Source organism: Tiliqua scincoides, chromosome 3, assembly GCF_035046505.1.
Source record: "Tiliqua scincoides isolate rTilSci1 chromosome 3, rTilSci1.hap2, whole genome shotgun sequence".
In the NCBI taxonomy this organism is placed as follows: domain Eukaryota; kingdom Metazoa; phylum Chordata; class Lepidosauria; order Squamata; family Scincidae; genus Tiliqua; species Tiliqua scincoides.
Window position 1 is genome coordinate 192095473 of NC_089823.1, and position 110889 is coordinate 192206361.

A 110889-nucleotide genomic window follows, 5' to 3' on the forward strand; every position below is an offset into this window, starting at 1 on the left:
CTGAGCACACCCATTTTTTCCAAGCACATAAGCAAAAACCAGCCAGGGTAGCAGTGAGGAACAAGAGGCTTAAAGGAGGAGCACTTTAGGCCCCAACAAAAATGGGACAATGTGACTTGCCCATCAATTGCCAGTCCTTATGTTTCCTCAAGTTTGCTCTCTTGAAGCACTCTTGGGGAAAAAGTTTCCCTGAAGAATATAGGAAGTTGCAAAACATTATTTGTTCAGCAACTTTCTGGATTTCTCTTGATGACACTTTTCAAAAGCTATCAGCATGATTATGGCAGTCTCTGGCAACTCAAAACACCACTTTTCCACTTCCCTCTCTGCAACATGTGTGTTTGTTACGTCTTGTCTGTTTTGTGGATTCTAACTTGAGAATAATGATGACCTATTGCCTAGAATTGTTGCAAAGGCAATCATGATTGTAACATACTCTTTGCTTATTTCAAGGGCAAATAAATAATACTGAGGTGCACCAAGCTGCACAGCTGTTTGACAACTAGTAATTTCACCAATGATTGGGATGAACTTGCATACAAACTGTGAGTACAAAACCCATTTATTTCCATGGTACCTGCACAAGGCTTGTTATTACTGGTGGACTGTGCCCAAAACAAGTTCTCAGTAAGTATAACCATATTCACATTTTTCAGGGACAAATATGTATTAGCCAACATTTTAAAGCCAACATTTTACACAGTCTTGATCAATATAGATCCCAAAAGAGACAACGAATGTGTTTACTTTGGATGGGACGGGAGGAAAGTTACCACTGCAATATGACTTTCCAGTGGAAAGTTATGGCAAAAAGCAGATCTTAAAATAAAGCAATACTACTATTTTTCATAAAGTTGTGAAGATCTCTGGTGGGATTAATGTCCGAGTGGTATTTGTGTCTAAGTGGTATTAATAAATCAGAAATCATGAGCAGTGGCGTCACTAGGAGGGTGCGGGGGGTGCAGGCCACACCAGGTGACGTGCAGGGGGTGACGCGCCCTGGGGGTGATGCGCTAAAATCGCGGCATTAGAAGCTACCCCATCATGCCATACACCGTTGGATGCAGAATTCCCTGTGGAATACAATGCAAAAAACAGAATTGAAATAGCTCCTTTCCTTGAAAGGTTATGGCCAAAAAACCGGAAAGGAAAATGCATGGAGCCCCATGGAAAGTGAAAGTGAGCCGTATCGCACATTTACTCACGAGTAGGCATACTTGCAATAGTCCGTTGGACCTGATCCAATGAATGTAACCCCCAAGAACACCTGAGAATGAGGTCCCCCCTCCCAGCTGCGAGTCTATTGAGCCCTATGAAAAGCAAAGCAGACTCACATCGCGTTTACTCGCGAGTAGGCAGACGTGCCTTGGCTGGTGGTCAGGCCAGGCAAAGGGGAATGTGAGGACACCAGAATGGTCCAGATCCGATGGAACTGGAGTGCAACAAATGCTCCAGCAGGCAGCCTCCCTCCCACTAAAAAGGACAAAAAAGGGGCTTGAGCTGGTAAGGAGAAAGTTTTCTATTTTGCACTTGCAAAGCCAGGAGGGTCTTTATCTTGATGTGCCTGAAATAGAAGAACTTTAAACTGGGCACTGGGGAGGGCTGGAAATCTCACTGATTCTTTTTGGGGGGTTGTTATTGCAGGCAGACTACAGAGTAAGCTCCATTGACCACTATGGGACTTACTTCAGAGTAGATTCACTTGGTGGAACAGGACTGGCTCCCCCTTATTTAATTCTTTCTTTTATTTTAATTTAATTATTTATAATTATTTATTTTAATTTGCTTGATGATGTCACTTCTGGCCATGACATCACTTCCAATGGGTCCTGGACAGATTGTCATTCTAAAAAGTGGGCCCCAGTGCTAAACGTTTGAGAACTGCTACAATAAGGTGTTAGTAAGTTGACACGGGGTATGTGTGGGACTCTACAAGTTTTCAAAATCACTAAAATCAGAATTTGGAGGAATAATCCCATCATGTTATATATCAATCAATGAGTAATTTCATGCAGAATGCAATGAAAAAAACCACATTGAAATATCTGTGTTCTAACAAAAGGTACAGCCAAAAAACCAGTGGTACATCACCACACCCACCACCTGGGGCGTTGCCCCGCCCACTGCATGGGGTGACGCGCAGGCCTCCCGCACTGGGTGACGCGAATCCTAGTGACGCCACTGATCATGAGAAAATATTGGAACAAGTTTAAAGAAGGGCAAACAGAAAACTTATTAGTCTGATTACAAAACAATTAAATTGAAAAGATCACCAGGCGGCCAGTTTCACAACATCAGATCCTAATTATATAAGAGCTACCACATCATTGCTGCAGGGTATCAACCAGACTGCTGTCATGGCACAACAAAAAAACCACCCAACACACACTCCATGGTTATGAAATGCCAAATGTAGATTTGTTTTGTCTGCCTTTCATAATTTAATTTCCCATTATGCATTATGATTCAGGGTGTGTTTATCCTGCTCTGTGTCCATCCAGGGCCAGCGCATCTAGGAGGCCAACTGAAGCAGTTGCCTCAGGAAATAGATTGGTGGGGCGTGACAGCAGGTAACTCCTTGCAGTACTGACTCAGGGCACAATCCTAACCCACTTTCCAGCACTGAAATAAGGGCAATGCAGCTCCGAGGTAAGGAAAGAAGCATTGCCTTAGCTGGAGGAGGCCTCCGTGACTGCCCCCCAACTGCAGGATGCAGCACATGCCCCACTGAAACTGCTATGCCAGTGCTGGAAAGTTGGTTAGGACTGTGCCCTCAGACTGAGATTACTGAAGTGCTGAATGGGTGGTAGCAAAATGAGGCTTGATTCACACAAGAAAGAAGTATTGATCATAGGAGGGATGACTTACCTGAAAGAGCTGTCACCTTAAAAGAGCACATAAGTAGCTTGGGAGGGCTTCTGGATCCAGCTTTGCTCCTGGATAGGCAGGGAGGCGCTGTGGCCAGGAGTGCTTTTGCTCAGCTGTGCTGCCTATGAACTTCCTTGGAGAAGGCTGGTCTTGCCAGTTACACATGCCCTGCTTACTTCCAGGTCAGAACTTTTGCAACATAATCCACACAGGACCGCCCTTGAAAAGTGCTCAGAAGTTTCATTCAGTGCAAAATGTGGCAGCAACGCTGCTGATGAGAGCAGTCAATTGTTTACATATTGTATCAGCTACAAAGGATCACAGTATCTCTCTGGGCCAATCAGAGTGCTAGCTCCTATCTTTAAAACTTAAGCAGTTTAGGACCTGGATATCTGAAGGACTGTCTCCTCACACACACTGTGATCATCAGGCTATCATGCACCTCTTCATCCAATGGGGTGTAGGCAACAGGGATGCATAACTGGGCTTTCTTGGTTTCAGCAACCAGACTAGGGCATTTACTCCCCCAGGAGCCCCAGCTACCTCTCTCTTTGACCCCATTTAGGGCCCAAACCTATCCAATTTTCCAGTGCCAGTGCAGCTGTACCAATGGGGCATGCACTGCATCTTGTGATGGGACAGCAGTCACAGAGGCCTCCTTAAGGTATGGGAACATTGTTCCCTTACCTTGTGGCTGCATTGCTGCTGCACTGGTGCTGGAAAGTTGGATAGGATTGGGCCCTTAGGTGACATAAAAATAACCCTGTCTTAGCATGTGTTTTGTGGAACTGCTTGCTGATTATTTTGCAGCTGTTCCCATTTGTGTGCTGCTACTGCAGATTGTTCTTGCTTTATAATGTTTATGGCATTGATCATAAGCTGATCTGAGAGATCTAGTTAGGATGGTTCCCTTCCCCTTTCAGTAAATAAACAATATAACATCCTGAAGAGTTAACTTTTGCTTGAATGTCATTTTTGCTTCAGAACAAGGTTCTAGTTACCGTATGTCTCCGCGGTGAAATCTGGCAGCACTGATGCCTCACCAAGGCCTTCCCTAAGGCCACCAAGGCTGCAAACCTATACTCACTTTCCTGGGAGTAAGCCCCACTGAACACAATGGAACTTACTTCTGAGGAGACATGCCTTGGATTGCACTGCTAGTGTGTTGGCCTCTGAACCTGGGACTTCACAGCTCCTGGGCATTATATTACACCATCAGCCACTCTCATATGAATAGCACACCTTTCCAAGATCAAAACAAAGCATAGGACATTAAGAGATGTGTGTGGTGGGGGGGGGGGAGGTAGATTACACATCAAAATTGTGAGAGGTCAAATTTGACTGTATAGGAAAACTTGTAATGTATTTACACAGAAGAACTTTAGTCTCCACAAAAACAGAAGACCGTATTCAAATTAATGGGTGTATCCTTGCCCCTCAGTTGATTGCACACTTTTTTAAAAAGGATACAAAAAGTTTAGAAATGAAGCTTTGGTGACCCCTAGTGGCCCCATGCAGATTGACCTACACACATGCTTTGTCAAATGATAATGACCCACAAAACATCAAGACATGTTATTGTTTTATAGGCGTATTAAACAATGCATATTCGCAAATCATCATTAGAGTGGGCACAGCCCATCTGAAATGCATACACTCCAACATTTCACAAATGAAAACAGGGACAGCCATCAGAACACTATGGCTCTGAACTTGTACATACTTAAGTATAAATCCCACAAACACAGTGGGACTTAGGGCGCAATTCTAACCAACTTTCCAGCACTGGCATAGCTGTGCCAGTGGGCACGTACTGCATCCTGCAGTCGGGGTGCAGTCACGGAGGCCTCCTCAAGATAAGGCAATGTTTGTTGCCCTGACCTCGGTGCTGGAAAGTTGGTTAAGATTGCTCCCTTACTTACATAAGAATGTACTACAATTCTCATACCCAGGGTCATTGCCTGACGCATATACACACTGAAACACTACTTCCTGCTGCTTAATCTTATTTGCTGTAATCATTTACTCTCCATAAACCTATCCTCTATCTTCCACCAGTTTTAGGGTCACATCAGACATGCCTGTAAATGAACTGACAAGGGTTTGTTTTATTAATCAACAGCATACTGGGGAGCATGAAAAACGTGGCAAAACCTGAGGGAAGGTAGAGGGATGTGGTATTTTAGTGCTTATGCAGAAGCACACTGTGGCTTTGGTGACATGGCAAGCAGGAAAACCTGCCCCCGCCCCCGGCACACAGAGGGGGTGCTGGTTTCACACAGAGGCCGAAGTGTGAAAATAGCTGATACGGCACTCTGAAACAGGCACCCATTGTTCAAGCCCCTGTGTGCGATTCTAATGTGGCACTATCTGGGAACTGGATGTAACTTGTATTAATGTTGCAAAGTAGAATAAAAGACAGACCAAGAGGCTGGTACAACAAGCCTCTCTCTCTGCACTCTCAACCTTCAACCTGCCTGCTGTCTCTTTTTTGCCTCTCTGACTTTTCGCTGTCTCTTGCACCTACATCAAGCAATCTGGCCTAAAATTCAGTTTGCTTCCCAAAGTTGTTGCAACAGAGGGACCAGTATTTTGCCCCAAAGTGGTTTTGCTTCTAATCATGTATTGCTGTTGCTGTTGTCATCATTACTATTTTTAATCACGCTAATTTTTCAATAACTCATTTTCAAAAAGCAAAAATAGAGGCAGTGATTTACCAAGGAATCATACAAAAAAGGCATTGTCTCTGGCCAACAGGCGAAACTAGGAGCAAATGAAATTGGGTCACATGCCATAATCAGACTCCCATCTCCAGTAACTGACTTTTACTGTTGTATTTCCTGATTAATAATAACTGCTCCACAACATGTTATTGTCTCCTTCTCCATAGTATCTCTTAACCTTTCTTAAATGTCTATGGCTGTACTCCTGGGAAATAAACCCCACTGAATATAGTGGGACTTACTTCTACCAGTCACAACCCTCAACTGCCTTCCTCCACCCCGGAATGCCTCCTCCTGCCTCAGATGCCGTCACTGCTACCTGGAGCTCTTACCTAGCTCTGGGTGGTGTCTGGCTGATAGTGAGCTTAGTGCTGACAGGTGCTGGGCCAGCACCAGCACTTACTTGGTGCAGGGTGTCACTGGGTGCTTTATGGCATGTTTGCGACACCCAGTGCAGGCAGTACACTTGTACCACCAGCACGAAAATGCTCAGGATTGGATAGACTCAACCCTATCCAATTTTCCAGTAGTTGAACCCATGGGGTGTGCGCTGTATCATGTGGTGGAGGAGCAGTCACTGGGGCCTTCTTAAGGTATGCGAACATGTGTTCCCTTACCATGGGGCTGCATTGTGGCTACACTGGAGCTGGAAAGTTAGATAGGATTGGGACCGAAGACTGCAAACTAAGACAACATTTGCTGATTGATTCCTTATTATAAGAGAAGCCTGTGGTCAACATTATAAGCTTTTATTGTACATGGCAGCATACAGACACTTCCACAATGGAGCTGCTCACTCTCTTCCCAAAACAATCACCACATAACTCTATTCTATCATTAATAAGCTATTGCATATACACAACAGGGGTCAAATTTGTACACCGGTGGCGTGGGCAGAAATGGGTTACGAAAGCAGACTTTTTACTTCAGCAGAAGAAATTACCATACAATGCATTAATTCAGAGCAACAAATAACAGCAACAACAAAATTGGAATAAAATCCAAAGGGTGCTTTGACTTGACAATTCAGGGTATTTTCAGCCTGGAAAACAAGATTTTTGACTCAACAGAAGGTGCGGGTGCTGGAACTTCAGATATCCTTTTTGAGAGGCACAGAAGAAAGCCTGGTTAAGTGTCGTCGTCCCCCCTTCGAGTTTCCTGAAGCTTTCCAACGATGCCTCCAATCAGCGCCTCAAATGCTGTGGATCCCTGCAGTGTGAGCCTCTGACAGCACAATCATATACATATCTACTCAGAAGTCCCATACAGTTCAATGGAGCTTACTCCCAGGAAAGTGTGGATAGGATTGCTGCCTTCAAGCCCAGTCCTGTGCCTGTCTACTCAGAAGTAAGGCCCATAGTGTTCAGAGGAGCTTATCCACACTTACCGGGGAGTAAGCCTCCTTGACTATAATGGGACTTACTTCCGAGTAGACAAGGATAGGCTTGAGCTCTCAACCCCCTCTCTTGCTCCCCACCAGCAGAGGGTAAGGGTGTCCAACGGCCCCCCCCCCCACCAGACCTCAGCCACAGCCTTCTCGGAGTCACTTGAACACGCCCCCTTCCTGCACTCTGCTGCCCTCCACACCTCTTCCCACCAATTGCGCCCCAACAGCCTCAAGCTCCCCCGCGCAAAAGCTCAAGCCCTAAGCGCCTGCGCAGTAGACACCTTCGCTCATGGCTCTGCTGTTGATATAAACTTAGGAAAAGGCTAGAGTGACAGCACAGTCTCCACTTCCGGTAAGCATTGGACGTCTCCAGAGGTCAGAATTTCCTCCGCACTATCGACACTCCATAGTGAACCCTCCATAGATTTTGCATTAGAAATCAGGGAGGTGTAAAAACTTACAGACCGGAAGTGAGACTAGTAAGGATCACATGCTTTGTGACTCTAGGCTCTATTTACCTCTATGGTTCTAGGAATGCCTCGGCGTCCTTGCGTCATAAGCGTGCGACTCTTGTCGCTTAGCAACAGGGATGCCTCAGCTATGGGGTTGGCGTGGCGGTTGGCGTTGGTGCTCGTGCTGTGGGTGGGACCGGGGAGAGCGGAGCCCGAGGGTGTGAATGGCACCCTAGGCGTGGGGGGCGGACCCACGGACGAGCCGCTCCCCACGACGGTCACTCTCCCCTCCAATGAGACCCTCCCGTCCAATGAGACGCTCCCCACGGGTGGGACGGTCCCCACGAGCGAGGCACCTACGACGGCGATGGAAGAGAGGCTCGAGCACAGAGCAGGTGGGGCGCGGAGAGGAGGGCGCTTGGGGCTTCTGGAGGCCCCCCCCTTGAGCTGCGTTGGAGGGAGGCCCCCCATCAGCTGCAGCCCTGGAGCAGTGGGGTCCTCACTGCTTCTCTGTGCCCTCCCCACAGGTTCTCCGCCGACCCCCTGTCCCTGTGACCTGCAGCCAGACCTCTGCGACCTCAACTGCTGCTGCGACGCCAGCTGCAGCTCGGACTGCGCCGTGGGGGGCCCCGGGTGCCCCTTCGCCTTCTGCCTCCCAGGCAGCACCAAGTAAGGCGGCCAGAAGAACTCCAGGCAGCCATTGGAACCTCTCTTCCTCTCATGGCATGCTGAGAAGAGCTACAGCTGCCAAGGCACACCGCCCATTTTTTGGCAGCGAACGAGGCACACCACACTGCCCATTGGGGGCTCACAACCCCCAGTGGCCCTCCTGATCAATGACCTTCCTCACAACTCCCACAGCCAGGACTGGCTCTTAGGCAATGGAGGCAGTTTTGCCCTGCACGCAGTGGGGGCCCCATGCCGCCTTTCCACTCAGCCAACCCGAAATTGGTGCCATGCAGGCGGCAGAATGCACACCTTGCTCTTTCCCCACCCTTACAGCTCCCAGAGTCATTATCTCCCTGTCTCGCTCCAGAGTGGGCTGCTGCAGACGGGCAGTGATAGGCGACAGTTGGAGTGCACTGCGAGTTAGGTGCATACTGTACCGCTAAAGGTACAAGAGTCTTAAGGCCCAGTCCTGCCTGGCTTTCCAGCACCAATGCATCCCTGAGATAAGGAAACATTTGTTTCCTTACCTTGAGGAGACCACTGTAACTGCCCCTCCGCTGTAGGATGCAGCACACACCCTGTTGGCACAGCTGCATTGGCACTGGAAAGTTAGATAGGATTGGGCCCTTATCCACCTGCACAGAAGTAGCAGGTGTTTTTTTTTTCTTGGACTGGCTCCATTCAAGATAAGAGCTAAAACAATCACAAAAGTTTTTCCAATTGGACCCTGTAGTTCCTAAGGCTGGCCCTGCCCACAGCACACCGGTGTGCCTCAGCACAGTATTGAAAATGGCTGAGTTAAGGGAATGGGAAACAGTGGGAGTGAAGCTGTTTTTCTGAGGGGAAGATACATGCTTCACATCCATGCGCGTATACCCATTTGGACAGAAATTGTATTGCCGAGGCAGACTGTTGGTGTTTTGTTTTTTTTAAGCACTTGGCTAAGATGTAGCTATTTAGACCAGCATTTCTCAATGCTGCTCCAATGTACCACTTGCCACCGCACTTCCTTGGAGGTACCACCAGAAGTAACTGGTGATGACATCATCGCCAGTTACTTCCAGCTTTGGAGACTATGACAGGAGCTTCCTTGGAAGGTCAGCTTCCAAGGCTCGGGGTGGGCAGGCAAGCTTTTTCTTGCATTCGAAAACCACACACTAGAGCTCTGCCCACCGGCTCAAGCTTCCTATCACAGTTGGAAGCTCCCATTGCAGTCTCACTACCACATACCATCTGCTGCATATACCACCCAACACTACCCGGTGTACCGCCAGTGTTACATGTACTGCTGGTTGAGATCCCCTGATTTAGGGCCAACTCCTATCCAACTTTCCAGCTCTAGTGCAGCTGGGCCAACAGAGTGTGCATTGCATCCTGCGGTGGGGGGGCAATCATGGAGGTCCCCTCCAGGTAAGGAAACATTTGTTTCCTTTCCTCAGGGCTGCATTGTGGCTTCATCGGCACTGGAAAGTTGGATAGGATTGGGCCCCTAGTCAGGTCTTCTGTCTATAATAAGTGTTTTTATCACTAGTATCTGCAATTGTTTGGCATTTTTAATATTTTAAATTAATTTTTATTTTTAATATTTTAAATTAATGCTTATGGATTGTGATTCACTCTTCTAATAATTGTTGTGATCTCTGGAGACCCATGCAGAGGTGGAAGGGTAGAGTATGACTTTGGAAAAAAATATATATACTTATCTGGAACCGGTGAAGTGGTGGAGGTTCTCATCTGCAATAGGAGTAGGGAATGTGGAAGCCTGTAGTAGAGACTCTGAGAGAACTGGTGGATAGATGCTTTTTGAGAGAGTGATCTTGTGAGTGTTATTTTCAAGGCCCTAAATGTTCCCTAAGGAAAGGGCCTGAATACTGTTCGGCTTAAAGATATCTTGAGGGCAAATTGCATTGACATTTGCAAGTTTCACTGGGAGGACCTCTTAATGTATCAAACCCTATAAAATAACAGGAAGGAATTTTCAGGGAGCCTGCCCTGTCCCACCACTACTGCTACCCTCTTACAAACATGTATTTAGGGGAGGGCAAATTTAGCAGTAGACTGAATGGTCTGTACACAGGAAGTCTTGAATTTGTTTCCCAACAAAAACTAAGCAGATTTTCAGGCTGTGTGTATCTCTGGGTGTCATAAATCAGGGGCAAAGAGACAAGCAACTGAATAACTACTGCTATAACTACTGAAAATATTCTGTAGTTCATTATGTATTAGAGAGAGAGAGAGAGCTTTTCAGCAAGATTTGTATTTAGCTATGCAGCAACTGTTACCCTGCACATGCCTGATCTCGTCTGATCTCGGAAGCTAAGCAGGGTCAGGCCTGGTTAGTACTTGGATGGGAGACCGCCTGGGAATACCGGGTGCTGTAGGCTTATACCATAGTCTTTCGAGACTGAAGGTTGCCAACCATGTGTTTTGAAAGTTATTGTGTAGAATATATTGTTGACTTGGCTTGAATTTATTTTGATTACATTCTCTTTTATGTGGGATGGTTTTTGTATTCCTTCCTAAGGGCCTTGAGTCGGATGTGTTTGGAGAAATCCCTTATTTTCCGAAATAACACTCCTTACCGCACTGAGATTCTTCCTGGTCCTGATGGATTTTTGTTGCTGTTCTGTGTGCATCTAAATGATTGTAAGTAAAACATGCAGACTGGAAAGCTGCCCTCAGATCAGATCTCATAAAACAGTGCCATTCAGCTTCTGACAAAGCGTAGGAAATGAACATTTTACATGCACTATAATAAAGTGTATTAAACAACCTTTCAGGGCATATTATAGTGCATGTAAAATGTTTATTTGGACTTTGGGAACCCTGTAAGTCTGCATGGTGGAGGGAGGGCAGAAACACAGTCACTATGATTGCGCTGCTACTGGGCGGGGGGGGGGTTTCCACTTACCTGAGGGTTGCGATGTTTCTCCAGGGGGTCTTTCAACCCCCTTTGCAGCCCGCCTTAAGGCTTCAAAATGTGGAGGGGAAAAAAGAAAAAAAAAACCCACTTCCTGTTTCAGGACAAAAGCTGGAAGAGGGTTTTTTCCCACATTTTGAAGCCTCAGGGAGGGCTACAGAAAGGGTTGCAGGCTCCCCAGACCCCTCAGAGAGCCATAGTGACCCCCCCCCCCCGGTAAAGGAAAAACCCCTCACTGCCCATCAGCAGCATGATCACAGCAATTGTGTTGCTGCTGATTTCTGGGCCGTTTCTCTTAAAAAGGAATGGCCCTTTTCTGGTTCCCCTGGTGGGTCATGACCCACCGGTTTGGAAACCACTGCACTGGGAGTTTCCATCTGATGAACTTGCAAAGGGGAATTGGGTATCTTTTTAGCACTATGATGTTTGGCTTACCCTTTTCCATTTTCATATATAGCAAAGCTGAACTATTTACAAAAGCCACAGATGGTTACAAAAGCAAACTTTCCAGGATTGTCCATGCAATATGGAGGACCATCTTTCCTTTCTCCACAGCAAGTTCAGCCATCTCCAGCTGCCTTCTACCGGGTGAGTTGACTCTCAGCTATAGGTAAAGATTTTCTTCTGATGATTTTGATGGTGAGGGAGCTTTTGTGAAAGGATCTAGACAGGAAACAGGTAAATTTTTCTCTTTCAACCCCCACCCTTTCTGTCATTTTTCATTTCCTAAAGTAGTGAAGCCTCTGAAATAGTTTATGATGTAAGCTTATTCAAAGGCCTGACATGGTACAAAGCAGAATATCTTAAGTTGGTCTTGTTAGCTAATGCTTCTACTCCTTCCTTGTGTGTGGTGTGTTAAAAACTTGCATCAGTCAACTCTCCATTTCAGGTTGGGGATCCCATCCAGACTTACTTTGCTGCATCATCTGTGCTGAGTGTGTTAAAACAACCAACAGGCATGATTGCCAGCCAGCTTTGCACTGATGAGAATCCTGCTGGTGAGCATGAGGACAAATCCTTACCTCCATTAGTAGGAGTTGGCACATTTTGGTGGGGCTTAGTAGTCATTTTGCCAGATGAGGGCTTGATCTTTGCCAGAGTGCTGATGGTGGGGGAAATCAGGTGCCAGAACCTCATTGTTGGGAGTGCTGATTTGAGACTCTCAGCACCTTTACATATTGACTCTAGAGACTGTATTTGTAAACCCTGTCTTTTAGGATGGTATTTGCTGCATCCTTTGTTGTTGTCAAGTGGTTTGTTTATTTGTTAGGTTTCCTGGAGAGCAAAAACACAAGCTGCATTAGGATCTATACTGACCTGGCAAGCCACTGTACCACTGACCCAGCGCTGGATGCAGTTTCGTACTACCGTGACTTCACTGTGCTGAAGGTGTCAGATCTGTGGTGCAATCTTGACTGTCTTTCTTTGTAGAAGTTAGGACTTGTACATTTTTCAAGCACTTGAAAACTTTGGTGCCTCTTTTCCAATGTAGAGTGAATTTCAAGGATATCTGTTTTATTTTTGTTTTTATTTTTAATAACTTAGAAATCTTGGGGGAGGAACTAATGCTCCTGCTGAACTGTCATAAGTAGAGGTGTTTGAAAATGGTGTTATTTACCTTACTCAAAAGTAAGCCTATTGTGCAGTAAATAAATCTGTAGGCTGTAAACCTATCTTACTCATCTGAAACAAACATCTCCAGTCATGGATATAAAAATAATTCAAGTACTGTAAAAAAAAAACTTCTACAGTATCTCCTCAGGAATGACAAGACATTGCAAAGGAAGAGAAAACTGTGAGACTTGGAATGAAAAGTTTGCAAATCCTATGCTTTTGTGCAGACACTGAGGCATCTATGGTTTTTTTTAGGTCCCAGTAAACATGACTGTTTTTCAACCATTACAGGTGAGCTTATGTTAATAGTAGTAATTTCTGAGTATTAGTTTCTCCCCTTTTTGGGATAAGGGACCCTTCCAATTTTAATTTACATGGAGCTCTTGTGGAACTCGCATTTCAGAATGTTTCTGCCTTATGTTGAATGTGAAAAATGGGTTGGGGTAAAGCAAAGTTCTAACTACATACAAAGAAATGTTTGAAAGTATTGGTTTATGTGTGCAAAGCTATGACTCTGCTGAAGCCTGCAATCAAAGGATGCAGAAGATTCAGGATTCAGACAGATAAGTAGTTAAAAAGGAAAGAACCAGGGGACCTCCACGAAAGTTGAGTGTTGGGAGAGTTAGGACAGGCAGAAGAAAATATTTCTTTACCCAGCGTGTTATTAGTTTGTGGAACTCTTTGCCACAAGAAGTAGTTATGGCACCTTGCCTATATGCCTTTAAGAGGGGATTGGACAAATTTCTGGAGGAAAAGATCATTATGGGCTACAAATCATAGTAGGTATGTGCAAGCTCTTTGTTTGAGAGGCAGGCTGCCTCTGATTGCCAGATGCAGGGGAGAACACTGGGACGCAGGTTGTGTCTGTTGTCTTGTGTGCTCCCTGGGGCATTTGGTGGGCCACTGTGAGATACAGGAAGCTGGACTAGATGGGCCTTTGGCCTGATCCAGCAGGGCTCTTCTTATGTTCTTATGTAACAGTGTGAGATATCATTTGGAAAATGAAAAAAAAAACCTAGTCTTGTTGTATCTGGATATGAAGAGAGTATATGGGGTGAAGAAAAGATGCTTTCTGAAAACTGCTGGAGGGAAACGGGCAGGAGGTCTGGTCTAGAGGGTAGAGCCTCCGTTTGCCTGAAGATAACATCTGAAGGTCGCCAGTTCGAGGCCACCGGCACCGTGAATGGCGAGACCTTGAAGCAGCTGACAAGCCTAGCCGAGTTATGCCAAGTTATTCCACCTGCTCTTTGGCTGCTGTCAGCCTGTGTGGGAGGAAAATGGAGGCCAGAATGTGATACCAGATCATAAGAACATAAGAACAGCCCCACTGGATCAGGCCATAGGCCCATCTAGTCCAGCTTCCTGTATCTCACAGCGGCCCACCAAATGCCCCAGGGAGCACACCAGATAACAAGAGACCTCATCCTGGTGCCCTCCCTTGCATCTGGCATTCAGACATAACCCATTTCTAAAATCAGGAGGTTGCGCATACACATCATGGCTTGTACCCCATAATGGATTTTTCCTCCAGAAACTTGTCCAATCCCCTTTTAAAGGCGTCTAGGCTAGACGCCAGCACCACATCCTGTGGCAAGGAATTCCACAGACCGACCACACGCTGAGTAAAGAAATATTTTCTTTTGTCTGTCCTAACCCTCCCAACACTCAACTTTAGTGGATGTCCCCTGGTTCTGGTATTATGTGAGAGTGTAAAGAGCATCTCTCTATCCACTCTGTCCATCCCCTGCATAATTTTGTATGTCTCAATCATGTCCCCCCTCAGGCGTCTCTTTTCTAGGCTGAAGAGGCCCAAACGCCGTAGCCTTTCCTCATAAGGAAGGTGCCCCAGCCCCGTAATCATCTTAGTCGCTCTCTTTTGCACCTTTTCCGTTTCCACTATGTCTTTTTTGAGATGCGGCGACCAGAACTGGACACAATACTCCAGGTGTGGCCTTACCATCGATTTGTACAACGGCATTATACTACTAGCCGTTTTGTTCTCAATACCCTTCCTAATGATCCCAAGCATAGAACTGGCCTTCTTCACTGCCGCCGCACATTGGGTCGACGCTTTCATCGACCTGTCCACCACCACCCCAAGATGTCTCTCCTGATCTGTCACAGACAGCTCAGAACCCATCAGCCTATATGTGAAGTTTTGATTTTTTGCCCCAATGTGCATGACTTTACACTTACTGACATTGAAGCGCATCTGCCATTTTGCTGCCCATTCTGCCAGTCTGGAGAGATCTTTCTGGAGCCCCTCACAATCACTTCTGGTCTTCACCACTCGGAAAAGTTTGGTGTTGTCTGCAAACTTAGCCACCTCACTGCTCAACCCTGTCTCCAGGTCATTTATGAAGAGGTTGAAAAGCACCAGTCCCAGGACAGATCCTTGGGGCACACCGCTTTTCACCTCTCTCCATTGTGAAAATTGCCCATTGACACCCACTCTCTGCTTCCTGGCCTCCAACCAGTTCTCAATCCATGAGAGGACCTGTCCTCTAATTCCCTGACTGGGGAGTTTTTTCAGTAGTCTTTGGTGAGGGACCGTGTCAAACGCCTTCTGAAAGTCCAGATATATAATGTCCATGGGTTCTCCCACATCCACATGCCTGTTGACCTTTTCAAAGAATTCTATAAGGTTTGTGAGGCAAGACTTACCCTTACAGAAGCCATGCTGATTCTCCCTCAGCAAGGCCTGCTCGTCTATGTGTTTTGAGATCCTATCTTTGATGAGGCATTCCACCATCTTACCCGGTATGGATGTTAGGCTGACCGGCCTATAGTTTCCCGGGTCCCCCCTCTTTCCTTTTTTAAAAATAGGCGTGACATTTGCTATCCTCCAATCTTCTGGCACCGTGGCCATTTTGAGGGACAAGTTGCATACCTTAGTCAAGAGATCTGCAACTTCATTCTTCAATTCCTTAACAACTCTTGGGTGGATGCCATCAGGGCCTGGTGACTTATTGATCTTTAATTTATCAATGAGGTCTGAAACATCTTCTCTTTTAACCTCTATCTGACTTAACTCCTCGGTCAGGAGGGGCTGTTCGGGCAGCGGTATCTGCCCGAGGTCTTCTGCCGTGATGACAGATGCAAATAACTCATTTAATTTCTCTGCCATCTCTAAGTCTCCTTTTATCTCCCCTTTCCCTCCCTCAACATCCAGAGGGCCAACCGCTTCTCTGGTGGGTTTCCTGCTTCTAACATATTTGAAGAAGCTTTTATTATTCCACTTAATGTTGCTGGCCATGCGTTCCTCATAGTCTCGCTTGGCCTCCCGTATCACCTTCTTACATTTCTTTTGCCACAGTTTATGTTCCTTTTTATTCTCCTCATTAGGGAAAGACTTCCATTTACAGAAGGAAGCTTCCTTGCCCTTCACAGCCTCTCTAACTTGGCTGGTTAGCCATGCAGGCACCCTCCTGGATTTAGTGGAACCCTTCTTCTTTTGCGGTATACACCTCTGCTGGGCCTCTATTACTGTTGTTTTAAGCAGCCTCCATGCACTCTGGAGAGATTGGACTCTTTTTACCCTCCCTTTCAACCTCCTTCTAACCAGCCTCCTCATTTGGGGGAAGTCCGCCCGTCGGAAGTCAAGGGTTTTTGTTAGAGATTTGCCTGGTATTCTTCCCCCAACGTGCATGTCAAAACGGATCGCAGCATGATCACTGTTCCCCAATGGCTCAGTAACGTTTACATCTCTAACCAGGTCCTGCATACCGCACAATATTAAATCCAGAGTCACCTGTCCTCTGGTGGGCTCCGTGACTAGCTGCTCTAAGCCACAGTCATTTAGCACGTCAAGACATCCGGTTTCCTTATCGTGACCAGAACACAAATTGACCCAGTCAATATGAGGATAATTGAAGTCCCCCATGATTACAATCCTGTCCCTCCTTGTCACCTCCCTGATCTGTTTCCTCATTTCAAGGTCCCCATCCGATTTCTGGTCTGGAGGACGATAGCACGCCCCAGTATTACATCGCTGCACAAGCCTGGTAATTTAACCCACAGAGATTCTACGGTGGAGTCGAACCCACCTTCAATCTCTACTTTGCTGGATTCTATCCCTTCCTTAACATAAACGGCCACCCCACCTCCAACACATCAAAGATCCATCTGAAATGTTGTGGTTCTTGAAAGACAGAACCTTCTTCAAATGTAAAAATCCCTATTGGGATTTAGTATAGCCTGCCTATGTAAACCGCCTTGAATTAAAGTATGAGGAGAAATCTGACGACCAAGAAAGGCGGTATATAAATACCTATTATTATTATTATTATTATTAAAACTGTGAAAATGTTTTATTGTCTCCAGGTCAACATCATCCCTGTCTCAGAGCCTGCATCTCCCTCACTGAATGGCAACACATGCCACAACGTTGTGTCTGAGGTATCTCATTAGTGCAGCAGGGTAGTGGTGAGGTGGAGTGTCCCAAATCATGCCTGCCATTGACCTCTTTGTTATGCTTCTAAGGTGCTCTATGAGGTGGAGTTTAATGGGATCCATGGCATTCAGAGTGTTTCTATCCAGTTCAAAGTGACCAACATATCTGGGAACCCAGGATCCATACTGCAGCAGCACTTTTCTCTCCACTTTTGGGTCAGTGTTTGTTCTTGCATACATTCTTAGACTGGGGGAGAGGATTGGTATTTTGGTACCTGGGGCCAGTGTATGCAACTGGATTATCTGCTGCATTGTGTTTTGAGTCCAGTGAAAATAGAATGCAGGGTCAGTGTTCTGTTTTTGTAGGCCAGAGGTGTGTTTGGTGTGTTGGAAGTAATAATAATAATAATAATAATAAAACTTTATTTTTATCCTGCCCTTCTCCGCAAAGGGACCCAGGGCGGCTAAGTAAGATCTGTACTCGTATGGAGCTGCTTTGTGAAAGTACTTCTGAATTTGTGTGTGCTTGGAGAGTAAGTGCTGTTGAAGAACTGCTGTGCAGATGATGTAGAACTCTTGGTTCTTGAGTCCATGAAACTCCCATCTGCTGTTTGAGGAAACATCTAGGTCTAGCATGGCACAGGAGGGTTTTTCATCCTGCATATTAAGCTGACACATGTTAACAAGGAGCTTGGAAAAAAGGTGGTACAGGAGCCCCCTGAAACTGAGTCCTCTCTTCAGTCCATGTGTTATGGTCTCAGTAGATCAGTGGCTGGGTCTTCAGAACAATATTATAAGAGCATACTAGGTATAGCAATAAAAGTGTGACCATACTCAGGTATGGCACAAATTATAGCATAAATACACTCACTTCCCTGTTCTTTGGTATTTGAATTTGTCCCTTACAGTGACTGCACTAGAGGTCACTAGGGTCTGTGCAGAAGATAGTATACCCCTGTTGGTGTAACTTTTTCTGTTCTGTTTCTTACAGAGCCCATCATCCATCAAACAGAGAAGCGGGAACCCTGGATATATAATGGGAGCACCACTAACAGCTTTATACAGTAACACCCAGCAGCATGTATCCTTTCTAGCACTGTGCCTGAGCTGATAGCTTTGCCATCTGATGTAACTGCAGTCTTTAAACTATGGTGTCTCTGAAGATCTATTTGTTTTTCAATGTTCTTCAGAATGCAGAAACAAAGATTTTGATCTCTTGAAGAGCCCAATCCTATCCATATCTACTTGGAAGTAAGCCCCATTATAGTCAGTGGAGCTTATTCCCAGGTAAGTAACAACAGGATTGCAGCCTTAGTGGCATGCTCCAGATGGTTGCATAAATTAATATATAAGTGACACAATGATGGCATAGATACATGTGTAGGTGACTGTACCCTGTAAGAACAAAGATAAAAAAAACGAAGTCTAGAATGACTGCATGTTCTAGGCTTGGGTAACATGGGTCTTACCTACAAATGGGAGTAAGAAGAGTAATTAATGTCTAGTCTATCTTTTCAGTTCTTCCCTTTTCACATGCAGATAGCAGAACTAGTTGCAATATATTGCTTTGGTCAAATTGTCTTGGATTTTACTTAAATGATTGGCATTTTGCCTTTCAGCGTAAATGTTTCCAGGGTGGTTTAACAAGGTTACGGTTAGAACCATCAGAGAAAACGCAAACAATAAAATGACAATGATATGGCTATAAAAGTCAAAACAAAAGGAATAAAAAATGAGCAGAAGTAAAAATAGTACTAAAAATGAAAACAATTCAAACATGATCAAGTTGTGAATTGGTAAGGTGGGGTGTGTGTAACTACAGTTGTTGAGCACAAATTTTCAGAATAAGCAAGAGGCAAGAAGTGTTTTGAGCTCTGTGCTACTATCTATTTTAAGCAGTTGCATCTATTGGAAAGAACTATATGATGGCTTTCTCTTGATTAGATGAGGGTGACAATGCAGGAAACAAAGGAAAGCTGGTGTGGAGTAGAAGCTAACAATGCAGTCCTAGGTATATCTACTTGGAAGTAAGCCCCATTGAGTTCAATATGGCTTAGTCCCACTTAAGGATGTATAGGATTGTAACCTTAGAGACTGAGCTATGAATCAGGAATACTCCAGTTCAGATCTCACTACAGACTCACCAGGTGGCCTCAGTCAAGCTGGTTCCTCTCAGCCATGACTCCCCAGCTGTAATATGGGGATAACATTTACCTTACAATTGTAATTCTTTTAAACAATTGTTGTAAGAATTACAACAAGATAATACCTGTTCAGCACTTTGAACACTCAAACATTGTGTATTGTTATTATCCTTCTTAGTTCTATCTGGATATTGCAGACTTTGTTGAAGAGTCCAGCTGTTTGGACATGGTGCTGCCATCAGCCAGTGAGGGATTACAGATATCTGGGATTGACTGTTGGCTGATAATCCCCTCCTCTTTGCCATTTGTGGGCCACCTTTAATCTGCAGCAAGGTGTCAAAAGGGGGTGGCTGCTGATTCAAGGCTGGATTACTCCCATTACCAGGAAACTTGCCGCTTTTGTGTCTGAGCTGCCATTTAGTACGGCTAAACAAGAATGGATTGGAATTTAGCATCTGTTAATCTAAGTATATTTAAAATTATTTCAGATGTTTTATCAACAGTAGTTTGCTCCAGGCCTTCAGGAACAGGGATAGATTTTAAAAAATTGAATGAAGAAGTGAATGTGCTTTGAATGTTAACACTGCTGCCTGGGGTTTCTTTCAGTTCACAATACCGAAGAGATTGTTTTAGATTTTCTATTGTCTTCTGGTTTAGCTTCTTGACCCCTCCCATTCCTTAGGTATCCATTTTACAGAGTCAAGGTAATGGACAGTGTTCGGCCACAGAGCGGTACAAGGTGTGGTTTGGAGAAAATGTGATGACTGGCTGTCAGTTCAGGTAGTACTTCTTGTGTTCTCTTATATGCTCCCCCAGTTTGCCCAGGCTTCATAGGCTTAGTTTGCAAATCAGAAATGTCTGTTTCCTTCCCCTCCCCCACTTCAAGCTGTGCCTTCACTGAAGAACTCAATTATAATTGTTTTCATTTCATGGACTTCTGGGGTTCCCATTATAAAGGACCAAAATCCCTTCAGTCCAGGGGACAGTACTTGGTATCATTGATATTTTCCTGTTTCTCCTTCTATGTGGAAAAATTAACCAAGTTGTAAAATCACTTAGTAGAACCAGTTTAGGTGTGATTGCTATTCTCTACAATGTTTCTGTACAGAAATTGTATTTCATTAACATCCCAGACACATGAGCTCTCGCTCTATTTTTTTTTTCTTGTTTCCAGCATATTGGAGCAAGCCAACTGTAGCCACTTGCAGGAAATGCTGTACCAAGCTTTTCAGGGGGCACATAACCCAGGAAGTTTGGCCATAACTTGGAATGCTGACCCAGGCCATCCAGGAGAGTGGAACAGCATCATCACCCAGAGGTGCAACATGCAGGTACTGTAGAGAAAAAGCAAGTAGCTCTTATCTGGTTTGCCCTTGTCAGCTGTTTATCCGCACTCACAAGAATGAAAGGCCACTGTGTATCCTATAGGAGAAATTTTTCCCTCCAACAGTGTCACCTTGTGTTTTGCCAGGACAAGCAGCCCATTCCAAGAGTCCCTAATATATCTACAAAGACTCTTCTTCAACAGGGCCTAAAGGCTCTGCTTTGGGTCCTTTTGCTCCGCCCAAATAAAAGAGAGGCAGTGATTGAAGTCTCGTACTTTGCTCATGCAGCACTGATTGGCTTTAAGGCAGTGTTTCTCAACCGGTGGTACTGGAGGTGGTGTCTGGTGGTACTCATGGGACCCCCAGACCCCCACCTCCTGGAAGTGAGACCAGAAGTGCAATGCAACAAGCAGCAGTAAGGAGGCTTGGTTCAACAGGCAAAGCTCCAGTGCTTACCTTTTGCATGCTCAGAACAGCGCTCCCATCTGCCCTGAGCCTCTCACTGGTGTTTGTTGCGTTGCAACTGGTCTCCCAATACGGAAATAACTGGCAATATTGTCATTTTCAGTTACATCTGGTGGTACTTCAATATGTGGACCATGCAAAGTGGTACAGTGGGGGACAAACGTTGAGAAACGCTGCTCTAAGGTGTCCCCCTCCTCATAATCTGCCCTGTGGTTGGACATGGCTGTTGCAGTATGTAATTCTTGGCCTTCTCTTTCCTTGTTACTGCTGGTTTGTTAGTTATCCTGCAGAATCACTGTCCTTTGAGATTACTCATTGTTTAATTTTTTGTTTCCCTTTTTCTTTCTAGGGTGGGCAGTGTATGGTTCCCATTTCCCTGAAGATCCAAGTGATATCAGCTCAAGTGGGCCTCCTTTCTAATCCACAAACTCAAGTGCTGGGTGCACGGTACCAATATCTCTGCAAGCCTCTCCAGGTTGGTCACTAGGGGGTCTCTTGGGAGTTTTCCCAGAATGTCTAAGTTACTCTCTCAATTTTAAAGGATCTAAAGAGGAAAAAGAACACAGTTCTAGTGCTTAACCAGCATTTTGAGTAAAGATTAATGTGGACATCTACAGAAAATCCCATTCCAGTCTAGACAGGATGCAAGAGGGGATTATGGATGTGATATAAACAGATATAGTTCTGTATTCTGTATGTGATGTCTGTTAAATTGGCAATAAGAGCTATAGTGCAAGAAGTTGGTTCTTTGTGTGGTGCAATACCACCTATTGCCACCGTAGAGCTTGCAAGAGAGGCTGGGTGTAATCTACAGTTAGACAGTGGAAGCAGGAGAAAAAAGGTACAGCTAGTAGCAAAGGGATTTGATAACTGTATCAGAAGGCTTTGGGAATCTCTTCAGGCTCCTTGCATATCATGATACTTCTATTTTCCCTGTTTCCAGTTCTTTAAAAGAGGGCAATTCCGTACCTGCCCAGGGGTAAAGTGGAAATGCTATAGGAGATAATGAGGTTAGAAAGGGGCATCCCTCACCCCTTCAGTTCCCTTTGTGGTCTGCTGTGTGATCCCTCTCTCCTGGTGTGAGTAGTAACAAAGAATAACATTCCATCACACAAGGCTTCCATTTCATCTCCCTAGACAGATGCCTCGGGGCTCCCTTTCATGTTGTTTTGTTCAGACAAAACTAAACTTTGAATTATGATTGGTTGGAGGGATGAGAGGGAATGCAGAGTAGTTTGTCTATGCATTCTTTTTCACATACACACACCCTGAGAAGCTGGCTACATATGGCAGACTGAAGCAAGGTACTGTGCTTTTTAAGTTTGAAAGCTGTTCTTATTTTTCTTCTTCTAGTCCCTTGGTACAGATATGAATACGTTTTCTTTGACTACCACTGTTGACTTCACGGATGTTACCAAATGGCCAGAGCCACCACGTGGCCAACCCAGGATCACCTGGAAACTCCCATTTGATTTCTTCTTCCCTTTCAAAGTGACACTAAGTGGGACTGTGAGCAGCTCAGGAAACATAGCTGGGACTCTGCTGGTGGCCTTAACATTGTGTGGAGCCTTTATCTTGTGAATTGGAGAAATGTCTTTCTGGTAGAAGAAACAAGATCTGTAAGGGTCCTGTTGGGGAACTGGTGCTCGCTGTGACCTAGTCCACAATTGTGACTGTCTCATAAGCGAAGATCTGTTTAAGGACAGTCTCCTTCCAATGAAAGGAGCAGAGCAGAGCCTATGTGTCAGGTGCCTGAGATGCTTGTACTCTTACTTAAGGATCTATTCACATGAGTAGGAGGGCTTGCATTGCTGAAAAGTCACTAGCCCATGGCAAACTATGTCACATGCACATATCACTATATGCAAAATCTGCCTTTGAGCGCACAACAGCAAACACTGTGCCATAAATGATATGCCATGTCTGTTTATGGGTGGATTTCTTAACTTCCTGTGACAGAAGCTTGATTGCTCATCTCAGTGAACATATAAAGGCTAGGATTCCAAGTGATGCAGGTAGAGTTTCTTTCCATGTTCCATGGCTTGTAAGCACTTCCCTCTTATGCAGCACTTTCTGCCCCCAAAAGCCTCTCCAGCATAGAAGTGTTTGAATATGATTTCTGACTTCTTTGGATCCCAACCATGAACTCTGGCATTTCTTTGTGAAGGAGAAGCGACCTTTAACTTCCATTTGGCTTGGCCTTCCTTCTTTTTGGGGGAAACTGGGGACACTTGATAACTTGCAGTGATGTGATGAAAATAACAATGTTTATCTTCATGGAGTATGAGTAAAAACTGATATTGTTTGTCTGTTGAAGATACCTGAAGCCTGGCATTGGTGGTGTGACTCACTTTTATAATACCAGTGTGATCACTGGTCATAGTACGATACACTGTTTCCCAGAGGAGTCAAATCGGGCCATGTTGATTACAGAACTTCCCTGCAACCTCTGATGAGGCAACCGAAACTGGCCTGCTGCTGGATTTTATCTTTGCTGTAACTTGTCAATGTCATGGCCATCTGAGCATTTGATAGAAAGTGAGGTTTTTTTGTTTTTTTATTTTGTGGAAGTTGCAAACTCTGTTCTATTGAAAATTTTCAGGCTAATATGTTTTTAATAAAATCTTCACAATAAGATTCAGCATATAAAGCATAAGGAACTGTGGAAGAATCTGTCTTGGGGCATCTTGCTAAAAATGCTCTACTTGTCTGCTTCTGGAACCCTGCATTAGATAACTGCTCTTTCCACTGCTTATGCTATGCTCTTGTGTCATCCACCAGTGCAGAAATTCTGTTGCTGTACAGGCCACCCTTCTGCTCAACAGTCTTCCTGTCTGAGGTAGTAGCAGTGGTTGTGGGGGTGGTGGAGTGATTCAGACTACTCAGAAATAAGTCCCATTATAGTCAGTGGGGCTTACTCCTAAGTAAGTGTGGATAGGATTGCAGCCTCTGGCTCCACCACAGGATAAACATGTCTGCCCTGTTTAACCTGTTCATAACCACTTGCACTGTGAATATAATTCCCAGCATGGGTGATTTTTTTCCCCTGTCTTTAGTAACAACTAAAGAGCACACTTTTCATGTGCTTTTTGTCCAAGTAATCATGGGTAGGCCTATCCAACCATGCATTATAGAGAAAAGTTTAGAAACAACTGTAAGAGGAACGCAGTCCCTTCTATGGTATCTGGAAACATATGGTTGGAAGCCTAACTGTTCTGAAGTCACCATCTCAAAAACAAACCTGATTAAAAAGATGAAACTTCTGAGAAAACAAGTGGCCTCTGTATGGGGGGGGGGCAGGAGTGAATATTAATGCCTATTTGCCCCCCAAGTCCTCTAGCCAATAGCACCTATGAGACCATGAAAGCTAGGTGAAAAACATTCCCCTTACAGAAAAGGGCAAAATGACAGATGCTGCAGCTTTATAATGTGTATTCCTCATGCATATGTCCCTTTTGGGGGGAGGGGAGTGTTTTAGTTCCCTGCAGATTTTCAGTCCTTGGTCTGTAGTTTAGACTTGCCTCTAACCTTGAGGTAGGTGGATATGGTGACTCCTACCCTGTCACCTCTAAAATAAGGACACCTTTAGGAAAAATTAAAGTCCAAGTAGGAGGGCTAGTAATTTACAGCTTTTCAACTGGAGTGTGATACGAAAGGCATATGATAACGCCTTGGCCCTGTGCCTCATTTTCCTGTCCTCATGTCACCTGGACCTCCAGCAATGTTTTGCTAGACTGTTTGTCCTAATTGGCTTATATCACATGAGCTATTGGTGTGAGTGGTGAGGAACAAGAGCTGCTTCTATGGGCATGTCTACACCAGCTTTTTTCCTCCTGAAATGTCACTGAACATACCCCAAAGAAGGTTACAGTCTGCACTCCATCGCAAGTTCTGTCCCAAACAGTGTTCTGCTTCCTCCAGAAAGGTGATCATGTTAGCCTGCAGTTCTCTGTGGGAAAGATAGTAGTACCTCACTGCAAAAGTATTAAGGGTTTGTCCACATGATTCTGCAGAGTGTATCGCAACAATTTTTCCTCGTGTGAGCAAGTCCTCAAAGACCCTCAATCCTTACAGTTGGTTGGCAATCCTAACCAACTTTCCAGCACCGAGGTAAGAGCAATGCAGCTTTGAGGTAAAGGAACAAACATTGTCTTACCTTGAAGAGGCATCTGTGATGTGCACATGCACCATTGGCACAGCTATGTCAGAGCTGGAAAGTTGGTTAGGATTTGGGTCTCAGTGTACTATGGACTACAGAATGTAATGAGTGTATATAACGCTATTTATTTGTTAAAAATAAGGAGAACTCAGAAATTGAATGCAGAACCTTCCTAGAAAGGCCCATTAATAAGCAACTCTGAACTTCCCAAAAGAAAGATCAGAATATATTAAAACACCAGAAAGGATCTAGATTGGTTTAGCTATGGACCTTGCTGCACATGCTTACTCATTTTGCTTTGTGGTACCAAAGTGGGAAAATGAAATTGATAACTATGTTTAATTAGGAGAAATAAAACTGAGGATAGAGTGTTTAAAACTTTTTAAAACTGGTTCTCACACATTTAGCAGTGGGACCCACTTTTTAGAATGAGAATCTGTCAGGACCCACCAGAAGTGATGTCATGACCAGAACTGACATCAAGCAGGAAAATTTTTAACTATCCTAGGCTGCAATCCTACCCACACTTACCCAGGAGTAAGTCCTATTTACTATCATTGTTAAAAGAATATACGTAGTAGCTTGTATGTAACATTAACAGTAAAAGTACAGGTCTGTAACATTTCCCCAAATGCAGTCACATACCATGGTAGCATCAAGTCTAATATATTAAAAATAAAATATTAAAATGAATGAGGACCCACCTGAAATTGACTTGCGACCCACCTACTGGGTACCTAAACACAGTTTGAGAAACACTGTTTTAAAAGAAAGAATTACCTCAAATGCTCACTATTTATTATAAAGTTTCTAGCCTACTTTGTACCACATTGACTTTCAGAGTGGGTATTTTATGTGTGACTTTTTTTTTAAGGAAGTCTGTGTTGGCTCAGATAACTTCATGGCTGATGGCAACTTCGTGTTTCTTTTTAGGAGTACAACTTTTGTTCAGCACAGTTGCTTACCTTCAAAAGGTAGGATTTCTAAAAATGGGAGGGAGAGGGATAACATAAGAGCCCTGCTGGATCAGGCCAAGAGTCCATCTAGTCCATCTTCCTATATCTCACAGTGGTCCCCCAGCTGCTTCAAGGAGCATTCAAGGCAATGTGATACTTGTATCCTATTACCACTCTCTTGCATATGGCATTCAGAGATAGGCTACTTCTAAAACTCAGGTGTTGCATGTAATCATCATGGCTTGTAACCTCTCGTGGAGTTTTCATCCATAAATCTGTCCAATCCCCTTTTGTAGGCATTTAGGCTAGATGCCATCACAACATCCTGTGATAAGGAGTTCCACATAATAATTGCATACTAAAGAAGCCAGCACTTCTTTAGTGCTTCTTTAGTGCTGGCTTTAGTGCAGATGCCCCAAAGATCTGTCCTGGGACCGGTGCTTTTCAACCTCTTCATAAATGACCTGGAGACAGGGTTGAGCAGTGAGGTGGCTAAGTTAGCAGACGACACCAAACTTTTCCAAGTAGTGAAGACCAGAAGTGATTGTGAGGGGCTCCAGAAAGATCTCTCCAGACTGGCAGAATGGGCAGCAAAATGGCAGATGCGCTTCAATGTCAGTAAGTGTAAAGTCAGGCACTTTGGGGCAAAAAATCAGAACTTCACATATAGGCTGATGGGTTCTGAGCTGTCTGTGACAGATCAGGAGAGAGATCTTGGGGTGGTGGTGGACAGGTCGATGAAAGCATCGACCCAATGTGCGGCGGCAGTGAAGAAGGCCAATTCTATGCTTGGGATCATTAGGAAGGGTATTGAGAACAAAACGGCTAGTATTATAATGCCGTTGTACAAATCTATGGTAAGGCCACACCTGGAGTATTGTGTCCAGTTCTGGTCGCCGCATCTCAAAAAAGACATAGTGGAAATGGAAAAGGTGCAAAAGAGAGCGACTAAGATGATTACGGGGCTGGGGCACCTTCCTTATGAGGAAAGGCTACGGCGTTTGGGCCTCTTCAGCCTAGAAAAGAGACGCTTGAGGGGGGACATGATTGAGACATACAAAATTATGCAGGGAATGGACAGAGTGGATAGGGAGATGCTCTTTACACTCTCACATAATACCAGAACCAGGGGACATCCACTAAAATTGAGTGTTGGGCGGGTTAGGACAGACAAAAGAAAATATTTCTTTACTCAGCGTGTGGTTGGTCTGTGGAACTCCTTGCCACAGGATGTGGTGCTGGCGTCTAGCCTAGACACCTTTAAAAGGGGATTGGACAAGTTTCTGGAGGAAAAATCCATTACGGGGTACAAGCCATGATGTGTATGCGCAAACTCCTGATTTTAGAAATGGGTTATGTCAGAATGCCAGATGCAAGGGAGGGCACCAGGATGAGGTCTCTTGTTATCTGGTGTGCTCCCTGGGGCATTTGGTGGGCCGCTGTGAGATACAGGAAGCTGGACTAGATGGGCCTATGGCCTGATCCAGTGGGGCTGTTCTTATGTTCACTTCTGGGATGGAAGCCATTGTCCCCACAAAATCCCATTCTGTGTCCTATAACTGGGCAGATCCATACTGGAATGGTGCAAGGAGACAGAAACTTCTTAGATCAAACCTCCTTCGTCATCGCTATGCATAAAACTCGTGTGTACAAGAATTCATTTTGATGCTTAATCATCCTATGCAGTTGTTCACCACCTGTATTGCTACATGATTTTAAGATGCACTTAGAGCAATTCTTGCACAGTCCTAGCCATTTTTAATTGGAAACAAGCCCTATTTCAGGAGGAATTACTCCCAAGTTATTACACTGTGGGCACAATCCTAACCAACTTTCCAGCACTGACATAGCTGTGCCAGTGGGGCATGTGCTGCATTCTGCAGTTGGGGGGCAGTCACAGAGGCCTCCTCAAGGTAGGGCAATGTTTCTTCCCTTGGATTTGCATTGCCTTCAGTGCTGGAAAGTTGGTTAGGATTGCAGCCTTAAACTTCTTGTTTCTGGGTCTCAGCTGTGTAGTATGGGTATCTAGTTGCAGAAGCACATGATTTTTCTGTGGATCCCAGCTGTACAATGCATTTTGCCTGACTGGGCTTTGGCTGCACAGCGCATGCAATAACAAAGTCCAGTTTTGTTGATTTTATCTGTTTAAGCAGGAGGCCAACTCCCTAGTGAATAACACCTAGATACAAGCTGTTTCCTGACCTGCCCCAGTGCATCTTGTAAGCAGTTTGACCTTTTGAGCTCTTTGTGTCCTCTGTCTGAAAAGAAACCAGTATTTTTGTAGAACAATAAAATGCTGCCCTTCACAGTATCTGTGTGAAACAATGCATTGATCCAAACGGGGTTGCTTTGCCTTCTTGCTAGTCAGGTATTGTATGCCATATACCTCCCAACAGATTAGATTTATACCTAGAATAGATTTCATTCTAGAGCAGTGATTTTCACCCAGTGCACCATGGTACACCAGTGTACCACAAATGGTCCACAGGTATGCTGTGGGAGTTTGGGGGAGGGTCATTTGTTAGTAAGGCTAGTGAGGGATGTGAGCCCCTAACAGCTTTATGGTTTGCCCTGACAATTTTAGCACCTTGTCAGTGTGCCATGAGATGAAAAAGGTTGAAAATTGGTGCTCTAGAGATAGTTCCACCATTTGTTTTGAAATTACTTTGTTCCCAGATATGGTCACAAAGTCAGTTTTGTGAATGAAGGGCAGGCTGGAAATGTTCCACAGCTAGCCTTGTTAGCCGATCAATTCCACTGTGCAATCCGTCTGCGTCGAACAATGAGAGACAGGACAATGAGCAGAACAACGAGTTCAAGCATGGCTTTGCCCCATTCCTTCAGGCCTCTTCCACTGGTAACACAACTGGTAAGACTTCAAGGGAGGGTACACATAACCTATATAACCCTTACGTTTGATGCTACCCAATGAGATTTATAACTGAACAAGGATTTGAATTCTTATGGGCACAACTATCTGTCCATGATTCCACATGCATATTAAGCCAAATGTCTGCTTTCTGGAATGAATACTTATAGCAAAATAAATGTAGGGCATGGTTCATATGTTATTAATACATGCTTAGGGATGGCAATAGGTGGCATATTACTACTCTATGCTTGGAATAAGCATGAATATTTATGTTAATATATAGATGGAGGTCAGGGATTGGCGTTAATGATGTTCATCTATGCTTGCGTGCAAATAGGTGGCTTGAGTATTAGTACCTGAAACGGAAAGAGTCACGTGAAGGAACGCACCAGAAAGGGAGCAAACATCTTTCCTCCTTACCTGATAAATAGTGAGAGATTGAAGTAAGTAATCTTCCCCGTGATATGGTATCTGCTTGAAAGTTGGACACTCCCCAAAGTATGGCTTGGAAAGATAAACCCCTACAGCTATGTTCCATGAATGGATTTATTCTTATTCCAGAACAGTCACACAGATTTCAGTGAGGCTTCTCTGGAGGTTTGTAATCCTCAGAACGGGATCAACCCGTTTAATACAAAGATGGAAGTAAGTTGTCAACAACACACTTGTTTGATGGTCTCTTGTGCAGAGGCCTGTAAACTTTTGCCTGTAAGCCTGCCAAAAGGATGGCAGGGAGGCTGATGAGCTTTTTTTTCATGAGGATGGAATATTAATATTAAGTATAAATATTCTTATATACTGTATACTTCTTTTCAACTGAGAAGTTCACAAAGCAGTTTACATAGCAAAATAAATAATAAATGGTTCCCTTTCTCAAAAGGGCCCACAATCTAAAACAATACAAAGAAACAACCACTAAAAATGATGCTATGCTTGTGAAGAGAGATAGTTGCTTTCCCCGTTAAAGATAAATGGACCACCACTTTAAAAGCGTCTCTTTGTCCAGAGGTTAGTACAGGGCTGCCCAATCCATGCCAATCCACTGAGGCAGTCACCTTGAGCAACAAGTTGGCATCGATCCCTGCCCGCCCCCTTTTCTTTTCTTCACCGCAACTCTCCTCCCTCCCTTGATTGGGCAAAAAGAGGAGAGAGTGAAAGTATGGAGGATAGGAGAGTGGTGGGAGGATGGTTTAAGACCTGGTAAGATGGCATGCCGTCTCAGGTGCCAGGAAGTGTTGGGCTAGCTAGGGGTTTAGTAGTAGGTTGTTCCTCTGGTCTGAATGTGCAGCTTTTACACTAGGCTGTGATGGACCTCGAAGACATGGGTATAAATTCCTGCTTACAACCACAGACTCACTAAGGCTATAATCCTATGCACACTTTCTTGGAAGTAAGGCCTATTGAACACAATGGGACTTCTGAGCAGTGGCATACTCAAGGTCTTGATAGCTGGGGCAGGCTGCTCAAAGCCACTGGTAGACGTGGCCTCAACCTTGATTCCCCCCCTCCCCAGGGGCAGGACTACTGGCTGCTTGAAGCAAGGCCTCCACCTCTAGACCCCACCGGGCCTCCACCTCTAGACCCTGAGGGCAGTGTTTCTCAAGGTTTATGCTCCACCGTACCACTTCACATGGTCCACCTATTCAAAGTAGCACCAGAAGTAACTGGAGATGACATCATTGCCAGTTACTTCTGGGTGAGGTGGCCAGATGTGATGCAACAAACACCAGTAACAGGCGCAGGGTGGATGGAAGAGCTTTTTCAAGAGTGGAAAGCATGCTTTGGAGTTCTGTTGCTCAGCCAAGCCTCCTACAGTTGCTTGTTGCGTCCTGTCCCTGGTCTTGCTGTCAGGCAGCAGGTGTCCAGGGGTCCTGCAACTACCACCAGGCACCACCTGAAGTACCACTGGTGGCACCTATACCACTGATTGGGAAACACTGCTGTAGGGGAGATCAGGTCTATGGAGTACTGGTGGTGCGGAGCCCCCCCCCCCCCAGTCCTGCCTTGAAGTCACTGCCCTCTGACTGGGCAAGGCCTTTGTCCCGGCCTCAGTTACCCCGTCAGGAAAATGGGACTAAGAACGCATCACTTCTCAGGGCTGCTGCCAGGAAAAACAACAGCTGAGGCTCTCCCGAACCTCCAGCAGGGACCCAGCGTGGCCCACCGCGCCCTGTCCGCAGGAGGAAGCCCACCACCACACTGGGGAGGGGAGGGGAGGGGGAGCACCAAGTGCCACGAGACAGGCCTGCGGAGGGGGGCGGCTGGGGCTGGGGGAGGGGCCAGCCACCGGAAGTCTCTCCGCTGACATCGCAGGCAGGCCGGGCGGAGGCTGTCGGCTGGGCAGCGCTGCGCGTCGCGTCGCGTGTTCCGGCCCCTCTCCTGGGCGCTCGCTCGTAAGTGATGCCGGGAGCGGGCCCGATCCTGCCCCCCGTGGCCGCCCTGGGCTGGGGCTGGGGCTGGGCTCCTGTTCCCAGAGGATCGCCTTCAGCCTCCCCGGCAGCCGGCTGCCGCCCTTCCTCCTCCTCAGGGGAGGCACTTGCTTCTCAGTCCTCCCCTTGACTCCTTTCACCCGCCTGCAGGTGCACACGGGGCAGGGGGTCCCCCCCTCCACAGTGCAGGTTTAGGGAGGGGGACGACTCTGGTCCGAATTCCTGAAGGAACCCCAGATGGAAGGGGGTGTGATCTGGGGAGGGCCCTGTGGGGGGTGTGGCCTTCCCCAGAGTCTGGGAATTGGCAGGGGACCCCAGCCTAAGGCCTTGGGACATTTATTCTGGGGGTACCACATCCTGGTTGGCCCTCCCTCATGCCACTCCTGGCTTGGGTGAGGCAGGGTGGCCAGATATCCTCTTTTTCCAGGACACGTCCTCTCTTTTAGCCTCAGGTCCTGGGAAAGAACTTCAATGTCCTCCTTTTCCCTGTGAGCAGCCAGCGCATAGCCTTCTTGGAATTAGTACATTCTATGGAATATAGTTTTAAATTTAATAACATGTAATCTTGTGTTTAAATTAACCACATGAAATCCATACACATGAGTGTTTTTGGCTTTCATTTTGTCATGTCTTGCATTTTTTTTGGCTGTCCTTGGGATGCCTTGTCCTCTTCTGCAGTTATGACACCCTGCCTGTGGAGAGTGTAGTCTTCCTGAGAGCCTGGGAATTGGCAGGGGACTCTCCTGCCTACGGTCTTGGGACATTTATTCTGAGGGATACCACATCCCTGTTGGCCCTCCCTCATCCAGGTGTAGTACCTCTCCTGGCTTGGGTGAGTTTTCTTGCACGCTCTTCAGTTTGATGAACAGAAGAACTGATCCTTTGCTAGAGCCACTCAAGGTTCGTAGCAGGGCCGTATTAATTTTTGCCCAGCCCACAGGTGTACACATTTGGTCCCTGTTGCATATATGCAACATTGAGCAGAAATGGCTTAACCCAAGGTCAAGCCCCTAGGCTCAGGTATTTAGGGCCCCCTCTGGCACTTCAGTCTTTCACCCCACTACCACTGACAGCCTGACCCTGGTACGGTAGGTACTAGACTGCAGTACATAGCCCTATATCCATTTTGAGGGTTCCTGAAGAATGATATGGACAAAAGAGAAACCAGTATCCACTATTGTATTAAAGTATTACATGAAAGAAGTGTGTACACACGCACCCACCCACCCCAATCCCTGTAAAGCACCTAGACTTTAGCCTAGTCAGCCTTATGAATAATATGGACCAGGTTCTTAACTATGTTTTGGGCATGGCATATTTCATATGAAGTAAGATTGTGTACAATAACATTCTTCTAATATAAAGTGAAGGCTGAGTATCTATATGAGGAGTTTGCCTCGGGATGCAATCTTTGGTTTTATTACCTCTCATCAGCTTGATAAAGTTTGCACTGGGTTTTTTTGGGGGAAGTTAAGATAAGCTCCTTGTGAGAGGGCAGACTTCAAATTACTATAAAGTGAGGGACAAAGTCTGCTTCTGGATGAAAAAAAAATGTTGATTAAATTGTGTTGCCATAAAGACTTCTGTGAACCCTACCACCCTCTTGTTGTGTTATAAGTATGCAAGCAGTGAAGTTACAGCTACATCCTCCTTTTGGAAGAGGCTGAGCTGTCACCTAATAAAGGAGTGTTGAAAGGGTAACTTTTTGTCCTTTCTGGGAAGCTGTAGTGTTCTTTGAAACTCTTGCTTGCTTTTTGCTTTTAGTCAAAGCAGACTTTATATATCAGTCTCTGGCTAGAGTTGTCTTTTAGATTATGCTTTGTTCTTTTGACTTTTAATGAATCATGCTTACTGAAAAGGTTAGGAAGACTGCTATATAAAGCTTGCATACATAGATTATTATTATTATTAACAGTATTTATATACCGCTTTCTGTCCTGTACTAACTCCTTCTTTTGCACCACTCTTGATTCCTGTGTCTCCCTCTTATAGATCTTGTTGGCTTTTGGGTTATGGGGGGCAAGAGATCATTATTTAACAGTGGCGGGGGACACAATTTGTTCTGTTGTCTTAGAAGAAAAACTGTGTAATTTCAGGTTATGTGAACCAAAATAGATAATGGATGTTGGATCTGAGACATCCACTGAAATTGATTCTGCTAAATAATTGAAAACTTAGGCAAGCACTCTGTTAAAAAATTAGTGTAATAGCAGTGTTATGCTTCCAAAGTGCCCAATATGTGGAAATAGTATTAGATGTGTCAGTTATACATATGGATATGTAGATAACCTTGAATAACGTAAACACTTGAAACTTTCTTTGAGATCTTCCCTTTGGGTCAGATAAGTATAGGATGCAGCAGCAGGAATGGCTAAATTGGATTGAACTACCTATGGTTATGATGGTTGTTTAAAGATTTCCAAAGTCAGTGATGCTTGAGTATGGGAAAAAAAGAGGGATGCTGGAGCAGGAATTATGTGGTTATTTTAATGAGAAAAAATACTCTTAATTTACACCAACACTCTCTGTATTGCAAGTGCTTCATTTTGTTTGGCACACCCATTGCACAGAAATATGTCTCTTTCTAAGAGCTGAATCCAAGAACATTAAACACATGCAGCTGTTTCAGAAAAGAGGAAGGTAACTGTCCTTCTGCATGCAAATGTTCATAATGGTTGTTGGGAATGGAGAAACACCAGGAGCTCAAGGGGCTTCCCCTCCAGATCAACAAGTTGAAGCCTCAAAGTGGATGCAAAACAAGAAGAATTATGTGGTTGGGAATTGCTGTCCTGTAAAATTTGCTGTCCAAAGGTGCACAGCATTTCTTGTTTAAATCTTCCTAGCCTCTTGTAAATGTAGCTGGTTTTTCCGAAGGCAGAGATTAGATCTCAGGTTAGTACCTGCCAGCCTTTGAACCTGAATTTTCCCCCTGTTTAGAGCTGCTTGATTGGGTGGCCGCATAATTAGCTGGGTGGAGGGATGGTGGTAGTTTTCCTATGAAATGTTGGGCTTGGGCCACTTCAAATTGCCAGGCCAGACAAGACAAGTTGGATTTGCCTATAGCTTGTTATATCTCTAAACTAGAATTTTCCCAAAGGAAGCTCCTGGGACAGAAGAGCAAAATACCGTCAGCCTAGGAACATACAGGTATGAGATCAAATATATTTTTCCCTGCCTTTTAAAAATAATATTTAGTATTGCTTTCATATAATGTAATTAAAAATATTTTTAAAACTGTGTAGACGGTACTGGACTATGCGTACTCTACACCAGTGGTTCCCAAACTGTGAGCCATGGCTCCCTGGGGAGCTGTGGAACCAGCCAGGGAAGCCACAGAATCTTCATGAAAAAACTGCCACCCTATGCAATGTATAGGATTATATTTGTAATGGGGAGTCACAGCCAATGGCCCAGTAGCTCAAGGAAGCTGCTAGTAAAAAAAGTTTGGGAACTGCTGCTCTATACCAAATCATGTGCATGTTCACTTTTTATGGCTTATCAATTTGGTGGTAGAGAGTGGATTGCTTCCCTTCTGTAAAATTATCTGTTTTTGTTTGTTTGTTTTAAATTAATTAATTGGTGTCTTTGAAGGCATAGGATAGTAGATGTAAATAATTGGAACCAAGTGGGCAAGGGAGGAGGCTAAAAGTTGTGGAGGTAAGAAGGAAGTATGAGTTAGTCCAAATAGGTACTGTTACTTGCTGTAGTCTGCCTACTTTTCAAAGGGTTTTGTTTTTGAAATGGGCGTAGAAGAAGCTGATAGGGCAGCTGCACTAATATTGTCACACTGTAGAATGCAGCATAGTGCGTTACTAGTGGTACTGGGAGTTGTAAAATTGCAGTTTGAAAAGTATTCAAAAGCACAGCGATGAATCAAAAAGCTGTCTGCATTGCCATACAGAGTGGTGCTGGGCATATTCCCTTTGTTGGCCTGACATTAGTTGCCTCTTCTTAGGTCTGGCTATGTAGCTTTCTAAAAAGTTGGGTCTACAACTGTAGACATGATTAAACTTGTTGGGAAGAGCTGATGCAAAAAGACTTGTTGCATTACCACAAGAAACATAAGCAGCTGTGATGAGGGCTACATAAAGGGTGGTGTTGCTTTCATTTACATTAACCTGGGCAGGTGTTGCTCCAAAACATTTGGCCTGCCACCAGGACATGCCCTTGGTTTTCCAGGCAGCAGTGTATTTGGTTGCCAATTGCTTCTCAAAGTGTAGTGCCAGGTGAATGCTCATAATTCTCTGTCCCTTGTTTCCTTTTTGCTCTTAACTTTTTGCTCTTTTGTCCTGGACGAAGGTGTGAAGGTTTGTTCCACAGTGCTCTGTTGAAGGACCTGGCACATGTTGCACAGACTTGTTTCAGAGTTTGATGTGTAGAATATCAGGAATTGGGAGAAAACTTGCCCCATGGTATGGGAACGGTATTAGTCCCCACAAAGGTAAACTTATTGTCACAACTTGTCACTATATAGTAAAATGAGTTCATGTAAGTGATGGGTGTGCCCAGTGAAACGAAATTTGTAAGTTAGATGTTATGATAATAGTAGTGGTACAGCTGATTCAAGGTATATTATATGAGGAAAACCTGAAGAGTTTGGAGGCAGCTCTCACCTAGGATCAGGTGACAGGAAAAGTCTGGCCGTATGTATGGGTTTAAGCCAACCATTGGATAAAACATACTACATATGATCCCTTACAAAGCATTCAGTCCCACATCACAACTGTTCAAGAAGATGAAAATGTGGGCATGCTTCAAGGCTGGTTGGTAGTGCTAGCTAAGCAAATGTTAGAAAAGGGATAACAGCCAGTGAAGGTCTTTCTGGTGCTGGAGAGGACAGTGGCTTGAAGATAGGCTCTTTTCAGACTCCTGCATCCTAAAAGAGAAAAATGGTGTCATATTCTGGCTATCAACTGACATGATCCCTCAAACTCTCTAAAGGAGGGATGTCAAACTTAATTCATCCAGTGGGCCAAATAGCATTCATGGCACCTCCTGGAGTCTGGAAGTGCCATCATTAAACAGGAAGTGATGTCATTAATAATAATAACAGCAACAACAACAACAACTCGGTATTTATATACCGCCTTTCTGGTCATCGGGGTCCTCTGACTTTATTCAAGGCGGTTCACGCAGGCAGGTGTTTCTAAATCCTTCAAAGGGATTTTTACAATCATAGAGGTTCTCTCTTTCAAGAACCAACAACATTTCAGAATGGATCTTCCTGGTTTGGTCTCACTTCTGGCCTCCAGTTCTCCCACGCAGGCTGACAAGCAGCTCCATCTCTCACACGGAGGGCAGCCAAGACGCTTCTTGCTCACACCAAGAGCAGGTGGAATCACTCAGCTGGGCTTGTCAGCTGCTTCAAGGTCTCGCCATTCTCAGCCATTCAGGGAGCTGCTGGTGTCCTCAAACTGGCGACGTTCTGATGTTATCTTCAGGCTAACGGAGGCTCTACCCTCTAGACCAGACCTCCTGCCCATTAAGCAGATGGTAGCCCAAAATAAGCACTTTTTTTCTCGCCTAGGAACTCATTAGCTGCAAATGGCAGAAGAGAAAATGTGCAAATTCTGATCATATTTTCAAGATATGGAGGAGACCAATTATCATGCGGCTGCCCTTTCAGCAGCGCCACTTCTGCCACAACATCATTTTGCAGCTCAGCAACTGAGAGGTGCTCTGCGAAGTGATGCCTTGCTAAAAACAGCGCTGCTGAAAGGGAACACTGGGGGAGTCCAGTTATAATGGGAGGCGGATAAAGAGCTTTTGGGGGGGGGCACGTCCAGCCCGCGGGCCTTATGTTTGACAGCCCTGCTCTAAAGAATCAGAAATCTATCCAGACTCTTCCAGGAGATTGGAAAGTTGCAGGGGAAGTGCCGTTCTTAGGAATGATCAGAAGCTATTTTCAGTCCAGAGTGAAATGTAGATCTTACCACCTAAAAGTTAATTTCCAAGCTTCACTACACTAAAAAGAGGAAGAAAAATTACTTGTGGGGGTCTTTTGGTCATAAGTGATTGTGGAAACTGATCCCTAGATTTTCACCCAAGGCAATACATTCTTCATGTACCCAACTTCTCTTCTTTGTACTCTTTGTCCTTTCTTGTCCCACATATAGGTTCTGTGCTCATGCAGACTAATCTCCAGAAACCATCTGGGGCTCCTGACTATCCCATAATCTAGGGGAGTGCTTTCTCTAGGTTAGAGAGGTGGTAGAATAAGGTGCTGTTCTCTGTTCTCCATAAAGCTATTGGACTGCACACTTTCCAATTGCTGTGTGAAGTCTTGGTCAATCTCACATAAGGAGTGTGTGCCTTCCTTTGGCAGACAGAGGTGATGTGAGCATTTATAGTTACAAACTATAGGTGGTGTTGCAGAAGAACAGGAAGCGTGAGACTTTTTTGCTTCCTGTTCACTCCCCAGGGCTGTCATACCAGAAATCACCCTTGGCTTTGTCTCACATGCACACATGAAACACGCAGAGCAAAATTTTCCTGGTTGCGCAGAGACAAGTATCAGGTGAAGTCTTGGGAATATTGTAAATATTTTAACTTCTGTTTTTAGTGTTGTGATTGTAAGTGATTTTTGTTTGTGATTCCCTTTTGTAAATTAAGATCATACTTCGAACAAGGACCATTGGTGCACTGTAGAATCTTCCCCTGCCTCTGTCCTCTGACCGGGCTATTTATTTATGTCTGATTTCCTTGCCTTTTCCTTCCTCCTCTCTCAGTACCTCCAATCTTTGTCAACCTGGCTGTTAAGACTATTCCTACAAATGGGTGCAAGCAGCAGTGCTTGTGGCCTGGTCAGTCCACATTCTGGTATTGAATTTCGGCACAGAGCATATTGTGTAGGGCGTGCACAGTATATCTTTCAGGTAGAAAACCCATATGAGAAAAAGTGTACATACCATGGACAATAAATGGTGACATGATTGTTTATCCTGCTTTTACTGCATGCAAGCAGCCACTCAGTCCAAGTATCATCTGATTGATCTAGTAGTCATGACACAAAATCGTTTGTGCCATACCCTGAACTCTACAGTGCAGCCCCTTCTCCTATTCTGAGAATCTCCATGCAGACAGAGTGGCACCAGGGACAGACTAAAGTGCTGCAGCCTGCAACCTCGGTTCTGTGCAGACATACTGCATTTCCCTAGCAACCTTTCACTACTTCTTGGCTGATTGCCTTCTACTGATCCCTCTACTGACTACACTCAGCTATATAAATTACTGTTGGATAGTTTTCACTACTAGGTTAAGCCATAGTTCTTTAATATAGACTATATACTGAGGACAAATTGTCTGATTTTTTTAAAAAATTATTTTTTGGGGGGTAATGTATGAATATAACTTTGAAAAGAATCTAGAGCAGTGGTTTTCAACCTTTTTCATCTCACAGCACACTGACAAGGTACTAAAATTGTCAAGGCACACCATCGGTTTTTTGGCAATTGACAAGGCACACCATGCTGTTGGTTGGGGGCTATGTCCCCCAATGGCCCTACTAATAAATGACCCTCCTCCAAACTCCCACGACAAACCTGCAGATCATTTGCAGCACACCAGTGTGCCACGGCACAGTGGTTGAAAATGGCTGAGCTAGAGTGAAAATGGCCCACTGAATAGATATCAAAGGATATGAGTCAACCTGCCTCCCACATCTCTGCAAGTAGTGAAGCTCTCATACACTCCTGGTATTGATAAAAGCAAATATGATTTTGTCTAATTTGTGAGCTAAATTCCTTCATGTTCTAGCTCAGGGGTCTCCAAACGCCTTCCAAGGGTTGGGGAGGCGTACAGCCTCCCCGGCCATCAGAACACCTTCTAAAGGCCTAAAAATGCACTTCCTGGTTTTCCTGAAAAACCGGAAGTAACTTTTTGTGCCCTCTGAAGGCCTTAGAAGGTTTTCTGAAGGTCGGGGAGGCTGCCCTGGACCTCAGAGCACACTCCAGGTATTTCCCGTGATGTGCTGATTCTGAGGTCTTTACTCCTATATATTTAAGTAAATTGCTGGGAGGTGGAGGAATGAGGGTCCATTTGAGTGTGTGCTTCATTTCTGTGGTGTGTGATGGGGCTTGTGGTGTGTAGCCCTAATGGGGAGCCATGGCCAATCACCCAGTAGGTCAAGGGAGCCCCCAGTTGAAAAAGTTTGGGAACCACTGTTTTAAACCATTACTTTACAAAAGTATTTTACCTGTCTCTTGAAAATTTGAGCCCATTTATTCATTCATCTAAATCCCATCGTTAATGTATTTATTTAAATTTTATTTTTCTGGCCCTCAACACTGTGCCAGATATTCAATGTGGCCCTCTGGCTGAAAAGTTTGGAGACCCCTGTAATCTAGCTATTTTAATTGCCAGAAGAAAAGCATGGACTTATTACATCTCCCCTTCCCAGGAGATGCGAAGGCTACACTTGATTAGGACCACCATTCTTGACACACTTGCTTAGGAGCAAATCCAGTTACTGGGGCTTATTTCTAAGTAGACTTGCATAGGATTGCACAGTAGTTATATGCTATGATTTGGGATTGTGTAATTAACAAGCCACAAAGTAGTATGTCCCAGAGAAAATGTAAGTTCAGCAGAAGTGTTAACTAGCAGCCATGTCCACTCCCCACCCACTGTGTGTATGGATGCTCCCACTGCATGTATTGCTGAATTCTAAGGGATGCAGAACATGTAAGGGATGTCATTATTTGAAAAGGAAAGGTGGAGAAGGCTGGGCGTATGTTTCTGTCAGTTTTGCTTTAGATACTTTACATTTACATAGGATTTAATATCTCTGGAATGTCTAGGTTGGTGGTCAGTGTGGCACTGAAGGCATACAACTGTCCCATGTCAAAAACCACCTGTCATCATTCTTAAGTTTTATAAGGCTAAATATATCTGGTGCATCCCTTAATGTGGATTGCAGAAGTACCTGTGAAAGCTCTTTTCTGAACTGGTTTTCCTGCTTCCTGGATAATCACCAGCTCAAGGAAGGTCTCTTTCTTGGCCATCATTTGTATATTTTGGGGTCTAGTTGTATACCTACCTATCAAGGACTGTAACTCAGTACTTGGTCTTCAGAACATCCCATATTCACTTACTGCCATAAGCCTGAACCCAGCAGCAATGATGCTGCTGGTCTTGTATTGAAAATATGGAGCTAGATGGATCAATAGTCTGTCTTGATATATAGCAGTTTTCTATATTCTTGTGCATAAACCTGGTCAGGGATGTATCTCGCGATGTATTTTTTGAAATGCCCATGTACAAAGTATGCATGAATTGGGTTAGTTATGAAAATTGAAACTTACTGTACCTCCTTTTCAGAATATGGCAAAGCAGCAACCTGATTCTTTATCCCTAGGCCAGGGCTGTTCAGACTGGGGCGTTGCGACACCCCAATCTGTGGGCCCTGGCCTGTTTCCCCTTCAGGGGCGGGGGCAGCCAGGAGGCAGCGAGGAGGCAGCAGCGCGATTCCCAAGATCGCACCACTCAGGGGGGCTGCAGAGGCTTGGGGCTAAACCGGAGGTGGAGCGCAATTGCTCCACTTTCACTTGTGAAGCATCGGGGAGCCCTGCGGACAGCCACGCAGGGCTCCCTGCACCCCCGGGAGACTGCATGAGGCTCTGGTAAGCATACCCAAGCCCCTGCAGCCCCCCTGAGCAGCACGATCCTGGGGATCGTGCCACTGCCTTCCCCCCACCCCCACTGCCTCCCCTCCTCACTCCCACAATAACTTACTGCGGCTTTCAAACTCCCTAGGAGTTTGAAAACTGCAGCCGTAGGCCCTTCAGTAATCTTAAATGGAAAAATGTACATTGGAGTGTGTGTGATGCAGTGTGCATCTATTTTGTACTTGTAACCAAAGTAATATTCAGAGAGGAGGCAGCGGGGGAAACCCTATCAGTATGTTCACAGAATGTGTGTTTATGGACTTCAGCTATCTTGGGGTGGGGGGAGATGGAGCCTGAGTCCTGGCTGTAGCAGATCTGGTCTGCACTGGAGGCTGCTGCTGTACGGCCTTTGTTGACGTTTCAGCCTTAAACTTGGATTTTGCGCTGCAACGTGGAGCTTTTTACAGCAGCCCCTGCCTGGTGGAGTGAGAGAAGGCGCTGATGCCTCTGGCTGCTGGGAGTCGGGTTGCATCAGCTACTGGCACTGCTCTGCCTTTGTGCTGTTGCTGATGTGGCCCCTCCTGGCAGCAGCTCCCAGATTGTGGCTGCAGCGGAGTTCAGTGAGACTTTCAGGAATTAACTCTCTGCCTCCTGACATTTCTGCAGCTGCTTCTGTCTGAAGCCTCCCTGTGCTTCCCCAGCATTTCTTCGTAAAGAACCAGGTACAAGGTGTTGGGGCTTGCTATCCCTGGAGCAATAGTATTTTTGAAGCGGCCAGTTCTTGGCTATGGCACTGAGCTGTGTGTGAATCCTCACATTCAGAATCCAGCACCAAAAAACTGAAGGCAGGAACTGGGACTTGATGAATGGCTCTTCTATAGCATAATTGTGCTCCTGCATGTTGCTTTCCAGTCATAGTGCTTCACTGTCTGGGGTTTTCAGGCTTGGGTTTTATTTGTGTCTTAATATAGGATGCTTGAATGAAAAATGTGACAAAAATGTTTAGTTCCATATTGCTTTCATGAGAATGAGAGCAGCCCCCACTGATTAATTAGCTTCTTGGTGAAAGGAAACTTTCAAACATGGGAATGGGATGTGGGAAACTCTGGTTCAAATCCTGGTGTGAAGTTCAAGTATTGCCCATATTGGCTTGACACTCTGGTACGGGCAAGTCACCATCTTAGTTTAGCTTGGAGCACAGGGCGATTGTGAGAATAGAATAGAATACTTTTCATAAGATAGCTACATGCCTGTTAAGAATGGCATGTTGCTATCTTATGCTGATTTCTTGTTGGTCTTGAGGTAAGTGAGAAGCAAAAGGATACCACCATGTTTGGCAGACCCAGACTGAACTTACATGCTCTTGGAAGTATTTTTTACAGTCTTAAGAGTGCTGCAGAGTGTTGCATCACTAACATTGCTTTCCCTGTATCTTGGAGTTATCAGCAGCAATACCAATTAGCTGTAGCAACATTTATTTATTTATTTATTTATTCATTCATTCATTCATTCATTTATACAGGTATTTATATACCGCCTTTCTTTGGTCGTCAGATTTCTCCTCAGACTTTAATCCAAGGCGGTTTACATAGGTAGGCTGTTCTAAACCCCCGTAGGAATTTTTTACAATTGAATAGTTCTAGTCTTTCATAGAACTCCTCGTTCCAGCTGGATTCCTTCCCGGTCTGGCCTCTCTCTGGCCCTTCGCCTCCCACGCTCCACTTGACGGCAACTCCTCTCTGCCACCAAGGGTCAGCTCATCAGTATATCAGCGTGTTGTCAGTTCTCGGGTAATTCCAGTTGTCTTGAACTGGCAGCCTCAGATCTTCAGGCATACTTCAGAGAGCTGTGGAAATCAGCCAGGAGAGCCATGGAATCCTTGCAAAAAACCACCTCCCTATACAATGTATAGGATTGTAGCCCTAATGGGAAACTGTGGCCAATCACCCAGTAGGTCAAGGGAGCCACCAGCTGAAAAAGTTTGGGAACCACTGTTTTAAACCATTACAAAAGTATTTTACCTGTCACTCTGAGAGAGTACAGTATAGTACATGTTTGCATAGGAGGCACTGCAATTTATATACAAATATCCACTGGAAAATTGGAAAAAAAAATTCCTTGGGGGGTGTTATTCTTTACCCCAAATTTTGTGTGTGTGTGTGTGTGTGTGTGTGTGTGTGTGTGTGTGTGTGTGTGTGTGTTTCAGGCATTTGTGTTTCTAATCACTATAGGATTTCTATCTGCTGTGCAGTGGGATGGGAAGACTGGGATGTGAGGGTAACAGAGATTCACGTGGGCTTCATCTTTATCTTGCAGATTGTCTTGATTCCATCAAGCTGCTCACAATGCTGTGCCGAGCTGCTCTTCTCCCTTCCTTGCGTTCAGGACGATTTTGGCATCAGTTGGATGTGGCTGGCTCCCACCCTTGTACGTACTGGAGAATATGAGAGCTCCATCTGGTAATACTGAAGTCTTGGGATATGTTCAGCCATTGAAATTCAGACAGGATTCTAGACTTGGTGCCGTGACTCCTGTTACTAAGTTGCTGGCTACAGGTGGCCATAGTGGCAGCAGTGGATCTTGTTCCTCCTGGTATCTTGATGGCTGTAATCCCTCTGACTTGGCTGATGTTCAGTCAGAGAGGAAAGCACATCACTTTCATGAAGCTGGAAAATGTCCTGCTGCATTCTGTGAAGTTAGTTGGGCAAAAAGGCGGGGTACAAATTAATAAAATAATAATAATAATAATAATAGTTCTGCTCCCTTTTTTGCCCTACATGGTACCTGGGCCCTCATTCTTCTATGAGCTAAGGCTCTCATTCTTTTATGGGTCATGCTTTCTCCAGATTCTAATTCCAAGCTCCTCTCAATGATGTCTGCCCATTTAGAAAAAGAAATTGTCTCACTGTTCTGGTCTATGATGGGAATGGAGTATTTATTTCTTCCAAAACAAACTGGCTTCAGGCCATAGATTAATTTGAAATGTTTTTTCAGTCATTTGGAAACCAAATGCTTGCTAGAGGCAGGGGATATATTATAAATACTTCCTTTTTTTCCAGCGAGAGAATCCAGGAGCTGGAAAAATGAGGAGGAATTCATGGTTAACTGTGCTCATCTGATGCCTTTGTTGCCTTTCGATCACAGGCTTGCTGGCTCCGAACCTGGTGCTAAGGAATAAGTCTGCCCGACGCTGGAGTAACATCCCCTTTATCACCGTGCCCCTCAGCCGAACCCACGGCAAGTCGTTTGCTCATCGCAGCGAGCTGAAGCATGCCAAGAGGATTGTGGTGAAGCTGGGAAGTGCTGTTGTGACCCGAGGCGATGAATGCGGCTTGGCTTTGGGGCGACTGGCATCCATTGTGGAGCAGGTGACCAGCTGGGAGGCTTGGGGGGCAGCTGGCCATGTGCTCTACTTAGGGCCAGACTAGGTGTTTAAAAGGCATAATTTAAAAATAAATTGTACTATGGTGCATATACATACCAAGTGAAGAAAAGACAAAACAAGTCCCAGTTAGTTCAGAAAAGTAGGTTCCATCCAACCTAATATTCTGGCACCTCCTTCCAGAATCAGTGTCCCATTTCTTAGTTCAATTAGCTCTCTTCTTCTCTGTCTAACTAAACTTGCATGTTTAACCTTCTCTGCCACATTTAGAGTTTCTAATAGCCATCCAACCTCTTGTAGTTGGAGGATTGGTATTTTTCCATCTCTTTGTCTAGGTTATTTGGCAGCTACTAACACATTCAAAAAAACTTACTGGAATACAGCAAGTTGCAATCTACATGGGGGGGAGGAGAGAATAACATAGGGCAGTGCTTCCCAAAGTCCTACAAGGGAGTTGGGAGTACTGTAAGTGTTTGCAGGGGAGAGGGGCTCTGTCAGCAATGCGTTCCCTAGGATCACGCTGCTGCTGGGGATGGGAGGGTTTTTTTTAACTCACCAGTTCCAAGCGCTGGTGTCCTGGGGGTTCCAGGAAGCCCTCCTCAGGGCTCCCCACACCTCCAGACGTGTTTGTGGCTTCCCCCTCTCCACCCCTTAAAGGGGCAGTGTTGAGTATTTCCCTGGCTCGTGGGTTATGACCCACCAGTTTGGGACCCACTGACATAGGGTCCATAAAAAGGTAACAGTTGACAGTCTGCACAATAAGTTTGTGCATATGCCTCCAATAATTCACAGCCATCTAATCTTCAATCTGCCTTCTTCCAAAGCTGCACTTTTGATCTGAAAAATCCCTCCCCCACAGCTGCTGTTAATACATGAATAGGACTTCACTTTTTAAATGCATCTCCCATGTTAAGTCTAGTGCAGCCATTAGTTGAAAATCAAACTTGAGCAGATAGGTCAGTGATAAGGTTCCTTACGCACCTTGTATCAGAGTGACACTGAGGGCGCCGAGAGGAACACATGTTTGGACAATATGAACAACACAAGGCAATGTTTCTGAGGCTCCCACCAAGACAGATGGTATCTCAGAACTTGTCTGAACTACTTAGTAATAGTGGCAGGTCTCTCAGATTGGGAGTGCGAGAGCTGAATTGGAATAATTACTTCCTGCTTAAAGAGTGACATATAATGAGTCAATGCCAAAACATCGCATTTCACTGTGACATCTCTGTTAAGCAGGATTGCTGGAGTCACATGATTGGAATTAAACCTTGGATATTGGAGGGAGGAGGAGATGACTGTATTCCCCAAAGTATCTGAAAGAGTAATAGTGGAATGATTCTTGATATACTGAGTTGGTCTCTTCCACACATACACTTCCTTTATCCTACATAGTAAGCAAAGCTACACCACATTCCAGCTTTAAAAAAAAAAGGGGCTGGTATTTGTGCATATATTGTTGTATGAATTATTACAGCCATTCTTTGGGAAGGCTTTTCTTTAATTTCTGAGAATTGGAACATGGTGGGAAGGAACTAAAATAGAGGAAGGGTTTTGGGCTGCCTGCACCTTCCCTTAGACCCCTCACTTTTTGTGCCTACAGGTGTCAATGCTGCAGAACCAGGGCCGGGAGATGATGATTGTCACCAGCGGGGCTGTTGCGTTTGGCAAGCAGCGGTTGCGCCACGAGATCTTGCTCTCTCAGAGCGTGAGGCAGGCTCTCCATTCAGGGCAGAACCAGCTCAAGGATATGGTGCGTGCCCAAGAGTGGCGTTGTAGCTCCTCAGCTATGGTGCAAGTGCCACCATACTGGCTGACATGTTCTCTGTGTCTCGTGTCCCTTGCAGGCCATTCCCGTGCTGGAGGCTCGAGCATGTGCTGCTGCTGGTCAGAGTGGGCTGATGGCTCTGTATGAGGCCATGTTCACACAATATAGCATCTGTGCCGCTCAGGTAAAAAACTTTGTATGTGATTCTCAGCGTTTGTGAACTCGGCTACTGCCTGTATCTCTCATCCTTTAACATCTGGAATGGATGCTGTTTACAAGGAGCTCCAGTTCCTGCTAGCACCGTGGCCCTGTCTCAGTCTAGCACCTACCTATGTCTCATCTCCATTTTTTACCACCTGATACATCTGCTTTCCCCCAGCCATTCACTGGCTATCATGGTATTTCAAATTTTGCAACCATTAAATGTAATGTCGTATCCGGAAATGTACAGATTGAATGGAATGTACAGTATGCCCCTTAACAGGGTGTTCAAGATATATGTGTGTGTGTATTTCTTTCTTGTATGAACTTGAAGATTTCATGGTTTGTCTCAGTTTTTAACTTACATGCTTGGTGATCCTGTGCTGTCCAAAATTGATGGTGGAGAACTTCGTCAGAGCAGTTCTTCTCTTCTTTCCAGATTTTAGTCACCAACTTGGATTTCCACGATGAGCAGAAGCGTCGAAATCTAAATGGGACATTGCATGAGCTGCTGCGAATGAACATTGTCCCCATCATCAACACCAATGATGCTGTGGTTCCTCCCCCAGAGCCAAATAGTGACCTTCAGGGGGTAAACGTGGGTAGCGCACTGCAGAGGGTGGTTTGGTGTTTGCTTGCTCGTGGACCTGCTAACACGCTAACTCTGGACCGTAGTGCACACTAACCTCGTAATACCTGGATTCCTCCAAGGTGACTGGTATGGCATGGTGGTATGAGGGTCCAGCATTGCTGGCATGCTTGTCTTACTGCTTGTGCATGCAATCTTGGGTTTTATTTTCCATTGCTTGCAAGGCTGGCTGTTGACTTGACAGTATGTTTCCTTACTGTGCGCTGGCAAAAAGGCACAGAATGCCTCTGTGATGTTTCTACTTTTCTAGGGATTGAAATTGGTTGGGCATATGGTGACACTCGCCTGACAGGTATTGCTGACATATATATTTGTGTTCCAGGTAATTAGTGTGAAGGACAATGACAGTCTAGCAGCACGGTTGGCCGTGGAAATGAAGACTGATCTGCTTATCGTTCTTTCGGACGTCGAGGGTATGCAAGTCGTATGTAAACTGGCTAAATTAGTAGTGCAGCTACTCATGCCTTCCTGTTGTCCAGGAAAAGGCATTTCAGGTTGAGATTTCTATGATACTTTGTCCTGGGCCAGGCCATTTGGTAGCATTCCCAAAACATACCTTAAAATGGGGGAAATCACATTTGCCTGCCTTGTACTGATGAGAAATAGAGAAGCAGAACATGTGCTACTCTTCTGCAGCTAAAGAGGAAGTTATCGCAGAGCTTTGGAGGAAATTTGAATTTCCCGAATGCACATAGCCTGAGAAGAAGAGGGGCTATCATCTTGAGTTTGACCTCAGGATCCCAAACTTCTGGTTCTAATTCTCACCTTTGTGTGTCTTCAGGTTGTGGTTGGCTGTTGACTTGATACTGACAGAGCAATTCCAATTATGCAAGGATCCTAGCTACATCCATTGTTTGCTGAACTATAGAAAGAACAAAGATGCATACTCCTAGCTAACTTCCTTTCTCCCGTTTCAGGACTCTTTGATAGCCCTCCAGGATCTGATGATGCAAAACTCATTGACATATTTTATCCTGGTGACCAGCAGTCTGTGACATTTGGAACCAAATCGCGGGTGGGAATGGGAGGCATGGAGGCCAAGGTTTGTCAAGCTTCTCTCTCTTTTGCCTTGGTTTTTACTGTGGGAGGGAGGGAAAGAGGGGAGAGATGTTCATTGTCATCAATGGCTTGAGGCTGCTGCTGGCCCCTTTATTGTATATCCGTTAGCTTCCTAGGAATGAAAATATGTGTCTTAATGGTTGCACCCCATACTTTGCCCATGAGAGAGAGAGTCTGTAAGGTATGTGTGCACAAGGTTGTCTCAACTTCGTGTGTTCTTATAGTAGAGTCTTGATCTTTGAGTATCTAGGAGAACTGCTACCCATGAATATTGATAATCCTGAACCAGATGGGCTGATGACCTAACTTGGTGCAATCAAACTCTGTACAGTTCTCTTTTATGTTTTAGATTCTACAAGAAACTATTGTAAATATATGTTTGTGGAAATGTGTATTAAAATATATATATATATGTATTCTTCTGCAGGTAAAAGCTGCCTTGTGGGCTCTCCAAGGAGGCACCTCAGTAGTGATTGCCAATGGAACCCATCCCAAAATCTCAGGCCATGTGATCACAGACATCGTAGAAGGAAAAAAAGTTGGCACCTTTTTTTCAGAGGTGAAGCCTGCAGGTACATATGGAAGCTTTCCTGGCTGTATTTTGTGGGGAAAGAGCAGTGGTTCTTGGCCAAGGTGCAGAATCTTCAGAAAGCTCTAGGCCAGGCAGCTGTAAAACGAAAGGCACAAAAGATGTGTGGAAGGTGGAACCACTTGTGAGCCTTAAAGTCTGTCAGACGAATTCTTAGGGACCTCTTTCAGATTTTGCTATCATCATGCAAGAGGAAAATGAAAAGTTGCTACTGGAATGTGTGCACTCCCTATCTGTGGAGGCATTAAATCCGCATCCAGGTCTGGGAATAAAAAGTTGGGGGGGGGAATAGTTTATCTAAATCTCCTCCTTGGGAGTGTGTAGTGGTTTGAACTGACGCAACAGTAGTTACTACATCTGATCTCTCCCCCTGCTTTTTTTTTTTTTTCCAAATAGGTCCAACAGTTGAACAGCAGGCTGAAATGGCTCGAACAGGTGGCAGGAGCTTAGCAACGTTGCAGCCTGAACAGGTACCAGCCCAGCAGGTGTATTAAGGACTTCAAATGTACTGTATACTTATAGTAAACGCACAAGACTGGTACTCGCCCCTGCCACCAGTATGCAGAGGCTGAAATGCTACAGACATGGTTCCCCCCTTTTAAAGAAGGGGAAAAGACATGGGGGGAGGGGAGAAATACAGCAGAGTTTTCCACAGTGAGTTTCAAAGCCAAGCTTTGTTTACTTCTGGAAGAATAAGTGAGTTTTTGAAGTGCAAGCATGCAATTTGGCATCATTAAGAAGAGTGTTCACTTCTTTGATTCAAAATAATATTAAGATAAAATACATTGCACTGGATATAGGACAATATAGATCAGGCCTATACAATTTGTGCCCCACCAAGCTGAATGCAGCCCCATCAGCCAAGTATGGAGCGCACTAGGGAACTCCAGAAAACTATTTTTCTACTTGCCTGAGACTGCTAGGGAGTGCTTGTCAAGCCATAATATATGGTGACATATACGCAGTACATGGAGCTGTATTTGGTGGGCTGTGCCGGGCAGGACTGATATGTGTGTGATGCAATCTCAGTAGCCAATAGTTTAACTCAGGCAGGCTAATCTCAGGCCTTGAGTTCTGAGGATCAGGCCTCGTAAAGCATGTGGCACCTTCTATTTCAATGACTGTATGTTTGTGGCCTAAATCCATTTTAAATGACTAATGGGAAAGAACCAGATCTGGTAAGTAAACTATCAGTGGGCACTTGTTGTGGAGTGCAGAGGTGAGGGTGATTGTGAATGTGAAGCGGGTGGACAGCCTTGAGGATGCAGAGACTGGGTTCTGCACTGGACAACCACAGGTGCCCCCTTTGCCTACCACAACTTGTCACACTTAAGTTGTGCCTACAACAACTTATCGCACTTTTATGTATCTTCCTGCAGAGAGCAGAGATCATCTATCATCTTGCTGACCTCCTTACAGACCAGCGTGAAGAGATTCTTCAGGCCAACAAGAAAGATTTGGAAGAAGCAGAGAATAAAGGTAACAAAGGCAGAGTAAGGACATTTCAATATACACAGTGCTGAGAAATGTGAGGTGGAAACAATTTCCTGTCAGGCCAAGGGAGGATGCAAAGCATTCCTGAGGCTTCCACTTATAATTTTGGTAGGATGCAGTTGAATGAAGAAACTCTGGAAGCTATCCACAGGTCTTGGGACAAAGTTTCCTGAAACACTGCGGAGAGTCTCTGATTTGTTGTCTAGGGTGAGAACTTTTCTGAAAGCCATCTGGTTCAACTTGAAAGAGTTCCCAGAATGAATCTGAATTGTTCCTTCTGTCAGTATGACCCCATCCAAGAAACAAGGGCTTTTTATTCATCTTTGACTAAGCTATTATTTCCCCTGCATGAGAATTATGGGATATGTAGTGTGTTACAACCAAGATTTTGTAGTCAAGGTAGCAAGAAGCCTGAAAATTAGAAGAAAAAAATGAAAGAAAATTGAATATTTTTTCAAAATTGAAAAAAGATCTAGCCAGACAAGATCATTTGGTGCTGAGCCTAACCATACAACTGTTCAATGAAACTACTTTCATAGAGGTCATTAATGCCTTCCCTCACCAGGAAAAAAACTGTAGCAAATATGTACCAAGCTTGTGGTTACAAAGCCATGAAGAATTCCCTCTGCTTAAAGCCATCAATGTGGGTGGTCAGATCAGGCAAAGCCTGGGCTATAGAAAAGGGTTGATAAAGAGCAGTGAAGTGCTGTTTTTCAGTGCTTGTTTCTGAATATTGTCCCTCTAGTAATAAGATCTCAGACATCACCAATGCCATCTGCTGATCCAATGTCTGAATGCAAAGCCTTACATTCTGTGGCTTGCCTAATCAGTCCACCTTCATAAACCATAATTCATTGCCATTTTTTCTACGTATGTGTGCTGCCTACTCAAAATAAGAGGCATCATCAGCTTAGCTGAGAAAGAGGCAAATCATCTGTTCTTTCACTGTCTGCAAAGACTACTTGTTTTGACCTTTGAAGGCCACGATTTGAAACTGTAGCTATGCCATTTGAACAGGTTTGAAGCTTGGGTAATAAGGTTGGCAGCCTGGTGTATGCATAGACTGATTCACAGAGCTCCTGCTTCTGTTCCAGGGAGGCTGGCCCTGCCCCTGTTGAAGAGACTCAGCCTGTCCACCTCCAAGCTAAACAGCTTGGCCATTGGGCTGCGTCAGATTGCAGCATCATCGCAGGATAGTGTTGGGCGTGTCCTTCGAAGAACACGAATAGCCAAAGATTTGGAGCTGGAGCAAGTGACTGTACCTATTGGAGTCTTATTGGTGATTTTTGAATCTCGGCCTGATTGTCTCCCTCAGGTATGTGACATAGATGAGTCAACCAGGAGAGGAATAATAGTTTGTTGTGGAATTGAATGACCTCTTATTTTTGACTTTTCTCTGGATCTGAACATTGTAGGTAGGATTGGTGCTGGCTGAGAGGTGTTTTGAAGCAAGCATTGTGCTCCTCAGTTGCACATAGCTGCTTCCTGCTATGTTTTGTATAACACCATTTTTATTTTGTCTTTAAAAGGTAATGTAGAAGGCCACTGACCAATGACTCTTCAGTGGTCTTGTTTAAGTCAATAGAACTGCATTAAGAATAATTTAGGGTTGCAACCTGTGCCTCTTTGCATGTATGTTGATTAAGAGCTTATAGTGGGTGTAGTTGGGGGGGCACTCCTTGATTGCTCACCCTAGCAGCATTTGAGATCCTTCCAAAACATCAGGGGTTTGTCCAGCAGCATGAGTTGCAAAGTAGATTGCAACATTGGAAGGCCAAATGAACTCATGTGTTGAAGTAGTTAAGTGAAAATACTTAAATGCTTTGCTCTGGGTTAACTGCCACATATGTGCTGTGGAGAATACTAATCTTTCTTTTCCCCCTCTCTTCTTTTTAGTTAGTTTCATTGTGATAGATCTTCATTTAGTTTATGAGACTTATACAGAACTTGACTGGATCATAATCCATTCAATTTTGTATAGTGTTTAGAAAGGGGGAATGGAGAATAAACTGTGAACTTTATTTAAAATCAATGTAAAGACAATCAAAACAGGGTTGCAGTACTGTGCAAATACTTTCTAATGGCTGAAAATGCTGCTGCTGTAGATGTGCTCCCTAATGCCAGTTTCTTTCTCTCTTTGGCAGGTATCTGCTTTGGCTATTGCCAGTGGAAATGGCTTGCTGCTTAAAGGTGGAAAAGAGGCATTGCACAGCAATCAAATCCTGCATCATCTGACACAGGAAGCACTTTCTGTCCATGGTGTTAAGGATGCAGTGCAGCTGGTGAGCATCCAGTAGAATATACATAGGGAGGATGGAAAACTTCAAAATCAAATTTATCCATGGGGGGAGGGGGATTAAAAAATTTAAAACCCAATATGTTTTGCTAAAAAGATCAAAACTTTGCTCCTAGGGCAGTAAGTAAGGCTGTCTGAGAAAGAACCTGTTGCTGAAAGAATTTCAACAAGGGCTTTCTCTGTCAGAAAAGGACACTGTTGTTTATTGCTTTTGGGGGACATTTTGTGATTTGAATTGAAATGAATTGGGGTTCTTATTAATCTTATTTGGTGCCACTTGAAAGTCATCCCTCTTTGTGTGTTGATCTGGATCTTTTCTGTTGGGTACAAGCAGCACTGAAATATCTACTTTTTTCTCTTTTGGGTCCAGTTTGGGCTCTTCCAGAAGGATTACTTGCTCCTGTAACTCCCCCTCCCATGCTGTTTTGCCACACATTTTCTTGTTCCTCTAAAGCACCAGATGTTTAACAAGCTACTTGCCTTTAGCTGCATTCTCAAGCTTACTTGTCCTAAACAACTTAGTGCTTCCCTGCTTGTGCAGTTGAAATTGTGTGTTTTTCTTCCCATGTCATGCTTTTTACTCATGTTCCGTACTTTGTTTATCTGACTTGCTGTTTATAGGTGAATACCAGGGAGGAGGTTGAAGACCTTTGCCGTTTGGACAAACTGATAGATTTGATCATTCCCCGTGGCTCCTCTCAGTTGGTTCGGGATATTCAGAAAGCAGCTAAAGGAATCCCAGTAATGGGACACAGTGAAGGGATTTGTCACGTGTATGTGGATTTGGAGGCCAGTGTTGAGAAGGTCACTAGAATAGGTGAGAGGGCAGAGCTTTGGTTTCTAAAGAGGTTGGACTGAGTAGTAGAGATGCACGGCCAAACACTATCTTCTTTAACATTTCAGATGCTGTCAAGCATCTTGGTAAACATGCAGTTGTAATAACCCATTGTCTGTTCTTCACCCAGTGAGAGACTCAAAATGTGAATATCCTGCAGCCTGCAATGCACTGGAGACACTGCTAATTCACCGGGACTTGCTGAGGACCCCAGTCTTCGACCAGATCATTGATATGTTGCGAGTGGAACAGGTGAATAAAGCTGCCTGGCTTGGGTCTAAAGAGTGAGAGAGTGGCCGGCCGGAGTTTCTGTGCAGTGAGGCACCTCCCTGAGTCTGGTCTAGAGGGTAGAACCTCCATTTGCCTAAAGATAACATCCGCAGGTCGCCAGTTCGAGGCCACCAGCACGGAGCGACCTTGAAGCAGCTGACAAGCTGAGCCGAGTTATTCCATCTGCTCTGAGCGTGGGAGGATGGAGGCCAGAATGTGAAACCAGATCAGAAAGAAACATCTGAATGTTGTGGTTCTTGAAAGATAGAACATTCTTTCATGTGTAAAAATCCCTACGGGGATTTAAATAGCCTGCCTATGTAAACCGCCTTGAATAAAGTCTGAGGAGAAATCTGATGACCAAGAAAGGCGGTATGTAAATACCTGTATTATTATTATTATTATTATTATTATTATTATTATATGTTAAAAGAACCCAGCTGGATTAGATTCATCTAGTTTAGCTTCCTCCAGGGCATCCTCCAGATGCCTTCAGGAAGGCCACAAGCAGGACATGAAGCCAAATAGCCTTCTTCCACCTGGGGTGTTTGTGTGTGCAGACATGCATGTGCTGCCGATAGAAGCAGAATTTCCAAACATACCAGTCACAATAATGTATAGATTTATTCATGTTTTGCATGGTTTGAGAATAAAAGTATGGCTTCAGTGAGAACACTTTCCAGATGGGGGGCAGCTTCTCTAGTGCTGCCTACTGACTTTGGGGTTCTGCAAAATGCCTGCACTTTTACCTAGATTGGGGAGCTATAGAAGACAAATATTTGGAAACCTGGTCCTTATTGAAGGCCACCAGAGTCCAAGCTGCTGGTATAAGCAGAAGGGCTGCTCAAGAAATTTGAACCAAAAGCTAAGTACGTGTGTCCCCAAAGCAGGGAGAGAATAGTTGGTTACAAAAGTATCTTGGGTGACTTCCTTTTTGTACAGAAGATGCTTGAAAGAGGAAATGTGTTGCATTTGGCCTTCCAACAGGTGAAGATTCATGCTGGTCCCAAGTTTGCCTCTTACCTGACATTTAGCCCCTCAGAAGTGAAATCTCTCCGCACAGAATATGGGGACCTGGAGTGCTGCATCGAAGTGGTGGACAGCGCGCAGGATGCGATTGAACACATCCACAAATACGGGAGTTCCCACACAGATGTTATCATTACAGAGAATGGTGAGTGGCCAACCCTAAGAGAGCCAACCAAGCATGTGCCTAAAACCTGTGCTGAGGGCAACTCTTATTTTATTGAGGGCTCCGGGATTGTTTCAGCTGATCTTGAGGAGAGGCTCTTGGCTATCCTTTTATGGTGTGGGAACCTCTGCAATGTGCATCTCCATCTTTGTCACTCTGACAGCATCAGAATATCAGGAGCCATGTGGGAGGAACCTCTGCTGCAGCTCCTTCCCTTACTAACATCGCCCCTCACAGACAATTTCCACAGCTTCGCACACCAGCTTTGCACAAGTATCTGGGGGGAGTAAAGCTTGTAGGAGAGAGAGTGTGTGTGGCATGGGCTCTTTCCACATGGTCCTGGGTCTTCTGGTGTTACCTGAAAAGTATGGGAAGAGCAAATGCTACAGCAGCTTTCAGGTTAGCTTCAGAAGGCGCCTTAATATGAGCAGTGCTGCTTTTTGATATCTTGGTCCCTCACTGGTAAGACTGGCTACTGCTGGTAAGTGCTCTCTCCCTATTTGGCCCAGCTCTACCATCAGATATTTGAAAGTGGTGCATCAAGGTTTTCCTTTTGTCTGCTTTAGAGAAAACAGCAGAGTACTTCCTTCAACACCTGGATAGTGCCTGTGTGTTCTGGAATGCCAGTACCCGTTTCTCAGATGGCTATCGTTTTGGTCTAGGTAAGAAAGCATCCAGGGTGCCATGTGTTGCTTTGGAATCATATGTGAAAACTTGTCTGAGGTTGAAACCATTTGCATTTGGGGGGGGGGGGGGCTCTTTCTTTTGATACAAGCTCATTATTGTGTTAAGAATATTTCCAGAGATAGTCTTGGGATGAATGGAAGTTTTCACTGCTTTAGAAAGATGCTCAGGATTAGGGCAGTTCTGACCTTCTTAAAGGAAAAGCTCTGATGTATTGGTGCAGTGGACAACGAGAGGTAGCTAGCCTAGGACAAGAGGCTTGCTGAAAATGTGGGAGCCTTGTTGAGGATGTGCTGTGGGAAGGGCCAAACCAGCAAACTATGTAAAATGCATAGTTTGGCCTTGCATTTTTTTTAAGAAGTTAAATAGCAACTCTGGGGTCAGAAGTGGAACTGGTATTGGCCCTAGTAGGGAAGCTTCCATTAGCACCAGTCAAAAGTCCCCCCTCAGAGTTAATTGCAGTTCTAGAATGTGGGCAGGTGTTCTGGCAAACACAACCTGCTACTGTCACCTTGCCGCTCAGCTGTTCATCCTCTGGCATCTAATACTTCCCTTCTGCCCCTGCAGGTGCTGAAGTTGGAATCAGCACGTCCCGGATCCATGCCCGTGGGCCAGTGGGGATTGAGGGGCTACTGACTACGAAGTGGCTGCTGCGAGGGGAGAACCACATTGTTTCTGACTTTTCTGACCAAGGGAGTATGAAGTACCTCCATGAAAACCTTCCCCTCCCTCAAAGGCACACCAACTGAGCACCTGGGTGGGAGTGGGATGATGTTGATGGAGGCTGCTGCTATGGTTTCCAAGCTAGTGTGGAAAAGGAGATGGACCTTCACCTGCAGGCGTGCCCCGTTCTTGCACTCTGGGCTTTCTGAATGCTGAGTTATGCAGTCAAAGTGATGGCAAGAGACTGGGTTTTGTGGCTGAGTTACTTCTCCCTCTTGTACTGCATTGAGTCAGCACAGGTGCAGATTTCGTAGGCCCTCCCAGTAAGATACACTCTTGTTCTTGCAGCTGCAGAGAAAGAACTCTGGTCCTCCTCACCTTGCTCTAAACAGTGGAGGCCTTTTTGGGTTGATTGTGGACCTATTTATTGATCTGGATGCCTCTTCTTCCATTCCAACTTTTGTAGCTTTTTCTTTTTCTCTGATGCTTTCTTGCTTTGAGCATCAGGGTAGAGTATCTTTTTGCTTCCTTTGGAGAGGTAGAGAGTGCCACTGAAATGCATCTGTACCAGTTCAAGTCTTACCAAAAATATTTGATCAGCTTAATAAATGTTCCAGGTGAATGAGTCATGGGCTCTGGCCAAGCAATTCTGTTCAATACTCAGTTTCCTTTTAATTGCTGACTGATGGTACATGCAGGGGGAGGGGGAGGGAGATCACATTTCTATAACTGAGGATTTCATTACCCTTTTTTGAATATTTGTACCAAATATTTTTGTTCATGCATTTTGTATGGAATTTTATTTCCCCTGAGAGACTGAAAATATTTTTCAAACTTCACAGTTTTGCAGAATAAAACTCCCTTGCGATATGAGTCTGGATTCTTCAGTTTTGTTAACAGTGATGATGCAAGTTTCTGTTCAGTCACAAAGACACTCCTGGAAATGTAATGTTGATGGGCTATGCATTGTGTCACTGTACATACCCTGCACTGACCTAGTGAAGTCTTTAATTATTTAATATTTATTTTAAAAAATCACATCCCAGCTTTCTTCAAGAGAGCAGCCAAGATGGTTTACAGACAAGGATGTTTTATCCAAGCCTTTTAGCGTACAGTGTTTTTATGGTCCCTTAATTGTTTGCCCTCACAACACCTCTACTACTTAAGTGTCAGTTATTCCCACTTTAGAGAGAGAGCATAAAAACTGAGATACTGACTTGCCCATATTAGCAAGCCTCATGCTGGCGATCTTCATGGCTGGTGGTATATTTGTGCATCTTCTCAACATACAGGGATAGTGTAGTGCTTCATATTGCTAGCAGCTCCCAGTGGCTTGATTCGGTCTGTTCTGCATTCTGAGATGTCTCCACCCACTGACTCCATACTCTTATATCTGGCTTATGATGCTATGAATTTTGTTTTGGCTGGATCCTTCTGCTTTATCCAGCTCTTGAAGAGGGCTTAACAATGTGAAACCTTGTGTTAGTCTTGTCTAGTGTGCGGGGGGGGGGGGCTCAGTTTTGACATGGACACAGGTTCGGGCTAGTTAGTGTTTGTTGCACACTGATCTCAGTCCTCTCAAGGTTCTCCTTCAACTTTCAGTGATCTTGGTGGGGATCTTAAATGCCTGCCCAGACCAGAGAGAAGGCATCTGTGCTTTTTCCTTGTACTTTGATAATGCGTGACACATCTATGGCATGTCCAGAAATTGTGGTTGCTGGAGGGCCAGATCATATACCCACAAGGCCTGTTTGTGTGGTTGAGGAAATACGCTCCACCATGACCCATACAAGGCATACCAGGAGATTCAAGGGCTTAATGTGTGCAGTGATGTGCATATAGACAATCTTGTGTGTGTATTATACATGTTTGTGTTTTAAGAATTGCTCAAATTGGTGCCACACACAAAATTGTATGCACAATGAGCAGATACCTCACATGTTAATGTGCACATGTGGGTGGAAGTGCAGCGGGTTTGGCAATTGTATGAATTGGCCCTGAGATGTTAGCTGCTCCCTTCTGACACAAGTCATAGAATGCAAAGACCTTTTGGTCTGTCCCTACCCAACCGTCCTATAGCAAAACAAGTGTTTCCCCCATGCCCTGTCCTGTGGATTTCCTGGTTGATCACTATGAGAAAGAGGATACTAGACTGATGAATTGATCTTGTTAAGCTCTTATGACTGAGAAATGCTCACAACTCAGCTCCTGAATTGCTGTATCAGTGTACATCTTGCAAATGGCTAGATCATGCAGGCCCAGCACTTTGCAGTTTGGGCCACAATATTTTGCATAACCTTCCCTTGCTTGGCTAGAACTTATCTTCAGTCCAAACTCAAAACATTTACAGTGTCTCATCAACTTGATTATCATAGCGATTTCAGTTCAAGATTCTGAAGTCTGGATTGTATCTTTCTTTTTCCCATCTGCTGCTTTTTATTGTGATCTCTGTGTATTAATGACTGCTGTGAAATTGTCTCATGACAATCTGAATAGTGGGTTATCAAGCAAGAAGCCCAAGAGAGCTATGCGCTTTCCTGCTGAAAGTGAAAATTTTTAACCAATAAGAGGCTTTTTTTCTTGAAAATATTCACACAATATTTGCAGGCATTTATAGCAGGAGTAGTCCTTGCTCTTCATGCAGTGGCAGGATTTGGAAATAAATGCAAATGTTAAATAGGATTGCTGTGTTACTGGTGAACAGATGATATAACTTTGGCCGCTTGGTTGCCCCTTTGCTGCTTTAAAAAAACAAAACATTTTCCAGCCCATAACCCTGCTTGTCATTTCTGGTGGAGGCTGGATTCAGCAGCACATATTTCAGAACAGAAGACTTGGGAGGTGACTATTGCTGTGTAGGGTGGGGTTGCCACTACCAAAGAGATGAGCATAGTCTGTACACAGTTCGGATGAACTTGTAGCAAAGATGGCAAAGTAAAAGTGCTCATCTGGCCTTGAGCACTGGCTAGGTCTCTACATCACTTGTTTCTCCAGTTAACTTTCTGCATTAAAAACAGAATCCTAAATTTTGTTGTAAAGGTTTTTGAGATTTAGAGGCGCAGGCGAAATGGGGTGTGCAATAACTCCTGCCTTTAGCGGAAGGTAGCCACTGTGTTCTGTGACCTGTCACCTGGCCAAAATTGGGGTGTGGAGGGCATGCAAAAGTGATACACAGATACCCAGGGATATATGTGTTCAGGCAAGGCCTTATGGTTGAACTATGAAAACATGATGCAATGGTGGAGTACCTTGGACTTGAAAATACAACTTGAGCAACAAAAAGTGGTGGGCATCCCAAGATACATGCTCAAAGCCAATGTTGAACTAGCATTCTCAATCCAAAGATCTTTTCCTATCAAGTATAAAATGCTTGATGATCTCAACGAGAATAAACCTGTACAGTAAATACAAGCAAGGTAGCCACATTCAGCATCCAGGTTGCTGAATACGAGTTACTAATCTCAAACCTGTCATAGGAAATGTTAAGAGTAAATCACAATCACGATTAGAGCCCTTTTTATCCATGAAAAGTCATGTCCCAATGAAACTGTTGGAATGCATGATGTCACAAGAAGTTTCTGTTGTGTAGGTGGCAAAGGACCAACATGGCTATCTCTCTAGAATAAGATAGGTAGTGCCTTTATGGTTTTCAAACCTTCTCAAAGAACAAAGCAACAAGAGTGTGTCATCTTGTTTTGTTTGTTCAGTTTGCTTTCTTTCAATGGTGTCTTTGTTTCCCCTCACCGCAGCAGGTTTTTGAGCCAGCAGTCCCCATTTGTCTGAAAGATTTGACACAGGTGAAAACCACGCCAGCAGCAGTATTCTTCAAAAATGAATGTGCTGTCTCAAAGATGCTAGCAGCGCTGGCGTGTTTACAGATGGCATGGGAACAGGCTGTAATGTAATCCTTTTGCCAGCATGTAGCATAAAAATAGCACAGTGCAGATGGCTCCGGAACAAGACATCCAAAGCAATCCGACAACACAGCAAGCTGTGCTTTTAAGAGCAGAGAGGCTCCTTAATGCCATTCTGCTTCTCCTCCTGAACACTCTTCAGGGACAGCTTCCGCAGTTCCCCTTGTCACAGCACCCCCATTCCCTGTCCAATGTTGAGCCTTTGTAAGGTCACGGATGCTTTGCTTATTAGCAATTCCAAGTCCGCCTGCAATGAGACTCTCCTCACTCAAGAGGGGGTCACTTTCTGCATCAATGTCTCCAGGCAGCAGCCGTTCCCAAGCTCTCAGCAAATCTGCACGCTGCGGGTTCCCGTCTTTGATGATCCTTCTGAGGACCTGTATAAGTACTTTGAGCGCTGCGGCGATGCCATAGAGGACACAGTCCAGAGTGGTGGGAAATGCTTAGTGTACTGTAAGAATGGGCGCAGCAGGTCTGCAGCCATCTGCACTGCTTACTTGATGAAGCACCACGGTCTCAGCCTAGAGGATGCCTTTGAGGTATTGTAAGCATGAGCATGCTGGAAAAACTGTCTGGTCTTTATAGCTCTGTTGTTTAAGGATACTGGAAGTCACTTGTGTTTCCTTAGGGGCACTGGGTGAGGCAGCATTTCACCTTGTAGGTCAGAATGCTTTGTATGCGCAAGTCCTCTCAGTATTCCTGATTCAGCTGTTGTTGGTTTCAAAGGTAAACTGAGTCATGTTGGATCATAAACACATTTAATTACCCAGGCAACCTAGGCCAACAGGGCTGGCTCTGGCAGGAGCCTGTTTCTCCAGCTAAATTTATTGCATGCTGATGGCAAGTCAATGTGAAGTTCTTTCTCTGGCTCAGGAGCCAGAATCTGTAAAAGGAAAATCGGGCAACTTTTATACAGCTGTTGGTGCACGTGCTTCTTTGGTGCACAGACAGGGCAGGCTGTTGTCCATTTTGATTCACAACCTGTGACACAATCTCTAGTGACTTGTTCTGAAAGTTCATCTTTCTAGGCTGGAGGCAGCTTTTCAAATGTTTGAAACCCATTTGTGGGCTGTCCATTCCTTCCACAGCTGTTCCAAAAGGTGTTTGATAAGAGGCAAAAGTGGAACCAAAGAGACGTGCGTACACCATGGGAGGTGCTGCCGTTCTCGCACACTATGTTCAGTTGTCTCAAAAACAACTGACTGGCTCCAGCCTTTAGTTCAGTAGCCTTTAACCAGTTCCTCATATAGCAGGTCATGCAGATTGGACACAGTAATGCAAATGTATTTGACAAATATAAAAAGTGGACAACGTAGAGCTCAGAAGGATGGGAACAATGATTAACAAAGGTAAACAGCTTTGTTTATACAGTACGGTTTTCCATGACATATTAACTCAGTTGGGCAATTTAGCACTGTTTTTCCTCTGTGGTAGTATGCGAAATGTTTGCTTAAATACAAAAAGATTCTCTTCTACAATGGGTGTAATCACATACAAAAAAGTGGCCTCCTCTGAGTTATTAGAGAGAAATGCAGGAGGTGGAGTTTTTCTTATTCTTGCATGACAAGCTGTACCTGCAAGCACCTTGTGTTGCATTAAGGATGTGAACTGGGAGCTAGGAAGGCCCAGCTCAAATCCCACTTCTGCCAACATTCACTCAGGGCCAAACCCTATCCGATATTCCGGTGCTGGTGTAGCTGTGCCCTTGAGGCATGCACTGCATCCTGTGGTGGGGAGGCAGTCCCAGAGGCCTCCTCAAGGTATGGGAACATTTGTTCCTTTTCCTCAGGGTTGCATTGCAGCTGCACCAGTGCTGGAAAGTTGGATAGGATTGGGCCCTCAGTGCCCTTAATTCTGCCACTGTTTTCTCAGACCCAGTCCTGCAGTACAGAAATAATTCTGATTCATCTTACAAGTTTGTTGTAAAAGTTACAACAAATGATGTATGAGGAAACTACTGTATGTTTGTATAGTGAGTGTCAAGTGCGAAATATTTAGCAAAGAGGCCATGTCCTTGTTTGCCTCTTGTCACTATACTCCCCTGTCTAGGAGAAATCAATTGTCTTCTCAAAAGAGGTTACAAATTAGGTTGATCATTCCCTGGATCCATTTGCTGTTTTGTTTGTCTGTTCAGTCACAGCTGTTAAGAAAATGAGCAAAGCACTCAACTCCTTCACAACTCTAGAGCAAAGAAACCACTCTGCAAGTCAACTGCAGCTTTCCATTCTATATGACGCAATGTGTGTGTGTGTGTGTGTGTGCTTTTTTCTCCTATAGATTGTGAAGACTGCTAGGCCAGTAGCAGATCCCAATGCTGGATTTTGGTCTCAGTTACGGAAATACGAAGAATATTTACAAACGCAGCAGCAGGTGCTTCCTTCTCCAAAAAGAACTTCACTATAAATATAATTTTGATTCTGATTATAGCTTGGAGGGACTCTTGGAGACATGTGCCTGAAACGACCGGATGAGAGAATGTGTGACATCCAAGAGTAGGCCTTATCTGCTCACTACCACTACATTTGTGTTCTTGTGACCTGCATGGGCTACACCGATGCTCAAATGCTTTCCTGTTTGGAAGACGAATATTCTTTGAAGATACAAAGAAAATGTTTAGATAGGTGATGAAATATAGCCCCATTCTTTCCCTTGCACAAGCTGAAACCACTGTGTGGATTCCCTGGGTAGGAAAGAATTGGGGGGGGGGGAGAGGTGGATGAGTAGAGTGCAGTCCCAGAACAGAAAACATCCTGTTTTAAGATGACCTGAGTGACTCCATTTTGGTTCACTACCCTGTTTCCCCAAAAATAAGACCTACCCAGAAAATAAGACCATGTATGTTTTTTGAGAATTGCTGAAATATAAGACCTACCCTGAAAATAAGACCTAGTTGTGAACAGGGCCTGGAGCGGGGGGTGGGGGGGATGGACAACGTGACTGGGAAAGCTGCGTTTCCATGCGCGCCACCTAGAAAGCACCTGCTGTGCTACCTTGGGCAGAGGACGCTGAGGAGGAGCTGAGGTGGGAAGCAGCAAGCGAGGCAACCCTGCCTACCGGACTCTGAGGCTCTCTACACTTTCCAGGGAGTAAGTTCCATTAACTATAAAGGGAATGACTTCTGAGTAGATAGGCAGGCAACCTCCTGGGCGTTGAGGGGACACCCTCTCCACACCTTCCATTGAGGGGACACGGTCTCCACACCTTCCAGGGAGTAAGTTCCATTAACTATAAAGGGACTGACTTCTGAAAAAAATAAGACCTACCCTGAAAATAAGACCTAGTGTGTTTTTTTGAGCAAAAAAAAAAAAAAAAAAAAGACAGTGACTTATTTTTGGGGAAACACGGTTTACATATTCAGGGAATGCCTGTTTGAAGCCCCTGTACATGACCCTAAGGCCTTTGTGCACTACTCTGAACAAAATAGACCACAGAGAGACACTGGACTTGGGCGAAGGTTATTAAATTGTTTGCATACGACAGTGTGTGCATCCAGAACACTGTTTCTGCACCCGTTATTTACCTGTTGTATAACATTGTAACTACCTGTGAGTTCTATAAATAAAGTTTGTGCCCTCCCTTCAGGGAGAATGCTTTTGTCAATAAGGGCAATTTGCTATTGATGACTGTATTAGGGCCCAATTCTGAACTCCCTCAGCGCCGACACTGAGTTCCAGCGCCAGCGCTGGGTATTACAAAAAATGCAGTAAGACAGCACCTGGAGAGGAGGGGCTGCTGGCACTGGGCCAGCACTCCAGCAGTGCCAGTCAACAATAAGTAATTTCGGGTAGGTGGGAAGTGGGTGGAACTGGGCAAGGGGTGGGCAAGGTGGGGGGAGAAACCAGGGTGGGAGGGGTGACACCAGCTGAGCTCTACTCCACGAGATTCTGAACCTTGTATCCGGCCAAAAGGCCCATCACAGTCTCTCAAATCTGTGCCAGCAAAATAGTCAGCACAAACTTGAGAACTCCAATTGCAGGGCTTGGGACTTTTCCCTGGAGAAGGGGATGAAAGTCCCCTTCCCCTGAGGATACCTCTATCAGCCTCAGCAGTGTCGATGGGTGCAGGGGTAGACATTTTGCTGCCACTGCACCCGATGGAGAAGCCAGCTTTAGAATTCGGCTGTTTGTCTCTTGGAACTAATAAAACCTCCTTTTGATCTTTGAGTGTATCATTTGGACTACGCTCCCTGTCCCACACCAAACCACTAATTAAATATTTCATATAACAGGCTCAGGGCAGCTTAAGTATTTGGCATCTAATGAAGAAAAATCAGGACAGTAACATATTACTAACGGTGGAATTTACTGAAAACATGTTTTAAAGAAACTTTGCTCCATATATGTTTTATTTCACAAACAATATACATTTTAGCATGTTACAAACATACATAGACATTAACATGACAATCAGTTGTATTTAAAAACAAGCACAGTACTGTACTTGCTTTTGCCTGAATCATACAGAATAGGCAGCTTCAAAAGATGAAAGTAGTGGACTGAAACACACAGAAGGCTTTGAGATGGTGTGATCACTGCATTTGTTGGAATATAACATTAAGGTAACCAAAGGGTTACTTCTAGTTTATGGTGTAAAACAATGATGTAGACTTATTTGCATGTTATATCTGCATTTAGATTGCTTTTATTTCTAGCAGCTCAGTTATCTATCTTTCACATCTTTAAGTGAAAAGGAAAAAAAAGGTGTTTTCCTTTTCACTTAAGATACCTCTGCTAGGGCATGACACTAATATGGCCCTTCATTGATGGCTCTTCATATAATGAGAATCAACTTGATGGGGGCCTTTTTAAACTGGAGCACAACAAGAATGCACTATCTAGAATAGGGGTGACCAAACTCTTTGGCAGGAGGGCAACTTCATCTCTCTGATACTGTGTCTGATACTGTGATACAGGAAAAAAAAAAGAATTAACATTTCAAATTTGAATAAATTTTCATAAATGAATATATTAAAATGAATGAACTTATATGAATAAATGAAGGTCTTGCAATAGCTCAAAGCCTATAAAAGGCCTTGCACAAAGCAAGGCTGGCCTTTCCTTTGCTGCCGCTGCTGCGTGAAGCAGCAAACAACGGAGGGAGCCCTCGGGCTGCAGCTCATGTGAGAGGCTGAACATTCGCCCTCCTGCTGAGAGCAGTTGTGTCTGGCCAGCACAGGCTCCAGCAAGTCTCCAGAGGGCTACAGGCTCATTGGAGACTGGGGGCTCCCTGCAGGCCAAATAGGGAGTCCCTGAAGGCTACAAGTGGCCCCTGGGCCGGGGTTTGGGCACCCCTGATCTAGAAGAACATTCCAGCTTTTTAAGTTTCCCCCTCCCCATGACTGGCTTTTAAAATGAAAAGCAGTTTCAGAGAGTGCAGTACTGAGTGAAGGAGCAATATAGCAGAGGGAGATTTGTTTAACCCTCTCCCTGCTATTTTTCCACTCCATACACTCTTCCCCACTCCTCACTGTTGTTCTGCTCTAAACCTCACCCATCTGAAGTAAATTTTCATTTTAAAAAGTGGTTTCTGTACATACATTTGAATGTAACATGTAGTTTGCCCATAACTAGAGGTGTTTGAAACGGATGTTATTTGTTTTACTCAGAAGTAAACCCATTGTGTTCAGTAAGACTTTAATTACTCACCAGAAAAAAAAACACCTCTGTGATACGAGCCTACAATTTTAGTGGTGAAAAAAAAGAACATAAAAACAGCCCCACTGGATCAGGCCATAGGCCTATCCAGTCCAGCTTCCTGTATCTCACAGCGGCCCACCAAATGCCCCAGGGAGCACACCAGATAACAAGAGACCTCATCCTGGTGCTCTCCCTTGCATCTGACATAGCCCATTTCTAAAATCAGGAGGTTGCACATACACATCATGGCTTGTAACCCGTAAAGGATTTTTCCTCAAAACTTGTCCAATCCCCTTTTAAAGGCATCCAGGCCAGATGCTGTCACCACATCCTGCAGCAAGGAGTTCCACAGACCGACCATATGCTGAGTAAAATGTTTTCTTTAGTCTGTTCTAACCCTCCGAACACTCAATTTTAGTGGATGTCCCCTGGTTTTGGTGTATGTGAGAGTGTAAAGAGCACCTCTCTATCCACTTTATCCTTCCCATGCATAATTTTGTATGTCTCAATCATGTCCCCCCTCAGGCGTCTCTTTTCTAAGCTGAAGAGGTCCAAATGTTGTAGCCTTTCCACATAAAGAAAACGGAGGATGGACAGAGATGGAAAAAGATGGACAGAGGAGGGAAAGCCCTGTTACAACGAAGTAAAACTCTGCACTAGTTGTATAAGTACACATAAAGAATTTGGCATTCAATAGCATATGAATAAGAACATGTAACAAAGGTGCTGCACAAAACATCTCTTAAATGTTCACAAAACATATCTTAAATGTTCACTATAGTGCAGTGGGCTAAGAGCTGTGAGCCAAACAGTTCAATTCAAATCTCACCTCTGCCCCAGGTCCAATCAGAGGTCTTAGGTAAGCCACTCTTTCTCTTTATAGTATCTCAGCCTCAACTCTGACCCCCCAAAATATGGTTTTTTAAAAATCAGACTGTCCAAATTAGGAGAATTTCATAAGGATTGCTGAAATACTGTGCATATGAGCACTATGTAAAATGCTATAAACTATGTAAAATGCTATGTAAAACTATAATACAGTAGTTTTACTGGGAAGGCCATGACAACTAGTTAGATTTCATCCACTCACTCCTCAGATGGTGCTTATTTACAGTTAAATTCTGACCTCCAGAGAAATTGTATTCAAAAATCTACAATGTGCCAGTATAAGATACAGCAACACATTTAACTAGACAAAAATGGGGGGGGGGGGATACACAGTACATAAACTTTATTTTTTCTAAACTTGTCCTTGTGCAACTAGTTCTCATGGCACCGTCTTTAAACAATTTAAACACACATTAAACTATTCCCAGAAGGAAATTTTACAGAAACTTAAAATTCAGTACTGAGATGGAAAATGCCTACCTAAAGTGAAATATTGGACGGGAGGCTGAGAGAGAGGAAGGCTTTTGGAAACACAGAAAATTAAACAGCTAAACATAGTCTTTAACAGATGTGACTGTCTCCGATTGTTTGATGTAAATATGTGGTTCATGCGCTTTCTGGGCAGCAGCATATTTGTAGTCTCTGTAACAAAAAGAAGTATTAATGTGCTGTAGTTCTCTCCACCTTCCCCATAACTGGTCTGTGTTATCAATGCAACAAGGAAGCTTGGAATGAAATGCAAATAGCCCTTAAAGGCACCATAGCACTTGGCCACAATGGCCAGCCTGGCATTGCAATAGTCTGTTATTGCAAATCAGATCTAACACAAAACACTGGAATGCAATCATCTGCCCACATAATCACCCAAATTTTAAAAGGCAGAATGAACAATGGATGGCAATTCCAAACTAAACTGGTAGTGCGGAAGCAACCTAGACATTAACCATGAGAAAATACAAGTGCAGACAGCCCCCTGTATCTGCAGATTCCTTATCCACAGATTCACTTATCTACAGTTCTATGCCCCCCCATTACTTAACCTTTCCTTTACTGCAGCACCAAGCACTCAAGTCTCTTCCTTTCAGCCAGTTATAGAACGGGGGCGGGGAGGGAAACATGAGAAGCAGTCAGCTGGAATGCTAGAAGAAGGAGACCAAGGGCACAATCCTAACCAGGTCAACTCAGAATTAAGTCTTATTTTGTTCAATGGGGCTCACTCTCAGGAAAGTGTGGTTAGGACTGCAGCCTAAGAGAACGCTAACAGAAAGCAGGAAGCTCAGGTAGTCTCTCTAGCATTCCAGTGCCTGGGGTGGGGGGGCGCCCTGGGGGGAGGACGCGCTAACTTCGCGGCAGTAGGAGCTACGGCGTCAGGCCCTACACCGTTGGATGCGGAATGGCCAGCGCAGTGCGGTGCAAACAACAGAATTGAAATCGCTCCTTTTGTTCAAAAGTTATGGCCAGAACACCGGAAGCAAAAAATGCATGGAGCCCTATGGAAAGTGAAAGTGAGCCGTATCGCGCGTTTACTCGCGAGTAGGCGTACTTGCCATAGTCCTTCGGAAAGGGCAGGCGGAGAGGAATCCAACGACACCAGAATGGTCCCGATCCAATGAATGCAGCCTCCAAAAAACACCCGAGACGCTCCCCCCTTCCAGCTGCGAGTCTGAGTCTGAGCTCAAACGAAGGCACGTGGCTGCGTTTACTCGCGAGTAGTCCGTCGGAAAGGGTAGGCTGAGAGGACTCCAAGGACGTCAGAATGGTCCTGATCCAATGAATGCAGCCCCCAAAAACACAAAGAGGAGAAGGAGACCCCTGCCTCCCTCCCAGCTGCGGTCTATTGAGCCCTATGGAAAGCCAAGCAGCCTCACAGTCGCGTTTACTCGCGAGAAGGCAGACGTGCCTTGGGTGCTGGTCAGGCCAGGCAAAGGGGAATGTGAGGACACCAGAAGGGTCCTGATCCGATGGAGCTGGAGATGCTGCAGAAGGCAGCCTCCCCCCCCCCCCCCAACTAAAAAGGACAAAAAAGAGGCTTGAGCTGGTAAGGGGAAAGTTCTATTTTGCACTTGTCTTTATTCTGATGTGCCTAAAATAGAAGAACTTTAAACTGGGCACTGGGAGGGCTGGAAATCTCACTGATTCTTTTTGGGGTGTTGTTATTGCAGGTGACTACAGAGTAAGCGCCATTGACCACTATGGGACTTACTTCAGAGTAGACATGCATAGGATTGGGCTCACAGGCTGCAATCCTACCCACCCTTTCCTGAGAGTAAGCCCTGTTGACCACTATGGGACTTACTTCTGGGTAGACATGCCTAGGTTTGAGCTCACAGGCTGCAATTCTACCCACACTTTCCTGAGAGTAAGCCCCACTGACCACTATGGGACTTACTTCAGAGTAGACATGCATAGGATTGGGCTCACAGGCTGCAATTCTACCCACACTTTCCTGAGAGTAAGCCCCACTGACCACTATGGGACTTACTTCAGAGTAGACATGCATAGGATTGGGCTCACAGGCTGCAATCCTACCCACACTTTCCTGAGAGTAAGCCCCATTAACCACTATGGGACTTACTTCAGAGTAGATTCACTTGGTGGAACAGGACTGGGTCCCCCTTATTTAATTATTTCTTTTATTTTAATTATTTATAATTATATATTTTAATTTGCTTGATGATGACACTTCTGGCTATGACATCACTTTCAATGGGTCCTGGACAGATTGCCATTCTAAAAAGTGGGTCCCAGTGCTAAAAATTTGAGAACTGCTGCAGTAAGTTATTAATAAGTTGACACAGGGGTGTGTGTGTGTGTCTCTACAAGTTTTCAAAATCACTATAATCAGAGTTTGGAGGAATAATGCCATCATTTTATATATCAATCAATGCGTAATTTCATGCAGAATGCAATGAAACAAATCACATTGAAATATCTGTGTTCTAACAAAAGGTACAGCCAAAAAACCAGTGGGGGCAGGGTGATGGTACATCACCACGCCCACCACCTGGGGCATTGCCACGCCCACTGCATGGGGTGACGCGCAGGCCTCAGGCACCGGGTGATGCGAATCCTAGTGACGCCACTGGGTGGAACCAAGCAGGAGCAGGGTGGGAGGAATGGGGTGGAGGTGGTACACTCCGAATTCTGACCCCCTTCTCAGGCTTGATCCACCTTTCTGGGTCAATGCAGACTTGCATCAGTGATTGAGCTGGCACAGGTCCAAGCTGTTCCACAGAGGCTGCTGGAGCTTAACCTGGGGCAAGCGAACCTCTACTCCAGAGGTTCCCAAACTGCTGGGTCGCAACCCACTACAGCTGTGGTTTGAGGGAGTTTGAATCCCACAGTAAACGCAGCTCGATCGCCGCACTCTCACTTTCCCTGACCCGAGGAGCCCTGCAGGCGCTTGCACCTGGCTCCCCACAGCCATGGATGGTTGGAGGGTGCACCTCAGTCCCTGCAGCCCGGTCAAAAGGGGAAGTGGGGCGGTCGCGCACCACTTCCGGTTTAGTGGAACGGGGCGCAATCTCTCTGCTGTCACCTTCCCTGACCCGGGGAGCCCTGCCGAAGGTTGTGCAGGGCTCCCTGCACCCCTGTTGGGGTGCAGGGGGCTTGGGCAAGTGCCCCCAAGCCCCTGCAGCCCCCCTGAGTGGCACGATCCTGGGGATCGCGCCGCTGCCTCCTCCCTCCCTCCTTGCTGCCCCCGCCCCTTAAGGGGTAAGGGACCAGGACCTCCAGGCTGGGGCGTCGCAACGCCCCAGTTTAAATACCACTGCACTACAGGAACCAGAACCTGAAATGGGTGCCCCATGGTGCTGCAGCGATCACAGTGCCGTGAGAACCCAGGGACTTGTAATCATACCCGGGGGGGGGGGGGTTTGAATCTGTGATTGGAGCACACTTCTGGTTTTCACATGAAAACCAGAAGTGGGCTCTAATTACAGATCAGAGCAATTAGGAGCAACGCGGAGGCTCACAGAGGAGGCTACTGGCCTTCTGGATCTCCTCCATGACTGGTGCAACCCCCAGGTATGATTACAAGCCCCTGAGTCCCCACTGCACCGTGAGCGCTGTGGTGCTGCAGGGCACCCCCCACCCCAGTCCCCACCCATGTAACAACTTTGTGAGGTCCCAAAGTCCAATTAGGAGTTTGGGAACCACTGCCTTACTCCAAGGAGACCTCCAAATGTTACCAATAAGTTCTGTTTATTTCAAAGTAATTTTACGTATTTCATTTGATACATTAAATCATACCAAGTGCTCAAAAAGTAATTAAATTAAAATTAATTAAAAGAAAGTATGCAATCTGTTACTGGCAATATTCAGATGTTCCAGATAACACAGACAGCCAGACCCTTAAAATGCCACCTGGGACAGTGAAATCGGTTCAAAGAGAATTAAGAGATTCCTTTAGTGCTTCAATAAGAACAGTTCAACTACCTGTGTTTTTTGTTACATGAACATGTCAGGAAGATCCCCCCAATTGTAGATAGAAGGGAACCAGCCCAGCCCATGTACAGAGCGTATCCTAATTCATATCTGGAAAAAAGAAGGTTTCATAGAAGCATCACACAGTAAAATAATGATTCCATCATTACATTTCACTTATTAGGATTATGGCAGAGTTGCGTACGGGACAGAGAACCAGCAGCTCATCAGGTAATTCCCCCAGGGTGAAGGAGAAGTGGGGCTGGGCTTGCATTGTGAGATATCATGAGGATAATTTGGGTAGGGTCAGAGTACAGCTTTTCTGCACTGTAATCCCAATCCTTCTTTTATCATCACAGATGCCAGACATAGCAGAGGAGAACAAAGAGTCACTGCTTTCTTTGTCTCTTCATCACAAACTTGCATAGCCAAGAGATGGAAGCCGGGAACCAGGGAAACAGGAAGCAGTAAAATGCCATGCAAGCAATAGTGGGCACTAGTATCACCCTGAATTCTGCTAATCTTTCTAAAGAGAAGTATGGTCGTGAGAAGCCAAATATTAATTATAGCTTGAACTGTTACAAGACATGCCCTAATATTATCTAGCATCTTCAGATTGTACAATATGTCAAAGCCACCTATGTTTTGCAATTATTGTTAAGCAAACATACAGGAAAGTAGGTTAACTTACTTAGTTCCACCATATAATGAATCAAAAAACTCAGTTGTGATCCTTGCTGCATACCAGGAAATAGCCACCATTGATGAAAGACCTGGGGAAACAGTACAGATCCGTTTTAATGGAAAGATTAAAAAAATTCATAGCCTTATTATACACAAGCACATGTGTGAGTGTGTGGGGCTACCACTCAGTTAAAGACATGTAACAGCTCAATCCTATGTTGGGTATATAGTGATGGATCTCGAGAATTAATTAATTAAATAATTTAATTAATTCTCGAGATCCATCACTATATACCCAACATAGGATTGAGCTGATTAATTAATTATACTGCACCTTTCTACTTAGCTAAAGGCACTCAAGGAGGCTTACAAATAAAACAATACTAAAATGTTGATATATATATATATATATATATATATATATATATATATATATATATCACAATAAACTTTGATCACGACTGAAATACATTCATAAAAAAGCGCCAGGTTTCGTCCCCCCCCCAGGTGTCAGCATACAAAAGCTTCCCTGAATAAAAAGGTCTTTAGGCGCCACCAAAAGGACTACAGAGAGGGAGCTACTTTCAATACCAGGGGGAGGGAATTCCACAAGGGGTAGCACCACTGAGAAGGCCCTATTTTTTGCTGCCTTCCCCCTCACCTCTGCTGGTGGCAGCACAATTTGAAGGGCTCCCTCTGATGACCTGAGAGGATGGGTTGGATTGTATGGAAGGAGAAAGTCACCCAAATATCCTGGACCGGAACCGTAGAGGGTTTTAAAAGTCAAAACTAGCACTTTGAATTGAACCCAGAAGTGAACTGGCAGCTAGTGTAGTCGCTGAAGTAGCGATTCGTCTGAGTCAGACCGATGAGCCCCAGCAACCACACAGGCTGCCACGTTCTGCACTAATTGCAGTTTCCAAACCATCTTCAGAGGCAGCCCCACATAGAGCATGTTGCCGTAATCTATTCTGGATGTCACTAGGGCATGGGTCACTATGGCCAGGGCTGATTTATTATTGCTTTAGTAATTGTTGTGCTTTCAGTTTTGTTTTATGAATGTATTCTTTTAAAACTGTTGTCAAGCACCTTGATTTCTTTTTAAAAGGTGGGATATACATTTTTAAATAAATAAATACACACAGGGCCAGCCCATCTATGTGGCTGACTGAAGCAATTTCCTCAAGAAGTAGATTGGCGAGGAGCACCCGTCTCTCTTCACCTACTTGCTTCCACTGCTCCTCTTTCTCCCTTCCACGCCATGGATCAGAAAAGGAAAGGAGGAGAGCAAAGGTGGAGGAAAGGAGAGTGCTGAGCTAGAACACTGGAGAGCGGGAGGAGCAAGCCATGTGAGAAGGCCTTGGACCGGCCCTGTATGCACACTTCTTTGATTTATTCAAACCATCACTCAACTTGATATGCAGGTTGAGTCTCATTATTCCATTCCCAAAACTCTCGTGGATGGCAAAAATCTCATTAAAGCAAATCCATTTAAAAACAATATCCCTTTGCTAGGTGATTTAAAAACAGCCTTGCGGACCTTTGTGATGTAAGAGTCTTCAAGCAGACAATTAATCAATCAGTTTCTCTCCAGGTGCTTAGAAAGGTTTCACTCCAAGTCAGCCACCCCTCCCTTTACCCAGAGCAAAGTGATTTTCTTTCCCATGCTCAGGGGGAAGGGAGGGGTCGCTTGCTTTGGAATGAAGCCGTGATTCGGTTGTACCCGTAATCGCTTGCATGACTGTCTCTCTACAACAGTAAGAAAAGCAGGTTTTTTTAAAACTGTTATTTTAAAGGGATGCATTTTTCCCCTTTTCCAGGGATCAGCACATTCCTTCTCATTTGCAGTGGCCATTCGTGTTGAGTTATCCATGTATAACAAGGTTGGACCTGTATATCAAAGAGTAATGTAACGTGTCATGTCTTGTTGTGGCTAAGAGACTGAGTCGTGGATCAGAACTTCTCTGGTTCAAACCTTGCCTCTGCTATGAACTTGGCAAGTGACTTTATATTCCATCTCAGTCTCAGCTGCAGTTTGAGGATAGTAATACTTGCTTACCTTACAAGTTTGTTGTTAGGATAACATAAATACATATGAAGCAGTCTGCCCACTAAAACTGTACAGTAATTTTAAGTATTGTTATTGAACTTCTGGACAGGAAGTATAAATAATCAAGGAAAATGTCTTAGGAAGGTTCACTTTGCTAGGCTTCCGTTTTGCTGTCATTTGGAAATGTTTCTTTCCCAGCAAGTTTTTGTTTTTTTTAATTTTTCTACAGCTCAGAACAGTAATTGTTCTTTCTTGTTTGTTGTCCTTTCTGTGTTTTCTTCTTCTGTTTGTGCGGTTAATTTGCTTTTATCTTGAATTGTTGATTGTTTTATTGTTTAATTGGTTCTGGTTAGTTTACATGGTGATCAAGTGAGGTGGAGCTGGGAAAGAGAGATTACTTCCTGAAAATTCTACTGGAGCAGACTGCTGGAACAACTAACAGGAGGAATAAATAGTTAAGAGACAAAGTTTTAGGCAGAATATTTGCACAATTGTTTCAAAATACATTCCAGCAACAAAGCAAAATCTTGCGTGGAAGGCTGTACCTTTAACCTCTGGCAAGATTTAAAATACTACTTTTGCAATCAAGTTGGCTGCATAATTAGCAAGTGGATTACAATTCATTCATATCCAGAAAGGTGTATTCATTTTCCCAAAACAGAGGGATTTTGTGGGACTCCTTTATCTGAAGGATCAGGAAGCACCTTTCCTTCAGTTTGTCTGGTGCCTTGTTTGAGTCATTAAAAGCAATTTGACTGCATAGTCACATTTTGTGAGGCACTAGTTCACTGTGATTGGTTGAACTGGGTAATTTATGAGGGGCTGCTGAGTGTGTGGGGGACTGTCTCACTAGCCTTATACGCCCTTCCTGCCCTGTGATTCCATTGTCGTCATTCTTGGTATATGACGCATTGATATCTCACCTGCTAAAATGAAGATCATTCCTCCTATCACGGCCATCTTTGTTTTTGTGGCTGCACTGTTGTTGCCAAGCTGAGTGCATCTTAAACCAAGCAATGTCAGCACAGTACCACACATACCCAAGATGAGGGAAATGATCATCAGGGCTCGACATGCTTGGATATATGCTGAAGTAGAAGAAAAATGGATCAGAGATGTCAGTTTCTGTACAAAAGTCAAACACCACTCATTGATCAAATAACTGATTTAGAATTACAATAGGCTCACTATACATGAACTGGATATCTGATTAAGGGCACAATCCTAAAGTGCCCTTGGGCCAGGGCAAGTCCCTTGTGCCAGCCCGGGACTGCCATAAGGCACGTTTGTGCTGACTTTGGAGTCAGGGAGGCCAACGCAAGGATGTGCACCGAACTCCTCCTGCCAATGTGGGCTCCGGACAAGGTGAGTTAGTGCCAGCCTTTCTAGGCCTGCGTGAGGGACTGGGGTGTGTGTGGGGAGGGCGGGGAGGAGGCGATTAGGACGGGAGGGTGGACGGCACAGCAGGCGGGCCCATGGGCTGGCGGTCGGGGACTGGGAGGTGGGGTCAGGATCTGGCACTTATGCCGGATCTTAGCCCCATTCCTGGGCAGCCTAGTGTAGTTCCAGGCTGCTTGGATTTACGCCCGTATTTAGGTGGCACAGATCTGAGTAAACCCATTGGAGCTGCTGCAGCATAACATGGGATAAGCGGATTTTTTTTCCCCTTGCCTTGGGCTGAGCTTCAGTCAGCCCCAAAGTTGCGCTGGATACAGCACAGGTTCACCGGCCTGCCTGTTCCAGCGCAAGTTAGGATTGCACTTTAAGAGAACCTAGTATCTAGAAGCTAGTTATGGGAAGTATGAAAATACCTGTCCCATCATTGTCTTTGAGACAACAGTACCCATTGCAACAATCCCCACTCTCAGCTCACACCTGTTTGCATATCCAGCAACCACCACATCTCACATGAAGAAAAGGAGCAAAGAGTATCATGCTTAGCTGTTCTGGGATAAGCCAGGATAACAGCTACTCCATATGCGTACAGTTCCATCATATAATGGCTATTTTGATAATCTGTTTTAATGTTTGAACCTTTTCTCACTGGGAGATCAGTGTTAGGCTTCTCACAACTTGACTTTATTCATCTTCTAGTAATGACATTTCAAGTGTGTGGAAGTTCCACTGGGGCTTGTTAGTTGGCAGATGGACAAAAACTGGAATGACCTTCATGGTGAGGAGGGAAACACCCCGCTAATGTGTCTCAGTCATAAAGTAACTTATTAAGCCAATTTACCAATTAATATCTGTTGCAATATATGATTAATGAATCGTGACAAGGACAAGCGACAAAAAAATCAATATAGCTACATGGTTTTTCTACTTAAACTATCTCTGCTACGTGACTGAATTATTAGCTCATTTCTAGCATTATCACCATTTTAATGAGCTGCTGAGCTTGACACTAATATGTGTTTGGGTGTGTGACTTCCAAACCTCAAAACAGATCACTTACCCAATGCAGGAATTGGCTAAAGTGAAGCATTTTTACCTTCTGCTGGTTTCAGCTGCAAAAAGGACAAGCTCACCTCTGCCCACCAAAATTTTTATTCTGGCTGTACCTGCCCATGCATATGTTGACAGATATAGTGTGAGGACACCAAAGATCAATTAGTTTGAGCCATTGACCTTTGGGACATGATATGTCCTGCTTCAAGGTTGCATGCTGTCTGAGCTCTGGAGAGATGGAGGTCCAGTTGCAACATAAATCACAGGTTTGGAGGCGTTCCTAGGCGAACATGAAATATTCTATTTGCAAATCCTAGTCTTAACATGGGGACCCAGATTTGGGGGGGTGGGAAGAGTTCAGGACAGTCAGGTATGGCTTCTGAGGATCTCAATTCATGACTGCATCCAATGCCACTTCCAAGACCACCCCCATGAGCTCAAATGGGGAGACTGCTGTGCAACAGGGGTGATGGCATTAATCTCAGTCCTGTCTCAGAAGCATGCCATGAGTTACAGATACTCAACATTCTGGGACTGCTGGACATGGCATTTGGACAGAGGGACAAAATCATAATAGATCACTGTGGCTGCCTCTCCCCAAGGAATCCTGCTATCAGCTTGCTGTTGTTCCTTTAATACAAGACAGGCCACTTCCCTTAACTACCTCATGTACATAGCGGGGGTGAAGGCAACTCACAGTGCATTTGACTCGAAAAACAAAATGGTTGCTTGAAATGCAGCATGCATGGTTGTGCTCTCTTTTCCTAGGATGCCATCTGACCTGCTGCTATGTCAGTGTAAAGCTATCAACCACGTGTACAATCACAGCTACACATATCTGTAAGGGTGCTACTGCTCTACAAAATGACAGAACTTTGATTTACCCTCTTATCAGACATACAGCTGGCTGAGTAATTTACTTCAAATATAATAAAGCTATTTCTGAAGCAATGAAACCTGCAGTTATCTGAGAGTCAAGTGCGAGATCTCTAAGGCCAGGCAGCTTTTTGTTCCTTAACAAGCAGCCAACACTGATAGTGTCTGTGTCTAGAAAGATCCTCAACCTAACACCCTGACCAAAACTTTTTTGGCTTTTCCAAAAATATTTGATCACCAAAAATGCTACTGATAGAAATCTTAGACCTGGTCCAATCCATTCATTCGACCAGCTATTTTAATGTATGATTAGAATAACAAATATTGTCTACTTGCATTCTCCATTACATAAGGTCAGAAAAAAAAACCTCTTGAACATTTGCACACCAAAACCTGAATAGCTAGTAATATGCTAGGGAAAAAAACAAATTAGCTAGCCATGTACATAGTATAGTAGTCATGTCTAGGAAGGCTCATCTTCTTCCATCAATGCATCTTAGCCCAACAGTTTTACTCAGAAGTAAAGTTTACTTAACACAATGGGTTTACTTATGACAATACTTCTGATAAGCAAGCTTAGGATTGAAGCCTTTGTTTCATGTCTAGTTACCTTTATAGATTGCTACAATAACCATGTAACAGCTATTATTTGCTCACTGTTTGGGACAATGGCATGGAATTTTTTAAGTTTTGAGATACTTTGGGCGCAATCCTAACCAACTTTCCAGCACTGACATAGCTGTGCCCAGGGTCTCTGAGAGGAATTTTATCAGGGGGTACAAACTTTCTTTTGGGCCCCTTTGCAAAGGGGGAGGGGTGAAACAGAGCGGGGGAGAGTGGTGATGGGCAAGCAGAATAGGGGCAGGGAGGGGCAAAACTGGGGGGGCGAGGGTAGAGACAGCTGGAAAAGTCTTTGGAGCCCATGTCTACCAAGCCATGTGGCATCGGTAGTGTCCCCAACATTGTGGTAGTGTCGCCAGCATCTCGTGCAGGCAACAAGTCTGAGTAGATAGGAAATTGTAAGATCTCAGGAAATTTCTGGACCTGCTCCTTGGCTCCTGGGCCCCCTTTTTTACCCTGGGCCCGGGTACAAATTACCCCCTTTACCCCCCCTCTCCTAGGCCCTGGCTGTGCCAATGTGGTGTGCACTGCATCCTGCAGTGGGGAGGCAGTCAAGGAGGCCTCCTCAAGGTAAGGGCATGTTTGTTACCTTACCTTGGGTCTGCATCACAGCTAGGTCAGTGCCAGAAAATTGGTTAGGATTGTGCCCTGTATCTCATTAAGCAATTTCTTCAGTGTGTGGAAGCTCCAGTGCACATGTGGGGTTCTCTTGTGCCGTTCATTTCAATGTAGACAGAAGATCAACACACATTTTCCCATATACACACAGCGTCTTTAAAGCCCCATCGCTCCTCCAGAGTATCACTGTATAAATCCAAATACTGGCAAAGCTATTCTTTCTGTCAAATCCCTATATCCTGCCATCATAAACCTTTCACTTTAGAAGCACACATCTCCCATATAGAAATAAAATAGTTGCATGGATTGTTCTTCATTCTCAATATATTTTGATATATAACTTTTTTCCAAGAGAAAATACTCCTATCTTCTCTAAATGTTTAGAACTTATTCTTAAAACATGGTAAGAAACTGTACAAAAATGCATCATCAGTGCAGCTAAATCAATCAGTCTGCTTGCATATTCTAACAAGCTCTTAAAGAAAAAAGTCTAGTATTTTCTATTAGGAGGCTTTATAGGCTTGTATCTTCAAGTTAGGATTCCCAAGACTCATTGAAATTAATGGGATTTAAGTTAGTCAGAACTAACTTGTCCCATTGCTTTCAATGGTGTTTTGCCATGACTTTCTTGGGTGATATAACCCATATAGTTTGTTTCTTTTTTCAAGCAACAAATTATGTCACCACATAAAGAGGTGGCTATATAGATCAAAAAGAGACATACCAGGAAGTGCCAGAAGAGTGTTAAATGCTCTGCAGTTGGAGATTCCAGTACTGTCTTCTGCACAGCTCTGCCACAGGTTTTCATACAGTGTAGATGTTGTAATCACACTCCCATATACAGTAGAGACTCTCCAGTAACTATTTGACAAAGTTGTTCCAACTAGTACCCATCCACCCAGAGTAAATAGAAAACCAGTAATCTCCAATTGGACAGACATGATTGAAAATATGAACTTTTAATATTTTATATTATAGTCCCCCATTAGAGGGTACTTGCTGTCCGTTCAAGCTTCACTCCAAAATGAAGCTACCTTTGCTCTTTGCTCAACTATGTGATAAGATTTGTAGCACATGGCTTTAATAAAGGGGGGAGTGGTTTAAGAACAAGTGCTAATTGCACTGGATTCACAAATGAACAAATACTATTACCACCCAATTCTATTATCTCTCCCCCCACACACACACTCCAATGCAGTGATGCTGAAATGGCTACCGCTACTCTCTGTGGGGAGGGCAGTTGCAGAGGTCTCCTCTGGGTAATGGATGAATGGGAAGAGGGCTAGGATTTGGTGGTCACCTCTGCTGCCAAACCTGCCCCTTTCCAGGACCCAATCCACTAACTTGGATGGCCTAAAAGGGATTTGGATAAATTAATGGAGTCTCCGGACCAGATCAGATGGAAAGCTCTTCAACCTCTCCAGACTGAGAGCAAAGTCCAGCTGAAATGTCTGTGAGACTTCCTCTTTGCCTATGATGCAGCTGTCACTACCCACTCTGCCAAAGATCTCTAGCAGCTCATGGATCGTTTTAGCAAGGCCTGCCAAGATTTTGGACTGACGATCAGCCTTAAGAAAACACAGGTCATGGTTCAGGATGTGGACTCACCTCCCTGCATCACAATCTCTGCGCATGAACTGGAGGTTGTCCATGACTTTGTGTACCTTGGCTCGACGATCTCCAACACTCTTTCTCTCGATACCGAGCTAAACAAACGCATCTGTAAAGCAGCTACCATGTTTTCCAGACTCACAAAGAGAGTCTGGTCCAACAAGAAGCTGATACATACCAAGATCCAGGTCTACAGAGCTTGCGTCCTGAGTACACTTCTGTACTGCAGTGAGACATGGACATGGACATGGACTCTTCTCTCACAACAGGAGAGGAAACTGAATGCTTTCCACATGCACTGCCTCCGATGCATCCTCGGCATCATCTGGCAGGACAAAGTTCCAAACAACACAGTCCTGGAATGAGCTGGAATCCCTAGCTCATGTAGTATGCACTGCTGAAACAGAGACGTCTGGGTTGGCTCGGTCATGTCGTGAGAATGGATGATGGCCGGATCCCAAAGGATCTCCTCTATGGAGAACTTGTGCAAGGAAAGCGCCCTACAGGTAGACCACAGCTGCGATACATCTGCAAGAGGGATCTGAAGGCCTTAAGAGTGGACCTCCACAGGTGGGAAACCCTGGCCTCTGAGCAGCCCGCTTGGAGGCAGGCTGTGCAGCATGGCCTTTCCCAGTTTGAAGAGACACTTGGCCAACAGTCTGAGGCAAAGAAGGAAGGCCCATAGCCAGGGAGACAGACCAGGGACACATTACACTTGCTCCCAGTGTGGAAGGGATTGTCACTCCCGAATTGGCCTTTTCAGCCACACTAGATGCTGTTCCAGAACCACCATTCAGAGCGTGATACCATAGTCTTCCAAGGCTGAAGGTTGCCAACAACAACACCCTCTCTCATTAGAGCACTTTTACCAATGGACCTCCATTAGCAGAACCTAAAATGAGCCTAATATTTTTTACAAAATACTTAATTTTTAAATATTAACGATTTACTGATAAAAGTTTTCTTGAAAAGTTTATATAGTCTTATAAATCCATGTTCTAATCATAGGGAAAATAAAAACCTGACAGCACATGATTAATGTGTTTATTTAACAAAGCACAAGGATCAGAGCACAAGACAAAGTCTCAAAGATTAAGGCATAATTACAAGTAGTCAGAGATAGAAATAATAACCTATTCAAATTGTTGTTTATGTTGGGATAGTTTTCTTGATTTCTTGGAAGAGTTGAGAAAAATTGAGTTTAATACAGTAGCTGAGTTCCGTGAACATTCTATGAATGTTCTTAGATAACCTATCAGCAACTACACTACTGACAGCTATCTTGTATAAATGATCAACTATTTTAACCATACCTAGGAAAAGCAAGCAGTTTTCTGGATGTGCTAAAAGCTCAGCACATTCTAGTAACAAAAATAGCAACACAAAAAAGTGTAATAGACGGAGTGATGCTGTGTATAAACTGTATGTTGGAATTGCAAAACAGAAAACCAACCAGGACAGTAACGCATGACTCTACAAAAGATGTACTTTGCTTCTGAAGTTCTGCTTTAGCTACTTCGTGACTAGGCTTTAAAAGCTGTGTTCTGTTGCAAGGGATAAGGTAGAATCACAGAGTTGGAGGCAGACCATCTACTTGAAGCCTGTACTCAATGCAGGAAACTACAGAGCATGTCCAGTGGATGGCTGTCCAGCCCCTGCTTTAACACCTACACAGGATAGAACTTTCCTACCTAACCCCTAGGCAACTAGTTCCATTACTGAACTGCTCTTTCTTTTAAGTAGTTTCTTAAAGCTCAATCAAAACTTACTAGTCTGTAACTTAAGTCCATTATTGCTAGCCCACCCTCTGGCAGTAGAAGAGCTTAACTATAAAGGAGGCTGCCCTACTGCCTGTTCTCAGATCCTGTTCTTCAGAAAAAATCAAATATAGAATCATAACTTAGCATTTTATGTACAGGGAAAAAAATGGGAACTTACTGTCCGCAATTAGAAAGGAGTAGAATTTCTTGCACTGAACCATACTCAAAGATTCTGTACAGTGCATCCAGAGACCTTCATAAAGCCAATTTGCCATCCTGGAAGTTTTCCACTGGTTGGACACAGTGATAATAAATAAAAAGAGGAAACCGAGAAGAGACAGAAGCAATGCAGAGATTTGCATAGCTAGTGATGCCATTCTTCAATGACAAATTAATTTTCTAAGAAGCTTTCCTCTTAAATTATGACGCTGGGTGTCTAAAGTTGGTGTTCTGGCAACAGAGATCAAAGAAGAGTATATCAGTTTCATTACTAACTTTTGTACAGAGAAAAGACCTGCAACGAAGAAAGCATACTTTTTTTTTTTAACAGCTGAAGCCTCCTTTGTATGTCATTTTAGGTTAAAAGTCATTTTTCTGATATGCATGCATGAGGTATTTCAAGTATTTATATAGAATCAGTTTACACATTTCAAATTTATTTTAAAGTAAATTAAGCCAATTAAAACATTTAAATAATTTAACTGAACTTACTGAAGGATATTATATATTCTAACATTTCTAAAATTTCCACCACCTCTCTCTTTCTCTCTTTTAAATATATAAAACTATATATTTAGCTTTACTTACATTTTAAAAACTACTTTTTGGTTGATTTTTGCTTGATTTTTCCTAGTAGCTCTTCCAGTTCAGATTAACATAACAGGCTGTTAGGGTCACTTTGGCAAATAGAAAGTGACTGTTTTGCAATGATTTAGGACTAAAAACCAGGGCTTCCCAGCCAGATCATTAACTTTATTGAGCAAGAGTAAAACTGATAAAACAAACTGGTGATTCAAAACTGATCCTCCTACTACAGAACAAAGTATTGGGTATTTATATGGTGCCAGCCCCCTCTTTAACTTAAAATCATCCTTCACATATAAACACAGATAACAATTTTAATACTTTCCAAAATACTGTTTAGAAGAATTTATTTTGTCAGGAAAATGATGAAATGATCCGTGGCCACAATACTAGAAATGGTCACAAAGCCACCCTAATTTAAAAAAAAAAAAAAAATTCACATCACCCATCCTTGTCATGTAAAGATTTGAGGAAAAGTGACAAAACCCATCTACATAGCAACAGCTCACCACAATACTTTGCATTTATCTACTTTTCCAGTGTTCAAAACACTTCATATACGCTGTAAACTTTATAACAATTTTGTGTGATAGGCCATTGTTATTAACTCCGTATTGCTGATCACACTATTTGTCCAAACCCTTTTGTGTTCAGATATATATTGCCTCTTAACATGGAGGCTTCACTTGCTTGCCTAATGCTGTTGATAGACTTACTTGTGTGAATGCATCATATTGATACAGGGTCATATATGTAGAATGCATTTATGCTATGCAGTTAGAACAAATCAAATGTTTATAAGTTAAATAGAGCAAGTGCTTGGCAGCTTGAAAGAAAAAACTTAAAATCCATTTTTGCTCTCTCTGTCTGAAGCTTCAAGCTGACAGCTAAAAATAGCAAAGTCTCAAAGTTGCTCTTGGCAGCATGCCAAAGACATCTAGCAAAGAGATAGGGAGAACAATACACAAGGCACTGCTTTGAAAACAGGCCATGCTGGAAAGCATCCAAGTCATCTTAAGCTGGAAATTCCCTGCTTGCTTGTATGTCATTGAAGAGAGGAAAACCCATAGCAAAAAAGTATTTTGCAGTTTAAACATAATTCTGTCAGGTTCCTTTTAAAAAAAAAACAAAAAACAGTGTTATATACACATGTTGAACACTGGGAGAGCTGTTTAGAAGGTACTATACAAAGCATCATAGAAGTGCCAAAAGATTGCTTGCTTGCAAATAATTCTTCACTGCCTTATAGAGTGTAACTAACATATATAAGGATATAATAGCATTAAAGTGAGTTTTAACTGCATAAAATACATAGAAAGGTGGAAAAGCTATTTCCAACCAAAAATCAAAAGGTCTGTCTCACAGACAGCTCACAAACTTTGGAATGTGGGAAAACAACATCTCAAAGTTAACACTCCTCTGTCAGACCTTGAGGATTCAAAGTCCTGCTTGATACTTTTGGAATTGTTGCATCTCAGAGAGACTTGGCAGCAGCATACGGGGAAAAGTTGCTTTTCAAAGATAAAACTTTTGTCTTGGCACCAGTAGTGGGAAAATTGGAATGATATAAGGCTGAAAACACACAAACTTGTAACATTTTGGTGAGGGACTTGCAACATTAGGAGAAGCAATGCAACTTTTTATCTGTTGGCAGATGGAAATAGGATTTTCTATCAAACAAAGATGCAGACACAGCTAGACAGAAACAGATAACAAAACATCTAGGGAAAGCCCCTGACTGAGCTAAAACATCTATGAGAGCCTCTGTCTGGGCTACAACAGACAGAAGGAAATGTGATTTAGTTAAAAGTAAATGAGAAAAGATTTCTTAAAATCCTTATTTTCAATAAGAGGTTGGTTTGTCTTGTATTAAATAAATTACACCACTATACATCCAAAGGGAGCTGGGGATAAGAATAGGCCCTCAGTTTGGCTGTACTTGTCGTAAGAGGCGACTAAACAGCCACCAGGTAGATGGGACTGGTTAGCCTGGGAAGGCAGCTCATCTGAGAGAAGGAAAACTCTGATCCCAAACCTCCACTGCCTTGTGGCTACATCCAGTTATGGAAAAGGCTTCAGGAGTCAACCTCGAGGCAAAATCCGGAGCCGGAGTCCCTGAGGCAGTTCATGGCTGAACACAGTCATGTTCTGGCAACTCCTGCGACGCCGCTGGAACCAACCGTATTGGCCTCTGCCTTTCCATTGGACCATTTCAGCGATGTGGAGAGGGGGGATTTGCTGCATGGGAAACAATCTATCCTCCATATCTACTTTACCCAGGCTTCGCGCACTGGAGAGGACACTCTGTTCCAGAACCACCATTCAGAGCGCGATACCATAGTCTTCCGAGACTGAAGGATGCCAACATCCAAAGGTAACAGGTCACATATGGGATCACATCATGGAATAGAAAAGGCTCAACTTAGACAAATGTTGGCAAAGAGCCCCACAGTGTCTGGTAGAAGGAATGTTAGAGATAAACAGGTGGCTCTTGCCAAGGCCAACCAAGTTGAGGATGCCAAGAGATAAGTACAAAGGACATGCCAAAAAGCCAGTTCTGAATAATAATTGAGGTTACAGTGCTCTCTACTGGTACTTGCAAACAAAGTTTTCTATATGTTTAAATGTATGGTATTGCCTTATTTGAAACCTGTAACTTGAAGCCAATCAATCAAATGTTTGTAAAGCTATGTTACAATGTTTCCCCTTACCCCGTGTTGCTCTGCAGCGGCCCTAATGGGTCTGTTCTGATCTGCACCACATAACGAGGAGACACAAATCCAAACAGCCCAGGATTACCCTGGGCCACCCATGAACAGGGTCAGGTTCTGGCGTAACTGCCGGGTCCTGGCCCCGCCTCCCACTCCCCACCCACCTGCCCAAGGTCCCACCTGCCACTCACCCTCCCCCACCCTGAAACGCCTCCCTCCCTCCCTTCTCCTCCCTACCCTCCCCACGCCCCTGCCAGACCCCTGCATTAGCCGAGCTCAGCTAACACAACTCACCCTCTCCCCAGAACCTGCAGCGGCACGGGGAAGCCAGTGCACGTTTGTGCACTCGCCTATCGCCCAGAAGAGTGGCACAAGGGATTTGCGTCGGCCCAAGTGAGGGTCAGGATTGAGCCCTTAGTAAATTGATTTAATTTGGTCATATGAAAGTGCTAAAAATTTTCCTGCTTGATTATGGCACTTCCGGCCGTGACATCACTTCCAGGTTAGTGACATCACTTCCAGTATATCCCAGCAGATTGTCAATCTAAAAAGTGGGTCCTGGTGCTAAAATGTTTGAGAACCACTGGTCTATAATGACTGGGAACATTTTTCCAGAGTGTCAGATAGGGTTCTTTCCCAGAGACTGAATGTGGGATTTTCTGCATGCAGTACATGCAAGGCTGGACCAAGACTTCTCAACATGGCACTAGTGCTGCCTCCTTGTCCTATGATGAGCCAACCTCTGCTCTTCCCACTCTCCAATGTGCTAGTTCAGAATTTTCTTCCCCTCCACTTTTCCTCTTCCTCTCTACCCCCCTCTTTTTTTGGAAACAGAAGCAGTGGAGGTAAGCAATCAGACTGAGATATGTGCCCCTACCAGTCTGCTGCCTGAAGCAACTGCTTCAGTTGGATGGGCCAGGCCCAAGGACACATGCTTTTAGTCCTCCTCCCTGCCTCATACCAAATGCTGCAGTATTCATTCTCAATTCCATCATGGCAAGAAAAGCACAACAGCTTTTCACTGTAGCAGCACTACAGCTACAGAAGTGCTACTCAACAATGTGCTTAACACCAGGCTGTCAGCTGCTTTTTTTCCTGGCAAGGCAAAGGTCCTATATTTTAACAGTTACATAACTACAGTACGAGATATTCCATGTGGGTTGATCTTTTTCCCAGCTTGGAATGCAATGATAGGGGAGAAAAAATTGTGCCAGTTAAAAACTGAGAAAGACACAAGTGTGCTACCCAGGAGGGAGTCACATGATGGTAAGGAAGCTCAACTAGAGCCTGATCCTATCAAGGACTGCAGTGGATGGAGAGGCAGGTGAGGCAAAGTAAGCTCCATTGACTATAACACAGTCCTACAAAACTGAGGATCAGAAAAGTTTTTCTCAAACTTTTATGATGGTTTGATATGAATTTGGGGTGCCGATTCCAAAAATGGCACCCGTTTTGCCCTATGATGTCTAGTTTTGGAGATATAGTATAGCCTCATTAGCGAATGGCTCAAGCAGCTTCCTCATGAGGAAGCCATGGTGTAGGCTGTGCTTAATTCTACATGGTGTAGCCTTCCTCACGAGGAAGCTGCTTGAACCATCACTAAAGAGGCTATGCCATGTCTCCAAAACTAGGTGTGACAGGGCAAAACGGATGCCATTTTTGGAATCAGCACCCCAAATATACCCAGGAATTGGTGTAACGTTTAAGGAAGCAAAATGTGCATTGGCCTGTGTAATGGGACTTATTTCTGAGTGGACATGCAAAGGATCCAAGGATGTGTGGCGGGTGGGGAGGCAGGTGAGGCAGAGCCTCCCCACAAGAGTCCTTTGAAAAGCACAGCTGCCCTGTGGTGTGCAGGCACCACTCCGCATGGGTGAGGCAGGTGAGGCAGAGCCGCCCCACCAGAGTCCTTGTGAGGTATGCAAGCACCCACAACCCACACGCTGCTGGCTGCCACTTTGGTGGGGCAGCTCTGCCTCACCCATGCGGAGGGCGTGGGTTGTGGGTGCTTGCACACCTCACAGGGCAGCAGCGCTTTTCAAAGGACTCTGGTGGGGAGGCTCTGCCACACCTGCCTCCCCACCGGCCACACGTCCCTGGATCCTACAGGTATGTCCACTCAGAAGTCAGTCCCATTAGAGTCAACGGGGCTGAGTCCCAGGGCAGTGTGGCTAGGAGTGCAGCCTGAGAGCCCGCTCCTATGCACGTCTACTCAGAAGTGAGTCTCGTGAGTGCCCACGGGGCTTCCTCCCAGGGAAGCGTGGCTAGGACTGCAGCTGCAGGAGGGCCCCGCGGGTCAGCCGCTCCCCCAGGCGCCTCCAGATGGCGCCGTGGGCTGGCGAGGCTCTCTCTGTGCGGCTGTGACGGTGCGGGTTGCGTCAGCGCCCTAGATGCCGGACGGAAAGGGCCGCCGGTGATCCGGAAGCGCTGCCTGTGGAGGCGGAGAAGATGGCGTGGAACTGCGGTGCCCGGGCCTGGCTCAGGCAGGAGTGGTGGTGCGCTGGAGCCCGGGCACCCAGGTACGGACACCCGCCTGGCTCCGCGCGGGCACGGCTGCTGGAGGCTTCAGGGGACGCGGAGCCTGGGCTGGGCTGGGCTGGGCTGCGGGCACTCCCTGGTGTGGAGGCGGGGGCTGGGTGTCGTGGCTCGGCAGGGCAGGTGGACCTCTCCCTCAGGGTGCCACCTCCCGCTCCAGGCCTCCATGGGCGTCGTGCACGTCTCTCAGAGCCCAGGCCCATCTGTGCTTACTCAGAAGTAAGCCCCATCGTAGTCAATGAGGCTTACTCCCAGGGAAGTGTGGATAGGATGGCAGCCTCATAGCCCAATCCTATCCATGTCTACTCAGAAGTAAGTCCCATTACAGTCAATAACGCTTACTCCCAGGTAAGTGTGGATATTTTGGCAGCTTCACAGCCCAGTCCTATACATGTCTACTCAGAAGTAAGTCCCATTATAGTCAATGAGATTTGCTCTCAGGTAAGTGTGGATAGGATGGCAGCCTAGCAGCCCAGTACTATACATGTCTACTCAAAAGTAAGTCTCATTATAGTCAATGGGGCTTACACCCAGAGAAGTGTGGATAGGATTGCAGCCTCAGAGCTCAGTCCTATCCACGTCTACTCAGAAGTAAGTCCCATTATAGTCAATGAGGCTTACTCCCAGGGAGGTGTGAATAGGGCGGCACCCTCAATCTTCAGTGCTATGGAAATAATGCAGACCTTGTGCCTTCGACCCACCTTCTGTGAAGGTGAAAGGAAGCTAGAAAGGAAGGTGTGTCTTGTCTGTCTGCTTGGAGGGGAATTGATGGAAAGGGATCATTCTCCCTGGCTAAGCTCAAGTGTGTAAATCACTGGTACCCTAGGGCTGTGTGAGCTCTGGAATGTCCTATCCTTGAGAAGACCTCTTTCTGGTCTTCACCTTCCACCCCATAACTCTTAGGACCCAATCCTATCCAACTTTCCAGCACTGATGCAGCCCTGAGGATAAGGGCACTAATGTTCCCTGACCCTGAGGAGGTCTTTGTGACTACCCCCCCCCCAAAGTGCAGCACATGCTCCCGTGGCACTCCCGTGCTGGACAGTTAGATAGGATTGGCTCCTTTGTTTTTTTTGTTCTTGGTGCATATGCTCATTACTTTCCTTTTGGATGGGAGAGTTGCCTGCAATTTTCAATATGTACTTTTAAAAAAAGGAATAATAATGTAAACAGTTGCGGGGTTGTGCCAATTCAGACACGATGGTCCAAAATTTTATTTGACTGTAAGTGCATATTTTCTACTTGATGAAACTGCCTTCAGTAACTGGTTTCCAACTGTCATAGTTATGGGATCTGCCACAAAACATGACAAACCGTCTTCCGAATTGATATGCTTCTGAAAATAAATTTGTTGAAATATTGCTGATAGGGGGTATAATTATTTTACGGTTGTAAAAGTTTAGTATGGAATTGGCATTGGAAAATGCATTTCCTTGGTAGCATCTTGATCATTAAGACAATTGCATGAACTTCACATGATACTAAAACAAATTTTATAGTACATGTTCTGGGCAGGTAATATCTAAAATAATATCTAAAACTCTGGAGTGGCTGAGAAGAAGCTTTCACTCATTACTGTCTGATAGTGAAACTGGTATTTTTTTCATATCTTGAAAACATTCAGAATGAGTCCATCGTGTGCTTAGTACATATTTTCTTTATTAGGTCTTCCCTATATACACAACAGAGAAATGGATTCAAAAGACAAGCACAGAAGAGTGATTCCCAGAGGCCTAACTCTGAAACTGGTACCAAACCACAAAGAAGTGGTTTGTCTCCCCCGCTCCCGGACCCTGTCCTTCATGCATCTTCCTATTCAGTGAAGAAGCTTGTGAAGCCATTCTTCTTTACAGTTGGGGTAAATTTTTTCATTTTATCTTATAATTAGCAACAGCCCTTATATAACTAACAAAAACAGATTTATTAAAAGAAGCAACAGAATTGTACATACAATGTGACTCAGTGGTTGTATAGTGGCAGGCAAAGGCATTGTAGCATTGTGAGAGATGAAGGTGTGCTTATCGGCATTTTCTCATTCGTAAAATTGAAAGTTATGGAAGCTGTGTAACGTACAGAGTTTGTTTTAGATTGAAAGGCCACAGAAGTATAGGTGTGCCCTTGTATCTGCGGGGGTTCTGTTCTGAAACCCCCGTGGTTAAGTGAAACCGTGGATATGGGCAAATACCCCACCACCCTTTGGAAGCCAGCAGAGACCACAGATGTCTGCAGATTCTGCCAGGCTCAGACTGAACCTTAGTGGCAAAAACATGTGACTTCTGTTTTTTTCAAAAAACCTGAAGTGATGTTTTTAATGCCTTATAAGGCATTGGGAGGCCTGAGGAAGCCCCTGAGGGCTCAAATGCATGCAGCAAATGTTTGCAGGGGGGCACATGGACGCGATCCACGGATATGGGTCTGTGGATATGGGGGCCCCCTGTATTCAGTGAATAAAAAGAAAATTTAATTGTCCATATTTTTTCCATAATTTAATTGACAATAAATTGTCCTTTAGGCTGCTACTGTGCAATCAGAGTGTGATCTAAACCTGGAGATCTGCTGGCGCAACTGTCTCTGCACTAGCAGAGGATGTTATAAATGTGCTGTAAGGCATGTTTGCACATCTGGATAGTAAGTACTGGTAGGGAGGTCTGTGTACCCCCACTGATGCTGCATGCAGATGGACAGCTGCTGGCAGAGGTGAGAGTTGTGCTAGGTGGTGAAGCGGCAAGAGGGTGGAGGAGAGGTGAGGAGGGGCATTTTTTGAACATGGAAGGTTGGAACAGGAGCTGATCAGGCCTAGAAGGTGGGCGGGATCTGCATAGCAAACTATTTAGCAGGTAGGGATCCAAGTAGCCCAATAAGGCAGGCTGGGGCATTACTTGTTGTAAGGGGGAAAATATCCCCTTACCTGGAGGAGATTTACAGCCTTCTACAAAGCTGTACTGGATATAGCAAAGGTCATGTGGCCCCACTGTACCAGCCCAGATTACGATTGGGCGGCCTGTCTTCTAGGGCCAGTTTTAATGCTTTTGTCATACAGTTCTGCACATCGTTTTTCCTCTCTTAACACAGGTGTTTCCTGAAACTCTGAGTAAATATATATCTAATGTTGTCTAGTTTTCAGGCTTTGCTTTTGGGTCGGCTGCTGTCTGGCAATATGAAGCTCTCAAATACAAGGTCCAGAACTATTTTAAAGATACTCGACAGGACTGGATGAATAAGATACGACCACAGAAAGGACTGGCCTTCAGAAAGCAGGTATAACACATTTATTATATGTATAAAAGCGCATTAGTTTCCTGCACCAGTGCATTAAAAAGATGGATGTCATAGCGTCCAACCCCCATCTCCTGATATTTTTTCCTATTGTGCCTTCTCATCTTGGAAGTATTATTATTAATCATTTCTAAATTTTGAATCTTTTAAAAAGGTTGAAATAACAGGGTTGTTGTGAGGACAAGGAAGAGGGGAGGAGCAGCTGTGTAAACCGCCCTGAGCTCTTTGGAGGAAGGGTGGTATAAAAATGCGAAAAATAAAATAAATAAATAAATAAATAAATAAAGCTGGTATGCAGTGCTATCAGAATAATAGTTGAAATTATCAAAATAACATGAAAACTAGAGATGTGAAAGAAGTGTGACCAGGATAGAGAAGGTTTTTATCCATCATTGGTACACTGATAAAACAGCAAAGAGTTGCAGCTCTGTCATTGGAACCTTTTCCCATGAGAACCCATTGCATGAGTGTAACATTCTTTTCACTTGTGGAAGAAGCTTATGATGAATTGCAAACTTAAATACAACCAAAGCTGGTATTTGGATCCAGATATTATGCATCATTCATGTGCTGTTGGAGGCTATATTGACATTATGTCTTTAAATATGTTTGCATGGCATATTTGAAAAGGACTTCCTGAGAAACAACTATGATTCCATATGCTTGTAGCAGCCAAAATGGTTAATGTTGAATAAGGGAAGATTAGTTTCCAGTAGTAAAAGAATGAATGACATTCTGGTGCTTTTAATGAAATGTATTTTAATAGTTGTGATCCTGTTTGTTTGCTCTATTTTAAAGTTTTAATCGTTTTCAGTTTTTATGTTTTTAGTATTGTTTAAACTGAATTGTAATGGTTTTATGTTGTTAACCACCTTGAATCCCCTTCAGTGTGGGAGAAAGGTGGGATAAAAATCCTGCAAAAAATAAAGTTATAAGACTTAACCAGTAATTTTATTCCTGATTGCTTTGTTCATACTGGAGTATGATGCTGAAGAATAGTACATTTAGGGACAGATGGAATTGGCTCGGTCATTATTTGGGATACTAACTATGAATGTGTTGGGGATAATGCCTTTTCTATGAACTATAATCCTATGTTTCTGGTTCACTTGTTTAATACTACCGGGTCCCATATTGTGATTGGCTGCAATTACTGTACAAATGATAGCCAACAGTACATATATTAGTGAAAAAATCATTGTAGAATTTTCATTTGATTAGAATTATGCAAATATATCCATGTAACTTTTAGAATAATACTTAATGTCTATCTTTTGACTGTTGCTATAACAGTCAACTGCATGATACAATAAAATTCTCAAGTGTGGGGCTCAAGTGTGATGCTATCACTTGAGCCCCACACTTGAGAATTTTATTGTATCATGCAGTTTAGTGGTCTTCAGAAATGGCTGTGTGGGCATAATAGAGTATTTGAATGCTTCATGAGCATTCATTCCTTCTTTGGTTGTTGCTGACATATAGATAATGTGATGAAATTTTAAATTGACCAGCCAACCAAGTGCATGCATGTTGACTTATACAATATTAATTATGGAGGCGGTGTAGTGTGTGATCCATTGAAAACGTGTTGCTTCCTTCTTGCATATAATTTCATGGCGGTGGGAATTCTAGGATTGGGTATTTTGTGTGTGTTTGAAAACTTTCTTAAATGCTTTGCATACTGAAAATGATTAAATTGCATACCAATGTATTTCTGTCACCTTGAGTGCTTGTATTTATTGATTAGGTGACCAGGTGATGATTTCCCTTTTTCTCTTTCAGATTAACCTTTGGTGGAATAGTCTGAGCAACGGGCAACGTGCTGTGTCAGGTTTGTGTTAGCTTACAAGTATTAGACATACTCAGGAAGAGAAATATGGCAAACAGGTACAGTATGTCAGTGAATGGCTTTCATACCATGCTTTCCGATTGTTAAGATCATCTTGGCCACCAACGTGCATATTTTGCTTCTTTGCATAATTACACTTTTGTAATTACATAATTACAGTCTCTACATCACCTACATGTTTTATATTGCACCTATTTAATTTAAGTGGGAAGTAGTGCAATATGATGATCAACTTGTTCATTCTAGAAAGTTGATGATGCTGGTCTGTGACCCTGGCCTTTCTGTCAGGGTGCTTTATGATTAGGTCTTTTTTTCATTGTTTACAAGATGACATTCCTACACGGGAGTTACTTAAAAAGCTGTATGTATCACAAAGACATTACTTAATGTAGTTTTTAAATATGTTTTGTCTCAGCTTTCACAGCAAAATAGGTGACTGATAAACTAACCTTCCTTGAAAATAGGCATTACTTAGGTAATATAGGATCTAGTCTTCATTTTTTTAAAAGCCCAATCACCATTTTCATTTTGTACTCCTTCTGTTGTAAGTAAGTAGAAAGAAAATCAAGGATGTGTCCACTTCATTAGTATTTTGTAAGTGATCTTTATTTTCACTTCTGTGTGAGCTTAAATTTGGAAGTAAAGATACATACACAATTATTTGTAAGAGACATGAATGAGCAATACGTTGGTGTTTGTTTTGAATGAGATGGGACACGACAGACTACTTTTGATTTTGTTATATTTCTGGAAAAACCATTTTATTGAATTCAGGGTGCAATCCTAACCCCTTATGTCAGTGCTTTCCAGCACTGGCATAGCGGTGCCAGTGGGACATGTGCTGCATCCTGCAGTTGGGTGTCACTCACGGAGGCCTCCTCAAAGTAAGGGAATGTTTGTTCCCTTACCTCAGAGCTTCATTGCCAGTGCTTTTCAGCACTGACATAAGGGGTTAGGATTGCGCCCTCAGTGACTTATGCTTATTGCTACCTGAAATATAACAATTTTAGGCTGGCAGACCTAGTTGAAGCTTGGGTGCTACTTGAGACAGTTCCACCATCCCTTGTGCCCAGTCTCCTTGCCCTTCTTCTCATTGCTGGGTGTGGGCAAGGAGGGTGAGGCACGGCCATCCAGAGCCTGGTTGTCTTGCTTGGAGCTCTGACACTGCCTCTTTCTGAGCCCATCCTATTTCAATAGCTGCTCTCTTCTTGTTTGCTTGAAACAGGATGGACACAGAAGAAGGAGGCAGTACCAGAACTCCAGGTGAGGGGGCCTAACTCTGGATTACCACAATTCCCTCTCCATGCCCACAACTTGTAGTTTTCCTAAGCAGCTGGGTATGAGTGAGATAGTGGCAGCAGGGGGCAGATTTTTTTCCTTTGGGCTGCTGTTGGCCCAATCCTCTTCCTGCTCAGTCAGTATCGGAGAGCTGACTGAAGTGGCTCAGTTAGCAATGAATGGGAGGGGGGAATCAGAAGGGTAGACCCTGGGTATGGGGCACCTCTTGTTAGTTTGCTGTTCAACCGTCCCCTGCAACTCACTTGACGTGAGCCTTTAAGTTTGTGTCATGTAGGGAGATAGCCCTATCTGCTGGTTAAGATTACAAAACTTTACTCTTGGGTGGAATACATTGAAAAATTTTTCTTACATGCTCTTCCACTAATTTTTGTTAATTAATTTGTAGGCATCATAGCTGCAAATGTCTTAGTATTCTTTTTATGGCGGGTACCTTCCTTCCAGCGAATAATGGTCACGTATTTCACATCGAATCCAAGTTCTCGTAAGTGTACTTCAATTATAGTATATGTAGATTTATGTAGATTGTTTTGCTTTTTAACCTGGGATTGTGATTTGACTACATGATTTACAATCACATGATTGTGATTTGACTACATGGCCTTTCATGATCACATGATTGTGATCTACACAAGACTACAATCACATGATTGTGATTTGACTCTAAACCTTTAGGGCAGAGGGCCACATAAAATATCTGGCATGGTGTTGAGGGCCGGAAAAATAAATAAATTTTAAATATAAAATTTAATTAGAAAGCCAAAGCCCTTCAGATGGCCCAAAAGTCACTACTAGTTTTCCAGGAAAACAAGGAAGTGATGTTTTTAGGCCTTTAGAAGGCATTCTGAGGGAAGGCACATGGCCTCCCTGTTACCAAAAAGGGCTGTTTTGTTTAGGGGAATTAGTATATTAGCCTCTTGGAAACTTTTAGGATCGCAGGCTGGATAGCAAGACAGCGTAAAGCAAAGAAATCCCTTGTTTAGCTTAAAGAGGAGACTGGGAGAAAGGTAACTTTCAATCAAAGGATTATATTTTTATTGCAAAAACACACAAAGGTAAACATAATACACATGGAGAATTGATAAGTATAGATTTCTAGTACTTGTGTCTAGTGTACCTAGCTTATGGTGGCTGCATGTGCTATGTATTTTGTGCATCCAAAAGGAATTCAGAAAGGATAGGTTGTAGGGAAGGATTTTAGGGGTCCCTGGTCTGCCTAACCCCGTTTGCTAACTAAAGATGGGGGAAGAAGGGGAGAAATAGGTAGGATGGAAGGGAAAGAGTTTTAGACGCAAGATATATTTACCTGTCCCGGGGAGCAGTTGGATGGGAAAGAGTCCTAGGAAGGACCATTCCCTTGGGAGTGCAGCCAGAGAGAGAGCATGTGCTCGGAGCCTTCTCTTAAGGGGTTGTGTCTGACCTAGAATGACCCGGATGTGTCGTAGTGCTGGTCTAGATGCGCATGCTCAGTATACACACAGGTACATGTGGGAGTATGTAAAACAAAGGGTAGAAGGGTCCAGAAATCAGCTATCAGCAAAGCCTGACTCTGGGGGAGGGGGGAGTAGCTTGCTTCCTGTTGCTACTGGATTTTGGAGTCAGGATGTGCTTGATTTAGTTAACAATAGGTGATAGACTTTGCTGCCAAGGTCCTCTTCCCTTAAGGTGTTTGCATATTCAGTGATTGACTTAAACAATAAAGACATTTCCAGTGTCTCTAGAGAAAATGAGTCTTTCCAGACTGAAGGTGGCCAACAACATGAGAAATGAGTAAGCTTATGATTTGACTCCTTTTGTGGCCTGTAAGAGAAGTTTTAGGCCTGCATTTTAGTCCAAAATACATAACCAGATATAAAAACACAACTTGGAAGGGAAAAGGGGATTTTCACGTAACATCCCTGGCCCTCAGAACACTCTCGAAATGCAACTGGAGCACAGCTCTGGTCACATTCGGTTGAGTGGGCCAGAGCTAGCAGGGGACCAGAGGCTTGCCACGTGCTGGATGAAGTCTTGTTGTGGGCTGCATCTGGCCCCTGGGCTGGGGTTTGAAGACCCCTGATTTAAGGAAATATCAAGTGAATTGAATTCAACAATGCAAAGAACTTCGGGATGAAAGAATTCAGAAATTAATGAAAAGTTATAAAAACTTACAGGTTTTTTTTAATGCAAACAGAGCAAGGTCCAATTGCCTGGTTCAAGCAGTAGCACTAAACCATGGTTTAGCATTATATGAAAACTGTGGAGAACTTTGGGCTCTTGTACTCTGTTTGTACAAGGGGAAGAGGTTTCTCTCCTTCTGTGTAGAAGGAAAAAGGGACAGAACATAGCCATAGTAAAGTATGCTGACTGGTTGCCACTGTTCAATAAGAGGAACTGTGGCTACTCACGCCTCTTGCCCCTTGGCTTTTGAAAGTGGGCCCCATATTGGGATTTGAAGTGAGTCCCGGCTCTTGAAAAGTTGAATACTATTGGTTTAATCTTGTGTCTGTACTAGACCCAGATCTTGCCACAGGGGTGAATTTCTTCTTGTCTTGTAACACATTGTTTAAGTTAGAGCTGTGGGTAAGAAAAAATTATTTCTGTGGCATTAGAAAGTATGCAACTCTTCATTTCTGAGTGATTCAGTTGAGAAAGATGAAAATGTAGATGTTGTGGTGACATGCAGTATTGAAAGGTATGTTCCTGCATATTCCCATAGAAATCCATACCTCTGTGCTCCTTATGGATTGGAAATCCTCATGCTATGCATACTTCTGATTGTGAGAATGAGGTTGGATGTCTGAAGAAGAAAGGGATCATAGCATTTTGAAGATGAAGAGACTAAATTCTGTGCCAAAGCAAAGTTTGTGGAGTTATGCAGTGTTTCCATGTGACCTAGAAAACCTACCAAGATTGTGTCCATATATTTTTTAAATATGTATCCCACATTCATCCCAAAAGGGAAATTCGCAAAGCAGCAAGCAACCTGATAAAAACAAGATTTTAAACAACAAACTAAAAACTGTAGCAGAAGCAGCACAAAATTAACTCTGGAGACAGATCACCACAGAGAACACGAGAGAAAAAAACTTGACAAAACAGTAAAATTCCCCCGCTTGCTTCTTAGAGCAGAATGGTAGTAACAGTTATTCAGTTCTAGACATGTCAAGATCAACAACTTTGGAATGTAAAGTAGGTCAATCAACACTTTCTCTTGCTCAGTTTCTCATTACTCAACTTGTGAATGGAAAAAATAAAATGCTAAAATCTAACAGCTGTTTTCTTCCATTTTTATCTAGGAGTTTTATGCTTTCCCATGTTGCTGTCGACATTTAGTCACTTCTCATTTCTACACATGGCAGCCAACATGTATGTACTGTGGAGCTTCTCAACCAGTATAGTCTCTATTCTGGGACGTGAACAGTTCATGGCAGTATATCTCTCTGCAGGTAATAAGCCTACAACAATCGTTTTTTTTTTCCTCTCAGATGTTTGTTTGTGGGCAAACTTTAAACCTATATAAATTTAGAAGCTGTGAAGAGGGCAGATGCTATGTTAGGGACTCTTAGGAAATGGATAGAAAGGAAGGCTTCTGTTGTTATAATACCCTTATGCAAATCTGCATGTGATTGCATCTGCAATACGGTGTCCAGTTCTGCTCACCACATCTCCAGAAAGATACTGTACGGTTGGATGGAAAAGAGGCAGAAAAGGGCAACAAAAACATTCAGAGGACCCAAGCACCTTTCTTGCAAGGAAGGGCTACAGCATTTAGGGTTTTGTAGTTTAGGGGGGGAAAGCAGTAGTGGGGGATGACAAAGATGCCACATAATTGAGCCTTCTATTATGCACTGTGTAAAGAAAGGGGTTAGAGAGGTGTTGTTTCCCGCACCCTACAATAACTGGAACCAGGGTTCATCTGATAAAACAGATTGGTGGAGATTGAGGTTTGACAAATGAAATGTTTTTTCACGTCGTGCATAACTAATCTGTGGAATTCATTACCATAAGATGTGATGATGGCCACTAGGTTAGAGGATTTTAACAAAACTTATCATATGCCTCTTTCAACTGTTATGCCTCTGCATAGTAGTTGTAGAAGAACAGCAGCAAGAGGATATGCCTTCCTGCCCTACTTAAGAACATAAGAACACAAGAACAGCCCCACTGGATCAGGCCATAGGCCCATCTAGTCCAGCTTCCTGTATCTCACAGCGGCCCACCAAATGCCCCAGGGAGCACACCAGATAACAAGAGACCTCATCCTGGTGCTCTCCCCTACATCTGGCATTCTGACTTAACCCATTCCTAAAATCAGGAGGTTGCGCATACACATCATGGCTTGTACCCCATAATGGATTTTTCCTCCAGAAACTCATCCAATCTCCTTTTAAAGGCGTCTAGGCTAGACGCCAGCACCACATCCTGTGGCAAGGAGTTCCACAGACCGACCACGCGCTGAGTAAAGAAATATTTTCTTTTGTCTGTCCTAACCCGCCCAACACTCAATTTTAGTGGATGTCCCCTGGTTCTGGTATTATGTGAGAGTGTAAAGAGCATCTCCCTATCCACTCTGTCCATCCCCTGCATAATTTTGTATGTCTCAATCATGTCCCCCCTCAAGCGTCTCTTTTCTAGGCTGAAGAGGCCCAAACGCCGTAGCCTTTCCTCATAAGGAAGGTGCCCCAGCCCCGTAATCATCTTAGTCGCTCTCTTTTGCACCTTTTCCATTTCCACTATGTCTTTTTTGAGATGCGGCGACCAGAACTGGACACAATACTCCAGGTGTGGCCTTACCATCGATTTGTACAACGGCATTATAATACTAGCCGTTTTGTTCTCAATACCCTTCCTAATGATCCCAAGCATAGAATTGGCCTTCTTCACTGCCGCCGCACATTGGGTCGACACTTTCATCGACCTGTCCACCACCACCCCAAGATCTCTCTCCTGATCTGTCACAGACAGCTCAGAACCCATCAGCCTATATCTAAAGTTTTGATTTTTTGCCCCAATGTGCATGACTTTACACTTACTGACATTGAAGCACATCTGCCATTTTGCTGCCCATTCTGCCAGTCTGGAGAGATCCTTCTAGAGCTCCTCACAATCACTTCTGGTCTTTACCACTCGGAAAAGTTTGGTGTTGTCTGCAAACTTAGCCACTTCACTGCTCAACCCTGTCTCCAGGTCATTTATGAAGAGGTTGAAAAGCACCGGTCCCAGGACAGATCCTTGGGGCACACCGCTTTTCACCTTTCTCCATTGTGAAAATTGCCCATTGACACCCACTCTCTGCTTCCTGGCCTCCAACCAGTTCTCAATCCAGGAGAGGACCTGTCCTCTAATTCCCTGACTGTGGAGTTTTTTCAGTAGCCTTTGGTGAGGGACCGTGTCAAACGCCTTCTGAAAGTCCAGATATATAATGTCCACGGGTTCTCCCACATCCACATGCCTGTTGACCTTTTCAAAGAATTCTATAAGGTTTGTGAGGCAAGACTTACCCTTACAGAAGCCATGCTGACTCTCCCTCAGCAAGGCCTGTTCGTCTATGTGTTTTGAGATCCTATCTTTGATGAGGCATTCCACCATCTTACCCGGTATGGATGTTAGGCTGACCGGCCTATAGTTTCCCGGGTCCCCCCTCTTTCCCTTTTTAAAAATAGGCGTGACATTTGCTATCCTCCAATCTTCTGGCACTGTGGCCGTTTTGAGGGACAAGTTGCATACCTTAGTCAAGAGATCTGCAACTTCATTCTTCAATTCCTTAATAACCCTTGGGTGTATGCCATCAGGGCCCGGTGACTTATTGATCTTTAATTTATCAATGAGGTCTGAAACATCTTCTCTTTTAACCTCTATCTGACTTAACTCCTCGGTTAGGAGGGGCCGTTCGGGCAGCGGTATCTGCCCGAGGTCTTCTGCCGTGAAGACAGATGCAAAGAACTCATTTAATTCCTCTGCCATCTCTAAGTCTCCTTTTATCTCCCCTTTCCCTCCCTCACCATCCAGAGGGCCAACCGCTTCTCTGGCGGGTTTCCTGCTTCTAACATATTTGAAGAAGCTTTTATTATTCCCCTTTATGTTGCTGGCCATGCGTTCCTCATAGTCTCGCTTGGCCTCCCCTATCACCTTCTTACATTTCTTTTGCCACAGTTTATGTTCCTTTTTATTCTCTTCATTAGGGCAAGACTTCCATTTACGGAAGGAAGCTTCCTTGCCCTTCACAGCCTCTCTAACTTGGCTGGTTAGCCATGCGGGCACTCTCCTGGATTTAGTGGAACCCTTCTTTCTTTGCGGTATACACCTCTGCTGGACCTCTATTACTGTTGTTTTAAGCAACCTCCATGCACTCTGGAGAGACTGGACTCTTTTTACCCTCCCTTTCAACCTCCTTCTAACCAGCCTCCTCATTTGAGGGAAGTCCGCCCGTCGGAAGTCAAGGGTTTTTGTTAGAGATTTGCCTGGTATTCTTCCCCCAACGTGCACGTCAAAACGGATCGCAGCATGATCACTGTTCCCCAATGGCTCAGTAACGTTTACATCTCTAACCAGGTCCTGCGTACCGCACAAAATTAAATCCAGAGTCACCTGTCCTCTGGTGGGCTCCGTGACTAGCTGATCTAAGCCACAGTCATTTAGCACGTCAAGAAATCCGGTTTCCTTATCGTGACCAGAACACAAATTGACCCAGTCAATATGAGGATAATTGAAGTCCCCCATGATTACAACCCTGTCCTTCCTTGTCACCTCCCTGATCTGTTTCCTCATTTCAAGGTCCCCATCAGATTTCTGGTCTGGAGGACGATAGCACGCCCCCAGTATTACATTGCTGCACAAGCCTGGTAATTTAACTCACAGAGATTCTACGGTGGAGTCGGACCCACCTTCAATCTCTACTTTGCTGGATTCTATCCCTTCTGTAACATAAAGGGCCACCCCACCTCCAACACGCCCCTGCCTGTCCCTCCTGTAGAGTTTATAGCCCGGGACTGCGGTATCCCACTGATTCTCCGCATTCCACCAGGTTTCCGTTATGCCCACTATGTCAATATTTTCCCTTGTCACCAGACATTCCAGTTCTCCCACCTTTGCTCATAGACTTCGGGCATTCGCATAAAAGCATTTATACACGGAATGCCCCAGGACGGGCTGCTTATTCGCTCCTTTGTCCCCGCATCCTCTCATTGTGCCAAACCGTCTATCACATCCCATCACCCTACCTTTCCCAATTTCTTCTCCTACCCTGCCTTTGTCTTGTTGTTCTCTAACCTCCCCATCCTCATCCCATAGGGATGAGGAGTCCCGAACCGGATGCCCCTCGGCTCCTGTCGGCCTTCCCCCAGGGATCAGTTTAAAAGCTGCTCTGCCACCTTTTTAATGTTATGCGCCAGCAGTCTGGTTCCATTCTGGTTCAAATGGAGCCCGTCCCTCTTGTACAGGCCCCGCTTGTCCCAAAACGTTCCCCAGTGCCTAACGAATCTAAACCCCTCCTCCCTACACCACCGTCTCATCCACGCATTGAGACCCCTGATCTCCGCCTGCCTAGCTGGCCCTGCGCGTGGAACAGGTAGCACTTCAGAGAACGCTACCTTTGAGGTCCTGGCTTTCAGCTTCCTGCCTAAAAGCCTAAATTTGGCCTCCAGGACCTCCCAGCTACACTTGCCCACGTCGTTGGTGCCGACATGCACCACAGCCGCTACCTCTCCCCCAGCACTGTCTACTAGCCTGTCTAGACGAGAAGTGATGTCCGCAACCTTCGCACCAGGCAGGCAAGTCACCATGCGGTCCTCACATCCGTCACAAACCCCCCTCTCTATGTTTCTAATAATCGAATCCCCCACTACAAGAAGCCCCCGACCCCCCTCCCGCCGAGGAGTATCCCGAGTGCGCTCGGATACAGGCCCATCCCCTGGAGAAGGGGTCCCCCCTAGGGGATTGTTTTCCTCCTCTCCAGGATGACGTCCTCCAGTCCCGAGACTTCCCACCCGGGCAGCCAAGGAGCTGCACGCCTGAGGTTGGGACGAAGCCTGATCGTCCCCGGAAGTCTCCCCACGGTCCTCCTCTGGCTGCCTGCGCTTCTCCAGGTCGGCCACCAAGGCTTCAAGGGAGCGGACGCGTTCCCTGAGAGCCTGGAGCTCCTTGCACCGAGGACACACCCATGACTTATGCCCCAGAGGCATATAATCATACATGTGGCACTCAATGCAGAACACTGGATAGCCCCCACCCTGCTGCTGGCTGTCTGACTGCATAGCTTTTTTGTTGTTGTTGTTGTTGTTTTATTTAGGGGTCCTTTTAAAAACCGTACACTGGATAGCAGCCCTTTTCTCTAGGGAAGAGGAAGGGCAGTGTATGGGGCCCTGGCCTCCTCGCCCTGCTGCTGAACTCGCCCAGATGCTAAACTCTTGTGCCTTACCTGGCACTTAGTTCCCGAGGCACTGGGTTCCCAGAGGCCACACGCGTCTGCAGAGAGCCTCACGCGATGGCCTGCCTAGCTTTATACTCCTGGCTGGCTCCTCCTCCCTCCTTCCTTCCTGATTGAAAGGGGGCTGGCCTTCCCAGGTGAGTTTACAAAAGCTCAGGAAGGCAAATGGCTGCTGATGGGCGTGACCTACTCTGCAGGCTCCTGCATGGACTGCTTGGATTAGCCTAATGGGGCTCTTAATGGGTTGGGAATTGGCCCTTCCTAGGTCCTTTCCCTCCTAGTTCTGTTCTCTTAGGCTGGACTGTTTTTGTACTTGTGGCTTCCCAGAGTGTCTACTCGACCACAGAAATTGGATGCTGGGCTAATTGGTCTGATCCAGCAGGGATCATCATATAGTGCATAATGACAAACATGTATTGCAAAATAAAGTATTATGGGGCTTACCTTACAGGTTGGAATTAAAGACAGTCTATGGCACTAAAAAGGTTGAAGATCTTGATTTAAAGAGATTTCCCATAGGCATAAGTTTGTAAGAAAAATAAAGATGAAATGGAATAAGCTTCCTGTGTGCAGACTTTCAGGTAGAAGAGTGATAGGAAATGGGAAGTTTGGAAGTCCAGAGAATGTTTTAAAGTTGAAGACAAAAGATCTAAAGGGAAGCAAAATGTCTGTGAAATTGGTCTCAGTGCTGTCAATCAAGAACACTCTGGGAGCACTGCATGCTTCCTGAGTAGTACTTTACTTATTTTCCAGCCTGGGAGGAGCTCTCTTTCTGCCTTAAACATCAAGTTCTTCCATTACATCTAGAACTATTGATTTAGATAAGTGGGAAAGGAAATGAGTACTGTACTTTTAGCCCGTATCTTGAGCGCAGTTGACTTGTAGGAATTCAAGTATGCACACTCACCCCCCCCCCCCATAGAGATAAACAGTAGTTTAAATAGTGCCGGTGACGCTACGGCTCATTCTACCTACTCTGTTTATGCCCTGGAGTGAGTCTGAAACAGTATAGTGAAGCCGCTGTTCCCCCAGTCCCCTGTGTGTCTCTACAGTGTTAGTTCTTAGAAACAGTACATATTGGTTTTAAGAGAGCTTTGACTATACACAATTTTGGCTTTATGCTCTGATCGTGGAATGTAAGCCTTGCGTAAGATGTGGGCTGATTCTATACTAAAGAGAATATTTAAATGGATCATGCTGTCAGTTATACTGTGTTTCCTAACCAAGTTTTCTTTTTCTAGGGGTAGTTTCTACATTTGCCAGTTATGTCTGCAAGATGGCCACAGGAAGATTTGGACCATCACTTGGAGCTGTAAGTTTAGAATGCAAAGAATACCTGCTTTTCAGAGGTTGTTTCTGGAGCATTGTGTTATATTATCATGGAATTTTAGTTAAATATGGGGGCTTCTTAATGAACTTAATCCTGGGGGAAAAAAATTAAATTTCTGGATAGGAAGGCTTTTGGTTGTATCATAACGCTTATTAAAATTAAGGCTGCAGACTGCACATTTACCTGGGAGTCAGTCCCACTGAACTCAGTGGAATTTATTTCTGAGTGGGCATGCCTGGGATTGGGCTGTAAGTTTGCCACAATGAACTTGTCCCATCAGTTTTAATGGTGCTTAGCTGTGGCTTAACTTTCTTAGGATACAACCTACACGGTGTTAATTTTCTAAAAAAACTTCATTGGATGTCCAAGTTTTATGGTGCTTGGCTCTCTTAAAAAAAACTTTTTGCAAGGAGGAACTTCTTGGGTTCAGCTTCATATTTGAATCTAGGTCTTGGTTGTTAACAATTTGATTGCTAGGCAATTTTGCTTAGCCATTTGTTCTACTGCTGGGTCCTAGGCGTGTTTGTTTGGAATTAGGTCCCATTGAGTTGAATGGAACTTGCTTCCAGGTAAGTATGAACAGGATTATGACCTTACCCAAAAGTACATTTCATTGAACTTGCTGGGACTGATTTCTGAATAGGCATGAATGGTCCAGGTTGCAAGCTAGCATGGAGCTGCTTCTTTAGTCGACCTTATCAGTATTGCCAGTAAGCTGGATATATGACAACTTTCTTTTATTTCATAAGAAAATGTAATTATTACTGCACAACTTTATCTTGAACAATTTCTGATATTGTAAGTGCTTTGTTTTCAGGACAGGAAATCTCTGATGATTTTTTTAAAAGAAGGAACTTATCCCAGGCTCCTTCACTGAATAAATTCTCTAAGTGTGTGACTTTTGTCTTAACATTTGGGCCTATGCAGCTGGTAGAGCTAGCTGGATTCCTACAGCACCCTTTCTACATCTAATTGGGAACTGCTAATGAGCACAGTAAATTGTAACTACTTTTACAAAAGTTTTATAAACAGTAATGTTCACTTTTTGAATCTGGAGAAGATAAACAATATTTCAGCATTGGATACCTGACATAGGAAATAGTCTCTTGCTGATTTCTGTTCCAAATTTAATTTTCCTTAGGTAGTGCACATCTTAATAGCAAAGTAACCAGTGTTAAAAGTTAACTTTCTGAGTTTAATGTGTGTGTTAATGTTCCAGTCAGGGGCTATAATGACCGTCCTTGCAGCAGTATGCACGAAGATGCCAGAAGCCAAGCTGGCCATAATATTTCTTCCAATGTTCACGTTTACAGCTGGAAATGTAAGTGACTTTGAACACCTGAAAGAGTTGATCTTTCCTCTCTTGCTTCCTACCGATCACCTAAACATGCTTCTTTGTTTTCTGCATTTCAGAACAGCTTATAATTTTGATTAGTCTTGTTAAAGGTTGAGACATGTTGTACAGAATTTCATGCTGCTTTACTTCCTTTACACTGGTATATTTTTAAAAATTGCTGTATGCAGTAGTTCATTTTTTAAATCCTTGATGTTTTCAAAAATAATTAATATTCAGACTGTGAAGTTCCTAGCTCTTGGGATCTTGTAGAAAATGCTACAAATGTATTGCTAAAACTCAATGAACAGCTTCACGAGTGGCGAAGGCCTTGCACTAACTAGTCAGTGGGAGTTTTGACCTTTTTCCTTTGAGCAACACCTACCCTACCCCATCCCCCGATGCCATTTCTTAAACAGCCTTTGAAACTCAACTCAGTTTCTCTCATTTACTCTAGTGCCAATGGTGGTGGTTCAAGAAATTAAGTCTGAAGCCCCCTTGATCACATGGAATGGTGATCGTATGGAACACAGTTTTCCTATATAAAGGAAATATGTGAATCACAATGTCATTGGTTGGATGTGGATGTCTTCCTGCCTTGTACAGACCTAATCTCTCCCAGAATTCCAAATTTGGGGGTGGGGAAAGCATCACTACTAAATTGTTCAGCTATGCAAATAGTGTGATCCATCCAAACTAAGTAAATCTATGCAAAATGGGGAATTTGTACAAATTCTTGTACAAGCAGAATGTAGATTTTTATGCTTAGGGAAACTCTTTTTAAAATGGAACAATGCCTAAAGATTGACTCACATGAAACTGTGAATAGATTGGCACATCTGGAAGTGGCTCTCCTTGTCGTTTCCAAATATTTCCTCTTCACATGATGCTGCTCACAGTGTTGCTGACAGTTTCCTAGTCCTAGGCAGTGACTCTTCAGGGAGGGCTTGGTGAGCATCACTATAGTGGTGAATGTGAGGAAGATGCCTTGTGCTGGTGCATGTTTTGCAGTGGTATTCAAGATATCAGCCCTGTCTGTAAAAGTGCTCCTTTCTCCAATTTTTTTTTCATTTGAAGAAACACTGGAATATTTCTTTTTTGTTTTGGTTTTTTTAAATGTAGCAGCTCTTTTAAAAGTGTGGTTGTAACAGTTTTTGGTACAGCTTTTAATATTTAGTGAACTGTGAGCTTACTAGCACATTGGTGCTTGACATAAAACTATACTTTCCACTTAAAATGAACCTCTTTCATTTGCTAGCCTTAAGCCAATATTTTGCCATGTATTTAATTTGAAATTGCTTTAAATCTTTTGTATCCTCACATCTGGGAATGGACTCCCCAATCAGAGGAAACCAGCTTTCCCCAGCCCTGTCCTGGGTCAAATAAAGCCATGCATGACCTTGCAGGTGAAAGAAATGGCAGAAGCAGTGTAGGGACAATGGTTCTGGGTAGCGACCCCATTGCTATGGTGACTAGAACACCAGATCCAGGTGTCTCTGAAGTGGATGGAGAAGTATGTGGGAGATGGACACACCAGGAAACGGGTTTAAAAGTCCACCAGCTAGTTGAGGAAGGCAGCCAGACTCGGAAGCCAGTGTCCTCCATCTGCCAGTTTCCCAAAGGAAGGGAACCAGCAGTGGAGCCCATGATGCCAACTGAAGGAGGAATTGGGCAACACATCAGTCCCCTCCCCAGCAGAACTTTGAGGCCCTATAGGTAGGTTCTTGCAATTCCTGCTCCAAGCCTCTCTGTCCTTTTCCTGGCAACCCCCCCCCCCCAATGATTATTGAGAAACCATACAGGAGCAAGCAGTGATGCACCTCAACACCTCATTGCCTACCTGTAGGTTTTTGCAGTTTTACATATGAGAAACTAAGGCAGAGAGAATTGCTTGCTCAAGTCCATACAACAAGCCTGTGCTAGAAATGGGACTTGAAAACCCAAATTTATGTATGGCTTTATTAGCTAGTGTTGCAGTTGTGTGTTCAAGTCTTACCAGTGCTGTGCTCTTGTTTATCTACTTCTAGGCTTTAAAAGCTATTATTGCGTTGGACAGTGCAGGACTCCTTTTGGGTTGGAAATTTTTTGACCACGCAGCACACCTTGGGGGAGCCCTGTTCGGCATGTAAGTTTTTGTTTCCTGCTTTTCTACCACTATAACAGTGTGACACTCAGTGTGTTGTAAATTGTGTTTATTTAAAAATAATCCTCTTGTGCCACTAACATGAGGTTCCTTCTGAGATATGTCTTTTGCCAGAGTGGCTTCATGATATGCATCCTGTAAACATGCTTTTAAGTCTGATGATGGGTCATGCAAAGGAATTCAACTGAAGTTATGTTTTTTGTTGTTTCAAGCTGGTATGTAACATATGGCAATGAACTTATATGGAAGAAAAGAGAGCCAGTGGTGAAGGTTTGGCATGCACTGAGGACTTGGAGCCCAAAGAAATAAAGCAGGACTTGTAGTTGCTGCATTTTAAAAGATACTTGCACAGGAATGATGTACTACTTGAAGACTGGAAAGTGGATTGGTTATCGCATTACTACATGGGAAGCATTGGGATCTTTAGTTATGTGATAGCTCACATTGGAAAATAAATTCATTTGGTAAGAAATATGTGTACTTGGAACAATAAAGATTTATACCTTATAGCTTCATGAAGTGAGACTATTTTATTTCCCCAGGATATTATGAATGAAATTGGATCAGTGGCATGATAGTTTATTTTAAATCACAATGTGACAATTTTAATTTCTGGAGATATTAAATGTAGGCTTTAGAAAATGTTGGGAGTATGTTTGTTCCAAGCCTGCAGTCAACGAGAGCAATTATAGCATCACACAATACTGCACCCAATTAAAAGTGTGCATACATTAAATTATCCCTGATAATAGTTTGAACCTGATAGATCAATTATAGATTTCAGCTAAATTGAAGCACATATGATGGTATTGCAATAAAACTAGTGTATGCACCAAGGCAATATATCTAGTCTGGCATAAATTTAATGCATAATTAAGCCCAGGCCTCTCTCCATTAACTTCCCATCTAGCACAGTGAATAGATGGACAGTTCCATTACCTTAGGTCAGGGGTGCCCAAACCCCGGCCCGGGGGCCACGTGGCCCTCGGGGGCTCCCAATCGGGCCCTCAGGGAGCCCTCAGTCTCCAATGAGTCTCTGGCCCCCTGGAGACTTGCTGGAGCCCATGCTGGCCCAACGCAACTGCTCTCAGTATGAGGACAACTGTTTGACTCTCGCCTGAGCTGTGGGACAAGGGCTCCCTCCACTACTTGCTGTTTCACATCTGTGATGCAGCAGTGGCAGCAAAGGAAAGGCTGGCCTTGCTTAGTGCAAGGCCTTTTATAGGCCTTGAGCTACTGCAAGACCTTCATTCGTTCATTTCTAATATTCATTTATGTAAATTTATTCAAATTTTAATGCAAATTAATTCTTCCCCCCCCCCCCGGCCCCCAACACAGTGTTAGAGAGGTGATGTGGCCCTCCTGCCCAAAAGTTTGGACACCCCTGCCTTAGGTGATGTACAGTGACAAATTGATCACAGCTTAGATACATTAGGATAGGTGATCAGAGAAGGTACTTCTAAACAATTCAGTGAATAGTCCAGTGTAGTACTTTGAGGCAGACTGCCTCTGTTTCAGTCTTTCCAGGTTCATCATACACTTTATTCCACAAATATGTATGAGATCTAACATCTTTTGGGCTTACAATTTACGGCGATATATTAAGGGCATATACAAGATTATCATGGCACTGCATTTAAAACTTGTTTCATATAAGGCAATTTGGGAAAGGGAGTTAAAGTGGACAATATCCAATGAGAATTGCAGCACAGTCCTGTGAGTGACTACTCAGAAATAAGTCCCATTGTGTTCAGTGAGGCTTACCCCCAGGAAAGTATTGCACTCTTGGGATTGAATCTCATCTCATGCTCCAGGTGGAACTTTTGTATGAATTTAAAATATAATTTTTATAAGATTACCATCGAGACTCAATTATATATTTCCATTCCCATTTTATATATATGCTAGAAATGTGGAGCTTTGAGGGCTGGTCTGATCCACATATTTTGTGATAGCAGCAGTCCAAGATGCCTATTACTAATCTTGTACTTTTCAAACTCTGCAGCTACAGGTAGAGTACATTGGGGTAATTCAAATAGGACGCTACCAGAGTATAACTTACTGGCCAGATTATTCTTGTCCAGGAGACACTGTGGCTTGTGCAGCAGCTTTGGCTGGTGAAAGGCACTTCATTCCCCCCCAGGCACAATCAGAGTGCTGTCTATTTACAATGAGCTATTGTACAGAAGGAAACAGTATAAATATCTAATTCATGTTACTGTTAGGCATTTGTAAATTAAAAATATCCACATGCTGGTTAAAATGACTCACTTCTTTTGTCAAGTCATATAGAAACACAATGCTTCAAAACTGATCAGTACGTAGTGGTGTCTGAAAATTTAAATCCCTGCTGGGGGGTTTTTCTGCCATGTCAGTAATAGCTTCAGCAAGGACCCATCCAAAATAGCCAAAAAGCTGGATGATTTAGATATAACATTTCTGATTCTGCAAGTAAACATTTAGAGGTTCAAGAACAAACCCTGTACATGCATGCTGATACCTCCCCCTGCACGTTCAGTGTAATGAGTAACTTCCTAATTTGAGCAACCAGTGTTTGCCATTGTCTCTGAACCAGTTAACTCTGGTTTGATCAAACTTGGAAGTTACTCATTAAATTGAGCATGCAAGCACAAGACTAGTTCCTGATCCTCCCAACTGTGATTTGGAGAATATGCTATGGAGGTCTCATTCATCAGTTACCACAAGAAAACTGATTTTTCTGATATTGGAACAGGTGAATCCCATATCTGCAGAGGTTCCATTTTGCAAACCCCCCTCCCCCGCTGTTAAGTGAAACAGCAGGTACCAGGGCACACCCGCCTCACTCTCTGGAGGTATGTCTACCTAATGCTGCTAGCACTTAAATCTGTTTTCATTTTACTTGTCTGATGCCTTCTAGGGTTGGGGTCAACTGGCCAGTGAGGGCTGCTAGTCTTGCAGATAAGGTCACATACATCTTACTTTAGCAGCAGATGCTTCTCCTCTGTGACTGTCTTCCTGCTCTTTTCTTTCCCAAGCCTTGTTGCTCAGCTTCTCCTACTGGCAATATGCTGTAACAGCTGGGATTTCTGAAGAACTGGGACATACGTACAGTTCAAGAGAAAGCTTAATACACATGCCAGATAGAATTATGCGGGTCTGCCCAGAATTATACCCTCTTGGCCGGTTGTGGAATTAAGAGATTGCAAAGCCAGAAGAAAATGTAACACAAACAGTTCTTTGATATTAAAACACATAGATATTGTGAGGATGGCTGTATTTGTGACAAACGATGCATGTTTTGTGCTGTGAATGTAAAAATGTGCACACTATATACTCCGTACTATTTATAAGAACATAAGAACAGCCCCGCTGGATCAGGCCATAGGCCCATCTAGTCCAGCTTTTTGTATCTCACAGTGGCCCACCAAATGCCCTAGGGAGCACACCAGATTTGTGTGCCTTAATAAGAGAGCCATGGTGCTGGCCCCATTTTGCCAGGTGCATTCAGCAGAGCTGTACATGTAGAACTTCCAAGAGAATAGCATACTTATGGCAAAGGTAACCTCTTAGAGTCATAGAGTTACTATGACTCCAGTAGTCAATTAGTGCTTTAAATACTTGATTTAACAA

At 44.2% G+C, this 110889-nt stretch overlaps 5 protein-coding genes and 1 pseudogene across 8 annotated transcripts; 5 read left to right on the forward strand and 1 right to left on the reverse strand.

Annotated features, from left to right (window-relative positions):
* The first annotated feature begins 7571 nt into the window (after positions 1-7571).
* TCTN3 (tectonic family member 3) lies at positions 7572-23596 on the forward strand. Its single transcript, XM_066622353.1, has 14 exons — positions 7572-7825; positions 7958-8099; positions 10624-10745; positions 11477-11607; positions 11909-12017; positions 12290-12408; positions 12889-12924; positions 16957-17031; positions 17116-17247; positions 18017-18106; positions 19852-19949; positions 20344-20500; positions 21309-21434; positions 22313-23596. The coding sequence occupies exons 1-14, from the start codon at positions 7579-7581 to the stop codon at positions 22538-22540; spliced, it is 1812 nt and encodes a 603-aa protein (XP_066478450.1). The 5' UTR covers positions 7572-7578; the 3' UTR covers positions 22541-23596.
* Positions 10364-10483, forward strand: LOC136646916 (5S ribosomal RNA; annotated as a pseudogene).
* Positions 23597-31258: 7662 nt separating the features above from the next.
* Positions 31259-56935, forward strand: ALDH18A1 (aldehyde dehydrogenase 18 family member A1). Of its 4 annotated transcripts, none has more exons than XM_066619633.1 (18): positions 31259-31339; positions 43297-43407; positions 44125-44348; positions 45966-46115; positions 46210-46314; positions 46771-46929; positions 47303-47393; positions 47898-48022; positions 48467-48611; positions 49025-49098; positions 50008-50107; positions 51217-51437; positions 52267-52404; positions 53040-53235; positions 53384-53505; positions 54511-54697; positions 55282-55377; positions 55967-56935. In XM_066619633.1, the coding sequence occupies exons 2-18, from the start codon at positions 43326-43328 to the stop codon at positions 56146-56148; spliced, it is 2397 nt and encodes a 798-aa protein (XP_066475730.1). In that variant the 5' UTR covers positions 31259-31339; positions 43297-43325; the 3' UTR covers positions 56149-56935. The 4 variants fall into 4 exon arrangements, with proteins under 4 accessions (XP_066475730.1, XP_066475733.1, XP_066475731.1 ...); XM_066619636.1 differs by having other exon boundaries at positions 46771-46923; XM_066619634.1 differs by lacking the exon at positions 31259-31339 and adding an exon at positions 31462-31525.
* Positions 56936-60026: 3091 nt separating this feature from the next.
* Positions 60027-62714, forward strand: DUSP28 (dual specificity phosphatase 28). The gene is made up of 2 exons (XM_066621073.1): positions 60027-60515; positions 62254-62714. The coding sequence occupies exons 1-2, from the start codon at positions 60168-60170 to the stop codon at positions 62377-62379; spliced, it is 474 nt and encodes a 157-aa protein (XP_066477170.1). The 5' UTR covers positions 60027-60167; the 3' UTR covers positions 62380-62714.
* Positions 62715-66905: 4191 nt separating this feature from the next.
* Positions 66906-81970, reverse strand: LOC136645698 (claudin-15-like). Its single transcript, XM_066622071.1, has 7 exons — positions 81885-81970; positions 78947-79083; positions 74583-74747; positions 71617-71698; positions 70938-71036; positions 68793-68798; positions 66906-67142 (listed from the first exon to the last, which is right to left on the reverse strand). Exons 1-7 carry the CDS (start codon positions 81968-81970, stop codon positions 67049-67051), a joined length of 669 nt encoding a protein of 222 aa, XP_066478168.1. The 3' UTR covers positions 66906-67048.
* A 5546-nt stretch (positions 81971-87516) lies between these two features.
* Positions 87517-107786, forward strand: PARL (presenilin associated rhomboid like). The gene is made up of 10 exons (XM_066620654.1): positions 87517-87627; positions 89309-89501; positions 90761-90901; positions 92702-92750; positions 94453-94548; positions 97343-97492; positions 103713-103783; positions 105021-105122; positions 107162-107259; positions 107490-107786. The coding sequence occupies exons 1-10, from the start codon at positions 87557-87559 to the stop codon at positions 107584-107586; spliced, it is 1068 nt and encodes a 355-aa protein (XP_066476751.1). The 5' UTR covers positions 87517-87556; the 3' UTR covers positions 107587-107786.
* The last annotated feature ends 3103 nt before the right edge of the window (positions 107787-110889 follow it).

Coding starts and splice junctions, on each gene's coding strand:
- ALDH18A1 (XM_066619633.1), top strand. CDS start 43,326: ATGCTGTGCCGAGCTGCTCTTCTCCCTTCCTTGCGTTCAGGACGATTT. Junction 49,099..50,007: donor CAACGTTGCAGCCTGAACAG/GTACCAGCCCAG, acceptor ATCTTCCTGCAG/AGAGCAGAGATCATCTATCA. Junction 55,378..55,966: donor TGGCTATCGTTTTGGTCTAG/GTAAGAAAGCAT, acceptor CTGCCCCTGCAG/GTGCTGAAGTTGGAATCAGC.
- TCTN3 (XM_066622353.1), top strand. CDS start 7,579: ATGGGGTTGGCGTGGCGGTTGGCGTTGGTGCTCGTGCTGTGGGTGGGA. Junction 10,746..11,476: donor CTGTGTGCATCTAAATGATT/GTAAGTAAAACA, acceptor TTTCATATATAG/CAAAGCTGAACTATTTACAA. Junction 21,435..22,312: donor ATCTCTGCAAGCCTCTCCAG/GTTGGTCACTAG, acceptor TTCTTCTTCTAG/TCCCTTGGTACAGATATGAA.
- PARL (XM_066620654.1), top strand. CDS start 87,557: ATGGCGTGGAACTGCGGTGCCCGGGCCTGGCTCAGGCAGGAGTGGTGG. Junction 103,784..105,020: donor TTGGACCATCACTTGGAGCT/GTAAGTTTAGAA, acceptor TTAATGTTCCAG/TCAGGGGCTATAATGACCGT. Junction 107,260..107,489: donor GGGGGAGCCCTGTTCGGCAT/GTAAGTTTTTGT, acceptor TGTTGTTTCAAG/CTGGTATGTAACATATGGCA.
- DUSP28 (XM_066621073.1), top strand. CDS start 60,168: ATGTTGAGCCTTTGTAAGGTCACGGATGCTTTGCTTATTAGCAATTCC. Junction 60,516..62,253: donor GCCTAGAGGATGCCTTTGAG/GTATTGTAAGCA, acceptor TTTCTCCTATAG/ATTGTGAAGACTGCTAGGCC.
- LOC136645698 (XM_066622071.1), bottom strand. CDS start 81,970: ATGGCATCACTAGCTATGCAAATCTCTGCATTGCTTCTGTCTCTTCTC. Junction 74,748..78,946: donor CACTCTTCTGGCACTTCCTG/GTATGTCTCTTT, acceptor CTTCTACTTCAG/CATATATCCAAGCATGTCGA. Junction 71,037..71,616: donor TCATTATATGGTGGAACTAA/GTAAGTTAACCT, acceptor TCTTTTTTCCAG/ATATGAATTAGGATACGCTC.